Source organism: Phyllobates terribilis, unplaced genomic scaffold, assembly GCF_046119375.1.
Source record: "Phyllobates terribilis strain yellow unplaced genomic scaffold, ASM4611937v1 Scaffold_25__1_contigs__length_18738178, whole genome shotgun sequence".
Lineage (NCBI taxonomy): Eukaryota > Metazoa > Chordata > Amphibia > Anura > Dendrobatidae > Phyllobates > Phyllobates terribilis.
In genome coordinates, this window is record NW_027362785.1 from 17,622,352 (window position 1) to 17,736,856 (window position 114,505).

The window sequence follows — 114,505 nt, forward strand, 5'->3', positions numbered from 1 at the left end:
CAATTCAACACCGCAAAGGCAGCGAGCATGGCAATGCTGATGGGTTGTCCTGGCGAGGGGAGCCTCCAGAGATACGCCTGGAGGAGTACCAGAAGGTCCTACCTCCATAGCGCAGTCTAAAAAGGAGGAGGTGTCAGACAAAATGTATTTTTGCCCTAGTTTTAAAAATGTTGAAAAGGCAGCCAGAGATGTCTAAAATCTCCGCCCCCTGTTCGTTTGGAAGAGACCTCCATAGAAACTACTCTTGCTTCCCCTCAAACAAGGAATTCTTATAACCGCCATAAAATGTCAGCAAGCATACTGGTCTACCCTGGATTTTCCCTCCAAAGCCCTATTGTGTAACTGAACAAACTTTTAATGTCAAGTTTAATAATGCCCAAGACTGTCACAAACACGTGGACCACATTTTTGGGATGCTCACCTTTTTCCAGTTATGATGGTGTATCTTTCATAACTGGGAAACCACCAGAAACCTAGGAAATGGGTTCTGAGCTTCTGAACGTTATAGAAATATCATATTTGATATCAATCTTCGTGAATATTGGTGACGGCAAACATGATGCATCCATCTTGGATGTGGGCCCCCCCCCATACCAAGATATGGAAGATGAAGGATTTTTATGTCTTGTGCAGCTGGGTGGGTTCACAAAACCGAGCCCCCGTGTGAGGTAAACAACATGGGTGTGTCCTAGTGTTTTGCCTCCTTACTAAAAACCAAAACGGCCATCTTGGCTCATTCCAACCCAGGGACGTCAGACGCATGCACTCCTTGCTGCGTGGAGGAATCACACCTAATTTGCGGGGAGCCGTCTGCCCCACAGAATCTGAGACCATCACCTCGTGGCGCAGGTTTTGCTATTACTCATCCCTTTTATTTTAATAACTGTTTTATGCATATATGTAAATTGTCTCTTTTATAATATCTTGTATATCTTTTGTAAACACTGCCAACTTTCGGGAGTAAATTATTATTATTTACCAGCTTCGTTCTTCTTGTCCTATGTCGAGCAAACACGTTCCTCACCCGCTAATTTCACGTTACCTAACGGGTACCCGATCCACCTGTTAAGAGATCGGTGGTGGCAGCATACGGTGTATTTATGTGATATTGTGGTTTGAGGGTGGCTGGATTGAGGTATATATACGTTCCTGGACGGAACTGGTGGTATATATACGTCCTGTCACATCACGTGCCACAATAGTCGACATAAATGAGAGCAGCTGCGCCCTGTTGCTTATCCTCGGTCAATACCGTGTTTGACCAGCAGGATAAGGGGGCGCGAGAGGGCTGCAAGGTCTGACTAAGTGTTTCCTGACAGTACCAAACTATGGATGGAAACCGTGTGCACCAAAGAGCGGCGACATGCCGGTAGATTCTTGCCGATGATTATTAATAGCAAACTCGGCCAACGGTAAGCAAGATGCCCAATCCTCCTGGTTCTCAGAGACAAAACACCTGAGATAAGTCTCCAAATTCTGATAAATGCGCTAGATCTGTCCATTCGACTGAGGGTGGAAGCCAGAGGAAAAGGACAGCTGCAACTCCAGTCGAGTACAGAAAGCTTTCCAGAATTTAGAAACAAACTGTTTCCCCTGATCTGACACCATATCGGAGGGAACCCCATAAAGCTTCATGATCTCATTTATAAATAGCTGAACAAGTGTCTTGGCATTCGGAAGTGCAGGCAATGCGACGAAGTGAACCGTTTTAATGAACCTATCTACTACCACCAGAACCACAGTCTTGCCTGCAGTTACCAGTAGATCAGTAATAACATCCATGGACAAGTGTGTCCATGGCCTGCTAGGAAGTTAGTGGAAGAAGAGGATCATAGAACTATCACCAGCGACTCTCTGGAGACACAGAGTTTTTAAGTACCAAGCAAGGGTGTGTCAATTAGCAGCAGAAGGTGGATGTCGCTGCTGGGTCCTACAGGAAGAAGGATATCACTACGCTACAGAGAGATGAGAGGATCAAGAAGGTGTCTGCAATGCCAAGTGCAATGACCTTCTATAGCTGGATCCAGAGCGACTGTCTGTCACACTTGATACACTCGTACACCCACCCACAAAAAAAGCTGCAGTAGGCCACTGGGCCTTGGGTGTGGGGTTCATCTTCTGCCTCTCTGGGCAGATGAGGCTGAATTGACCAGTTTGGTCACAGGTAAAGCCCTAGCGGGAGTCAGATGCAGGCTGGGTGCATGGGCGAGACCCCCAAGAACCAGCTGGCGACGATTGACTTTTATATCTCAGGTGTACAGTTGGCCTCATAGGTTATCGGCAATCTGTGTGGCCTTGGCGGCCTCCGTTGAAGAAACTGGTCCTTCATTTCCGTGAAGGTTGTGACTAATAGCCCCTGGACCCACTGCTCGAAGTTAGTTCCAAGCCCATCCATCATATCACTGTATCTGTTGTGAGGTCCACGTTGGAGGGTCAGGAACTTTTTTCGGTACACCTCCGGAATCAGCCAATATTTCCTTAACGGGGCATGTTTGATGGCCTCAGTTTCCATCCGGATCCCTGGGTACAGAAGCGAACACCTCCAGAGCTTTGCCTCGCAGCCCTGGGGTTAAATATCGGGCCCACTGGTCATCATGCAGCTGGTACTGTCTGCAGGCTTTTTCAACCCCCCCCCCCTCAAAAATGTTTCCAGATCCGCATCCTAGCTCAGGATAGGAAAATGCTTGGGACGGGTTCACGAACCCCTTCACGAACTTGTGATTTCCGTTTTCAGCTCCCCTTCTTCCCAGAGCCATAACTTTTGTATTTTTCTGTCAATATGGCCGTGTGATGGCTTTTTTTTTGCGGGACAAGTTGTACTTTTGTACGACACCATTGATTTTACCATATCGTGTACTGGAAAATTGGGGTAGATACGATGTTCTGATCGCCTGTTATTGCAATGTTGCAGAGACCAAAAAACCTTAATTCTGGCGTTTTGATGTTTTTTTCGTCACACCGTTTACCGATACGATTCAATTACTTTAGATTTTGATAGATCGGGCGTTTCTGAATGCGGCGATACCAAATGTGTATTGTTTTTAATTGTTTTATTGTGAATCAAAAGACGGGCGATTGGAACTTTTAAGATTTTTTTTTAAACTTTATACTGACTTCAATAATCTCCAGAGGAGACGTGAAGCTGCGATCTTCCCATTGTGCTACACATAACAATGCTTCAGCCCTGCTATGAATGCTGAGCACGGGCCGGCGGTCACAGATCTGCAATGACCAACATGGGGGTCTTCTGCAGACCCCAGGCTGTCATCCCAACCCATTGGCGCCACGCAATCATGTGACAGGGACGCTGATGGGAGGGTCTTATAACGCACTTCTAGCACTCCCGGTGGGGTCCGGCCCCTCGCTCCGACGCTCCCGGTGGGGTCCGGCCCCTCGCTCCGCCGCGCCCGGTGGGGTCCGGCCCCTCGCTCCGCCGCGCCCGGTGGGGTCCGGCCCCTCGCTCCGCCGCGCCCGGTGGGGTCCGGCCCCTCGCTCCGCTGTTCCCGGTGGGGTCCGGCCCCTCCCTCCGCCGCTCCCGGTGGGGTCCGGCCCCTCGCTCCGCCGTTCCCGGTGGGGTCCGGCCCCTCGCTCCGCCGTTCCCGGTGGGGTCCGGCCCCTCGCTCCGCCGTTCCCGGTGGGGTCCGGCCCCTCGCTCCGCCGCGCCCGGTGGGGTCCGGCCCCTCGCTCCGCCGCGCCCGGTGGGGTCCGGCCCCTCGCTCCGCCGTTCCCGGTGATGTCTCCGCTCTGTAGATTCTCACTGATGGCAATGTAACAGAACGCCTCGCGGTTTCCACTCTGAGGTTTGGGCACCGATTCAGGAGACCTGTTGCCATAACAACGCACCCGCGCCCCGAGCAGATCGCTGAGACCGGGCAGGGCGCAGTGCCGCCCCCCGGAGGCCGATGGCGGCCATACCTCGGCGTGTCACAGCAGTCTGCGCCGCCATCACTTTCTGACTAAAATGACTTTTGGCGCCTGTTCCTCTCAGCTCGTATCGCAGTTACTGCTGCAGCTGCAGCCGGTGACGTCAGGGCGCCAATATTATTCTGACCAATGGAATCAACAGAGTCCCCAAACTCAGCCAATGGGGAGCGAATAGCATTGGCCCTCAGCCAATGGGATGGTGAGGCTGCAGAGTGGGAGGAGCTTGAGCTGCGAGTAGCCTGGTCACGTGATCTAGGCCTTCGCGCGGGAAATTTGTTACCGGAGCCGAGCGCCCTCCCTCTGACCCCGCGAGCTATGGCCGGTGCCGGTGTGCTCGCGGTGTCCTCCGCGCTGGAGGACTACACGGTGCAGGTGAGCGGCGGCAGCAGCCGGATATGCCCGTGTACTCTGCGCTCCTCTCCCCGGTGTTGTTGTTGTCCCCCCCCCGCTCCTCTCCCCGGTGTTGTTGTCCCCCCCCCCCGCTCCTCTCCCCGGTGGTGTTGTTGTTGTGGCCCCCCCGCTCCTCTCCCCGGTGTTGTTGTTGTGGCCCCCCGCTCCTCTCCCCGGTGTTGTTGTTGTGGCCCCCCCCGGTGTTGTTGTTGTGGCCCCCCGCTCCTCTCCCCGGTGTTGTTGTCCCCCCCCCCGCTCCTCTCCCCGGTGTTGTTGTTGTGGCCCCCCGCTCCTCTCCCCGGTGTTGTTGTTGTGGCCCCCCCCGGTGTTGTTGTTGTGGCCCCCCGCTCCTCTCCCCGGTGTTTTTGTTGCCCCCCCCGCTCCTCTCCCCGGTGTTGTTGTTGTCCCCCCCCCCCGCTCCTCTCCCCGGTGTTGTTGTTGTCCCCCCCCCCCGCTCCTCTCCCCGGTGTTGTTGTTGTGGCCCCCCCGCTCCTCTCCCCGGTGTTGTTGTTGTGGCCCCCCCGCTCCTCTCCCCGGTGTTGTTGTTGTGGCCCCCCCGCTCCTCTCCCCGGTGTTGTTGTTGTGGCCCCCCGCTCCTCTCCCCCGGTGTTGTTGTTGTGGCCCCCCCGCTCCTCTCCCCGGTGTTGTTGTTGTGGCCCCCCGCTCCTCTCCCCCGGTGTTGTTGTTGTGGCCCCCCGCTCCTCTCCCCTGTGGTGTTGTTGTCCCCCCCCCGCTCCTCTCCCCTGCGGTGTTGTCCCGTCCCCCCCACCCCGCTCCTCTCCCCTGTGGTGGTGTTGTCCCCCCCCCGCTCCTCTTCCCGGTGTTGTTGTTGTGGCCCCCCCGCTCCTCTCCCCGGTGTTGTGGCCCCCCGCTCCTCTCCCCGGTGTTGTTGTTGTGGCCCCCCGCTCCTCTCCCCGGTGTTGTTGTTGTGGCCCCCCGCTCCTCTCCCCGGTGTTGTTGTTGTCGTCCCCCCCCCCCGCTCCTCTCCCCGGTGTTGTTGTCCCCCCCCCCGCTCCTCTCCCCGGTGTTGTTGTTGTCCCCCCCCCCCCCGCTCCTCTCCCCGGTGTTGTTGTTGGCCCCCCCGCTCCTCTCCCCGGTGTTGTTGTTGTCCCCTCCCCGCTCCTCTCCCCTGCGTTGTTGTCCTGTCCCCCCCACCCCGCTCCTCTCCCCTGTGTTGTTGTTGTCCCCCCCCATCCCGCTCCCCGGTGGTGTGGCCCCCCCGCTCCTCTCCCCGGTGTTGTTGTCCCTCCCCGCTCCTCTCCGCGGTGTTGTTGTGGCCCCCCCGCTCCTCTCCCCGCTGTTGTTGTGGCCCCCCGCTCCCCTACCTGGTGGTGGTGTGATTCCCCCCTCCGTAGAGGTGTTGGTGTGCGGTCCCCTGTCCCCGGTGTTGTTGTTGTGCCCTCCCCGGTGTTGTTGTGGCCCCCCCCCCCCGCTCCCCTACCTGGTGGTGGTGTGATTCCCCCCTCCCTAGAGGTGTTGGTGTGCGGTCCCCCCTCCCCAGTGTTGTTGTGGTTCCCCCCTCCGTAGAGGTGTTGGTGTGCGGTCCCCTCTGCCCGGTGTCGTTGTGGCCCCCCTCGCTCCTGTCCCCGGTGTTGGTGTGCCCTCCCCAGAGGTGTTGGTGTGCCCTCCCCAGAGGTGTTGGTGTGCCCTCCCCAGAGGTGTTGGTGTGCCCTCCCCAGAGGTGTTGGTGTGCCCTCCCCAGAGGTGTTGGTGTGCCCTCCCCAGAGGTGTTGGTGTGCCCTCCCCAGAGGTGTTGGTGTGCCCTCCCCAGAGGTGTTGGTGTGCCCTCCCCAGAGGTGTTGGTGTGCCCTCCCCGGGGCTGTCGTGTCGTGGCACCCCCCCCCCCCCCGCCCCTCTCACCACTGTTGTTGTTGTCCCCGTCCCCCCCCCCGCTCCTCTCACCACTGTTGTTGTGTGGGGGTCGTGATGACATTCCACTCGTCCTCCAGTTACTCCAAATTAAGGCTATGAGCATGGGTCAACCATTCAAAGAATGAGTCAGACAACAAGCTAGTTCAAACTCAGAGCAGCTCAGAAGACTACTACAGACAACGTTCTCAGCAATGTTCTGTGTTTATTCCTACATACACAAACCTAAATACACTACATAATGGGGAGGGGAAAGGGGTTGTCCGGGGCGGGGTAAGCCATGAAAGTCCAGTGTCTGGCCACTCCTGATTGGTCCACATCTCCTTATCTCAGTCTCTGGGCAGATATTGCAGCCGTCAGCTTATAATCTTGTTTCGTTTCTCTGAAATAAGTCTTGGCAACACTGGAACTGTCTTAGTTTAAGTTTCGATTTAAGTAATACGTAGCAAGGAAAGCTTATTGTTATAAGACACAAAATGGTGGTTAGTACATTAGCAAAAAAACGTATAAAAGTTACAAAAGTATAAAGGTTACAAAATATATATATTCTCTTTTACCCCGACAGTTGTTGTCCCCGTTCCCCCCCCCCGCTCCTCTCACCACTGTTGTTGTCCCTCTCCCCGGTGGTGTTGTTGTTGTGGCCACCCTGCTCCTCTCCCCGGTGGTGTTGTGGCCCTCCCCCCCCCCCCCCCCCCGCTCCTCTCCCCGGTGTTGACGTGGTATCCCCCCCCGCTCCTCTCACCGGTGTTGTCGTGGTATTCCCCCCCCCCGCTCCTCTCACCACTGTTGTTGTCCCCCCCCCCCCGCCTCCTCTCACCACTGTTGTTGTTGCTGTCCCCCCCCCCCCGCTCCTCTCACCACTGTTGTTGTTGTCCCCCCCCGCTCCTCTCCCCGGTGGTGTTCTTGTTGTGGCCCCCCCGCTCCTCTCCCCGGTGGTGTTGTGGCCTCCCCGCTCCTCTCCCCGCTGTTGTTGTGGCCCCCCGCTCCCCTACCTGGTGGTGGTGTGATTCCCCCCTCCCTAGAGGTGTTGGTGTGCGGTCCCCCCTCCCCGGTGTTGTTGTGGTTCCCGCCTCCGTAGAGCTGTTGGTGTGCGGTCCCCCCTCCCCGGTGTTGTTGTAGTTCCCGCCTCCGTAGAGGTGTTGGTGTGCGGTCCCCTCTCCCCGGTGTCGTTGTGGCCCCCCCCCCCTGCTCCCCTACCTGGTGGTGTGATTCCCCCCTCCCTAGAGGTGTTGGTGTGCGGCCCCCCCTCCCCGGTGTTGGTGTGCGGTCCCCTCTCCCCGGTATCGTTGTGGCCCCCCCCGATCTTGTCCCCGGTGTTGTTGTTCCCCCCTCCCTAGAGGTGTTGGTGTGCGGTCCCCCCTCCCCGGTGTTGTGGCCCCCCTGCTCCTCTCCCCGGTGTTGTTGATGTTGTTGTGGCCCCCCCCCCGCTCCTCTCCCCGGTGTTGTTGATGCTGTTGTGGCCCCCCCGCTCCTCTCCCCGGTGGTGGTGGTGTTGTGGCCCCCCTGCTCCTCTCCCCGATGTTGTTGTGGCCCCCCCGCTCCTCTCCCCGATGTTGTTGTGGCCCCCCTGCTCCTCTCCACGGTGTTGTTGTTGTCGCCCGACCCCCCCGCTCCTCTCCCCGGTGTTGTTGTCCGCCCCGCTCCTCTCCCTGGTGTTGTTGTGTCCGTCCGTCCCCCCCCGCTCCTCTCCCCGGTGTTGTTGATGTTGTTGTGGCCCCCCCCCTCCCTGCTCCTCTCCCCGGTGTTGTTGTGGGCCCTCCCCCGCTCTTGTCCTTGTGCCCCTCCGCTCCTCTCCCCGGTGTTGTCGTTGTGGCCCCTCCGCTCCTGTCCCCGGTGTTGTTGTTGTGCCCTCTCCTCCCTGTTGTGGCCCCCCTGTCTCCTCCCTGTTGTTGTGGCCCCCCTGTCTCCTCCCTGCTGTAGTGGCCCCCCTGTCTCCTCCCTGCTGTAGTGGCCCCCCTGTCTCCTCCCTGCTGTAGTGGCCCCCCTGTCTCCTCCCTGCTGTAGTGGCCCCCCTGTCTCCTCCCTGCTGTAGTGGCCCCCCTGTCTCCTCCCTGCTGTAGTGGCCCCCCTGTCTCCTCCCTGCTGTAGTGGCCCCCCTGTCTCCTCCCTGCTGTAGTGGCCCCCCTGTCTCCTCCCTGCTGTAGTGGCCCCCCTGTCTCCTCCCTGCTGTAGTGGCCCCCCTGTCTCCTCCCTGCTGTAGTGGCCCCCCTGTCTCCTCCCTGCTGTAGTGGCCCCCCTGTCTCCTCCCTGCTGTAGTGGCCCCCCTGTCTCCTCCCTGCTGTAGTGGCCCCCTGTCTCCTCCCTGCTGTAGTGGCCCCCCTGTCTCCTCCCTGCTGTAGTGGCCCCCCTGTCTCCTCCCTGCTGTAGTGGCCCCCCTGTCTCCTCCCTGCTGTAGTGGCCCCCCTGTCTCCTCCCTGCTGTAGTGACCCCCCTGTCTCCTCCCTGCTGTAGTGGCCCCCCTGTCTCCTCCCTGCTGTAGTGGCCCCCCTGTCTCCTCCCTGCTGTAGTGGCCCCCCTGTCTCCTCCCTGCTGTAGTGGCCCCCCTGTCTCCTCCCTGCTGTTGTGGCCCCCCCTGTCTCCTCCCTGCTGTTGTGGCCCCCCCTGTCTCCTCCCTGCTGTTGTGGCCCCCCCTGTCTCCTCCCTGCTGTTGTGGCCCCCCCTGTCTCCTCCCTGCTGTTGTGGCCCCCCCTGTCTCCTCCCTGCTGTTGTGGCCCCCCCTGTCTCCTCCCTGCTGTTGGTGTTGTGCCCCCCCCCCTGTCTCCTCCCTGCTGTTGGTGTTGTGCCCCCCCCCCTGTCTCCTCCCTGCTGTTGGTGTTGTGGCCCCCCCCTGTCTCCTCCCTGCTGTTGGTGTTGTGGCCCCCCCCTGTCTCCTCCCTGCTGTTGGTGTTGTGGCCCCCCCCTGTCTCCTCCCTGCTGTTGGTGTTGTGGCCCCCCCCTGTCTCCTCCCTGCTGTTGGTGTTGTGGCCCCCCCCTGTCTCCTCCCTGCTGTTGGTGTTGTGGCCCCCCCTGTCTCCTCCCTGCTGTTGGTGTTGTGGCCCCCCCTGTCTCCTCCCTGCTGTTGGTGTTGTGGCCCCCCCTGTCTCCTCCCTGCTGTTGGTGTTGTGGCCCCCCCTGTCTCCTCCCTGCTTTGGTGTTGTGGCTCCCTAATGAAGTTTTCCCTTATTTTTCAGCCCAGTAAGAAGCAGCGGAGAGATGAAGACCCCCCGGGCAAGTCCATCACTAATTACTTCTCTCCGGTATCCAAGTCTGGTGACCGGGGGCTGCCGTCCCCCAAACACAGCAACATCGCCAACTACTTCATCAGATGCTCCCCAGCCGCCAGCAAGGAGCGCACCCCGAATAACCAGACCCCCAGAAGCAGAAGCAGGGGGTCTCCATCTAGCCCGCTCACCGGCTCCCCCAGACCTGGCGGCAGGATGGCGAAGCCAGGAAAGCGCAGATTAGTCAGGAGACTCGGGGACCTGGCGCCGGCCTGTGATGACAGCGGCGGGAGGAAGCCGGCAAACAGCGGGATTATGGGCAGCGACACGGCGGTCTTACTAGCGGAGATCTGTAGTCAGACTGGGGACCTGGGCAATGATGGCGACGATGTTGTGTTTCAATCCGAAACTTTCACTGCTGGGGGCACCACGAGGAGCCCGAGAAGGCGAGTCGTGAGGAGACCCAGGGTGGAGGCCGAGCAGAATAACAGGGAGCCTCCGACTACTGACCCCAAAGATCAGCCGTCCTCAGGAACATCCACTATCTCATCAGGAGGCCAGCCCTCCGCGTACTCCAGCCTGGAGGTTCTGGGGGACAATTCCTCCCACCACACCCCAACTATATCGTTTGAAGATTTCATGAAAATTCAAGACCAGTCCTTATCTGCGCCCAGTCCGGTCGACCCCTCTGGTCTGACTGAGCAACTGCCCTCTCCAAAGACAGTGACCGTCCAGGCCCAGGTTCACCTCTCGCCTCCTCAAGATTCACAAAACGCTGCAAAAATTGCCTCCATCTTCAAAAAGAACAGAGCAGATAAAAAAAAAGTGGACACCCCTCCCTCAGAGGCTGACCAGATCAGCCCGGTGGTCCCTAAGAGGAAGTCCAACGTGGTCATCCTGGAAGACGACCTGGAGCTGGCTGTCATTGACGTGGAGGCGGGAGAGCCCACCAGGCAGAGGTCCACACAGGCCGAAAGGCAGCAATTCATGAAAGCCTTCCGACAAGCGGGTGACGCTGCAAAAGCCAACACCAAGAAGACCCCCTCAAGGAAAAAAGAGCCCAGCGAAGGGATGGAGGACCCCCCTAAACTGGAAGCTGAGGAGCAACCGCCGTACAAAGCTGTGAATGAGGACAGCAAGGCTGAGGAGCCGGCCAAGGTGCAGAAGCTCAAGAGAAGGAGGAAGAATCTGCCGTCTGCATCAAGTGCAGAGACCCCCAAATCAAACGAGCGGCCCCAAGACAAAGCCGAGGAGCCGGAGAAGGTGCAGAGATTACAAAGGAAGAAGGTAGGGACCCCCAGATCATCAAAAGTGCGGCCCCCAGACACAGCCGAGGAGCCGGAGAAGGTGCAGAGATTACAAAGGAAGGAGGTAGGGACCCCCAGATCATCAAAAGTGCGGCCCCCAGACACAGCCGAGGAGCCGGAGAAGGTGCAGAGATTACAAAGGAAGGAGGTAGGGACCCCCAGATCATCAAAAGTGCGGACCCCAGACAAAGCCGAGGAGCCGGAGAAGGTGCAGAGATTACAAAGGAAGGAGGTAGGGACCCCCAGATCATCAAAAGTGCGGCCCCCAGACAAAGCCGAGGAGCCGGAGAATGTTCAGAGATTGCAGAGGAAGAAGCAACCGTCCACACAGAGCTTAGGGACCCCCGAATCATCAAATACAGCTGCTGCTGAGGGGCAACCAACCGACAAAGCCGAGGAGCCGGTTAAGGCGCAAAAAATAAAGAAGCGGGCCTCTACCCCGAGATCAGAGACCCCCAAATCCCCTCCAGAAGAGGAGGAGCCGATGTCACCGGTGCTCCCCAGCCCTGTGTTACGGAGAAGTCTGAGGAGACAGATGTCCACTCCCTCCAGCAAATCCCCGGAGAGGACAGGAAGTCCAGTGCTGATGTCCACCCCAAAAGTGCCGACCCCCTGCCAAAACGCTGACATTTATAAAGCCGAAGTCATCACTGTGCCATCTGACACAGAGTCGCCAATCAGGTAGCCACCGTCCGCCATAGCCTTCAAGTGATGTCAGTGTCCTACTCTCACAGCACCCTGCCGGTACCGTCATATGTCACCGAGTACGCGCGGGCCTCTCCCGAGAAGGGGGTGGCGCTCGCCGGGCCTCGTCGGTGGGGGCGCTCGCTGGGGACACGCGGGCCTTGTCCGGGGAGGGGGGGCGCTCGCAGGGCACATATAAGGACGCCTTCTGCCGCTTGTCGGCCCCTCTCCGGCTGCTGCACGGCTTGGCTCATTGTTTGCCTCCAATAAAGGGGATGAGACCACCAATGAGATGTCGCGACCGTCAGGGAGCAGCCGCGTTGTCCTGTCTGCTGTAACCTTTCCCCTGTGGTCGTCGGCATTCGTCCCCCTATGATTAGTAAGTTGTGCGCCAGTGTATAATACCGCAGGTGGTGCCATCATACGTCACACGCTGGTTTTGCTTTTCAGAATGAGATTCACGCGAGTAAGGAGGAATCACTGCCGCAGGGGCGACTCGGACGGTGACTGCACCACGCCGGGATGTAGAAAGGTGAGCCGAGGGTTTATAGATGTGGTGATGGGGCCTATCCCTCACCGACTGGTCTGATCTGCTCATGTCTCCTCTATAGGTTCCCCAAAGCGCCAAGAAAATCAGTAAAGTGAAGCAGATTCTGGAGAAGGCAAAGGCCATCCAGCAAGGCCTGGTGAAAGCAGAGACCCCACAGAGGAGGTCCACACGTCAGAAGAGCCGCGTCCTGCAGGTACCTTCATTCTGCCGCCTTTGTGACCACATCATAGACCCAGGCACATAGTGCCTGGCATCCGAGAACCACAGCCCCCTCATATAGGACCCCCTTCCCCTGCACAGACCGTCAAAGACACCACAGACCCCTCACCTTTACAGTATATATAGGTGTTAGGAACTCACCTGGGTTGAAGTAGTGGTACTGCAACCACTAGGGGCAGCATCGGCAGGTAGCGCAGTCAGGAAAAGCCAGAAGTCGGTACACAGGAACAGCGGTATATATACTAGTGCTTCTCACAAAATTAGAATATCATCAAAAAGTTAATTTATTTCATTTTTTCAATATAAAAAGTGAAACTCCTATATTATATAGAGTCATTGCACGCAGAGTCAGCTATTTCATGTGTTTATTTCTGTTAATGTTGATGATTATGGATTACAGCCAATGAAAACACAAAAGTCATTATCTCAGTAAATTAAAATAATTAACAAAAAACACCTGTAAAGGCTTTCTAAGCTTTTAAAAAAGGTCCCTTAGTAGTCTGTTTCAGTAGGCTCCACAATCATGGGGAAGACTGCTGACTTGACAAATGTCCAGAAGGCAGTCACTCCACAAGGTCTCAGAGTCTGGAGGAAGAGTGGAGAGGCCACAATCCAAGCTGCTGGAGGTCTAGTGTGAAGTCTCCACAATCAGTGATGGTTTGGGGAGCCATGTCATCTGCTGGTGGAGGTGAGTGAACTTCTGTGTTTTCATTGGCTGTAAGGCACACTCAGGAATAACACAGGTACTAGAATCTAGGGTGGCAGTAACTGTCCAGCGAGCTGAATAGCTCAGCGGGAAGAGCTGCCGCCTGGTGCACAAGAGCTGCTGGGTTTGAGTCTTGACGGTAGTCCCTTCCTTCAAGGATAGCCTCTGGACGTCTCAGGTGCTGGCCTCTCTGGATGTCTCTGATGAATGTCTCTCGTAAGTTTGGGTGCATGGACATTGCACTCCGGCTCCCAAGAATTATCTTCCGGCCCGTAACCCTTCCATCCACCAAACATTGCAATCTTCCTCTAAATCTTCTGGAGTCCAGAATTTTACCCACCATGGACTATTTCTGGTGGAGGAGGTGGCCGAGTTCTTCCTGGAAACAGGTTCTCACTGAAAGCTTTCAGCCAGGATACATGGAGCACAGGGTGAGTTTTCAGGCTGTTAGGAAGTTTTAAGAGGAAAGCAACTTGGTTAATTTGAAACGTTCCTATGAATTTCTGTACAGAAGCTTTTCCAAAATTGTGATGTAAACTGCACACGTCTATCAGAAATGACCTTGTCAGGAATTCCACGCAGCCTGACTATCTCTCCGACCATTAATTCAACGGTAGGAATCCCTTTAGGTGGAATAAAATGGGCCATCGCTGTGAGCCCATCCACCACAACAAGGAGAACAGTTAGATGGAGGTAGGTCCATGATAAAATCCATTGAGATTGATCCCCAAGGCTTGGATGGAACTGGAAGAGGCTGAAGAAGTCCTAATGGAGAAGATCGTGGTGCCTTGTACCGTGCACATGTTTCACAGGAGGAAACCTATTTTCTCACATCCCTCCTACAATTAGGCCACCAAAAAAATGGAGCAGTGTTTCTTCAGTTTTCATGACTCCAGGGTGTCCTACCAAGTCTGAGGACTTCACGTCGAGCAGATTCAGGAACTTATATCTGGTGCTTCTGCATCCAAAACTCCTCCTTAAAAGAAAAATCAATGACTTTAGAAGGATGGTTAAGAAAAAAGTCCATCTTTAATCTTTGTAAAAAATTCTTTAGTGTCCAGTATTCCCCCAAAATTTTTGTATGAAGAATGGTATAGTCAGTGTTAGACCTCTCCTGGGGTGTCCTGGACAGAGCGTCAGCCTTGCCGTTTCTTGAAATTACAAAATTAAACCTTGGAGTAAAATAAGGCCCAGCGTTCTTGTCTTGGTCTTGCAGACAACCTCTTTAGCTGTACGGATGAATTCTATATTTTTGTGGTCAGTAAGGACAGTCACCGGATGATCAGCCCCTTCCAAAAGATGTCTCCATTCGGGGAAGACGACTTTAATAGCTAAACAGTACTTTATTTCCAATGTTATAGTTCTTTCCTGCAGATGACATGGTATGAGAAAGGAATGCACATGGATGAAGATGTATATTGTCTCCAACACGCTGTGACAAAACGGCTCCCACCGCAGAGTCCGAGGCGTCTACTTCAATAACAAACAGAAGTTCAGGATTTGGGTGGACTAGCAATGGTGCCGAAGTAAAATTAGTCTTTAGTTTTTCAAAAGCTTCTTGTGCCTCTGGAGACCAGAAATACACTTTAGTTTTCTTTGTGAGTGAAGTAATTGGCAAAATGACTTTTAAAAAGTTTCTAATGAATCTTCAATAGAAATTTGCAAATCCTATAAAGCGCTGGATGTCTTTTCAATTTCTTGGGGTAGGCCGGTCATCTACCGCTCTGATATTACTGGGATCCATGCTCAGACCTTCTGGAGAGATGATATATCCCAGAAACTGAGTCCTGGTTTGTTTGATATAGAGATGATTCTCCTGTAGACGTTCCAGGACTAACTGGACATGTCTGCGATGGTCCTCCGAGGTGTCTGAAAATATAAGAATGTCATCGAGAGAAACACCAACAAAGCGATCCAAGAAATCTCGAAAAACGTCATTAGTGAAGTGCTGACCGGTGGCAGGGGCGTTGCTGAGGTCAAAAGCCATAATCAGGTATTCACAATGTCCATATCTAGTTCTAAAGGCGGTTTTCCACTCATCTCCCCAGTTAATTCATGTGAGATTATAAGCCCCTCTTGGATCGAGTTTGGTGAAAATCTTGCAGAGAGGTATATTCAGCTCCAGAGCGCCGCCCTTGAGGTAGATTATGCAACTTGATTTCAGTGGTAGCACAACGATTCGGGTCATCGGACCCTTGATCCATAGCTGTGATGAAGGAAACAAGGTCATTGAGGAGGTGACAATTCTTTTCCACATAAGGTGAGGCCCAGGCGAGAGCCTCAACGGTCAGGAGATTAATGATGAACCTTCTTCCTGTCGCTGGTAAACGGAGAAGGTTGCATCTGGAGGTAGATATGACGTTGGTTGAGGAATCCTCGGTAATGATGGCGATCCCCACTGAGCTTTGCGGGCAGCGGCATGCATGCGTTGGATTCTGGGCCTGAGTTGTGCAAATCCAGAAGTTGCTTCTGCAACTCAATCATTTCTTTTTATTGACCCAACACCTGAGTTTGCAACTTAGAAAATTTTTCTTGGTATGTGGCACCAAAATCCTGAAGATCAGCAACTTGTCTCCGGGTGGCTGCAACAGACTCCATATTGTGCAGGAGATTATTCTGTTAGGAACTGACCTGGGTGGGAGTAGTGATATTGCAACCACTAGGGGCAGCATCAGCAGGTAGCGTAGTCAGGAAAAGCCAGGAATCGGTACTCAGGAACAGCGGTATAGTCTTGTATGAGGCAGCTGGCGAAGGGAGACTAGACTAGACTGGAGGCTGGGAGCTCAATAATCTTGCAAGGAAAGAGGTGCCCAGCCAGGTTTATATAGGGTGTTCAATCAGGAAATCACAGGGTGGAGCCGCTCAGGAACAACACAGGTACTAGAATCTGGGTTAGCCAGGAACTGTCCAGCGAGCTGAATAGCTCAGAGGGAAGAGCTGCTGCCTGGTGCACGAGAGCTGGCGGATTCGAGTCCTGAGAATAGATCCCCGCACAGAGCTTGTGCTGGATCTTGGCCGCTTTTTTATTCTCTGGATCTTATTTCTGTCTTTCTTCCTGCAGGATTTCTCCGTCTCTGTCGTCACCAAAAGCCGAGAAAAAGAGGAAAAGACGGGGAATCTCCGAAGTCTAAATGATGTTTTGGGGAAGAAAGTGAAGACCAAGATTATCACTGCCGGTAACGTGCCACGTATCGAGCGGTCACTGTCGGCGACGTATGATGTAGCGAGCGGTCACTACCGGGGACTTATGATGTAGCGAGCGGTCACTACCGGGGACTTATGATGTAGCGAGCGGTCACTGTCGGGGACGTATGATGTAGCGAGCGGTCACTGTCGGGGACGTATGATGTAGCGAGCGGTCACTGTCGGGGACGTATGATGTAGCGAGCGGTCACTGTCGGGGACGTATGATGTAGCGAGCGGTCACTGTCGGGGACGTATGATGTAGCGAGCGGTCACTGTCGGGGACGTATGATGTAGCGAGCGGTCACTGTCGGGGACGTATGATGTAGCGAGCGGTCACTGTCGGGGACTTATGATGTAGCGAGCGGTGACTGCCGGGGACGCGTGACGTAGCGAGCGGTCACTGTCGGGGACGTATGACGTAGCGAGCGGTGACTGCCGGGGACGCGTGACGTAGCGAGCGGTGACTGCCGGGGGGGGGGCGTGCCACGTATTAATGCCGCACTCTTGGCAGTGAGGTTCTGCAGCAGCTTTGGTGTGAGGAAGCTCGTTGATGGACCCTGCGATATCTGTAGATATAAGGCGGTCCTCTGGGGCGAGCGATCGGCCGCAGCTTTTGTACAGATCACTTTCATGGAAAGTAATGTCCTTGTGTTTTATGGAAGGTCCAAAGAGAGAAGCCAAGAAGAAAGTGGAGAGAGGAGCCGCCGGCACTGAGGACGGGTAGGTGGGCACCGACATGGGGCTGCATCCTGTCCTACCCATCTGGGGGAGACCCCCCGACGCTCCTGTCCTTCCTCTCATTTGGGGGGGATTCCTGCCTCTTCCTTCCCGTCTGGGGGGGGATTTCTGCTTCTTCCCTCCCGTCTGGGGGGGGGATCCCTGCCTCTTCCTTCCCGTCTGTGGGGGATCCCTGCCTCTTCCTTCCCGTCTGTGGGGGATTCCTGCCCTCTTCCCTCCCGCCTGGGGGGGATTCCTGCCTCTTCCTTCCCGCCTGGGGGGGATTCCTGCCTCTTCCTTCCCGGCTGCTGGGGGATTCCTGCCTCTTCCTTCCCGGCTGCTGGGGGATTCCTGCCTCTTCCTTCCCGCCTGGGGGGGATTCCTGCCTCTTCCTTCCCGTCTGTGGGGGATTCCTGCCCTCTTCCTTCCCGTCTGTGGGGGATTCCTGCCCTCTTCCTTCCCGTCTGGGGGGGATTCCTGCCCTCTTCCTTCCCGTCTGGGGGGGATTCCTGCCCTCTTCCTTCCCGTCTGGGGGGGATTCCTGCCCTCTTCCTTCCCGTCTGGGGGGGATTCCTGCCCTCTTCCTTCCCGTCTGGGGGGGATTCCTGCCCTCTTCCTTCCCGTCTGGGGGGGATTCCTGCCCTCTTCCTTCCCGTCTGGGGGGGATTCCTGCCCTCTTCCTTCCCGTCTGGGGGGGATTCCTGCCCTCTTCCTTCCCGTCTGGGGGGGATTCCTGCCCTCTTCCCTCCCGTCTGGGGGGGATTCCTGCCTCTTCCCTCCCGTCTGGGGGGGATTCCTGCCTCTTCCTTCCCGCCTGGGGGGGATTCCTGCCTCTTCCTTCCCGTCTGGGGGGGGATTCCTGCCCTCTTCCTTCCCGTCTGGGGGGGGATTCCTGCCCTCTTCCTTCCCGTCTGGGGGGGATTCCTGCCCTCTTCCCTCCCGTCTGGGGGGGATTCCTGCCTCTTCCCTCCCGTCTGGGGGGGATTCCTGCCTCTTCCTTCCCGCCTGGGGGGGATTCCTGCCTCTTCCTTCCCGCCTTGGGGGGGATTCCTGCCTCTTCCTTCCCGTCTGGGGGGGGATTCCTGCCCTCTTCCTTCCCGTCTGGGGGGGGATTCCTGCCCTCTTCCTTCCCGTCTGGGGGGGGATTCCTGCCCTCTTCCTTCCCGTCTGGGGGCGGATCCCTGCCCTCTTCCCTCCCGTCTGGGGGCGGATCCCTGCCCTCTTCCCTCCCGTCTGGGGGCGGATCCCTGCCCTCTTCCCTCCCGTCTGGGGGCGGATCCCTGCCCTCTTCCCTCCCGTCTGGGGGCGGATCCCTGCCCTCTTCCCTCCCGTCTGGGGGCGGATCCCTGCCCTCTTCCCTCCCGTCTGGGGGCGGATCCCTGCCCTCTTACCTCCCGTCTGGGGGCGGATCCCTGCCCTCTTCCCTCCCGTCTGGGGGCGGATCCCTGCCCTCTTCCCTCCCGTCTGGGGGCGCATCGGCCCCTCTCCAGACTGTAGTTATAATCCATCTGTCCTTTTGGTAATGTACGCTGTAGGCGGAGTGGATGAGCAGAGCTGCAGTGTAAAGCATGTGTGGGCTGCATATTGCCGTGGTCATGGCTGCGGTGCTGGATCCTGTGCTGTCGTCATACACAGTACGCCGCCGCCCTGTCTGTGCTGCCGCCTGGGGTGGGGCGATTGTCGGCTGCTTCCCCCCACACATGGACCCTCCGTGGCTGTGCCTGCTCCAGGCCTCCTGCAGATCATCACATTGCCGTTCTCCTATGGTCTGTGCTTTGCAGCGTGGATGGTGGTCTTGCCAGTGATTCCCCCGTAACCCCCCGCCTTGTTTCAGCTCTGAGTCGTCTGACAAGTCTCAGGATGGGGAACAGTTCAGAGCCCGGAGAGCGTTCCTGATGAGCGGATTACCGGAGTCGCTGAGGAGGCAGATGGCCCGGACCTCCGCCGCCATGGAGGCGTACGCAGCCTCCGGCGCCTCCTTCCAGACCATCGCCCACGTGCAGCAGAGGGACGGTGAGTCGCCAGAGGCACGGCCGGGGTAGTCAGCGACCGCCGTGTACACAGCGTCTAGAACTGAACATACAGTGACTTGCGAAAGTATTCACCCCCTTGGCTTTTTACCTATTGTTACATTATAACCTGTGTTTTATCAGCACTAAATAGTCTGAAGTTCATGAAGTGAGAAAATATAGACTTACATTTATGGGATCAAATAACTAAAAATTGGCATGTGCAAATGTATTCACCCCTTTTGTGATGAAGCCCCTAACATGTCTGCAAGCAATTCCCTTCATGTCTGGTGACAGGACGTCCACCTGTGTGCAATTGTCACTCCAGGTGTGGGAAAGGGAGCCCAGACTCGAGGGGAAAGGGAGCCCAGACTCGAGGGGAAAGGGAGCCCAGACTCGAGGGGAAAGGGAGCCCAGACTCGAGGGGAAAGGGAGCCCAGACTCGAGGGGAAAGGGAGCCCAGACTCGAGGGGAAAGGGAGCGTGAAGACCTAGTCTGGTCTAGCGTCACCCTGTCTCAACTAACGTCTCTGTATTGCCTCTTCAGCAATCGCCGCACACGTTCCTCGCCCTGCTCTCCTTGACGTAAAGCTACGGCCTGGGATGGGAGAAGATGAGCACTAGTCAACCTCCACTAAACTCTATAGACAAAACGGGGGGAAATGGCTTAGCTTTATATGAACTCCAAAAAAAAGCACACGACCTCAAGCTCCAGAGAGGACGAACTACTGCTCCTTCTAAGCTTCACAAGTAGGAATGGATATAGCTGGCGACTCCCTCTCAGACACACTAGGTATATATATACCCAGGCCAGGGAGCTAATTAGCAAGAGAGAGGTGGTCGCTCGGTCCTAAAGACAGCCTCTTATCTAAGAAACTGTCTGCAATGCCAAACGTAGAGATCTCCTGCAACCCACTGCAGGGCGACTGTCACCTCTGACACACCCGTGACAGCAATCTAATGTCACATGTCTGTCAGTATATACACTTTACCTTTTCTGAAAGGTCACAGAGGTGGCAACACTAACCAAACACCACCACCACGAAGGCCAATGAGATTTCCAAACACCACCACCACCACCACCACGCAGGCCAAGGAGATCTCCAAACACCACCACCACCACACAGGCCAAGGAGATCTCCAAACACCACCACCACCACACAGGCCAAGGAGATCTCCAAACACCACCACCACGCAGGCCAAGGAGAGCTCCAAACACCATCACCACCACCACGCAGGCCAAGGAGAGCTCCAAACACCACCAACACCACCATGCAGGCCAAGGAGAGCTCCAAACACCACCACCACGCAGGCCAAGGAGAGCTCCAAACACCACCACCACCACACAGGCCAAGAAGATCTCCAAACACCACCACCACCACGCAGGCCAAGGAGAGCTCCAAACACCATCACCACCACCACGCAGGCCAAGGAGATCTCCAAACACCACCACCACCACACAGGCCAAGGAGAGCTCCAAACACCACCACCACCACCACGCAGGCCAAGGAGAGCTCCAAACACCACCACCACCACCACGCAGGCCAAGGAGAGCTCCAAACACCACCACCACCACCACGCAGGCCAAGGAGAGCTCCAAACACCACCACCACCACCACGCAGGCCAAGGAGAGCTCCAAACACCACCACCACGCAGGCCAAGGAGAGCTCCAAACACCACCACCACGCAGGCCAAGGAGAGCTCCAAACACCACCACCACGCAGGCCAAGGAGAGCTCCAAACACCACCACCACGCAGGCCAAGGAGAGCTCCAAACACCACCACCACGCAGGCCAAGGAGAGCTCCAAACACCACCACCACGCAGGCCAAGGAGAGCTCCAAACACCACCACCACGCAGGCCAAGGAGAGCTCCAAACACCACCACCACGCAGGCCAAGGAGAGCTCCAAACACCACCACCACGCAGGCCAAGGAGAGCTCCAAACACCACCACCACGCAGGCCAAGGAGAGCTCCAAACACCACCACCACGCAGGCCAAGGAGAGCTCCAAACACCACCACCACGCAGGCCAAGGAGAGCTCCAAACACCACCACCACGCAGGCCAAGGAGAGCTCCAAACACCACCACCACGCAGGCCAAGGAGAGCTCCAAACACCACCACCACGCAGGCCAAGGAGAGCTCCAAACACCACCACCACGCAGGCCAAGGAGAGCTCCAAACACCACCACCACGCAGGCCAAGGAGAGCTCCAAACACCACCACCACGCAGGCCAAGGAGAGCTCCAAACACCACCACCACGCAGGCCAAGGAGAGCTCCAAACACCACCACCACGCAGGCCAAGGAGAGCTCCAAACACCACCACCACGCAGGCCAAGGAGAGCTCCAAACACCACCACCACGCAGGCCAAGGAGAGCTCCAAACACCACCACCACGCAGGCCAAGGAGAGCTCCAAACACCACCACCACGCAGGCCAAGGAGAGCGCCAAACACCACCACCACGCAGGCCAAGGAGAGCTCCAAACACCACCACCACGCAGGCCAAGGAGAGCTCCAAACACCACCACCACGCAGGCCAAGGAGAGCTCCAAACACCACCACCACGCAGGCCAAGGAGAGCGCCAAACACCACCACCACGCAGGCCAAGGAGAGCGCCAAACACCACCACCACGCAGGCCAAGGAGAGCGCCAAACACCACCACCACGCAGGCCAAGGAGAGCGCCAAACACCACCACCACGCAGGCCAAGGAGAGCGCCAAACACCACCACCACGCAGGCCAAGGAGAGCGCCAAACACCACCACCACGCAGGCCAAGGAGAGCGCCAAACACCACCACCACGCAGGCCAAGGAGAGCGCCAAACACCACCACCACGCAGGCCAAGGAGAGCGCCAAACACCACCACCACGCAGGCCAAGGAGAGCGCCAAACACCACCACCACGCAGGCCAAGGAGAGCGCCAAACACCACCACCACGCAGGCCAAGGAGAGCGCCAAACACCACCACCACGCAGGCCAAGGAGAGCTCCAAACACCACCACCACGCAGGCCAAGGAGAGCTCCAAACACCACCACCACGCAGGCCAAGGAGAGCTCCAAACACCACCACCACGCAGGCCAAGGAGAGCTCCAAACACCACCACCACGCAGGCCAAGGAGAGCTCCAAACACCACCACCACGCAGGCCAAGGAAAGCTCCAAACACCACCACCACGCAGGCCAAGGAGAGCTCCAAACACCACCACCACGCAGGCCAAGGAGAGCTCCAAACACCACCACCACGCAGGCCAAGGAGAGCTCCAAACACCACCACCACCACGAAGGCCAAGGAGAGCTCCAAACACCTCCACCACCACGAAGGCCAAGGAGAGCTCCAAACACCTCCACCACCACGGCCAGGGAGATCTCCAAACACCGCCACGCAGGCCAAGGAGATCTCCAAACACCGCCACGCAGGCCAAGGAGATCTCCAAACACCGCCACGCAGGCCAAGGAGATCTCCAAACACCGCCACGCAGGCCAAGGAGATCTCCAAACACCGCCACGCAGGCCAAGGAGATCTCCAAACACCGCCACGCAGGCCAAGGAGATCTCCAAACACCGCCACGCAGGCCAAGGAGATCTCCAAACACCGCCACGCAGGCCAAGGAGATCTCCAAACACCGCCACGCAGGCCAAGGAGATCTCCAAACACCGCCACGCAGGCCAAGGAGATCTCCAAACACCGCCACGCAGGCCAAGGAGATCTCCAAACACCGCCACGCAGGCCAAGGAGATCTCCAAACACCGCCACGCAGGCCAAGGAGATCTCCAAACACCGCCACGCAGGCCAAGGAGATCTCCAAACACCGCCACGCAGGCCAAGGAGATCTCCAAACACCGCCACGCAGGCCTCCAAACACCGCCACGCAGGCCTCCAAACACCGCCACGCAGGCCTCCAAACAAGTCAGGGACAAAGTTGTTGAGAAGTACAAGTCAGGGTTGGGTTTAAAAAAAAAAAAAGAAAATTATCCCAAACTCTGATGATCCACCAGGGCACAGTCAAATGGAAAAAACATGGTACTACTTCAAACCTGCCATGAGAGGGCGCCCACCAAACCTCTCAGCTCGGGCAACGAGGGCATTAATCAGAGGCAGCACAGAGACCAAAAGTGACCCTGAAGGAAGCAGCAGAGTTCCCAGGGTGAGACTGGATGATCTGTCCATACGACCACAATAAGCTTTACACTCCATAGAGGTGGCCTTTATGGAAAAGTGGGCAGAAAAAAGCCTTTACTTAAATTGTAAGGCTCATTTTGAGTTTGCGAAAAGACATGTGGAAGACTCCCCAAATGTGTGGAAAAAGGTGCTGTCGTCAGATGAGACCAAAATTGAACTTTTTGGTCACCAAGGTAAACGCTATGTCTGGTGCCAAACCAACACAGCTCATCACCCCAAGAACACCATCCCCACAGTGAGACATGGTGGTGACAGCATCATGCTGTGGGGATGTTTTTCAGCAGCATAGACAGGGAAAATGGTCTGAGTCTAGGGGAAGATGGATGGTGGGAAATACAGGGATATTCTTGACCTGTTTCAGTCTGTCAGTGATTGGAGACTGGACGGAGGTTCACCTTCCAAGAAGACAATGACCCAAAGCAAACTGCTAAAGCAACACTCGGGTGGTGTAAGGGGAAACGTGTAGATATTCTGACGTGGCCGAGACCTTAATCCAATGGAGAATCTGTGGTCAGACGTGAAGATCGCTGTTCACCAGAGGAAACATCTGACCTGAAGGAGCCGGAGCAGTTTTACATTGAGCAACGGGCAAGATGTGGAAAGCTCATAGAGACTTCTCCAAAGCGACTGCAGCTGTAATTGCTGCAAAAGGAGGATCCACAAAGTACTGACTTTAGGGGGTGAATAGTTAGGACAAAGTAACTGAAAACTTCAAGAAAACCTAATCTTCTCCGTTATCGGCAGGTTCTTTACATGACCTGATGCAAACCCTGAAAAAAAGTGAAATTCTAGGTTGTGAGGCAGCAAAACGTGAAAAATGCCAAGAGGGTGAATACTTTCGCAAGCCACTGTAGGTCAGCTGAGGAGCTGCATACCAGCGGGGGCGGTTTGGGGTCTCACCATCTCCTCCTCTGCAGGTGACACCATGTGGAGTCTGTCCTCGCCGAGCTGCCACCTTCTGGCCAACCTCCCGCCGCCGAGCGGCCGGACCCCCGACATTTCACGCCTCGCACTTTCTCTGGGTGATTTCACTTCTGTGAACTCTGAATCTGCCATCGAGACGCGCGCTGCAGCGGTGAGTGGCGGAAGGAGAGGCCCGTCCTGAACGCGGGGGTCACAGAGACACTGGCGCGCATGTGGGGGATACAGTGGCACTGCTGCCGGGGGACACGCGGTGTACAGTGGCACTGCTGCCGGGGGGGGGGGGGGACACGCGGTGTACAGTGGCACTGCTGCCGGGGGGGGGGGGGGACACGCGGTGTACAGTGGCACTGCTGCCGGGGGGGGGGGGACACGCGGTGTACAGTGGCACTGCTGCCGGGGGGGGGGGGGACACGCGGTGTACAGTGGCACTGCTGCCGGGGGGGGGGGGGGACACGCGGTGTACAGTGGCACTGCTGCCGGGGGGGGGGACACGCTGTGTACAGTGGCACTGCTGCCGGGGGGGGGGGGGACACGCTGTGTACAGTGGCACTGCTGCCGGGGGGGGGGGGGGACACGCGGTGTACAGTGGCACTGCTGCCGGGGGGGGGGGGGGGACACGCGGTGTACAGTGGCACTGCTGCCGGGGGGGGGGGGGGGGCACGCGGTGTACAGTGGCACTGCTGTCGGGGGGGGAGGGGGGGACACGCGGTCTACAGTGGCACTGCTGCCGGGGGGGGGGGGACACGCGGTGTACAGTGGCACTGCTGCCGGGGGGGGGGACACGCTGTGTACAGTGGCACTGCTGCCGGGGGGGGGGGACACGCGGTGTACAGTGGCACTGCTGCCGGGGGGGGGGACACGCGGTGTACAGTGGCACTGCTGCCGGGGGGGGGGACACGCGGTGTACAGTGGCACTGCTGCCGGGGGGGAGGGGGGGGGACACGCGGTGTACAGTGGCACTGCTGCCGGGGGGGAGGGGGGGGACACGCGGTGTACAGTGGCACTGCTGCCGGGGGGGGACGACACGCGGTGTACAGTGGCACTGCTGCCGGGGGGGAGGGGGGGGGACACGCGGTGTACAGTGGCACTGCTGCCGGGGGGGGACACGCGGTGTACAGTGGCACTGCTGCCGGGGGGACGACACGCGGTGTACAGTGGCACTGCTGCCGGGGGGGGACGACACGCGGTGTACAGTGGCACTGCTGCCGGGGGGGGACGACACGCGGTGTACAGTGGCACTGCTGCCGGGGGGGGGGGGGGGACACGCGGTGTACAGTGGCACTGCTGCCGGGGGGGGGGGGGGGGGACACGCGGTGTACAGTGGCACTGCTGCCGGGGGGGGGGGGGGACACGCGGTGTACAGTGGCACTGCTGCCGGGGGGGGGGGGGACGGACACGCGGTGTACAGTGGCACTGCTGCCGGGGGGGACACGTGGTGTACAGGGGCACTGCTGCCGGGGAGGGGGGACGACACGCAATATACAGTGGCACTGCTGCCGGGGGGGGGGGACGACACGTGGTGTACAGGGGCACTGCTGCTGGGGAGGGGGGGGGGGACGACGACACGCAATATACAGTGGCACTGCTGCCGGGGGGGGGGGGTGGGACACGCGGTGTACAGTGGCACTGCTGCCGGGGGGACGACGACACGTGGTGTACAGTGGCACTGCTGCCGGGGGGGGGACGACACGTGGTGTACAGTGGCACTGCTGTCGGGGACGACACGTGGTGTACAGGGGCACTGCTGCTGGGGAGGGGGGGGGGGACGACACGCAATATACAGTGGCACTGCTGCCGGGGGGGGGGGGGACACGCGGTGTACAGTGGCACTGCTGCCGGGGGGGGGGGACGACACGTGGTGTACAGTGGCACTGCTGCCGGGGGGGGGGCGACACGTGGTGTACAGTGGCACTGCTGCCGGGGGGGGGGACGACACGTGGTGTACAGTGGCACTGCTGCCGGGGGGGACACGTGGTGTACAGGGGCACTGCTGCCGGGGAGGGGGGGGGGGACGACGACACGCAATATACAGTGGCACTGCTGCCGGGGGGGGACACGCGGTGTACAGTGGCACTGCTGCCGGGGGGGGGGGGGGACACGCGGTGTACAGTGGCACTGCTGCCGGGGGGGGGGGGGACACGCGGTGTACAGTGGCACTGCTGCCGGGGGGGGGGGGGGACACGCGGTGTACAGTGGCACTGCTGCCGGGGGGGGGAGGGGGGACACGCGGTGTACAGTGGCACTGCTGCCGGGGGGGGGGGGACACGCGGTGTACAGTGGCACTGCTGCCGGGGGGGGGGGACACGCGGTGTACAGTGGCACTGCTGCCGGGGGGGGGGGGGGACACGCGGTGTACAGTGGCACTGCTGCCGGGGGGGGGGGGGGGGACACGCGGTGTACAGTGGCACTGCTGCCGGGGGGGGGGGGGGGACACGCGGTGTACAGTGGCACTGCTGCTGGGGAGGGGGGGGGGGGACACGCGGTGTACAGTGGCACTGCTGCTGGGGAGGGGGGGGGGGGACACGCGGTGTACAGTGGCACTGCTGCCGGGGGGGGGGGGGGACACGCGGTGTACAGTGGCACTGCTGCCGGGGGGGGGGGGGGGACACGCGGTGTACAGTGGCACTGCTGCCGGGGGGGGGGGGGACACGCGGTGTACAGTGGCACTGCTGCCGGGGGGGGACACGCGGTGTACAGTGGCACTGCTGCCGGGGGGGGGGGGACACGCGGTGTACAGTGGCACTGCTGCCGGGGGGGGGGGACACGCGGTGTACAGTGGCACTGCTGCCGGGGGGGGAGGGGGGACACGCGGTGTACAGTGGCACTGCTGCCGGGGGGGGGAGGGGGGACACGCGGTGTACAGTGGCACTGCTGCCGGGGGGGGGGGGACACGCGGTGTACAGTGGCACTGCTGCCGGGGGGGGGGGGGGGACACGCGGTGTACAGTGGCACTGCTGCCGGGGGGGGGGGGGGACACGCGGTGTACAGTGGCACTGCTGCCGGGGGGGGGAGGGGGGACACGCGGTGTACAGTGGCACTGCTGCCGGGGGGGGGGGGACACGCGGTGTACAGTGGCACTGCTGCCGGGGGGGGGGGGGGGACACGCGGTGTACAGTGGCACTGCTGCCGGGGGGGGGGGGGGACACGCGGTGTACAGTGGCACTGCTGCCGGGGGGGGGGGGGGGGACACGCGGTGTACAGTGGCACTGCTGCTGGGGAGGGGGGGGGGACGACGACACGCAATATACAGTGGCACTGCTGCCGGGGGACACGTGGTATACAGTGGCACTGCTGCCGGGGGGGACACGTGCTGCCCTCATACCTGACTGTCTGTCTCCAGGTCCACAGGCAGCCTCTGCTCTCTGATGTCAGCCGCTGCCGTCTCCTCGCTGAGATCCGATCCCACAACCCCCAGTTCCCGGTCAGAAGATTCTTCAAGCAATTCCTCAAAAAACAGACCGATTCCCAGTCAGGTGAGAACCCGCTTCTGTGCACAGTGTCCGCTGATTGTACTGATTATTGGGGAGTCCAGTCCCTGTGCTCCGCAGTGTCCGATGATTGTACTGATTATTTGGGAGTGTTGTCCCCGTGCTCCGCAGTGTCCGCTGATTGTACTGATTACACAGGTCTGCGACTAAGAAGCTGTTTGATGATTTTCATATCATTTCCATGTATTTTAGTATTTTGATAACAAAAAAAATATTGAAAAAAATAACCCTACCCCTCAGGACTTGCCACAATCCTATCGGTTCTTCTGCAAACTCTGGTGTGAATTATGGTCAGGCAGCTTATATCCTTTCCCCATTAACATCAGTAGGAGCTGCGTGATTGGCTGGTGGCAGTCAGGTGGTTAGTGACATAATTAAAGGTCCTTGTGCTTTCAAGAAACTTACATTGGAATTTCATTCATCACCCGCGTTTCCCCATATTAGCGTTATGACCTTGCGGAAGTGTATTAATTCTCTATCATTTGTGGTGAATATACAGCTGACTATTACAGACTTTGTGAAAAAAAGTTTACTCCGGACTACAACTTGGAGATCACGATAAAGTTTGGGCGCCTCATAAAGCGTGCAAACGGTGTGTTGAGGACCTCCGAAATTGGGTCAAGGGTAAGAAAAAAATCTTTCCGTTATGGGATTCTTATGGTATGGCGAGAGCACCAGAACCATAGTCATGATCCTTACTTTGCCCAGAATCAGAAGGTGGTTTATTGCATCGATGTCGAAGGTTTGATGGGTCAATTCAAAATCCAATATGATTTGGCGCGATGGCGTCTTTTTATAGATTCTTCAAAAAGAAGTCTCAAAGCAGTTTTACTCCACAATGGCGGTCTTTACACTTCCATCCCTGTAGGTCATTCCGTACACTTGAAGGAAACCTACGAGAACTTGGAATTGGTTCTTCATAAACTTAAATATGAAGACCACGGTTGGAAAGTGTGTGGGTCATTTGAAGGCCTTGTGTGGGTCATTTGAAGGCCTTGTGTGGGTCATTTGAAGGCCTTGTGTGGGTCATTTGAAGGCCTTGTGTGGGTCATTTGAAGGCCTTGTGTGGGTCATTTGAAGGCCTTGTGTGGGTCATTTGAAGGCCTTGTGTGGGTCATTTGAAGGCCTTGTGTGGGTCATTTGAAGGCCTTGTGTGGGTCATTTGAAGGCCTTGTGTGGGTCATGTGAAGGCCTTGTGTGGGTCATGTGAAGGCCTTGTGTGGGTCATGTGAAGGCCTTGTGTGGGTCATGTGAAGGCCTTGTGTGGGTCATGTGAAGGCCTTGTGTGGGTCATGTGAAGGCCTTGTGTGGGTCATTTGAAGGCCTTGTGCCTGGATGTGAAGGCCTTGTGCATGCTGCTCGGGCAACAAGCTGGGTATACTAAATACCCTTGTTTTCTGTATCTGTGGGACAGTCGAGACCGACAAAATGACTGGACCAAGAAGAGATGGCAGCCAAGGGTGCCCACAGTAGGTGAAAAAAATGTCCTCCGGGAAACTTAGGTAGCCTACAAAGTTCTTCTACCACCTCTTCACATAAAACTGGGCTTGATGAAGCAATTCGTAAAATCACTTCCAAGAGATGGGGAATGCTTCAAATACTTGGTCACCAAGTTTCCAAGCCTCTCGGTGGCAAAATTGAAGGAAGGCGTGTTAGTCGGACCAGACATTAGAAGGCTTTTAGCTGAGAGTTTGTCAATACCATGATGGATCCTCAAAAAGAAGTTACACGCACGTCGCTAGGGTCAGATAGGGGCGAGACGGGTTTCCTGAATTCTTTGGAATCCTGGGGGAACCGTTACTCAGGGCGACCATAGACCATGTGCTGTAGCTTCTCTCAGGCACACGATAGATTCAATTGCCGAACAGACACATCTGACAAGAGTTTTTCAACAGTTTAACAGTGGAATTTAATCTGAAGCTCGGCCCAAGCAATTCAGGGTTATTACAGCAACTATCTTCATTACAGTACCGTCTCATAAAGCAGGCACAGTAACAGCAGTCTCTTCAGTAGCAGTACAGTCTCATAAAGCAGGCACAGTAACAGCAGTCTCTTCAGTAGCATAATTCAGCACAGTTTAGATCTTAGCTGCACACTTCTATGCATACACAACCACAGGCCTTTACTTCACGAGGACACAATAGTACACAGCATTATTAAACCTGCATGGAGGTGGGGAGGGTTTGATGAGGGAAATGAATGCTGTGACAATTCCTTCCAGTCCTTATCTTCCTGCTCGATAATACTGTGCACTGTTAGTTCAGGGAGTTTACTTGACCTGTGTTTAGTTTATCTCTTGATGCGAATCTTGTTCAGTTGCCTTCTGTCAGATACAGATAACACACCACCTTTCTCTTCGGCTTCAGTCAGACTACAATAACTAGTTCCCCACAATCCCCCTGGGGCTCTGCTAAAACACTCCCTGTCTGCTGTGACTGTGTTAACCCCTCTAGTTGCTGGATGCTTCTGAAGCACAACACTTCCTGTCTCCTGTACTTGTGTTAGTTATAACAGTTGCCTGATGCTTTGGAAGCAACAGCACTACTTCTGCATATCACACTCTGCAACAGCACTACTTCTGCATATCACACTCTGCAACAGCACTACTTCTGCATATCACACTCTGCAACAGCACTACTTCTGCATATCACACTCTGCAACAGCACTACTTCTGCATATCACACTCTGCAACAGCGCTACTTCTGCATGTCGCACTCTGCAACAGCACTACTTCTGCATGTCACACTCTGCAGCAGCGCTACTTCTGCCTGTCACTCTGCAGCAGCACTACTTCTGCATGTCACACTCTGCAACAGCGCTACTTCTGCATGTCGCACTCTGCAACAGCACTACTTCTGCATGTCGCACTCTGCAACAGCACTACTTCTGCATGTCACACTCTGCAGCAGCGCTACTTCTGCATGTCACACTCTGCAACAGCACTACTTCTGCATGTCACACTCTGCAACAGCACTACTTCTGCATGTCACACTCTGCAACAGCGCTACTTCTGCATATCACACTCTGCAACAGCACTACTTCTGCATGTCACACTCTGCAACAGCGCTACTTCTGCATGTCACACTCTGCAACAGCGCTACTTCTGCATATCACACTCTGCAACAGCACTACTTCTGCATGTCACACTCTGCAACAGCACTACTTCTGCATGTCACACTCTGCAACAGCACTACTTCTGCATGTCACACTCTGCAGCAGCACTACTTCTGCATGTCACACTCTGCAACAGCACTACTTCTGCCTGTCACACTCTGCAACAGCACTACTTCTGCCTGTCACACTCTGCAACAGCACTACTTCTGCCTGTCACTCTGCAGCAGCACTACTTCTGCATATCACACTCTGCAACAGCGCTACTTCTGCATGTCACACTCTGCAACAGCGCTACTTCTGCATGTCACACTCTGCAGCAGCGCTACTTCTGCATGTCACACTCTGCAACAGCGCTACTTCTGCCTGTCACACTCTGCAACAGCACTACTTCTGCATGTCACACTCTGCAACAGCGCTACTTCTGCATGTCACACTCTGCAGCAGCACTACTTCTGCATGTCACACTCTGCAGCAGCACTACTTCTGCATGTCACACTCTGCAACAGCGCTACTTCTGCCTGTCACACTCTACAGCAGCACTACTTCTGCATGTCACACTCTGCAACAGCACTACTTCTGCATGTCACACTCTGCAACAGCGCTACTTCTGCATGTCACACTCTGCAGCAGCACTACTTCTGCATGTCACACTCTGCAACAGCGCTACTTCTGCCTGTCACACTCTGCAACAGCACTACTTCTGCATGTCACACTCTGCAGCAGCACTACTTCTGCATGTCACACTCTGCAACAGCACTACTTCTGCTTGTCACACTCTGCAACAGCACTACTTCTGCATGTCACAGTCTGCAACAGCACTACTTCTGCATGTCACAGTCTGCAACAGCACTACTTCTGCATGTCACACTCTGCAGCAGCACTACTTCTGCATGTCACACTCTGCAACAGCACTACTTCTGCATGTCACACTCTGCAGCAGCACTACTTCTGCATGTCACACTCTGCAACAGCGCTACTTCTGCATGTCACACTCTGCAACAGCACTACTTCTGCATGTCACACTCTGCAACAGCACTACTTCTGCATGTCACACTCTGCAACAGCACTACTTCTGCATGTCACACTCTGCAGCAGCACTACTTCTGCATGTCACACTCTGCAACAGCGCTACTTCTGCATGTCACACTCTGCAACAGCACTACTTCTGCATGTCACACTCTGCAGCAGCACTACTTCTGCATGTCACACTCTGCAACAGCGCTACTTCTGCATGTCACACTCTGCAACAGCGCTACTTCTGCATGTCACACTCTGCAACAGCACTACTTCTGCATGTCACACTCTGCAACAGCACTACTTCTGCATGTCACACTCTGCAACAGCACTACTTCTGCCTGTCACACTCTGCAACAGCACTACTTCTGCCTGTCACACTCTGCAACAGCACTACTTCTGCCTGTCACACTCTGCAACAGCACTACTTCTGCCTGTCACTCTGCAGCAGCACTACTTCTGCATATCACACTCTGCAACAGCGCTACTTCTGCCTGTCACACTCTGCAACAGCGCTACTTCTGCATGTCACACTCTGCAACAGCGCTACTTCTGCCTGTCACACTCTGCAACAGCACTACTTCTGCATGTCACACTCTGCAGCAGCACTACTTCTGCATGTCACACTCTGCAGCAGCACTACTTCTGCATGTCACACTCTGCAACAGCACTACTTCTGCTTGTCACACTCTGCAACAGCACTACTTCTGCATGTCACAGTCTGCAACAGCACTACTTCTGCATGTCACAGTCTGCAACAGCACTACTTCTGCAACAGCACTACTTCTGCATGTCACAGTCTGCAACAGCACTACTTCTGCATGTCACACTCTGCAGCAGCACTACTTCTGCATGTCACACTCTGCAACAGCGCTACTTCTGCATGTCACACTCTGCAACAGCACTACTGCATGTCACACTCTGCAGCAGCACTACTTCTGCATGTCACACTCTGCAACAGCGCTACTTCTGCATGTCACACTCTGCAACAGCGCTACTTCTGCATGTCACACTCTGCAACAGCACTACTTCTGCATGTCACACTCTGCAACAGCACTACTTCTGCATGTCACACTCTGCAGCAGCACTACTTCTGCATGTCACACTCTGCAACAGCACTACTTCTGCCTGTCACTCTGCAGCAGCACTACTTCTGCATATCACACTCTGCAACAGCACTACTTCTGCATGTCACACTCTGCAACAGCACTACTTCTGCCTGTCACACTCTGCAACAGCACTACTTCTGCATATCACACTCTGCAACAGCACTACTTCTGCATGTCACACTCTGCAACAGCACTACTTCTGCATATCACACTCTGCAACAGCACTACTTCTGCATGTCACACTCTGCAACAGCGCTACTTCTGCATGTCACACTCTGCAGCAGCACTACTTCTGCATGTCACACTCTGCAGCAGCACTACTTCTGCATGTCACACTCTGCAGCAGCACTACTTCTGCCTGTCACACTCTGCAACAGCACTACTTCTGCCTGTCACACTTTGCAACAGCACTACTTCTGCCTGTCACTCTGCAGCAGCACTACTTCTGCATGTCACACTCTGCAACAGCGCTACTTCTGCATGTCACACTCTGCAACAGCGCTACTTCTGCATGTCACACTCTGCAACAGCGCTACTTCTGCATGTCACACTCTGCAACAGCGCTACTTCTGCATGTCACACTCTGCAACAGCGCTACTTCTGCATGTCACACTCTGCAACAGCGCTACTTCTGCATGTCACACTCTGCAACAGCACTACTTCTGCAACAGCACTACTTCTGCATGTCACACTCTGCAACAGCACTACTTCTGCATGTCACACTCTGCAACAGCACTACTTCTGCATGTCACACTCTGCAACAGCACTACTTCTGCATGTCACACTCTGCAACAGCGCTACTTCTGCATGTCACACTCTGCAACAGCACTACTTCTGCATGTCACACTCTGCAACAGCACTACTTCTGCCTGTCACACTCTGCAGCAGCACTACTTCTGCATGTCACACTCTGCAACAGCGCTACTTCTGCATGTCACACTCTGCAACAGCGCTACTTCTGCATGTCACACTCTGCAACAGCGCTACTTCTGCATGTCACACTCTGCAACAGCACTACTTCTGCATGTCACACTCTGCAACAGCGCTACTTCTGCATGTCACACTCTGCAACAGCACTACTTCTGCATGTCACACTCTGCAACAGCGCTACTTCTGCATGTCACACTCTGCAACAGCGCTACTTCTGCATGTCACACTCTGCAACAGCACTACTTCTGCAATAGCACTACTTCTGCATGTCACACTCTGCAACAGCACTACTTCTGCATGTCACACTCTGCAACAGCACTACTTCTGCATGTCACACTCTGCAACAGCGCTACTTCTGCATGTCACACTCTGCAACAGCGCTACTTCTGCATGTCACACTCTGCAACAGCACTACTTCTGCATGTCACACTCTGCAACAGCACTACTTCTGCATGTCACACTCTGCAACAGCACTACTTCTGCATGTCACACTCTGCAACAGCGCTACTTCTGCATGTCACACTCTGCAACAGCGCTACTTCTGCATGTCACACTCTGCAACAGCGCTACTTCTGCATGTCACACTCTGCAACAGCACTACTTCTGCAACAGCACTACTTCTGCATGTCACACTCTGCAACAGCACTACTTCTGCATGTCACACTCTGCAACAGCACTACTTCTGCATGTCACACTCTGCAACAGCGCTACTTCTGCATGTCACACTCTGCAACAGCACTACTTCTGCATGTCACACTCTGCAACAGCACTACTTCTGCCTGTCACACTCTGCAACAGCACTACTTCTGCCTGTCACTCTGCAACAGCACTACTTCTGCCTGTCACTCTGCAACAGCACTACTTCTGCCTGTCACTCTGCAGCAGCACTACTTCTGCATGTCACACTCTGCAACAGCGCTACTTCTGCATGTCACACTCTGCAACAGCGCTACTTCTGCATGTCACACTCTGCAACAGCACTACTTCTGCATGTCACACTCTGCAACAGCACTACTTCTGCATGTCACACTCTGCAACAGCGCTACTTCTGCATGTCACACTCTGCAACAGCACTACTTCTGCATGTCACACTCTGCAACAGCGCTACTTCTGCATGTCACACTCTGCAACAGCACTACTTCTGCAACAGCACTACTTCTGCATGTCACACTCTGCAACAGCACTACTTCTGCATGTCACACTCTGCAACAGCACTACTTCTGCATGTCACACTCTGCAACAGCGCTACTTCTGCATGTCACACTCTGCAACAGCACTACTTCTGCTTGTCACACTCTGCAACAGCATTACTTCTGCCTGTCACACTCTGCAGCAGCACTACTTCTGCATGTCACACTCTGCAACAGCACTACTTCTGCCTGTCACACTCTGCAACAGCACTACTTCTGCCTGTCACACTCTGCAACAGCACTACTTCTGCCTGTCACACTCTGCAACAGCGCTACTTCTGCCTGTCACACTCTGCAACAGCGCTACTTCTGCCTGTCACACTCTGCAACAGCACTACTTCTGCATGTCACACTCTGCAACAGCACTACTTCTGCTTGTCACACTCTGCAACAGCATTACTTCTGCCTGTCACACTCTGCATCAGCACTACTTCTGCCTGTCACACTCTGCAACAGCACTACTTCTGCCTGTCACACTCTGCAACAGCACTACTTCTGCCTGTCACACTCTGCAACAGCACTACTTCTGCCTGTCACACTCTGCAACAGCGCTACTTCTGCCTGTCACACTCTGCAACAGCGCTACTTCTGCCTGTCACTCTCTGCAACAGCGCTACTTCTGCCTGTCACTCTCTGCAACAGCGCTACTTCTGCCTGTCACACTCTGCAACAGCACTACTTCTGCCTGTCACACTCTGCAGCAGCACTCCGCTGTGTGTGGTGATTGTACTGATTATTGGGGAGTGTCGTCCCTGCGCTCCGCAGTCTCTGGTGATTGTACTGATCACACAGGTCTGCTAGGGTAGAATAATGTGCCTAGTAAGAGGTGATTATTTTTATACTTTTGACCTCTGAGCTCAGTAAATATCGATAACATTTCCCCCCGTGCATTATCAGACACTGACCTCATGGGCTTTTTCCTGCACTTTGACCCCTTTGCGTGATCCTTACTGGATGATTTTGGTGTCATTAGTTTGGTTAGAAATTGTTTTCCATTGTACGGAAGAGATAAGGATTTCCTTCCATAGTTTTGTGCAGACTGTGTCCTAGTGTATTTCAGTGATGTTCCTGGGCTGATGGAAAAATGTAACATTGAGTACAATGTGAGCGAGTGGAGACTATTGATTCATCCAAAGAAAGCATGAAAGATGTGCTACTGCACAATGGCAGCGCATATGCTTCAGCGCCTGTGGGTATTCTGTGCACGCAAAGGAAAGCTGTGAGAATTTAGACTTTATTCTGAAGAAACTTAACAAGGATGGTCAATATGTGGTGATCTGAAAGTTGTCTTTGATCCTTGGGCAGCAAGGAGAATACTCGAAGTACCCATGCTTTTTCTGTAAGTGGGACAGCCGGGATAGGACTCATCACTGGAGCCAACGAGAACATCTTTGCAACCTGAACTCAAGAACATGGTTGCGGAAAGTTTAGTTGATCCCACTAAAGTTCTCCTGCCACCAGTCCACATTAAGCTTAGACTACTGAAGCAGTTTGTGAAAGCTCTACCGAAAGACGGAGAGACTTTTAAAGAGTGCGTGTGCCAAGTTTCAGGGTCTGTCCGGAGCAAAACTGAAGGAAGGCAATTTTGTGGGTCCATATATTTGGAAACTCACGAAGGGCGACGTGTTCGAGGGGGGGAAAAAAAGAAAGCTGTTGAGTAATATTCTCACTCCACAGCACAGACAGCACCACTGCTTTCTACAATGCCACTTTCACATCAGCTATTGACTCACTCGCCCCACTTATGCATGGTAGAGCGTGACGAGTCAACAGGCAACCCTGGCACAACAACCTCACTAAACAGCTTCATCAAGCGTCCAGGGTTGCGGAGCGGCATTGGAAGAAAACACATTTGCAAGATTTCACTGCATTCAGACAAGCAACACTCGCATTCAAATCAGCACTCACCTCTGCTAAACAGGCCTACTTCACAACCCTCATATCTTCCCTATCCTACAACCCCAAACAGCTATTCAACACATTTAACAACCCCTTTGTTTTCCAGACCATTGCCCTTCCCCCATAACCTCCCTTTCCAACATCACGGAAGAAGACCTCACTCATCTCCTCTCCAAATCACACCTCACCACTTGTGCACTTGACCCCATCCCATCCCACCTTCTCCCCAAACTCATCCCATCTCTAACCGATATCTTCAACCTATCACGAACTTCTGGTACCTTCCCCGCTGCCTTCAAACATGCCAGTCACAGCCATCCTCAAAAAGCCATCCCTTGACCCAACCGCCTTGTCCAGCTACCACCCCATATCGCTGCTCCCATTTGCCTCCAAAGATAACAGGGATGACGAGAAGATCCGCAGGCCTTCTATAAGAGAAAAGGGATGACGAGAAGATCTGCAGGCCTTCTATAAGGGAAAAGTGATGAAGAGAAGATCCGCAGGCCTTATATAAGGGAAAAGGGATGACTAGAAGATCCGCAGGCCTTCTATAAGAGAAAAGGGATGAAGAGAAGATCCTCGGGCCTTCTATAAGAGAAAAGGGATGACGAGAAGATCCGCAGGCCTTCTATAAGGGAAAAGTGATGAAGAGAAGATCCGCAGGCCTTATATAAGGGAAAAGGGATGACTAGAAGATCCGCAGGCCTTCTATAAGAGAAAAGGGATGAAGAGAAGATCCTCGGGCCTTCTATAAGAGAAAAGGGATGAAGAGACGATCCGCAGGCCTTCTATACGAGAAAAGGGATCAGGAGACGATCCCCAGGCCTTCTATAAGAGAATAGGGATGAATAGAAGATCCTCAGGCCTTCTATAAGAGAAAAGGGATCAGGAGAAAACCCGCAGGCCTTCTATAAGAGAAAAGGGATGAAGAGAAGATCCGCAGGCCTTCTATAAGAGAAAAGGGATGACTAGAAGATCCGCAGTACTTCTATAAGAGAAAAGGGATGACTAGAAGATCCGAAGTCCTTCTGTAAGAGAAAAGGGATGAAGAGAAGATCCGCAGGCCTTCTATAAGAGAAAAGGGATGACGAGAAGATCCGCAGGCCTTCTATAAGAGAAAAGGGATGAAGAGAAGATCCGCAGGCCTTCTATACGAGAAAAGCGATGACGAGAAGATCCTCAGGCCTTCTATAAGAGAAAAGGGATGAAGAGAAGATCCGCAGGCCTTCTATAAGAGAAAAGGGATGAAGAGAAGATCCGCAGGCCTTCTATAAGAGAAAAGGGATGAAGAGACGATCCGCAGGCCTTCTATACGAGAAAAGGGATGAAGAGAAGATCCTCAGGCCTTCTATAAGAGAAAAGGGATGAAGAGACTATCCGCAGGCCTTCTATACGAGAAAAGGGATGACGAGAAGATCCTCAGGCCTTCTATAAGAGAAAAGGGATGACTAGAAGATCTGCAGTCCTTCTATAAGAGAAAAGGGATGAAGAGAAGATCCTCAGGCCTTCTATAAGAGAAAAGGGATGACTAGAAGATCCGCAGTCCTTCTATAAGAGAAAAGGGGTGACTAGAAGATCCGCAGTCCTTCTATAAGAGAAAAGGGGTGACTAGAAGATCCGCAGTCCTTCTATAAGAGAAAAGGGATGAAGAGAAGATCCGCAGGCCTTCTATAAGAGAAAAGGGATGAAGAGAAGATCCGCAGGCCTTCTATAAGAGAAAAGGGATGAAGAGAAGATCCTCAGGCCTTCTATAAGAGAAAAGGGATGAAGAGAAGATCCGCAGGCCTTCTATACGAGAAAAGGGATGAAGAGAAGATCCTCAGGCCTTCTATACGAGAAAAGGGATGACGAGAAGATCCACAGACCTTCTATACGAGAAAAGGGATGACGAGAAGATCCTCAGGCCTTCTATACGAGAAAAGGGATGACGAGAAGATCCGCAGTCCTTCTATAAGAGAAAAGGGATGACTAGAAGATCCGCAGGCCTTCTATAAGAGAAAAGGGATGACTAAAAGATCCTCAGGCCTTCTATAAGAGAAAAGGGATGAAGAGAAGATCCTCAGGCCTTCTATAAAAGAAAAGGGATGAAGAGAAGATCCTCAGGCCTTCTATAAGAGAGAAGGGATCAGGAGAAGATCCTCAGGCCTTCTATAAGAGAGAAGGGATCAGGAGAAGATCCTCAGGCCTTCTATAAGAGAAAAGGGATCAGGAGAAGATCCTCAGGCCTTCTATAAGAGAGAAGGGATGAAGAGAAGATCCGCAGGCCTTCTATAAGAGAAAAGGGATGACGAGAAGATCCGCAGGCCTTCTATAAGAGAAAAGGGATGACGAGAAGATCCGCAGGCCTTCTATAAGAGAAAAGGGATGAAGAGAAGATCCTCAGGCCTTCTATACGAGAAAAGGGATGAAGAGAAGATCCTCAGGCCTTCTATACGAGAAAAGGGATGAAGAGAAGATCCGCAGGCCTTCTATACGAGAAAAGGGATGAAGAGAAGATCCTCAGGCCTTCTATAAGAGAAAAGGGATGACGAGAAGATCCGCAGGCCTTCTATAAGAGAAAAGGGATGACGAGAAGATCCTCAGGCCTTCTATAAGAGAAAAGGGATGACGAGAAGATCCTCAGGCCTTCTATAAGAGAAAAGGGATGACGAGAAGATCCGCAGGCCTTCTATAAGAGAAAAGGGATGACGAGAAGATCCGCAGGCCTTCTATAAGAGAAAAGGGATGACGAGAAGATCCTCAGGCCTTCTATAAGAGAAAAGGGATGAAGAGAAGATCCTCAGGCCTTCTATACGAGAAAAGGGATCAGGAGAAGATCCTCAGGCCTTCTATACGAGAAAAGGGATGAAGAGAAGATCCGCAGGCCTTCTATTAGAGAAAAGGGATGAAGAGAAGATCCGCAGTCCTTCTATAAGAGAAGGGATCAGGAGAAGATCCTCAGGCCTTCTATAAGAGAGAAGGGATGAAGAGAAGATCCTCAGGCCTTCTATAAGAGAAAAGGGATGAAGAGAAGATCCTCAGGCCTTCTGTAAGAGAGAAGGAAAAGGCCCAAGCGTTTCCACTAAAGCTGCAGAATGTTCATTACGTTTTTATATGTAACATTTTTGGCTACAATAAAGATATTTCTTGTTCATTCACTTGTATGTAATTTCATGAACGTTTTATGCAAAATCCACAGTGATGGTTAAAAGTAGAAGAAAACATAAGAATCGGTTATTGGATGTGAAACAATTTTCATAGCCACATAATTTGCATACCTGTGTTATTGGGGGTGTCCCCGCACTTCAGTCTCTGATTATTGTACTGATTATTGGGGCTGATTGTACAATTTATTGATGTTTTGTTTTGCCCAGAATCATCACTGCTGACAGAAAAGTGTCTAAAAGCTGCCGATGAGACCACCCAACAGGAGGCTGGCGACGAGACCACCCAACAGGAGGCCGGCAATGGGGCAAAACGGAAACGGAAAGATTCTCCCTGCACAAAGTCTAAGAGAAGGAAACCTGCAGCGAGCGCAGGAGAGGATTCGTCCCAGTGTGACAGCACAGCCCGCTCTCGCCCGTCGCCTGCCTGTCGCAAGAGGGTCAGCGAGGAGCCCGATGTGATCGTCATAGAGGAGCGGAGCCAGCCGTGCCCGGCGGAGGAGGGTAGGAGCGTCTCTCCGGGGGGTCTACAGCAGCTGTGGGCGGCTGATCCCTACATTGCTCCTGTTCTCCACAGATCTCAGCTCCGAGGACGTATTGTGGACCGAGAAATATCAGCCGCACAGCTCCACCGAAATCATAGGAAACTCTGCTGCCGTCCAGCGCTTACACAGGTGGACGTCATCCCCGGGCCTGCTCTGTGCTCTGTGCTCCGTGCTCTGCTCTGTGCTCCGTGCTCTGCTCTGTGCCCCGCGCTCTCCGCTGCCCCGCGCTCTCCGCAGCCTCACACTTTTTTTTTTTTTCTCCAGCTGGTTGAGAGAGTGGAAGGTCCGAGCAGAGAAAGAGGAGAAGAGGAGCCGGGTGCAGAAGATGGGAAAGGAGAAGGATGGTGAGGACAAGTGCAAGACCCTCCTCTGGCCGCCCCCCTGCCCGTCCACAGACAGTAATCTCTTCTCTCTGCTGTACAGATTCCTGGAGCACCGGTGACTTCCATGACAGCGAGGACAGTGACGAGGATTCCCTGTGTAACACTCTGCTCATCACCGGGCCCCCGGGGGTGGGGAAAACGGCCGCTGTGTACGCCTGTGCCCAGGAGCTGGGATTTAAGGTGCGTGTGTTCTGCTCCGCACGGCTCCGGGGCTCTGCTGCGCGCTCCGCACGGCTCCGGGGCTCTGCTGCGCGCTCCGCACGGCTCCGGGGCTCTGCTTCCGGCTGGCGGGGGCGTTGCTGCGCGCTCCGCACGGCTCCAGGGCTCTGCTGCGTGCTCCGCACGGCTCCGGGGCTCTGCTTCCGGCTGGCGGGGCTCTGCTGCACGGCTCCGGGGCTCTGCTGCGCGCTCCGCACGGCTCCGGGGCTCTGCTTCCGGCTGGCGGGGGCGTTGCTGCGCGCTCCGCATGGCTCCGGGGCTCTGCTGCGTGCTCCGCACGGCTCCGGGGCTCTGCTGCGCGCTCCGCACGGCTCCGGGGCTCTGCTGCGCGCTCCGCACGGCTCTGGGGCTCTGCTTCCGGCTGGCGGGGACGTTGCTGCGCGCTCCGCACGGCTCCGGGGCTCTGCTGCGTGCTCCGCACGGCTCCGGGGCTGATCCGTGCCTCTTCTTTCAGGTGTTTGAAGTGAACGCTTCCTGTCAGCGCAGCGGACGCCAGATACTGGCTCAGTTGAAAGAAGCCACGCAGTCCCACCAGGTGGACCAGCAGGGCGTCCACGCACACAAGCCCTGCTTCTTCAGCAGCCCCAGCACCAGCAGGTCTCCCCGTAAGTCTGGCTGACAACTGCGAGTTGTGCTGCGCTGTCACACGTCTTCTTCTGTATCAGATTTCTTTTCTCATCTTCACTCGTGTTGTCCTAGGAAAACTAAACTCCCCAAAGACAGTGGTGTCCTCTCCCAGGAAATCTCCCCGAGGACCCGGCCACAAGAGCGGACCGGGCCACAGGAGCGGACTGGCCCCCAAGTCCTTAAACTTCTTCTTCAAAGCGGCCCCCAAGCAAAAAGCCGAAGTCAAGAAAACCATCACCGAGCTCGTCAAAGGTGAGACCCTCCCTACCCCTGGGGCTAACCAGTGGTGAGACCCCCAGACATCCGCCAAACCCCCCCCCACCACCACCACCGGGGCCATACCCCCCATAGGACATGCAGCCAAAGTCTCTTGTATTGGGTGGTGGGGCGTGGACGGGGGCTCCCGGGTGGTGGGGCTTTTGCAGATATAACCTCGGGGCTAGGTCACCTCGCTCGGCAGCTGTCGGCCGTCCATTGCTGTATCCTTCCTTCTGTACCTGAGGCAGTAGGGGACTGTCACCTGTGCACATTGTGGGGGTCTCCTCACTAATAGGAGGGTGGTAACGAGGTCTCGTTCTCAGCTCCACCGAGCAGCGATGATGGGAAAGCTTCCAGGGCAGAGAGAGGGTCCGGGGTGGAGGAGTCACAGCGTAGAACGGCCACGTCCCTGATCTTGTTTGAGGAGGTGAGTGTGGTGGGAGAGCTCCTCTGATACGAGCTGAGCACCCAGTGAACCCTTCGTGTGACCCTCTCTGTGTGTGCCCCTCCGTGTGTCCTCAGGTCGACGTCATCTTTGATGATGATACTGGATTTTTAAGTGCCATCAAGACGTTCATGAGCACGACCAAGAGGCCGGTGATCCTCACTACCAGCGGTGAGTACCCCGGGCGGTGGTCCTATGATCGGCCCTTCCACTGTGAGCAGCCACACCAGGCCCCAATCATAGTCTATTGTTCCCTGCTATCAGTCATATTGGGAAGCCTGTGGTTAGTGAAAGCTTTTTTCTGTTGCCTCAGATCCGATGTTCAGGATGATGTTTGACGGAGCGTTTGAAGACCTTTCCTTTCATGCGCCCTCTGTGGTGAGTGGTCGCACCCTCTGCGGCGAGTGGTCGCAGTCTCTGGCGAGTGGTCGCACCCTCTGCGGCGATGATGGGGGCTAATGTGTCCTGTTTTTCAGGTGAATGTCGCCAGCTTCCTTCAGGTGTTGTGTTTGGCAGAAAACCTTCGGACGGAAAGCAAAGATGTGCTCACGTTTCTGACTGCGAATGGCTGTGATGTGAGAGCTAGCGTCCTGCACCTGCAGTTCTGGGCCCGCAGCGGAGGTGCGAGGGAGAGGCTACCTGCAGGTGAGGCTCAGCGCTACAGGCTACGATATACAGACATGCTCATCCTGAGCCTCCTGATGCACTCAGAGCTAGGATGAAGACTGGCACAAGAGCACTAACGGGTGACAGCTGGCGGAGATGGTGAGAGCTGGACCAGCTGACGGCTCCATATTGTCGGCTCATGTGGTCTGTATTACAGGTAGTCAGATGATTGAGACGAGTGACGCCTTCTGCACCCGCACAGCCGAGAGCAGCGCCACAGACGAGCCCACGTGCCACGCTGGTTGTGCCGAGAATCTGCTGGGCGTAGACAACATCATCACCCCGAATGATGGCCTCATCTCCTTTGTGAAGGTGAGCACATCCTGAGGATTCATGCACTGTGGGGAGCCGCCCGGATGATGGTCATCCTGCTCATGACTTGCCCCCCTCGAGGGTGGTGGTGGTGGTCATCCTGCTCATGACTTGCCCCCCTCGAGGGTGGTGGTGGCGGCCATCCTGCTCATGACTTGCCCCCATCGAGGGTGGTGGTGGCCATCCTGCTCATGACTTGCCCCCCTCAAGGGTGGTAGTGGTGGTCATCCTGCTCATGACTTGCCCCCCTCAAGGGTGGTGGTGGTGGTCATCCTGCTCATGACTTGCCCCCCTCGAGGGTGGTGGTGGTGGTCATACTGCTCATGACTTGCCCCCCTCGAGGGGGTGGTGGTGGCCATCCTGCTCATGACTTTCCCCCCTGGGGGTGGTGGTGGTCATCCTGCTCATGACTTGCCACCCCCCTGGAGGGTGGTGGTCATCCTGCTCATGACTCTCCCCCCGGATGGTGGTGGTGGTGGTGGTGGTGGTGGTGGTCATCCTGCTCATCGCTCACCCCCCAGAGGAGGGTGGTGGTCATCCTGCTCCCCGCGAGATCAGTCAAGGATCCGGCAGTAATCTCTGATCTCCTCTTTCAGGAGCGGATCCTGGATCCGGCACATTGGGACAGGATCCTGCGGCTGCTGGCGGAGTTTCACTCCAGGAACGTTTACTTCACGCCCAGTAACCTGGAGTTCCTTCTGCCGTTACCTGTGCTCGTGGAAGAACCGATCGCCCCCTCTGAAATCCCGGAGCCGTGCCCGCGGCCCGCCGCCGACCACCTCACTGAGGAGGCAGACATCCAGCTGTCTGCAGCCATGAGACGCCGGAGGAAGCTGACGCTGCTCAATGACAGCGACCTGTTCGAGAGCGACTCCAACTCCCTGGACGAGGCTCTCGCAGTGAGGCCGGCGGAGCCCTGCGCCCACAGTGAGGTCAGGGGTGAGACCGCCTTGGCGAGGCCTGTGAGGAGAGCGCTCTCCTCCGCTGAGCGGCCCGCTGCCCTCCTGGTCTGTCAGTGTCTGGACTCCATGGCAGAATTTGCCGACCACATGTCTTTCCTGGACTGCTCCACCTACGGCACGGAAGACCCCGCTCACACCTGCCGTCCTACCTGGACAGAGAGCAGAGTAAAGCATGGTCTGTGTGACGGGCTGCGGAGCGACAGCAGACACTGGTGGAGCGCCCAGAGCGGTGGGGACATCCGCGCCCTGGTGGAGGCGCTCTCCTTCCAGAAGTGTTCCTCCAAGCTCCAGAAATCCCTGGCTTCTTCCCTGGAACTGTGCAAGCGATCGGGTAAAGACCCATCGGAGGATCTGACCCTGCGTGTGACCGAGGCCCGCCATCAGGTGTACTTCGGCCAGCCGGCTGCCAGCACAGGGTAAGTAGTGCGTGCGGGGGTCCGCTGGGCCGGGTAACCTGTGCGCGGCCCCTCCTGAGGTTTCTGCTTCTTACAGCGTGGTGGAGAGCCGCTTATCCGTGGTGAGGGAAGTGTTGTCCCATCGAGCCTTCATTGGCCTGGGGAACAGAGCCGTGAATGTGACGGAGTATCTGCCGGCCCTGCGACACATCTGCCGACTGCAGAAGGCCAAGGAGGACGGCAAGAGCAAGCGGAGGTGAGGAGCGTGGCGGGGTGCGGCTATACCAGATAGAAAGGTAGCAAGTCATACTGATAACAAGCGACGGGGCGAGCTGGGTCCTCACCCTGGGCGGCGGTGTGCAGTTATACTAGATAGAAAGGTAGCAAGTCATACTGATAACCAGCAGTGGGGCGAGCTGTGTCCTCACCCGGGGCGGCGGTGTGCGTTTATACTAGATAGAAAGGTAACAAGTCATACTGATAACCAGCGACGGGGCGAGCTGTGTCCTCACCCGGGGCGGCGGTGTGCGGCTATACTAGATAGAAAGGTAACAAGTCATACTGATAACCAGCGACGGGGCGAGCTGTGCCCTCACCCAGGGCGGCGGTGTGCGGTTATACTAGATAGAAAGGTAACAAGTCATACTGATAACCAGCGACGGGGCGAGCTGTGCCCTCACCCAGGGCGGCGGTGTGCGGTTATACTAGATAGAAAGGTAACAAGTCATACTGATAACCAGCGACAGGGCGAGCTGTGTCCTCACCCGGGGCGGCGGTGTGCTGCTATACTAGATAGAAAGGTAACAAGTCATACTGATAACAGGCGACGGGGCGAGCTGTGTCCTCACCCGCGGCGGCGGGGTGATGTTATAGTAGATAGAAAGGTAGCAAGTCATACTGATAACCAGCGACGGGGCGAGCTGTGCCCTCACCCGGGGCGGCGGTGTGCGGTTATACTAGATAGAAAGGTAACAAGTCATACTGATAACCGGCGACGGGGCGAGCTGTGCCCTCACACGGGGCGGCGGTGTGCGGTTATACTAGATAGAAAGAAAGGTAACAAGTCATACTGATAACCAGCAGCGGGGCAAGCTGTGTCCTCACCCGGGGCGGCGGTGTGCAGTTATACTAGATAGAAAGGTAACAAGTCATACTGATAACCAGCGGCGGGGCGAGCTGTGTCCTCACCCAGGGCGGCGGTGTGCGGTTATACTAGATAGAAAGGTAACAAGTCATACTGATAACCAGCGGCGGGGCGAGCTGGGTCCTCACCCTGGGCGGCGGTGTGCAGTTATACTAGATAGAAAGGTAGCAAGTCATACTGATAACCAGCAGCGGGGCGAGCTGTGTCCTCACCCGGGACGGCGGTGTGCGTTTATACTAGATAGAAAGGTAACAAGTCATACTGATAACCAGCGGCGGGGCGAGCTGTGCCCTCACCCGGGGCGGCGGTGGTGTGCGGTTATGCTAGATAGAAAGGTATCAAGTCATACTGATAACAAGCGACGGGGCGAGCTGGGTCCTCACCCGGGGCGGCAGTGTGTGGTTATACTAGATAGAAAGGTATCAAGTCATACTGATAACAAGCGACGGGGCGAGCTGGGTCCTCACCCGGGGCGGCAGTGTGTGGTTATACTAGATAGGTAACAAGTCATACTGATAACCAGCAGCGGGGCGAGCTGTGTCCTCACCTGGGGCGGTGGTGTGCGGTTATACTAGATAGAAAGGTAACAAGTCATACTGATAACCAGCGACGGGGTGAGCTGTGTCCTCACCCAGGGCGGCGGTGTGCGGTTATACCAGATAGAAAGGTAACAAGTCATTCTGATAGCCGGCGACGGGGCGAGCTGTGCCCTCACACGGGGCGGCGGTGTGCAGTTATACTAGATAGAAAGGTAACAAGTCATACTGATAATCAGCGGCGGGGCGAGCTGTGCCCTCACCCGGGGCGGCGGTGTGCGGTTATACTAGATAGAAAGGTAGCAAGTCATACTCATAACCAGCAGCGGGGCGAGCTGTGTCCTCACCCGGGGCGGCGGTGTGCGTTTATACTAGATAGAAAGGTAACAAGTCATACTGATAACCAGCGACGGGGCGAGCTGTGTCCTCACCCGGGGCGGCGGTGTGCGGCTATACTAGATAGAAAGGTAACAAGTCATACTGATAACTAGCGACGGGGCGAGCTGTGTCCTCACCCGGGGCGGCGGGGTGCGGTTATACTAGATAGAAAGGTAACAAGTCATACTGATAACCGGCGACAGGGCGAGCTGTGTCCTCACCTGCGGCGGCGGGGTGATGTTATAGTAGATAGAAAGGTAGCAAGTCATACTGATAACCAGCGGCGGTGTGCGGTTATACTAGATAGACAGGTAACAAGTCATACTGATAACCAGCGACGGGGCGAGCGGTGTCCTCACCCGGGGCGGTGGTGTGCGGCTATACTAGATAGAAAGGTAACAAGTCATACTGATAACCAGCGACGGGGTGAGCTGTGTCCTCACCCAGGGCGGCGGTGTGCGGTTATACCAGATAGAAAGGTAACAAGTCATACTGATAGCCGGCGACGGGGCGAGCTGTGCCCTCACACGGGGCGGCGGTGTGCAGTTATACTAGATAGAAAGGTAACAAGTCATACTGATAATCAGCGGCGGGGCGAGCTGTGCCCTCACCCGGGGCGGCGGTGTGCGGTTATACTAGATAGAAAGGTAGCAAGTCATACTCATAACCAGCAGCGGGGCGAGCTGTGTCCTCACCCGGGGCGGCGGTGTGCGTTTATACTAGATAGAAAGGTAACAAGTCATACTGATAACCAGCGACGGGGCGAGCTGTGTCCTCACCCGGGGCGGCGGTGTGCGGCTATACTAGATAGAAAGGTAACAAGTCATACTGATAACTAGCGATGGGGCGAGCTGTGTCCTCACCCGGGGCGCGGGGTGCGGTTATACTAGATAGAAAGGTAACAAGTCATACTGATAACCAGCGACGGGGCGAGCTGTGCTCTCACCCGGGGCGAGCTCCTTGAAGATAACGGGTCTTGTCTGTAGGTGGCTCTCATTAGTGTCCAGTGCTCATTGATGGATGTAACCCCGGATACAGTATGGCGGCCGTGCGCCCACTGGGCGAGTGGGTTACGCTGTGGAGTGGTGGTTGGGTCCCCGACACCTAGTGATACTGAACCTGCGATCAGAGATGTGACGGAGAATGAGCTGAGGAGAACGTAGACCCGAATACTCTGACCGTGTGCCATCTCCACTGGAGACCTGTGATGTCGGGGGAAGATGATATGGAGAGAGCAGAGATCATGGGGGGAGGAGGACGCCGCTGTACGGCCACGACGCAAGCTGGCGGTGAGGAGCGTACGGACACGGGCTGGCGGTGAGGAGCGTACGGCTACGACATGGGCTGCCATGACATAGGCTGCCGGTGAGGAGCGCACGGCTACGGCGCGGGCTGCCGGTGAGGAGCGTACGGCCACGGCACGGGCTGATATACTGCCATGACTGTTCTGAGGACATTGCCCGATGAGCCGACTCTTTGCACCTCCTCCATTAGCCCTTCTCCACATAAAGAGAGTAGCCGAGGAGGCGTCCGTGGATCAGGTCAGTGATGCCTCGTGTTGTCTCACCGCCTCCTGATGATTACTGACGAACGTTGGGATGGAGTCGGGGTCTTTTTGGCAGAAGATGGCAGTAACCCTCCTGTCAGGGCTAAGTATGAGACTGCTTTAAGGTCGCTGGACTCTCCACGGATTTCCCAGTTTCTGTTATTAATTCTTATAGCCCCATTTATTCCGTGACGCGTTACATGTGATCGGGGTATACATACAAAACCAATTACAATAATCTAGACAAAAATGTGACGGCAACTGGTACAGGAGGAGCGAGGACCCGGCCCGCGAGGGCTCACAGTCTACAAGGGATGGGTGAGGATACAGTAGGTGAGGGTAGAGCTGGTCGTACAGCGGTATGGTGGAGCGAGCACCTGGCCCGCGAGGGCTCACAGTCTACAAGGGATGGGTGAGGATACAGTAGGTGAGGGTAGAGCTGGTCGTACAGCGGTATGGTGGAGCGAGGACCCTGCCCGCGAGGGCTCACAGTCTACAAGGGATGGGTGAGGATACAGTAGGTGAGGGTAGAGCTGGTCGTGCAGCGGTATGGTGGAGCGAGGACCCGGCCCGCGAGGGCTCACAGCCTACAAGGGATGGGTGAGGATACAGTAGGTGAGGGTAGAGCTGATCGTGCAGCGGTATGGTGGAGTGATGGTTACTGCAGATTGTAGGCTTGTCGGAAGAGGTGGGTCTTCAGGTTCCTTTTGAAGGTTTCCACGGTAGGCGGGAGTCTGATATGTTGGGGTAGGGGGGAAGCACGGGAAAAATGCGATTGTGGGAGGAGGAGATAAGAGAGGAGTAGAGAAGGAGATCTTGTGAGGATCGGAGGCTGCGTGCAGGTATGTTCCGGGAGACTAGGTCAGAGATATATGGAGGAGACAGGTTGTGGATGACTTTGTATGTCATGGTAAGGGTTAAACTGGAGTCTCTGGGCAATGGGGAGCCAGTGAAGGGATTGACAGAGGGGAGAGGCCGGGGAATAGTGGGGGGACAGGTGGATTAGTTGAGCAGCAGAGTTTAGGATAGATTGGAGGGGTGCGAGAGTGTTAGAGGGGAGGCCACAGAGCAGGAGGTTGCAGTAATCGAGGTGGGAGATGATGAGGGCGTGCACTAGTGTTTTTGCAGAGTCTTTGCTGAGGAATGCACGGATCCGGGAGATGTTTTTGAGTTTGAGTCAGCAGGAGGTGGAAAGGGCTTAGATATGTGGTGTGAAGGAGAGATCAGCGTCCAGGGTTACCCCGAGGCAGCGAGCTTGTGGGACTGGGGAGAGTGGGCAGCCATTGACGTTGATAGATAGGTCAGATGGGGGGGTTGAATGAGAGGGTGGAAAGATGATGAATTCTGTTTTATCCTGGTAAGTTTTAGGAATCTAGCAGAGAAGGATGAGATAGCGGACAGACATTGTGGGATTCTGGTTAGTAAGGAGGTGATATCGGGTCCAGGGAGGTAGATCTGTGTGTCATCAGCATAGAGATGATACTGTAAGCCGTGAGACTCTAGGAGCTGTCCCAGGCCGAAAGTGTAGATGGAGAAGAGCAGGGGTCCTAGAACTGAACCTTGGGGGACACCGACAGATAGGGGGCGAGATGAGTAGGTGGTGTGTGAGTGGGAGACGCTGAATGTCCGGTCTGTTAGGTATGAGGAGATCCAGGATAGGGCCAAGTCTGTGATGCCGAGAGATGAGAGTCTGGAGTAAGAGGGAATGGTCCACTGTGTCAAAGGCAGATGACAGGTCCAGAAGGAGGAGGAGGAGGACAGGTCCAGGAGGAGGAGGACAGAGTAGTGTCGCCTAGATTTGGCGGTTAGTAGGTTGTTGGTGACTTTAGTCAGTTCAGTTTCATTGGAGTGGTGCGGTTAGAAGCCAGATTGTAGGCGGTCAAAGAGAGGGAGCAGGAGGAGAGGTGGGAGGACAGTTCAGAATGGACGTGTTGTTCCAGTAGTATTGAGGCATAGGGGAGAAGTGATCTGGGGCGATAGCTACACACAGAGGATGGGTCAAGGGAGGGCTTTTTGAGGTTGGGTGTGATTGAGGCATGTTTGAAGCATGTGGGGAAGACGCCAGTTAGTGACAGGATGAAGAGGTGGGCTAGGGCTGGGATGAAGACACTGGTAAGGTTAAGAATGCCGTGGGACGGGATTGGTCAAATTAACAGGTGGTGAGGTGTAATTTGGAGAGTAAAAAGGAAACTTGATCTTCTGTAATGGTGGAGAAGCTGGTTTTGGAGGAGGTGGGTTGAGTAGGTGTGGGGAGGGGCTGTGGGCACTTTAGGCAAAAGCTTTGTCTGATGGTGTCAGTCTTCAGCTTGAAGAATAAGGTAAAGTCTTCAGCTGAGTGGAGAGGGAGGAGGTGCTGGGGGGTGGTAAATAACACACTGCACCTCAAAAGAGGAGGGCAGCAGTGGAATTAGGGTGAAGGAGCAAGTATCTGACAGGAGAAAACCAACACCTCCGCCATGCTTGCTGCCGAGGTGGGGGGTTTGGGAAAGGTGGAATCCACCGTATGAATGTGCAACTCGAGAGGCCGTGTCAGAGGGGGTGAGCCAGGTTTCGGTTGATGCTGAGGAAGGAAAGTTTGTTAGTAATGAAATGATCATGGATGTAGGAAAGTTTGTTGCAGATGGAGTGAGAATTCCAGAGTCCTGCTAGAGGGACTGGGGAAGTGGGGGCTGGGCGGATGGGTAGAAGGATAGAAAGGTTGTGATAGATCATGGATAGGAGGTGGAAGTGACTGTGGGGATGTGGTGAGGAGGGCTAGGATTTGGAGAGATGTCGCCAGCAGTCAGAAGGAGCAGGGAAAGTGGGAGCAGGAGAGAGCATGAGGTGGCTGTCTGTGTATGGAGACACAGGAGTAAATGTTGAAGAACAATACTGAGGAGGAGGTGAGATGGATGGGGAGGATAGAGGGAGAGATGACTAGTTCATTACTTGGTGTAGGGATTATGGGGGTTAGAAAGTAGAGGACTATAGGGGAGAGAAAACAAACAGGAACATTGTTTACTTTGCTTGGGTATCCAGTTTCTTTCTAGTTCAATTCCGGTCTAATTCATGCCACACACTTGCCTGACGTTACTATTGACTCTTGTAGATTTTCCTTTATAGATGTCTGTGATACCTGGGACTGGTGAGGGGACAACATGGCTTTCTGTCTTGTCTATTAACCCTTGAGCTGTGATGTATGATGTTCTCTAGTGTTGGATGTTTCCTCTTCCTTGTCGCTCGTTTTCCACCATTGTTGCTCTGTAGTTTGAGGTTCAGGAGGCAGCGATGGGTCCTGGGATCTGATCTTCTGCAGAGGCGCCTGATGGTTGTGGCTGCAGCTTCGTGTTTGTTATACATTTCATTTTTTGGCTTTTATCCCTCTCTAGAATGTTTCCAGCTCTGTAGTTGGTAGTATAGGAGGTGTAAGTGGCAGAGTGAGGTGGTGATGAAGCAGTGTAACTAGCGGGTGGTGGTGTCCTCCACGTCTGGATTGAGGCTCCTGGTCTCTTCGGTAGGGGAGGGGATCTGGTGTCCTCCACATCTGGATTGAGACTCCTGTGGATTCTGGTCTCTTCTGTACGGGGATCTGGTGTCCTTCACATCTGGATTGAGACTCCTGAGGTTTCTGGTCTCTTCTGTACGGGGATCTGGTGTCCTTCACATCTGGATTGAGACTCCTGAGGATTCTGGTCTCTTCTGTACAGGGATCTGGTGTCCTCCACATCTGGATTGAGACTCCTGAGGTTTCTGGTCTCTTCTGTATGGGGATCTGGTATCTTTCACGTCTGGATTGAGGCTCCTTGTCTCTTCGGTAGGGGAGGGGATTTGGTGTCCTCCACATCTGGATTGATACTCCTGAGGTTTCTGGTCTCTTCTGTACAGGGATCTGGTGTCCTCCACATCTGCATTGAGACTCCTGAGGTTTCTGGTCTCTTCTGTACAGGGATCTGGTGTCCTCCACATCTGGATTGAGACTCCTGAGGTTTCTGGTCTCTTCTGTATGGGGATCTGGTATCTTCCATGTCTGAATTGGGACCCTTGAGGTTTTTAGTCTCTTCTGTATGGGGATCTGGTGTCCTCCACAACTGGATTGAGACTCCGGAGGTTTCTGGTCTCTTCTGTATGGGGATCTGGTATCTTCCACGTCTGAATTGGGACCCTTGAGGTTTTTAGTCTCTTCTGTATGGGGATCTGGTGTCCTCGACATCTGGATTGAGACTCCCGAGGATTCTGGTCTCTTCTGTACGGGGATCTGGTGTCCTCCACATCTGGATTGAGACTCCTGAGGTTTCTGGTCTCTTCTCTACAGGGATCTGGTGTCCTCCACATCTGGATTGAGACTCCTGAGGATTCTGGTCTCTTCTGTATGGGGATCTGGTATCTTCCATGTCTGAATTGGGACCCTTGAGGTTTTTAGTCTCTTCTGTATGGGGATCTGGTGTCCTCCACAACTGGATTGAGACTCCGGAGGTTTCTGGTCTCTTCTGTATGGGGATCTGGTATCTTCCACGTCTGAATTGGGACCCTTGAGGTTTTTAGTCTCTTCTGTATGGGGATCTGGTGTCCTCGACATCTGGATTGAGACTCCCGAGGATTCTGGTCTCTTCTGTACGGGGATCTGGTGTCCTCCACATCTGGATTGAGACTCCTGAGGTTTCTGGTCTCTTCTCTACAGGGATCTGGTGTCCTCCACATCTGGATTGAGACTCCTGAGGATTCTGGTCTCTTCTGTATGGGGATCCGGTGTCCTCCACATCTGGATTGAGACTCCTGAGGTTTCTGGTTTCTTCTGTACGGGGGATCTGGTGTCCTCCACATCTGGATTGAGACTCCTGAGGTTTCTGGTCTCTTCTCTACGGGGATCTGGTGTCCTCCACATCTGGATTGAGACTTCTGGTCTCTTCTCTATGGGGATCTGGTGTCCTCCACATCTGGATTGAGACTTCTGGACTCTTCTGCAGGGGAATCTGGTATCTTCCACGTCTGGATTGGGACCCTTGAGGTTTCTAGTCTCTTCTGTATGGGGATCTGCTGTCCTCCACATTTGGATTGAGGCTACAGAGGTTTCTGAACTCTTCTGTAGGGGGATCTAGTGTTTCTGGTCTCCTTAGCTGTGGTGGGTACCTGTGTCCTGACGCTTTCAGCTCCTTTAAAGTGGTAGAAATATAATAGAGAATAAAGATAAGAGCCATGACATCAGGCATTGTCCTTCGCTCGTGAATGATGCCACAATAGCCGTGCTCCAGCGAGACCTGATGAGAGAAGGAAGGTGAAACGAGGGCGGGTGGGTAATAACGTGGCGGCATCCTGAGACTGTAGTGTTGTCAGTGAAGGTGCGCTGACGCGTTTCACTGTACAATTCCTAATTTGTATAAAATATAAACCCGCGGCTGTGAAATCATCTCCATCCCAGGCAAATACAAGACACGGTGGTCTGTGCAGAGGGACACAAATGGGGGAAAGCATTAGTGATTACACATAGTCCTTGCCGCAGTTTACACCTTCCGGACCTCGCATGCACCTTCACCCGCATTGCTCGTAACCAGTCTCCTCCCATTGTCACCCCATTTGGGATTGTTAACCTTTCAAATCCCACAAACCAGGAGCCTGTGCTGCCATGGTTATAGGGGTTGCTCATCCGGATTTAGTCTTGATTGGGTGAAGATCTTGTGTTTTCAGCAATGCTCGTCCTAACCTTCCCTTCACATAGAAGTGTGACCTCCAGGTCTCAGGGTGCAGAAGCTGGGAAACTTCTAGTTTTGGGGATACGATGGTACTATCCATGGGCGACTTCCACTGCAAACTCTGCTTGCTGTTCCTGCGGAGCGATCCCTAGTGTTCAGCGTTGGCGCACTGATCGCATTGGCCTCGCTGTGCGCGTCCTCTACATTCTTCTGCCCCCGTCCTCCAGCTGTTTGGTCTCCTTCCTCAGATCTCTCATTATGTCCTTGGGGACAGGAGAAGTGCTGATAATGTGTCCTTAGTTCCCTCTCCAGCCCTTACCTGGTCGTTTTGTCTCCTCAGGTTTCTTCACTACTTGGAGGGCATCCACCTCGAGTTACCGAAGACAACACTCAGCATCTTAGCAGAGGACTTTCCCTAGGCTTCCAGAACTACATGTGGTGGAGGACACCCCTGAGCTCCACGTGACGGATGGCGGAGGACTCACCCTGAGCTCCACGTTACAGATGGTGGAGGACTCGCCCTGAGCTCCACGTGACGGATGGTGGAGGACACCCCTGAGGTCCACGTGATGGATGGTGGAGGACTCCTCCTGACCCTAATACACGTGATGGTGGCAGAGCACTTTCAGACCTCGATGTAAAGTTCATGTGGTGGCGGAGGACCTCTCTGGAGCTGCTCGTGCTGGCGGAGGAATCATGCACTTCCTGTGTTTTGTACAAAGACTCCATCTTTTTTTTTTATTTATCTCCACATTTATCTATTTATGACAATGTTGTCCCTGCAATGCTCGGGGGTCCTGGTGATTATGATGGGGGTCCCAGGTGACCTGGGTGAAGCTCTGTGATTTTTACAGTTACCCGAATCTTGTGATACATTTTTTTTTATTCCCAGAATTTTATATTACGTAAACTTTTGTTTTTATATTCTGGAAATTAAAAGGCGACTATGAGTGAAGTGTGATGTGCTCCGTGCCCCCCGGGGTCCGCTGGCCCCCTGGCCTGGCTGCATGACATCTCTGTGGTACTGGGGAGTGGCTGCTGCTGGACAAGAAGCTCTGTACAGGTGTCCTCCCATTGCCCACCCTCATGTAACCGCTGCAGCCCATCACAAATCAGCCACAGCGGTCACTACAGCGTTGTAGTTGTGAGGGGTTATAGGGGGAGACAGTTTCTGCACCTTCTCTTACACTCGACCAATAACCTGCGCGGTGTGACCGCTGCACCGAGGTCAGGAATCACTCTATTATTTCCACGTTGTGCTGAGTATTAGAGGACGCTGTACGAGGGGCTTGTGTGAGGGGCCCCCTGCGCTGTACGAGGGGCTTGTGTGAGAGCTCCCCCCGCGCTGTACGAGGGGCTTGTGTGAGAGCTCCCCCCGCGCTGTACGAGGGGCTTGTGTGAGAGCTCCCCCCGCGCTGTACGAGGGGCTTGTGTGAGAGCTCCCCCCGCGCTGTACGAGGGGCTTGTGTGAGAGCTCCCCCCGCGCTGTATGAGGGGCTTGTGTGAGAGCTCCCCCCGCGCTGTACTACCGGCTTGTGTGAGAGCTCCCCCCGCGCTGTACTACCGGGCTTGTGTGAGAGCTTCCCCCTCGCTGGACGAGAGGGCTTGTGTGAGAGCTCCCCCCGCGCTGTACGAGGGGCTTGTGTGAGAGCTCCCCCCGCGCTGTACGAGGGGCTTGTGTGAGAGCTCCCCCCGCGCTGTACTACCGGGCTTGTGTGAGAGCTTCCCCCTCGCTGGACGAGAGGGCTTGTGTGAGAGCTCCCCCCGCGCTGTACGAGAGGGCTTGTGTGAGAGCTCCCCCCGCGCTGTACGAGGGGCTTGTGTGAGGGCCCACCCCCCTCCCCTTGCTGTGTGAGGGGTGCCCCCACGTTGTGCCAGCTCTAATCACCACAGCCGGCCACGTAACCAGCATCCTGGGCGCCAAGGCTGGGTCACACTGCACAGCAGTCGCTCAGGAGCCGTTCTGCCCCCTACTCTACAGGCTCACAGTGGGGCAAATGCTGCTCCCTATCAGCCCGCAGCCCCCGATACTGGCCAGCGCTGTCAACCCCCATCATCCTGCAGCCCCCGATACCGACCCATGCCGCCAACCCCCATTATCCCGCAGACCCCGCTACCGACCCATGCCGCCAACCCCCGTCATCCCACAGCGTCTGTAACCCACTGACTGGAGGAGACGGGCCGCTATAAGCTGTCGCTGGGGACCACCTCACTACAGAAACAGGGCAGCTGTATCACCAGCCATACTGACTGTCTCCCCCACACCGACAAGCAGGATGCCGCAATATAGAGGAAGTGGTCACCATAGCACCCGCAGCAGCACAGAGGATGGCAGGAAACAGGACTGGGGAGGGGTACACCACTACTCATCCAACCCCACCTCCCATCCCATTTTACCACTGCCTGGTGGGGGGGCCTGCAGCAGCACAGAGGATGTCAGGTTATGGGGGGCAGGAACCCCAGCTCGTCCCATCCCCCACAGCATAGACCCCCTCAGGGAGGATCACCGCTGCCTGGGGATGGCCTGCAGCAGCACAGAGGATGTCAGGTTATGGGGGCAGGAACCCCAGCTCGTCCCATCCCCCACACTATAGACCCCCTCGGGGAGGATCACCGCTGCCCAGCGCGCTCCAGCACGGCGATGGCCTGCAGCAGCACAGAGGATGTCAGGATATGGGGGCAGGAACCCCAGCTCGTCCCATCCCCCACAGTATAGACCCCTCAGGGAGGATCACCGCTGCCCGGGGATGGCCTGCAGCAGCACAGAGGATGTCAGGTTATGGGGGCAGGAACCCCAGCTCGTCCCATCCCCCACAGTATAGACCCCTCAGGGAGGATCACCGCTGCACGGGGATGGCCTGCAGCAGCACAGAGGATGTCAGGTTATGGGGGCAGGAACCCCAGCTCGTCCCATCCCCCACAGCATAGACCCCCTCAGGGAGGATCACCGCTGCCCGGGGATGGCCTGCAGCAGCACAGAGGATGTCAGGTTATGGGGGCAGGAACCCCAGCTCGTCCCATCCCCCACACTATAGCCCCCCTCAGGGAGGATCACCGCTGCACGGGGATGGCCTGCAGCAGCACAGAGGATGTCAGGTTATGGGGGCAGGAACCCCAGCTCGTCCCATCCCCCACACTATAGACCCCCTCCGGGAGGATCACCGCTGCACGGGGATGGCCTGCAGCAGCACAGAGGATGTCAGGTTATGGGGGCAGGAACCCCAGCTCATCCCATACCGCACACTATAGACCCCCTCCGGGAGGATCACCGCTGCACGGCGATGGCCTGCAGCAGCACAGAGGATGTCCGGTTATGGGGGCAGGAACCCCAGCTCGTCCCATCCCCCACACTATAGACCCCCTCCGGGAGGATCACCGCTGCACGGGGATGGCCTGCAGCAGCACAGAGGATGTCAGGTTATGGGGGCAGGAACCCCAGCTCATCCCATACCGCACACTATAGACCCCCTCCGGGAGGATCACCGCTGCACGGGGATGGCCTGCAGCAGCACAGAGGATGTCCGGTTATGGGGGCAGGAACCCCAGCTCGTCCCATCCCCCACACTATAGCCCCCCTCGGGGAGGATCACCGCTGCCCGGCGAGCTCCAGCACGGCGATGGCCTGCAGCAGAGCGTCGCACATCTCCTCGTGGCGGTACTGGCCGCAGGGGTGCAGTCTGTGCTTGTACTGGCAGATCAGCTCCGGGGTGAAGCGGACCCGCGGCTGCTCCTGTGTGCTCGCCGCCTCCTCCACCAGCCGCTGCACCAAGTCCACGCCGCTCGTCTTCGTGCCGCCCACCATGATGTCAAAGTGCTTCCCCACGGTGGTCCGGGCCACGCTGAACACCCTGTGCTCCTGCTCCGCAGCGTAACCCGGGTTCAGCAGCGCGTACAGCATGGCCTCCACTATCCGCAGGTGCAAGGTGACCGGAAACATGGCGGCGTTCTGGGCGGACACCGAGCTTTTCTCCAAGATGTAGATGTCGGCTGCAGGAAGCCTGGAGACGGCGGAGGACACCTGCAGAGAGGAAACAAGCTCAAACGCCAGCAGCCCCATGCAAATGCCACTTACATCTGCCAGGTAGAGGTTGGGGTGCTGACCAGCAGCCCCATGCAAATGCCACTTACATCTGCCAGGTAGAGGTCGGGGTGCTGACCAGCAGCCCCATGCAAATGCCACTTACATCTGCCAGGTAGAGGTCGGGGTGCTGACCAGCAGCCCCATGTAAATGCCACTTACATCTGCCAGGTAGAGGTCGGGGTGCTGACCAGCAGCCCCATGTAAATGCCACTTACATCTGCCAGGTAGAGGTCGGGGTGCTGACCAGCAGCCCCATGTAAATGCCACTTACATCTGCCAGGTAGAGGTCGGGGTGCTGACCAGCAGCCCCATGTAAATGCCACTTACATCTGCCAGGTAGAGGTCGGGGTGCTGACCAGCAGCCCCATGTAAATGCCACTTACATCTGCCAGGTAGAGGTCGGGGTGCTGACCAGCAGCCCCATGTAAATGCCACTTACATCTGCCAGGTAGAGGTCGGGGTGCTGCTTCCCCCTTGTCAGCTGGGACCACTCATGTTGCTGCCAGGCTCTCACCGTCCTGGTCCGGTCCACATGGGCCCACGCCAGTCTCTTCAGCCCAAACACAATGGATATGATACTGCCAGTGGCCTGAGGAGATAAGAGGAGCGAGTCAGCGGCGGGGTGGGCAGCAGGACCCTGGGGAGGAGCCGCCCCTCACCCGCAGCCACCCCCTCACCCGCAGCCGCTGTAAGGAGACCTCCGGCTTTATGAAGTTTGCCCTTGTGCTCTCTCGTCGGCTCGGCTTCATGGCGTCGCCCGCAGTCTCTGGGTACCGGTCTGTAACAGGAGGCGGCGACTCATCCTCCCAGTATGGGACCGCTGGGGGCTCGGAGGGCGCCCCACCACCATCCGTCTGCCCCAGAGACCCCTCCTGCGCTGCATCCCAACGACTCACACACCTGGTGCAGTGCAGGGTCCGCAAAAGGCCCCTCAACCCTGGAAAAGCAAAGTCACAATACACCAGACAGGAGGGGAGGGGCAAGCGAGTGAGTAGGGGATGACACCAGGCGAGCAAGGATGAGGAGGGGGGAGTGAAGCACGCGAGCGAGGAGGAGAGGTGCAAGCGAGTAGGGGGGTGACACCAGGTGCGCGAGGACGAGGGGGGGGGGCGAAGGCCGCAAGCGAGGATGAGGAGCAGAGGGGCAAGAGAGTGAGTAGGGGATGACACCAGGCGCGAGAGGACGAGGAGGGGGCGCGAAGTCCGCGAGCGAGGATGAGGAGCAGAGGGGCAAGCGAGTAGGGGGGTGACACCAGGCACGCGAGGACGAGGGGGGGGGGGGGGCGCGAAGCCCGCGAGCGAGGATGAGGAGCAGAGGGGCAAGCGAGTAGGGGGGGTGACACCAGGCGCGCGAGGACGAGGGGGGGGGGGGGGCGCGAAGCCCGCGAGCGAGGATGAGGAGCAGAGGGGCAAGCGAGTAGGGGGGGGGGGGGGTGACACCAGGCGCGCGATGACAAGGGGGCGCGAAGGCCGCGAGCGAGGATGAGGAGGAGAGGGGCAAGCGAGTGAGTAGGGGGGGTGACACAGGCGAGCAAGGATGAGGAGGGGGGAGCGAAGGCCGCGAGCGAGGATGAGGAGAGGGGCAAGCGAGTGAGTAGGGGGGTGACACCATGCGCGCGAGGATAAGGACGGGGGAGCGAAGCCCACGAGCGAGGAGGAGAGGGGCAAGCGAGTGAGTAGAGGGGGTGCAGGTGTACAAAGGGCACAAGACAAATGTACAAAAAGATGAAGAAAATGGGGCAGCCATACAGAAAGCTCTATAGCATGAAGAGGTGCATGGGGGCGGTACGTGAGTGGGGCCGTGTGCGGAGGTGCATGGGGGCGGTACGCGAGGGCGTCGTGTGCGGAGGTGCATGGGGGCGGTACGCGAGGGGGGCCGTGTGCGGAGGTGCATGGGGGCGGTACGCGAGGGGGGCCGTGTGCGGAGGTGCATGGGGGCGGTACGCGAGGGGGGCCGTGTGCGGAGGTGCATGGGGGCGGTACGCGAGGGCGTCGTGTGCGGAGGTGCATGGGGGCGGTACGCGAGGGCGTCGTGTGCGGAGGTGCATGGGGGCGGTACGCGAGGGCGTCGTGTGCGGAGGTGCATGGGGGCGGTACGCGAGGGGGGCCGTGTGCGGAGGTGCATGGGGGCGGTACGCGAGTGGCGTCGTGTGCGGAGGTGCATGGGGGCGGTACGCGAGGGCGTCGTGTGCGGAGGTGCATGGGGGCGGTACGCGAGGGCGTCGTGTGCGGAGGTGCATGGGGGCGGTACGCGAGGGGGGCCGTGTGCGGAGGTGCATGGGGGCGGTACGCGAGGGCGTCGTGTGTGGAGGTGTATGGGGGCGGTACGTGAGGGGGCCGTGTGCGGAGGTGTATGGGGGCGGTACGTGAGGGGGCCGTGTGCAGAGGTGTATGAGGGCAGTACGTGAGGGGGCAGTGTATGGGGGTAGGTATATGAGGGGGCCGTGTGCGGAGGTGTATGGGAGCAGTACGTGAGGGGGCCGTGTGCGGAGGTTTATGTGGGCGGTTATATGAGGGGGCCATGTGCAGAGGTGTATGGGGGCGGTACGTGAGGGGGCCGTGTATGGGGGCAGTATATGAGGGGGCCGTGTATGGGGGCGGTACGTGAGGGGGCCGTGTGCGGAGGTGTATGGGGGCCGTGTATGAGGGTGTATGGGGGCCAGTATATGAGGGGGCCGTGTGCGGAGGTGTATGGGGGCGGTACATGAGGGGGCCGTGTGAGGAGGTGTATGGGGGCGGTACGTGAGGGGGCCGTGTGCGGAGGTGTATGGGAGCGGTACGTGAGGGGGCCGTGTGCGGAGGTGTATGGGAGCGGTACGTGAGGGGGCCGTGTGCGGAGGTGTATGGGAGCGGTACGTGAGGGGGCCGTGTGCGGAGGTGTATGGGAGCGGTACGTGAGGGGGCCGTGTGCGGAGGTGTATGGGAGCGGTACGTGAGGGGGCCGTGTGCGGAGGTGTATGGGAGCGGTACATGAGGGGGCCGTGTGCGGAGGTGTATGGGAGCGTTACGTGAGGGGGCCGTGTGCGGAGGTGTATGGGAGCGTTACGTGAGGGGGCCGTGTGCGGAGGTGTATGGCAGCGGTACGTGAGGGGGCCGTGTGCGGAGGTGTATGGCAGCGGTACGTGAGGGGGCCGTGTGCGGAGGTGTATGGCAGCGGTACGTGAGGGGGCCGTGTGCGGAGGTGTATGGGGGCGGTGTATGAGGGTGTCGTGTGCGGAGGTGTATGTGGGCGGTATATGAGGGGGCCGTGTATGGGGGAGGTACGTGAGGGGGCCGTGCGCGGAGGTGTATGGGGGCGGTACGTGAGGGGGCCGTGCGCGGAGGTGTATGGGGGCGGTACGTGAGGGGGCCGTGTGCGGAGGTGTATGGGGGCGGTGTATGAGGGGGCCGTGTGCAGAGGTGTATGGGGGCGGTATATGAGGAGGCCGTGTGCGAGGTGTATGGGGGCGGTATATGAGGGTGTCGTGCGGAGGTGTATGGGGGCGGTATATGAGGGGGCCGTGTGCGGAGGTGTATGGGGGCAGTATATGAGGGGGCCGTGTATGGGGGCGGTACGTGAGGGGGCCGTGTGCGGAGGTGTATGGGGGCGGTACGTGAGGGGGCCGTGTGCGGAGGTGTATGGGGGCGGTGTAGGAGGGGGTCGTGTAAGGAAATGGGGGCAGTATATGAGGAGGCCGTGTGCAGATGTGTATGGGGGCCGGTATATGAGGGGGCCGTGGGCGGAGGTGTATGGGGGCGGTATATGAGGGGGCCGTGTATGGGGGCCAGTATATGAGGGGGCCATGTGCTGAGGTGTATGGGGGCGGTGTATGAGGGGGCCGTGTGCGGAGGTGTATGGGGGCGGTATATGAGGGGGCCGTGTGCGGAGGTGTATGGGGGCGGTATATGAGGGGGCCGTGTATGGGGGCGGTACGTGAGGGGGCCGTGTGCGGAGGTGTATGGGGGCGGTACGTGAGGGGGCCGTGTGCGGAGGTGTATGGGGGCGGTACGTGAGGGGGCCGTGTGCGGAGGTGTATGGGGGCGGTACGTGAGGGGGCCGTGCGCGGAGGTGTATGGGGGCGGTACATGAGGGGGCCGTGTATGGGGGCGGTACGTGAGGGGGCCGTGCGCGGAGGTGTATGGGGGCGGTACGTGAGGGGGCCGTGCGCGGAGGTGTATGGGGGCGGTACGTGAGGGGGCCGTGCGCGGAGGTGTATGGGGGCGGTACGTGAGGGGGCCGTGCGCGGAGGTGTATGGGGGCGGTACGTGAGGGGGCCGTGCGCGGAGGTGTATGGGGGCGGTACGTGAGGGGGCCGTGCGCGGAGGTGTATGGGGGCGGTACGTGAGGGGGCCGTGCGCGGAGGTGTATGGGGGCGGTACGTGAGGGGGCCGTGCGCGGAGGTGTATGGGGGCGGTACGTGAGGGGGCCGTGCGCGGAGGTGTATGGGGGCGGTACGTGAGGGGGCCGTGCGCGGAGGTGCATGGGGGCGGTATATGAGGGGGCCGTGCACGGAGGTGCATGGGGGCGGTGTATGAGGGGGCCGTGCGCGGAGGTGCATGGGGGCGGTGTATGAGGGGGCCGTGCGCGGAGGTGCATGGGGGCGGTGTATGAGGGGGCCGTGCGCGGAGGTGTATGGGGGCGGTATATGAGGGGGCCGTGTATGGGGGCCAGTATATGAGGGGGCCGTGTGCGGAGGTGTATGGGGGCGGTGTATGAGGGGGCCGTGTGCGGAGGTGTATGGGGGGGCCATGTGCGGAGGTGTATGGGGGCGGTGTATGAGGGGGCAGTGTGCGGAGGTGTATGGGGGCGGAGTATGAGGGGGCCGTGTGCGGAGGTGTATGGGGGCGGTGTATGAGGGGGCCGTGTGCGGAGGTGTATGGGGGCGGTGTATGAGGGTGTCGTGTGCGGAGGTGTATGGGGGCGGTATATGAGGGGGCCGTGTGCGGAGGTGTATGGGGGCGGTGTATGAGGGGACCGGTATATGAGGGGGCTGTGTGCGGAGGTGTATGGGGGCGGTATATGAGGGGGCCGTGTGCGGAGGTGTATGGGGGCGGTGTATGAGGGGGCCGGTATATGAGAGGGCTGTGTGCGGAGGTGTATGGGGGCGGTATATGAGGGGGCCGTGTGCGGAGGTGTATGGGGGCGGTATATGAGGGTGTTGTGTGCGGAGGTGTATGGGGGCGGTATATGAGGGGGCCGTGTGCGGAGGTGGTGTATAAGGGGGCCGGTATATGAGGGGGCCGTGTGAGGAGGTGTATGGGGGCGGTATATGAGGAGGTGTATGGGGGCGGTACATGAGGGGGCCGTGAGCGGAGGTGTATGGGGGCGGTACGTGAGGGGGCCGTGTGCGGAGGTGTATGGGGGCGGCGTATGAGGGGGCCGTGTGCGGAGGTGTATGGGGGCGGTGTATGAGGGTGCCGTGTGCGGAGGTGCATGGGGGCGGTGTATGAGGGGGCCGTGTGCGGAGGTGCATGGGGGCGGTGTATGAGAGGCCCGTGTGCGGAGGTGTATGGGGGCGGTGTATGAGGGGGCCGTGTGCGGAGGTGCATGGGGGCGGTATATGAGGGGGCCGTGTGCGGAGGTGTATGGGGGCGGTATATAAGGGTGTCGTGTGCGGAGGTGTATGGGGGCGGTATATGAGGGGGCCGTGTATGGGGGCCAGTATATGAGGGGGCCGTGTGCGGAGGTGTATGGGGGCGGTATATGAGGGTGTCGTGTGCGGAGGTGTATGGGGGCGGTATATGAGGGGGCCGTGTGAGGAGGTGTATGGGGGAGGTACATGAGGGGGCCGTGTGCGGAGGTGTATGGGAGCGGTACGTGAGGGGGCCGTGTGCGGAGGTGTATGGGGGCGGTGTATGAGGGGGCCGTGTGCGGAGGTGTATGGGGGCGGTGTATGAGGGGGCCGTGTGCGGAGGTGTATGGGGGCGGTGTATGAGGGGGCCGTGTGCAGAGGTGTATGGGGGCGGTGTATGAGGGGGCCCTGTGCGGAGGTGTATGGGGGCGGTGTATGAGGGGGTCGTGTGCGGAGGTGTATGGGGGCGGTGTATGAGGGGGCCGTGTGCGGAGGTGTATGGTGGCGGTGTATGAGGGGGCCGTGTGCGGAGGTGTATGGGGGCGGTATATGAGGGGGCCGTGTGCGGAGGTGTATGGGGGCGGTGTATGAGGGGGCCGTGTGCGGAGGTGTATGGGGGCGGTGTATGAGGGGGCCGTGTGCAGAGGTGTATGGGGGCGGTATATGAGGGGGCCGTGTATGGGGGCGGTATTTGAGGGGGCCGTGTGCGGAGGTGCATGGGGGCGGTGTATGAGGGGGTCGTGTGAGGAGGTGTATGGGGGCGGTGTATGAGGGGGCCGTGTGCGGAGGTGCATGGGGGCGATATATGAGGGGGCCGTGTGCGGAGGTGTATGGGGGCGGTATACGAGGGGGCCGGTATACGAGGGGGCCGTGTGCGGAGGTGTATGGGGGCGGTATATGAGGGGGCCGTGTGCGGAGGTGCATGGGGGCGGTATATGAGGGGGTCGTGTGCGGAGGTGTATGGGGGCGGTGTATGAGGGGGTCGTGTGCGGAGGTGTATGGGGGCGGTGTATGAGGGGGTCGTGTGCGGAGGTGTATGGGGGCGGTGTATGAGGGGGTCGTGTGCGGAGGTGTATGGGGGCGGTGTATGAGGGGGCCGTGTGCGGAGGTGTATGGGGGCGGTGTATGAGGGGGCCGTGTGCGGAGGTGTATGGGGGCGGTGTATGAGGGGGCCGTGTGCAGAGGTGTATGGGGGCGGTGTATGAGGGGGCCCTGTGCGGAGGTGTATGGGGGCGGTGTATGAGGGGGCCGTGTGCGGAGGTGTATGGGGGCGGTGTATGAGGGGGCCGTGTGAGGAGGTGTATGGGGGAGGTACATGAGGGGGCCGTGTGCGGAGGTGTATGGGGGCGGTGTATGAGGGGGCCGTGTGCGGAGGTGTATGGGGGCGGTGTATGAGGGGGCCGTGTGCGGAGGTGTATGGGGGCGGTGTATGAGGGGGCCGTGTGCGGAGGTGTATGGGGGCGGTGTATGAGGGGGCCGTGTGCAGAGGTGTATGGGGGCGGTGTATGAGGGGGCCCTGTGCGGAGGTGTATGGGGGCGGTGTATGAGGGGGTCGTGTGCGGAGGTGTATGGGGGCGGTGTATGAGGGGGCCGTGTGCGGAGGTGTATGGTGGCGGTGTATGAGGGGGCCGTGTGCGGAGGTGTATGGGGGCGGTATATGAGGGGGCCGTGTGCGGAGGTGTATGGGGGCGGTGTATGAGGGGGCCGTGTGCGGAGGTGTATGGGGGCGGTGTATGAGGGGGCCGTGTGCAGAGGTGTATGGGGGCGGTATATGAGGGGGCCGTGTATGGGGGCGGTATATGAGGGGGCCGTGTGCGGAGGTGCATGGGGGCGGTGTATGAGGGGGTCGTGTGAGGAGGTGTATGGGGGCGGTGTATGAGGGGGCCGTGTGCGGAGGTGCATGGGGGCGATATATGAGGGGGCCGTGTGCGGAGGTGTATGGGGGCGGTATACGAGGGGGCCGGTATACGAGGGGGCCGTGTGCGGAGGTGTATGGGGGCGGTATATGAGGGGGCCGTGTGCGGAGGTGCATGGGGGCGGTATATGAGGGGGTCGTGTGCGGAGGTGTATGGGGGCGGTGTATGAGGGGGTCGTGTGCGGAGGTGTAGGGGCGGTGTATGAGGGGGTCGTGTGCGGAGGTGTATGGGGGCGGTGTATGAGGGGGTCGTGTGCGGAGGTGTATGGGGGCGGTGTATGAGGGGGCCGTGTGCGGAGGTGTATGGGGGCGGTGTATGAGGTGGCCGTGTGCGGAGGTGTATGGGGGCGGTGTATGAGGGGGCCGTGTGCGGAGGTGTATGGGGGCGGTACGTGAGGGGGCCGTGCGCGGAGGTGTATGGGGGCGGTACGTGAGGGGGCCGTGTGCGGAGGTGTATGGGGGCGGTGTATGAGGGGGTCGTGTGCAGAGGTGTATGGGGGCGGTATATGAGGGGGCCGTGTATGGGGGCGGTATATGAGGGGGCCGTGTGCGGAGGTCGTGTGAGGAGGTGTATGGGGGCGGTGTATGAGGGGGCCGTGTGCGGAGGTGTATGGGGGCGGTATATGAGGGGGCCGTGTGCGGAGGTGCATGGGGGCGGTATATGAGGGGGTCGTGTGCGGAGGTGTATGGGGGCGGTGTATGAGGGGGTCGTGTGCGGAGGTGTATGGGGGCGGTGTATGAGGGGGTCGTGTGCGGAGGTGTATGGGGGCGGTGTATGAGGGGGCCGTGTGCGGAGGTGTATGGGGGCGGTATATGAGGGGGCCGTGTATGGGGGCGGTATATGAGGGGGCCGTATGCGGAGCTGTATGGGGGCGATATATGAGGGGGCCGTATGCGGAGGTGTATGGGGGGCGGTGTATGAGGGGGCCGTATGCGGAGGTGTATGGGGGGCGGTGTATGAGGGGGCCGTGTGCGGAGGTGTATGGGGGCGGTGTATGAGGGGGTCGTGTGAGGAGGTGTATGGGGGCGATATATGAGGGGGCCGTATGCGGAGGTGTATGGGGGCGGTGTATGAGGGGGGCCGTATGCGGAGCTGTATGGGGGCGATATATGAGGGGGCCGTATGCGGAGGTGTATGGGGGCGGTGTATGAGGGGGCCGTGTGCGGAGGTGTATGGGGGCGGTGTATGAGGAGGTGTATGGGGGCGGTGTATGAGGGGGCCGTGTGCGGAGGTGCATGGGGGCGGTATATGAGGGGGCCGTGTGCGGAGGTGTATGGGGGCGGTATATGAGGGGGCCGTGTATGGGGGCGGTATATGACGGTGTCGTGTGCGGAGGTGTATGGGGGCGGTATATGAGGGGGCCGTGTATGGGGGCGGTATATGAGGGGGCCGTGTATGAGTGGGTCGTGTGCGGATGTGCATGGGGGCGGTATATGAGGGGGCCGTGTGCGGAGGTGCATGGGGGCGGTATATGAGGGGGCCATGTGCGGAGGTGCATGGGGGCGGTATATGAGGGGGCCGTGTGCGGAGGTGTATGGGGGCGGTGTATGAGGGGGCCGTGTGAGGAGGTGTATGGGGGCGGTGTATGAGGGGGCCGTGTGCGGAGGTGTATGGGGGCGGTATATGAGGGGGCCGTGTGCGGAGGTGTATGGGGGCGGTGTATGAGGGGGCCGTGTGCGGAGGTGTATGGGGGCGGTATATGAGGGGGCCGTGTATGGGGGCGGTATATGAGGGGGCCGTGTGCGGAGGTGTATGGGGGCGGTGTATGAGGGGGTCGTGTGCGGAAGTGTATGGGGGCGGCATATGAGGGGGTCGTGTGCGGAGGTGTATGGGGGCGGTATATGAGGGGGCCGTGTGTGGGGGCGGTATATGAGGGGGCCGTGTGCGGAGGTGTATGGGGGCGGTGTATGAGGGGGTCGTGCGCGGAGGTGCATGGGGGCGGTGTATGAGGGGGCCGTGCGCGGAGGTGTATGGGGGCGGTATATGAGGGGGCCGTGTATGGGGGCCAGTATATGAGGGGGCCGTGTGCGGAGGTGTATGGGGGCGGTGTATGAGGGGGCCGTGTGCGGAGGTGTATGGGGGGGCCATGTGCGGAGGTGTATGGGGGCGGTGTATGAGGGGGCAGTGTGCGGAGGTGTATGGGGGCGGAGTATGAGGGGGCCGTGTGCGGAGGTGTATGGGGGCGGTGTATGAGGGGGCCGTGTGCGGAGGTGTATGGGGGCGGTGTATGAGGGTGTCGTGTGCGGAGGTGTATGGGGGCGGTATATGAGGGGGCCGTGTGCGGAGGTGTATGGGGGCGGTGTATGAGGGGACCGGTATATGAGGGGGCTGTGTGCGGAGGTGTATGGGGGCGGTATATGAGGGGGCCGTGTGCGGAGGTGTATGGGGGCGGTGTATGAGGGGGCCGGTATATGAGAGGGCTGTGTGCGGAGGTGTATGGGGGCGGTATATGAGGGGGCCGTGTGCGGAGGTGTATGGGGGCGGTATATGAGGGTGTTGTGTGCGGAGGTGTATGGGGGCGGTATATGAGGGGGCCGTGTGCGGAGGTGGTGTATAAGGGGGCCGGTATATGAGGGGGCCGTGTGAGGAGGTGTATGGGGGCGGTATATGAGGAGGTGTATGGGGGCGGTACATGAGGGGGCCGTGAGCGGAGGTGTATGGGGGCGGTACGTGAGGGGGCCGTGTGCGGAGGTGTATGGGGGCGGCGTATGAGGGGGCCGTGTGCGGAGGTGTATGGGGGCGGTGTATGAGGGTGCCGTGTGCGGAGGTGCATGGGGGCGGTGTATGAGGGGGCCGTGTGCGGAGGTGCATGGGGGCGGTGTATGAGAGGCCCGTGTGCGGAGGTGTATGGGGGCGGTGTATGAGGGGGCCGTGTGCGGAGGTGCATGGGGGCGGTATATGAGGGGGCCGTGTGCGGAGGTGTATGGGGGCGGTATATAAGGGTGTCGTGTGCGGAGGTGTATGGGGGCGGTATATGAGGGGGCCGTGTATGGGGGCCAGTATATGAGGGGGCCGTGTGCGGAGGTGTATGGGGGCGGTATATGAGGGTGTCGTGTGCGGAGGTGTATGGGGGCGGTATATGAGGGGGCCGTGTGAGGAGGTGTATGGGGGAGGTACATGAGGGGGCCGTGTGCGGAGGTGTATGGGAGCGGTACGTGAGGGGGCCGTGTGCGGAGGTGTATGGGGGCGGTGTATGAGGGGGCCGTGTGCGGAGGTGTATGGGGGCGGTGTATGAGGGGGCCGTGTGCGGAGGTGTATGGGGGCGGTGTATGAGGGGGCCGTGTGCAGAGGTGTATGGGGGCGGTGTATGAGGGGGCCCTGTGCGGAGGTGTATGGGGGCGGTGTATGAGGGGGTCGTGTGCGGAGGTGTATGGGGGCGGTGTATGAGGGGGCCGTGTGCGGAGGTGTATGGTGGCGGTGTATGAGGGGGCCGTGTGCGGAGGTGTATGGGGGCGGTATATGAGGGGGCCGTGTGCGGAGGTGTATGGGGGCGGTGTATGAGGGGGCCGTGTGCGGAGGTGTATGGGGGCGGTGTATGAGGGGGCCGTGTGCAGAGGTGTATGGGGGCGGTATATGAGGGGGCCGTGTATGGGGGCGGTATATGAGGGGGCCGTGTGCGGAGGTGCATGGGGGCGGTGTATGAGGGGGTCGTGTGAGGAGGTGTATGGGGGCGGTGTATGAGGGGGCCGTGTGCGGAGGTGCATGGGGGCGATATATGAGGGGGCCGTGTGCGGAGGTGTATGGGGGCGGTATACGAGGGGGCCGGTATACGAGGGGGCCGTGTGCGGAGGTGTATGGGGGCGGTATATGAGGGGGCCGTGTGCGGAGGTGCATGGGGGCGGTATATGAGGGGGTCGTGTGCGGAGGTGTATGGGGGCGGTGTATGAGGGGGTCGTGTGCGGAGGTGTATGGGGGCGGTGTATGAGGGGGTCGTGTGCGGAGGTGTATGGGGGCGGTGTATGAGGGGGTCGTGTGCGGAGGTGTATGGGGGCGGTGTATGAGGGGGCCGTGTGCGGAGGTGTATGGGGGCGGTGTATGAGGGGGCCGTGTGCGGAGGTGTATGGGGGCGGTGTATGAGGGGGCCGTGTGCAGAGGTGTATGGGGGCGGTGTATGAGGGGGCCCTGTGCGGAGGTGTATGGGGGCGGTGTATGAGGGGGCCGTGTGCGGAGGTGTATGGGGGCGGTGTATGAGGGGGCCGTGTGAGGAGGTGTATGGGGGAGGTACATGAGGGGGCCGTGTGCGGAGGTGTATGGGAGCGGTACGTGAGGGGGCCGTGTGCGGAGGTGTATGGGGGCGGTGTATGAGGGGGCCGTGTGCGGAGGTGTATGGGGGCGGTGTATGAGGGGGCCGTGTGCGGAGGTGTATGGGGGCGGTGTATGAGGGGGCCGTGTGCAGAGGTGTATGGGGGCGGTGTATGAGGGGGCCCTGTGCGGAGGTGTATGGGGGCGGTGTATGAGGGGGTCGTGTGCGGAGGTGTATGGGGGCGGTGTATGAGGGGGCCGTGTGCGGAGGTGTATGGTGGCGGTGTATGAGGGGGCCGTGTGCGGAGGTGTATGGGGGCGGTATATGAGGGGGCCGTGTGCGGAGGTGTATGGGGGCGGTGTATGAGGGGGCCGTGTGCGGAGGTGTATGGGGGCGGTGTATGAGGGGGCCGTGTGCAGAGGTGTATGGGGGCGGTATATGAGGGGGCCGTGTATGGGGGCGGTATATGAGGGGGCCGTGTGCGGAGGTGCATGGGGGCGGTGTATGAGGGGGTCGTGTGAGGAGGTGTATGGGGGCGGTGTATGAGGGGGCCGTGTGCGGAGGTGCATGGGGGCGATATACGAGGGGGCCGTGTGCGGAGGTGTATGGGGGCGGTATACGAGGGGGCCGGTATACGAGGGGGCCGTGTGCGGAGGTGTATGGGGGCGGTATATGAGGGGGCCGTGTGCGGAGGTGCATGGGGGCGGTATATGAGGGGGTCGTGTGCGGAGGTGTATGGGGGCGGTGTATGAGGGGGTCGTGTGCGGAGGTGTAGGGGCGGTGTATGAGGGGGTCGTGTGCGGAGGTGTATGGGGGCGGTGTATGAGGGGGTCGTGTGCGGAGGTGTATGGGGGCGGTGTATGAGGGGGCCGTGTGCGGAGGTGTATGGGGGCGGTGTATGAGGGGGCCGTGTGCGGAGGTGTATGGGGGCGGTGTATGAGGGGGCCGTGTGCGGAGGTGTATGGGGGCGGTACGTGAGGGGGCCGTGCGCGGAGGTGTATGGGGGCGGTACGTGAGGGGGCCGTGTGCGGAGGTGTATGGGGGCGGTGTATGAGGGGGCCGTGTGCGGAGGTGTATGGGGGCGGTGTATGAGGGGGTCGTGTGCAGAGGTGTATGGGGGCGGTATATGAGGGGGCCGTGTATGGGGGCGGTATATGAGGGGGCCGTGTGCGGAGGTCGTGTGAGGAGGTGTATGGGGGCGGTGTATGAGGGGGCCGTGTGCGGAGGTGTATGGGGGCGGTATATGAGGGGGCCGTGTGCGGAGGTGCATGGGGGCGGTATATGAGGGGGTCGTGTGCGGAGGTGTATGGGGGCGGTGTATGAGGGGGTCGTGTGCGGAGGTGTATGGGGGCGGTGTATGAGGGGGTCGTGTGCGGAGGTGTATGGGGGCGGTGTATGAGGGGGCCGTGTGCGGAGGTGTATGGGGGCGGTATATGAGGGGGCCGTGTATGGGGGCGGTATATGAGGGGGCCGTATGCGGAGCTGTATGGGGGCGATATATGAGGGGGCCGTATGCGGAGGTGTATGGGGGGCGGTGTATGAGGGGGCCGTATGCGGAGGTGTATGGGGGCGGTGTATGAGGGGGTCGTGTGAGGAGGTGTATGGGGGCGATATATGAGGGGGCCGTATGCGGAGGTGTATGGGGGCGGTGTATGAGGGGGGCCGTATGCGGAGGTGTATGGGGGCGGTGTATGAGGGGGGCCGTATGCGGAGCTGTATGGGGGCGATATATGAGGGGGCCGTATGCGGAGGTGTATGGGGGCGGTGTATGAGGGGGCCGTGTGCGGAGGTGCATGGGGGCGGTGTATGAGGAGGTGTATGGGGGCGGTGTATGAGGGGGCCGTGTGCGGAGGTGCATGGGGGCGGTATATGAGGGGGCCGTGTGCGGAGGTGTATGGGGGCGGTATATGAGGGGGCCGTGTATGGGGGCGGTATATGACGGTGTCGTGTGCGGAGGTGTATGGGGGCGGTATATGAGGGGGCCGTGTATGGGGGCGGTATATGAGGGGGCCGTGTATGAGTGGGTCGTGTGCGGATGTGCATGGGGGCGGTATATGAGGGGGCCGTGTGCGGAGGTGCATGGGGGCGGTATATGAGGGGGCCATGTGCGGAGGTGCATGGGGGCGGTATATGAGGGGGCCGTGTGCGGAGGTGTATGGGGGCGGTGTATGAGGGGGCCGTGTGAGGAGGTGTATGGGGGCGGTATATGAGGGGGCCGTGTGCGGAGGTGTATGGGGGCGGTGTATGAGGGGGCCGTGTGCGGAGGTGTATGGGGGCGGTATATGAGGGGGCCGTGTATGGGGGCGGTATATGAGGGGGCCGTGTGCGGAGGTGTATGGGGGCGGTGTATGAGGGGGTCGTGTGCGGAAGTGTATGGGGGCGGCATATGAGGGGGTCGTGTGCGGAGGTGTATGGGGGCGGTATATGAGGGGGCCGTGTATGGGGGCGGTATATGAGGGGGCCGTGTGCGGAGGTGTATGGGGGCGGTGTATGAGGGGGTCGTGTGAGGAGGTGTATGGGGGCGGTATATGAGGGGGCCGTGTGCGGAGGTGTATGGGGGCGGTATATGAGGGGGCCGTGTGCGGAGGTGTATGGGGGCGGTATATGAGGGGGCCGTGTGCGGAGGTGTATGGGGGCGGTATATGAGGGGGCCGTGTGAGGAGGTGTATGGGGGCCGTATATGAGGGGGTCGTGTGCGGAGGTGTATGGGGGCGGTATATGAGGGGGCCGTGTGCGGAGGTGTATGGGGGCGGTATATGAGGGGGCAGTGTGCGGAGGTGTATGGGGGCGGTATATGAGGGGGCCGTATGCGGAGGTGTATGGGGGCGGTGTATGAGGGGGCCGTGTGCGGAGGTGTATCGGGGCGGTGTATGAGGGGGCCGTGTGCGGAGGTGTATGGGGGCGATATATGAGGGGGCCGTGTGAGGAGGTGTATGGGGGCAGTATATGAGGGGGCCGTGTGCGGAGGTGTATGGGGCCGGTATATGAGGGGGCCGTGTGCGGAGGTGTATGGGGGCGGTGTATGAGGGGGCCGTGTGCGGAGGTGTATGGGGGCGGTGTATGAGGGGGCCGTGTGAGGAGGTGTATGGGGGCGGTGTATGAGGGGGCCGGTATATGAGGGGGCCGTGTGCGGAGGTGTATGGGGGCGGTGTATGAGGGGGGCGTGTGCAGAGGTGTATGGGGGCGGTATATGAGGGGGCCGTGTGCGGAGGTGTATGGGGGCGGTATATGAGGGGGCCGTGTGCGGAGGTGTATGGGGGCGGTGTATGGGGGCGGTATATGAGGGGGCCGTGTATGGGGGCGGTATATGACGGTGTCGTGTGCGGAGGTGTATGGGGGCGGTATATGAGGGGGCCGTGTGCGGAGGTGCATGGGGGCGGTATATGAGGGGGTCGTGTGCGGAGGTGTATGGGGGCGGTGTATGAGGGGGTCGTGTGCGGAGGTGTATGGGGGCGGTGTATGAGGGGGTCGTGTGCGGAGGTGTATGGGGGCGGTGTATGAGGGGGTCGTGTGCGGAGGTGTATGGGGGCGGTGTATGAGGGGGCCGTGTGCGGAGGTGTATGGGGGCGGTGTATGAGGGGGCCGTGTGCGGAGGTGTATGGGGGCGGTGTATGAGGGGGCCGTGTGCGGAGGTGTATGGGGGCGGTACGTGAGGGGGCCGTGCGCGGAGGTGTATGGGGGCGGTACGTGAGGGGGCCGTGTGCGGAGGTGTATGGGGGCGGTATATGAGGGGGCCGTATGCGGAGGTGTATGGGGGCGGTGTATGAGGGGGCCGTGTGCGGAGGTGTATGGGGGCGGTGTATGAGGGGGCCGTGTGCGGAGGTGTATGGGGGCGGTGTATGAGGGGGTCGTGTGCAGAGGTGTATGGGGGCGGTATATGAGGGGGCAGTGTATGGGGGCGGTATATGAGGGGGCCGTGTGCGGAGGTCGTGTGAGGTGTATGGGGGCGGTGTATGAGGGGGCCGTGTGCGGAGGTGCATGGGGGCGGTATATGAGGGGGCCGTGTGCGGAGGTGCATGGGGACGGTATATGAGGGGGTCGTGTGCGGAGGTGTATGGGGGCGGTGTATGAGGGGGTCGTGTGCGGAGGTGTATGGGGGCGGTGTATGAGGGGGTCGTGTGCGGAGGTGTATGGGGGCGGTGTATGAGGGGGCCGTGTGCGGAGGTGTATGGGGGCGGTGTATGAGGGGGCCGTGTGCGGAGGTGTATGGGGGCGGTGTATGAGGGGGCCGTGTGCGGAGGTGTATGGGGGCGGTGTATGAGGGGGCCGTGTGCGGAGGTGTATGGGGGCGGTGTATGAGGGGGCCGTGTGCGGAGGTGTATGGGGGCGGTGTATGAGGGGGCCGTGTGCGGAGGTGCATGGGGGCGGTATATGAGGGGGCCGTGTGCGGAGTTGTATGGGGGCGGTATATGAGGGGGCCGTGTGCGGAGGTGTATGGGGGCGGTATATGAGGGGGCCGGTATATGAGGGGGCCGTGTGCGGAGGTGTATGGGGGCGGTGTATGAGGGGGCCGTGTGAGGAGGTGTATGGGGGCGGTGTATGAGGGGGGCCGTGTGCGGAGGTGTATGGGGGCGGTATATGAGGGGGCCGTGTATGGGGGCGGTATATGAGGGGGCCGTATGCGGAGCTGTATGGGGGCGATATATGAGGGGGCCGTATGCGGAGGTGTATGGGGGCGGTGTATGAGGGGGCCGTATGCGGAGGTGTATGGGGGGCGGTGTATGAGGGGGCCGTGTGCGGAGGTGTATGGGGGCGGTGTATGAGGGGGTCGTGTGAGGAGGTGTATGGGGGCGATATATGAGGGGGCCGTATGCGGAGGTGTATGGGGGCGGTGTATGAGGGGGCCGTGTGCGGAGGTGTATGGGGGCGGTGTATGAGGAGGTGTATGGGGGCGGTGTATGAGGGGGCCGTGTGCGAAGGTGCATGGGGGCGGTATATGAGGGGGCCGTGTGCGGAGGTGTATGGGGGCGGTATATGAGGGGGCCGTGTATGGGGGCGGTATATGACGGTGTCGTGTGCGGAGGTGTATGGGGGCGGTATATGAGGGGGCCGTGTATGGGGGCGGTATATGAGGGGGCCGTGTATGAGTGGGTCGTGTGCGGATGTGCATGGGGGCGGTATATGAGGGGGCCGTGTGCGGAGGTGCATGGGGGCGGTATATGAGGGGGCCATGTGCGGAGGTGCATGGGGGCGGTATATGAGGGGGCCGTGTGCGGAGGTGTATGGGGGCGGTGTATGAGGGGGCCGTGTGAGGAGGTGTATGGGGGCGGTGTATGAGGGGGCCGTGTGCGGAGGTGTATGGGGGCGGTGTATGAGGGGGCCGTGTGCGGAGGTGTATGGGGGCGGTATATGAGGGGGCCGTGTATGGGGGCGGTATATGAGGGTGTCGTGTGCGGAGGTGTATGGGGGCGGTATATGAGGGGGCCGTGTGCGGAGGTGTATGGGGGCGGTGTATGAGGGGGTCGTGTGCGGAAGTGTATGGGGGCGGCGTATGAGGGGGTCGTGTGCGGAGGTGTATGGGGGCGGTATATGAGGGGGCCGTGTATGGGGGCGGTATATGAGGGGGCCGTGTGCGGAGGTGTATGGGGGCGGTGTATGAGGGGGTCGTGTGAGGAGGTGTATGGGGGCGGTATATGAGGGGGCCGTGTGCGGAGGTGTATGGGGGCGGTATATGAGGGGGCCGTGTGCGGAGGTGTATGGGGGCGGTATATGAGGGGGCCGTGTGCGGAGGTGTATGGGGGCGGTATATGAGGGGGCCGTGTGCGGAGGTGTATGGGGGCGGTATATGAGGGGGCCGTGTGAGGAGGTGTATGGGGGCCGTATATGAGGGGGTCGTGTGCGGAGGTGTATGGGGGCGGTATATGAGGGGGCCGTGTGCGGAGGTGTATGGGGGCGGTATATGAGGGGGCCGTATGCGGAGGTGTATGGGGGCGGTGTATGAGGGGGCCGTGTGCGGAGGTGTATCGGGGCGGTGTATGAGGGGGCCGTGTGCGGAGGTGTATGGGGGCGATATATGAGGGGGCCGTGTGAGGAGGTGTATGGGGGCAGTATATGAGGGGGCCGTGTGCGGAGGTGTATGGGGCCGGTATATGAGGGGGCCGTGTGCGGAGGTGTATGGGGGCGGTGTATGAGGGGGCCGTGTGCGGAGGTGTATGGGGGCGGTGTATGAGGGGGCCGTGTGAGGAGGTGTATGGGGGCGGTGTATGAGGGGGCCGGTATATGAGGGGGCCGTGTGCGGAGGTGTATGGGGGCGGTGTATGAGGGGGGCGTGTGCAGAGGTGTATGGGGGCGGTATATGAGGGGGCCGTGTGCGGAGGTGTATGGGGGCGGTATATGAGGGGGCCGTGTGCGGAGGTGTATGGGGGCGGTGTATGGGGGCGGTATATGAGGGGGCCGTGTATGGGGGCGGTATATGACGGTGTCGTGTGCGGAGGTGTATGGGGGCGGTATATGAGGGGGCCGTGTGCGGAGGTGCATGGGGGCGGTATATGAGGGGGTCGTGTGCGGAGGTGTATGGGGGCGGTGTATGAGGGGGTCGTGTGCGGAGGTGTATGGGGGCGGTGCATGAGGGGGTCGTGTGCGGAGGTGTATGGGGGCGGTGTATGAGGGGGTCGTGTGCGGAGGTGTATGGGGGCGGTGTATGAGGGGGCCGTGTGCGGAGGTGTATGGGGGCGGTGTGAGGGGGCCGTGTGCGGAGGTGTATGGGGGCGGTACGTGAGGGGGCCGTGCGCGGAGGTGTATGGGGGCGGTACGTGAGGGGGCCGTGTGCGGAGGTGTATGGGGGCGGTGTATGAGGGGGCCGTATGCGGAGGTGTATGGGGGCGGTGTATGAGGGGGCCGTGTGCGGAGGTGTATGGGGGCGGTGTATGAGGGGGCCGTGTGCGGAGGTGTATGGGGGCGGTGTATGAGGGGGTCGTGTGCAGAGGTGTATGGGGGCGGTATATGAGGGGGCCGTGTATGGGGGCGGTATATGAGGGGGCCGTGTGCGGAGGTCGTGTGAGGAGGTGTATGGGGGCGGTGTATGAGGGGGCCGTGTGCGGAGGTGTATGGGGGCGGTATATGAGGGGGCCGTGTGCGGAGGTGCATGGGGGCGGTATATGAGGGGGTCGTGTGCGGAGGTGTATGGGGGCGGTGTATGAGGGGGTCGTGTGCGGAGGTGTATGGGGGCGGTGTATGAGGGGGTCGTGTGCGGAGGTGTATGGGGGCGGTGTATGAGGGGGCCGTGTGCGGAGGTGTATGGGGGCGGTGTATGAGGGGGCCGTGTGCGGAGGTGTATGGGGGCGGTGTATGAGGGGGCCGTGTGCGGAGGTGTATGGGGGCGGTGTATGAGGGGGCCGTGTGCGGAGGTGTATGGGGGCGGTGTATGAGGGGGCCGTGTGCGGAGGTGTATGGGGGCGGTGTATGAGGGGGCCGTGTGCGGAGGTGCATGGGGGCGGTATATGAGGGGGCCGTGTGCGGAGTTGTATGGGGGCGGTATATGAGGGGGCCGTGTGCGGAGGTGTATGGGGGCGGTATATGAGGGGGCCGGTATATGAGGGGGCCGTGTGCGGAGGTGTATGGGGGCGGTGTATGAGGGGGCCGTGTGAGGAGGTGTATGGGGGCGGTGTATGAGGGGGGCCGTGTGCGGAGGTGTATGGGGGCGGTATATGAGGGGGCCGTGTATGGGGGCGGTATATGAGGGGGCCGTATGCGGAGCTGTATGGGGGCGATATATGAGGGGGCCGTATGCGGAGGTGTATGGGGGCGGTGTATGAGGGGGCCGTATGCGGAGGTGTATGGGGGGCGGTGTATGAGGGGGCCGTGTGCGGAGGTGTATGGGGGCGGTGTATGAGGGGGTCGTGTGAGGAGGTGTATGGGGGCGATATATGAGGGGGCCGTATGCGGAGGTGTATGGGGGCGGTGTATGAGGGGGGCCGTATGCGGAGCTGTATGGGGGCGATATATGAGGGGGCCGTATGCGGAGGTGTATGGGGGCGGTGTATGAGGGGGCCGTGTGCGGAGGTGTATGGGGGCGGTGTATGAGGAGGTGTATGGGGGCGGTGTATGAGGGGGCCGTGTGCGGAGGTGCATGGGGGCGGTATATGAGGGGGCCGTGTGCGGAGGTGTATGGGGGCGGTATATGAGGGGGCCGTGTATGGGGGCGGTATATGACGGTGTCGTGTGCGGAGGTGTATGGGGGCGGTATATGAGGGGGCCGTGTATGGGGGCGGTATATGAGGGGGCCGTGTATGAGTGGGTCGTGTGCGGATGTGCATGGGGGCGGTATATGAGGGGGCCGTGTGCGGAGGTGCATGGGGGCGGTATATGAGGGGGCCATGTGCGGAGGTGCATGGGGGCGGTATATGAGGGGGCCGTGTGCGGAGGTGTATGGGGGCGGTGTATGAGGGGGCCGTGTGAGGAGGTGTATGGGGGCGGTGTATGAGGGGGCCGTGTGCGGAGGTGTATGGGGGCGGTATATGAGGGGGCCGTGTGCGGAGGTGTATGGGGGCGGTGTATGAGGGGGCCGTGTGCGGAGGTGTATGGGGGCGGTATATGAGGGGGCCGTGTATGGGGGCGGTATATGAGGGTGTCGTGTGCGGAGGTGTATGGGGGCGGTATATGAGGGGGCCGTGTGCGGAGGTGTATGGGGGCGGTGTATGAGGGGGTCGTGTGCGGAAGTGTATGGGGGCGGCATATGAGGGGGTCGTGTGCGGAGGTGTATGGGGGCGGTATATGAGGGGGCCGTGCATGGGGGCGGTATATGAGGGGGCCGTGTGCGGAGGTGTATGGGGGCGGTGTATGAGGGGGTCGTGTGAGGAGGTGTATGGGGGCGGTATATGAGGGGGCCGTGTGCGGAGGTGTATGGGGGCGGTATATGAGGGGGCCGTGTGCGGAGGTGTATGGGGGCGGTATATGAGGGGGCCGTGTGCGGAGGTGTATGGGGGCGGTATATGAGGGGGCCGTGTGAGGAGGTGTATGGGGGCCGTATATGAGGGGGTCGTGTGCGGAGGTGTATGGGGGCGGTATATGAGGGGGCCGTGTGCGGAGGTGTATGGGGGCGGTATATGAGGGGGCAGTGTGCGGAGATGTATGGGGGCGGTATATGAGGGGGCCGTGTGCGGAGGTGCATGGGGACGGTATATGAGGGGGTCGTGTGCGGAGGTGTATGGGGGCGGTGTATGAGGGGGTCGTGTGCGGAGGTGTATGGGGGCGGTGTATGAGGGGGTCGTGTGCGGAGGTGTATGGGGGCGGTGTATGAGGGGGCCGTGTGCGGAGGTGTATGGGGGCGGTGTATGAGGGGGCCGTGTGCGGAGGTGTATGGGGGCGGTGTATGAGGGGGCCGTGTGCGGAGGTGTATGGGGGCGGTGTATGAGGGGGCCGTGTGCGGAGGTGTATGGGGGCGGTGTATGAGGGGGCCGTGTGCGGAGGTGTATGGGGGCGGTGTATGAGGGGGCCGTGTGCGGAGGTGCATGGGGGCGGTATATGAGGGGGCCGTGTGCGGAGTTGTATGGGGGCGGTATATGAGGGGGCCGTGTGCGGAGGTGTATGGGGGCGGTATATGAGGGGGCCGGTATATGAGGGGGCCGTGTGCGGAGGTGTATGGGGGCGGTGTATGAGGGGGCCGTGTGAGGAGGTGTATGGGGGCGGTGTATGAGGGGGGCCGTGTGCGGAGGTGTATGGGGGCGGTATATGAGGGGGCCGTGTATGGGGGCGGTATATGAGGGGGCCGTATGCGGAGCTGTATGGGGGCGATATATGAGGGGGCCGTATGCGGAGGTGTATGGGGGCGGTGTATGAGGGGGCCGTATGCGGAGGTGTATGGGGGGCGGTGTATGAGGGGGCCGTGTGCGGAGGTGTATGGGGGCGGTGTATGAGGGGGTCGTGTGAGGAGGTGTATGGGGGCGATATATGAGGGGGCCGTATGCGGAGGTGTATGGGGGCGGTGTATGAGGGGGCCGTGTGCGGAGGTGTATGGGGGCGGTGTATGAGGAGGTGTATGGGGGCGGTGTATGAGGGGGCCGTGTGCGAAGGTGCATGGGGGCGGTATATGAGGGGGCCGTGTGCGGAGGTGTATGGGGGCGGTATATGAGGGGGCCGTGTATGGGGGCGGTATATGACGGTGTCGTGTGCGGAGGTGTATGGGGGCGGTATATGAGGGGGCCGTGTATGGGGGCGGTATATGAGGGGGCCGTGTATGAGTGGGTCGTGTGCGGATGTGCATGGGGGCGGTATATGAGGGGGCCGTGTGCGGAGGTGCATGGGGGCGGTATATGAGGGGGCCATGTGCGGAGGTGCATGGGGGCGGTATATGAGGGGGCCGTGTGCGGAGGTGTATGGGGGCGGTGTATGAGGGGGCCGTGTGAGGAGGTGTATGGGGGCGGTGTATGAGGGGGCCGTGTGCGGAGGTGTATGGGGGCGGTGTATGAGGGGGCCGTGTGCGGAGGTGTATGGGGGCGGTATATGAGGGGGCCGTGTATGGGGGCGGTATATGAGGGTGTCGTGTGCGGAGGTGTATGGGGGCGGTATATGAGGGGGCCGTGTGCGGAGGTGTATGGGGGCGGTGTATGAGGGGGTCGTGTGCGGAAGTGTATGGGGGCGGCGTATGAGGGGGTCGTGTGCGGAGGTGTATGGGGGCGGTATATGAGGGGGCCGTGTATGGGGGCGGTATATGAGGGGGCCGTGTGCGGAGGTGTATGGGGGCGGTGTATGAGGGGGTCGTGTGAGGAGGTGTATGGGGGCGGTATATGAGGGGGCCGTGTGCGGAGGTGTATGGGGGCGGTATATGAGGGGGCCGTGTGCGGAGGTGTATGGGGGCGGTATATGAGGGGGCCGTGTGCGGAGGTGTATGGGGGCGGTATATGAGGGGGCCGTGTGCGGAGGTGTATGGGGGCGGTATATGAGGGGGCCGTGTGAGGAGGTGTATGGGGGCCGTATATGAGGGGGTCGTGTGCGGAGGTGTATGGGGGCGGTATATGAGGGGGCCGTGTGCGGAGGTGTATGGGGGCGGTATATGAGGGGGCCGTATGCGGAGGTGTATGGGGGCGGTGTATGAGGGGGCCGTGTGCGGAGGTGTATCGGGGCGGTGTATGAGGGGGCCGTGTGCGGAGGTGTATGGGGGCGATATATGAGGGGGCCGTGTGAGGAGGTGTATGGGGGCAGTATATGAGGGGGCCGTGTGCGGAGGTGTATGGGGCCGGTATATGAGGGGGCCGTGTGCGGAGGTGTATGGGGGCGGTGTATGAGGGGGCCGTGTGCGGAGGTGTATGGGGGCGGTGTATGAGGGGGCCGTGTGAGGAGGTGTATGGGGGCGGTGTATGAGGGGGCCGGTATATGAGGGGGCCGTGTGCGGAGGTGTATGGGGGCGGTGTATGAGGGGGGCGTGTGCAGAGGTGTATGGGGGCGGTATATGAGGGGGCCGTGTGCGGAGGTGTATGGGGGCGGTATATGAGGGGGCCGTGTGCGGAGGTGTATGGGGGCGGTGTATGGGGGCGGTATATGAGGGGGCCGTGTATGGGGGCGGTATATGACGGTGTCGTGTGCGGAGGTGTATGGGGGCGGTATATGAGGGGGCCGTGTGCGGAGGTGCATGGGGGCGGTATATGAGGGGGTCGTGTGCGGAGGTGTATGGGGGCGGTGTATGAGGGGGTCGTGTGCGGAGGTGTATGGGGGCGGTGTATGAGGGGGTCGTGTGCGGAGGTGTATGGGGGCGGTGTATGAGGGGGTCGTGTGCGGAGGTGTATGGGGGCGGTGTATGAGGGGGCCGTGTGCGGAGGTGTATGGGGGCGGTGTGAGGGGGCCGTGTGCGGAGGTGTATGGGGGCGGTACGTGAGGGGGCCGTGCGCGGAGGTGTATGGGGGCGGTACGTGAGGGGGCCGTGTGCGGAGGTGTATGGGGGCGGTGTATGAGGGGGCCGTATGCGGAGGTGTATGGGGGCGGTGTATGAGGGGGCCGTGTGCGGAGGTGTATGGGGGCGGTGTATGAGGGGGCCGTGTGCGGAGGTGTATGGGGGCGGTGTATGAGGGGGTCGTGTGCAGAGGTGTATGGGGGCGGTATATGAGGGGGCCGTGTATGGGGGCGGTATATGAGGGGGCCGTGTGCGGAGGTCGTGTGAGGAGGTGTATGGGGGCGGTGTATGAGGGGGCCGTGTGCGGAGGTGTATGGGGGCGGTATATGAGGGGGCCGTGTGCGGAGGTGCATGGGGGCGGTATATGAGGGGGTCGTGTGCGGAGGTGTATGGGGGCGGTGTATGAGGGGGTCGTGTGCGGAGGTGTATGGGGGCGGTGTATGAGGGGGTCGTGTGCGGAGGTGTATGGGGGCGGTGTATGAGGGGGCCGTGTGCGGAGGTGTATGGGGGCGGTGTATGAGGGGGCCGTGTGCGGAGGTGTATGGGGGCGGTGTATGAGGGGGCCGTGTGCGGAGGTGTATGGGGGCGGTGTATGAGGGGGCCGTGTGCGGAGGTGTATGGGGGCGGTGTATGAGGGGGCCGTGTGCGGAGGTGTATGGGGGCGGTGTATGAGGGGGCCGTGTGCGGAGGTGCATGGGGGCGGTATATGAGGGGGCCGTGTGCGGAGTTGTATGGGGGCGGTATATGAGGGGGCCGTGTGCGGAGGTGTATGGGGGCGGTATATGAGGGGGCCGGTATATGAGGGGGCCGTGTGCGGAGGTGTATGGGGGCGGTGTATGAGGGGGCCGTGTGAGGAGGTGTATGGGGGCGGTGTATGAGGGGGGCCGTGTGCGGAGGTGTATGGGGGCGGTATATGAGGGGGCCGTGTATGGGGGCGGTATATGAGGGGGCCGTATGCGGAGCTGTATGGGGGCGATATATGAGGGGGCCGTATGCGGAGGTGTATGGGGGCGGTGTATGAGGGGGCCGTATGCGGAGGTGTATGGGGGCGGTGTATGAGGGGGCCGTATGCGGAGGTGTATGGGGGGCGGTGTATGAGGGGGCCGTGTGCGGAGGTGTATGGGGGCGGTGTATGAGGGGGTCGTGTGAGGAGGTGTATGGGGGCGATATATGAGGGGGCCGTATGCGGAGGTGTATGGGGGCGGTGTATGAGGGGGGCCGTATGCGGAGCTGTATGGGGGCGATATATGAGGGGGCCGTATGCGGAGGTGTATGGGGGCGGTGTATGAGGGGGCCGTGTGCGGAGGTGTATGGGGGCGGTGTATGAGGAGGTGTATGGGGGCGGTGTATGAGGGGGCCGTGTGCGGAGGTGCATGGGGGCGGTATATGAGGGGGCCGTGTGCGGAGGTGTATGGGGGCGGTATATGAGGGGGCCGTGTATGGGGGCGGTATATGACGGTGTCGTGTGCGGAGGTGTATGGGGGCGGTATATGAGGGGGCCGTGTATGGGGGCGGTATATGAGGGGGCCGTGTATGAGTGGGTCGTGTGCGGATGTGCATGGGGGCGGTATATGAGGGGGCCGTGTGCGGAGGTGCATGGGGGCGGTATATGAGGGGGCCATGTGCGGAGGTGCATGGGGGCGGTATATGAGGGGGCCGTGTGCGGAGGTGTATGGGGGCGGTGTATGAGGGGGCCGTGTGAGGAGGTGTATGGGGGCGGTGTATGAGGGGGCCGTGTGCGGAGGTGTATGGGGGCGGTATATGAGGGGGCCGTGTGCGGAGGTGTATGGGGGCGGTGTATGAGGGGGCCGTGTGCGGAGGTGTATGGGGGCGGTATATGAGGGGGCCGTGTATGGGGGCGGTATATGAGGGTGTCGTGTGCGGAGGTGTATGGGGGCGGTATATGAGGGGGCCGTGTGCGGAGGTGTATGGGGGCGGTGTATGAGGGGGTCGTGTGCGGAAGTGTATGGGGGCGGCATATGAGGGGGTCGTGTGCGGAGGTGTATGGGGGCGGTATATGAGGGGGCCGTGCATGGGGGCGGTATATGAGGGGGCCGTGTGCGGAGGTGTATGGGGGCGGTGTATGAGGGGGTCGTGTGAGGAGGTGTATGGGGGCGGTATATGAGGGGGCCGTGTGCGGAGGTGTATGGGGGCGGTATATGAGGGGGCCGTGTGCGGAGGTGTATGGGGGCGGTATATGAGGGGGCCGTGTGCGGAGGTGTATGGGGGCGGTATATGAGGGGGCCGTGTGAGGAGGTGTATGGGGGCCGTATATGAGGGGGTCGTGTGCGGAGGTGTATGGGGGCGGTATATGAGGGGGCCGTGTGCGGAGGTGTATGGGGGCGGTATATGAGGGGGCAGTGTGCGGAGATGTATGGGGGCGGTATATGAGGGGGCCGTATGCGGAGGTGTATGGGGGCGGTGTATGAGGGGGCCGTGTGCGGAGGTGTATCGGGGCGGTGTATGAGGGGGCCGTGTGCGGAGGTGTATGGGGGCGATATATGAGGGGGCCGTGTGAGGAGGTGTATGGGGGCAGTATATGAGGGGGCCGTGTGCGGAGGTGTATGGGGCCGGTATATGAGGGGGCCGTGTGCGGAGGTGTATGGGGGCGGTGTATGAGGGGGCCGTGTGCGGAGGTGTATGGGGGCGGTGTATGAGGGGGCCGTGTGAGGAGGTGTATGGGGGCGGTGTATGAGGGGGCCGGTATATGAGGGGGCCGTGTGCGGAGGTGTATGGGGGCGGTGTATGAGGGGGGCGTGTGCAGAGGTGTATGGGGGCGGTATATGAGGGGGCCGTGTGCGGAGGTGTATGGGGGCGGTATATGAGGGGGCCGTGTGCGGAGGTGTATGGGGGCGGTGTATGGGGGCGGTATATGAGGGGGCCGTGTATGGGGGCGGTATATGACGGTGTCGTGTGCGGAGGTGTATGGGGGCGGTATATGAGGGGGCCGTGTGCGGAGGTGTATGGGGGCGGTGTATGAGGGGGCCGTGTGCGGAGGTGTATGGGGGCGGTATATGAGGGGGCCGTGTATGGGGGCGGTATATGACGGTGTCGTGTGCGGAGGTGTATGGGGGCGGTATATGAGGGGGCCGTGTATGGGGGCGGTATATGACGGTGTCGTGTGCGGAGGTGTATGGGGGCGGTATATGAGGGGGCCGTGTATGGGGGCGGTATATGAGGGGGCCGTGTGCGGAGGTGTATGGGGGCGGTGTATGAGGGGGTCTTGTGCGGAGGTGCATGGGGGCGGTATATGAGGGGGCTGTGTGCGGAGGTGCATGGGGGCGGTATATGAGGGGGCCATGTGCGGAGGTGCATGGGGGCAGTATATGAGGGGGCCGTGTGCGGAGGTGTATGGGGGCGGTGTATGAGGGGGCCGTGTGAGGAGGTGTATGGGGGCGGTGTATGAGGGGGCCGGTATATGAGGGGGCCGTGTGCGGAGGTGTATGGGGGCGGTATATGAGGGGGCCGTGTGCGGAGGTGTATGGGGGCGGTGTATGAGGGGGCCGTGTGCGGAGGTGCATGGGGGCGGTGTATGAGGGGGCCGGTGTATGAGGGGGCCGTGTGCGGAGGTGTATGGGGGCGGTATATGAGGGGGCCGTGTGCGGAGGTGTATGGGGGCGGTGTATGAGGGGGCCGTGTGCGGAGGTGTATGGGGGCGGTATATGAGGGGGCCGTGTATGGGGGCGGTATATGAGGGTGTCGTGTGCGGAGGTGTATGGGGGCGGTATATGAGGGTGTCGTGTGCGGAGGTGTATGGGGGCGGTATATGAGGGGGCCGTGTATGGGGGCGGTATATGAGGGGGCCGTGTGCGGAGGTGTATGGGGGCGGTGTATGAGGGGGTCGTGTGAGGAGGTGTATGGGGGCGGCATATGAGGGTGTCGTGTGCGGAGGTGTATGGGGGCGGTATATGAGGGGGCCGTGTATGGGGGCGGTATATGAGGGGGCCGTGTGCGGAGGTGTATGGGGGCGGTGTATGGCTATGTGCCCACGTTGCGGACCTGAAGCATATTTTTTACGCTTCTCCCTGGCGGGAAAATCGCATGCGGATATTACATGCGGTTTTCCCGCCAGGTAGAAGCGTTTGTGAGGCGTCTTTGCATGCATTTCCGCATGCGGGTTATCAAGCACTTCTCCAAGCATCACTTGGAAAAGTGCTTGACAACTTGTTCAGAATGGTAAAAAATAAACTTTATACTCACCTTCTGATGCATTCTCTGCCCCGTCCGGAGGCTTGAGCGGCTCACGCTGTTGTGTGCAGGACCTGCGGTGACGTCATTGAGTCATGTGGTGGGTCACATGACTCAATGACGTGGCAGGTCCTTCAGACAACAGCGCGACGGAGGGAAAACATCAGAAGATAAGTATAAACTTTATTTTATTCTTTTTTTTACAGGTTCTTTGGTACCCAGGTCTGGATGAGAGTCTCCTCTCCTCCAGACTTGGGTACCATCCGCACATTGATTCCGCAGCGCTTCCGCAAAATTAATGAACATGCTGCGGATTTTTGACTGCAGCATATACGCTGCGGAAAAATCCGCAGCATGGGCATTGACATTGCGGAATGCCATTGGGGACCATGGGGTGCGGATCTACATGCGTTTTTCAAGCGTTTACGCTGCGGAAATTCCGCAGCATATACGCTTGAAAAACGCTACGTGGGCACACAGCCTATGAGGGGGTCGTGTGAGGAGGTGTATGGGGGCGGTATATGAGGGGGCCGTGTGCGGAGGTGTATGGGGGCGGTATATGAGGGGGCCGTGTGCGGAGGTGTATGGGGGCGGTATATGAGGGGGCCGTGTGCGGAGGTGTATGGGGGCGGTATATGAGGGGGCCGTGTGCGGAGGTGTATGGGGGCGGTGTATGAGGGGGCCGTGTGCGGAGGTGTATGGGGGCGGTGTATGAGGGGGCCGTGTGCGGAGGTGTATGGGGGCGATATATGAGGGGGCCGTGTGAGGAGGTGTATGGGGGCAGTATATGAGGGGGCCGTGTGCGGTGGTGTATGGGGGCGGTATATGAGGGGGCCGTGTGCGGAGGTGTATGGGGCGGTATATGAGGGGGCCGTGTGCGGAGGTGTATGGGGGCGGTGTATTAGGGTGTCGTGTGCGGAGGTGTATGGGGGCGGTATATGAGGGGGCCGTGTGCGGAGGTGTATGGGGGCGGTATATGAGGGGGCCGTGTGCGGAGGTGTATGGGGGCGGTATATGAGGGGGCCGGTATATGAGGGGGCCGTGTGCGGAGGTGTATGGGGGCGGTATATGAGGGGGCCGTGTGCGGAGGTGTATGGGGGCGGTATATGAGGGGGCCGTGTGCGGAGGTGTATGGGGGCGGTATATGAGGGGGCCGTGTGCGGAGGTGTATGGGGGCGGTGTATGAGGGGGCCGTGTGCGGAGGTGTATGGGGGCGGTATATGAGGGGGCCGTATGCGGAGGTGTATGGGGGCGGTGTATGAGGGGGCCGTGTGCGGAGGTGTATGGGGGCGGTGTATGAGGGGGCCGTGTGCGGAGGTGTATGGGGGCGATATATGAGGGGGCCGTGTGAGGAGGTGTATGGGGGCAGTATATGAGGGGGCCGTGTGCGGTGGTGTATGGGGGCGGTATATGAGGGGGCCGTGTGCGGAGGTGTATGGGGGCGGTATATGAGGGGGCCGTGTGCGGAGGTGTATGGGGGCGGTATATGAGGGGGCCGTGTGCGGAGGTGTATGGGGGCGGTATATGAGGGGGCCGTGTGCGGAGGTGTATGGGGGCGGTATATGAGGGGGCCGTGTGCGGAGGTGTATGGGGGCGGTGTATGAGGGGGTCGTGTGCGGAGGTGTATGGGGGCGGTATATGAGGGGGCCGTGTGCGGAGGTGTATGGGGGCGGTGTATGAGGGGGCCGTGTGCGGAGGTGTATGGGGGCGGTGTATGAGGGGGCCGTGTGCGGAGGTGTATGGGGGCGGTGTATGAGGGTGTCGTGTGCGGAGGTGTATGGGGGCGGTATATGAGAGGGTCGTGTGCGGAGGTGTATGGGGGCGGTATATGAGGGGGCCGTGTGCGGAGGTGTATGGGGGCGGTGTATGAGGGTGTCGTGTGCGGAGGTGTATGGGGGCGGTATATGAGGGGGTCGTGTGCGGAGGTGTATGGGGGCGGTATATGAGGGGGCCGTGTGCGGAGGTGTATGGAGGCGGTATATGAGGGGGCCGTGTGCGGAGGTGTATGGGGGCGGTATATGAGGGGGCCGTGTGCGGAGGCGGTATATGAGGGGGCCGTGTGCGGAGGTGTGTAGGGGGCGGTATATGAGGGGGCCGTGTGCGGAGGTGTATGGGGGCGGTATATGAGGGGGCCGTGTGCGGAGGTGTATGGGGGCGGTATATGAGGGGGCCGTGTGCGGAGGTGTATGGGGGCGGTATATGAGGGGGCCGTGTGCGGAGGTGTGTGGGGGCGGTATATGAGGGGGCCATGTGCGGAGGTGTATGGGGGCGGTGTATGAGGGGGCCGTGTGCGGAGGTGTATGGGGGCGGTATATGAGGGGGCCGTGTGCGGAGGTGTATGGAGGCGGTATATGAGGGGGCCGTGTGCGGAGGTGTATGGGGGCGGTATATGAGGGTGTCGTGTGCGGAGGTGTATGGGGGCGGTATATGAGGGGGCCGTGTGCGGAGGTGTGTGGGGGCGGTATATGAGGGGGCCGTGTATGGGGGCGGTATATGAGGGGGCCGTGTGCGGAGGTGTGTGGGGGCGGTATATGAGGGGGCCGTGTATGGGGGCGGTATATGAGGGGGCTGTGTATGGGGGCGGTATATGAGGGGGCCGTGTGCGGAGGTGTGTGGGGGCGGTATATGAGGGGGCCGTGTATGGGGGCGGTATATGAGGGGGCCGTGTGCGGAGGTGTGTGGGGGCGGTATATGAGGGGGCCGTATGCGGAGGTGTGTGGGGGCGGTATATGAGGGGGCCGTGTATGGGGGCGGTATATGAGGGGGCCGTGTGCGGAGGTGTGTGGGGGCGGTATATGAGGGGGCCGTGTATGGGGGCGGTATATGAGGGGGCCGTGTGCGGAGGTGTATGGGGGCGGTAGGTGAGGAGCGGTATATGCGGGTGTTGTGTGCGGACAGTTCTCACCTCCGCTGATCATGACTCCTGACATTGGTGTCACGTGCTTTTCAGCCGCCTCTTAATGACATCATTGTCACGTGACTTCAAGCGGCGGGAAAATGCGGCGTTGTCAAATGGACACTTGAAATCTGCGCATGCGTATTCGGTCGTTTCTCGCCACTGTGGATGTAGCGGCGCCACCTGGTGGTGAAAGTAACTACAGCGAGGTCTCTGGTTTATTAGGACACTTTATTTGGAGGGCACGCGGTGTTATACGGAGGGCACGCGACTTTATACTGAGGGCACGCGACTTTATACTGAGGGCACGCGGCGTTATACGGAGGGCACGCGGTGTTATACGGAGGGCACGCGGTGTTATACGGAGGGCACGCGGCGTTATAGGGAGGGCACGCGGTGTTATACGGAGGGCACGCGGCGTTATGCGGAGGGCACGCGGTGTTATACGGAGGGCACGCGGTGTTATTCGGAGGGCACGCGGTGTTATACGGAGTGCACGCGGTGTTATTCGGAGGGCACGCGGTGTGATACGGAGGGCACGCGGCGTTATTCGGAGGGCACGGGGCGTTATACGGAGGGCACGCGGCGTTATACGGAGGGCACGCGGCGTTATACGGAGGGCACGCGGCGTTATAGGGAGGGCACGCGGCGTTATACTGAGGGCACGCGGCGTTATACTGAGGGCACGCGGCGTTATACTGAGGGCACGCGGCGTTATTCGGAGGGCACGCGGCGTTATACTGAGGGCACGCGGCGTTATTCGGAGGGCACGCGGCGTTATACGGAGGGCACGCGGCGTTATTCTGAGGGCACGCGGCGTTATTCTGAGGGCACGCGGCGTTATACTGAGGGCACGCGGCGCTATGCTGAGGGCACGCGGCGTTATTCGAAGGGCACGCGGTTTTATACTGAGGGCACGCGGCGTTATTCGGAGGGCACGCGGCGTTATACGGAGGGCACGTGGCGTTATGCGGAGGGCACGCGGTGTTATGCGGAGGGCACGCGGTGTTATACGGAGGGCACGCGGCATTATACGGAGGGCACGCGGCGTTATACGGAGAGCACGCTGCGTTATACGGAGGGCACGCGGTGTTATACGGAGGGCACGCGGTGTTATACGGAGGGCACGCGGTGTTATACGGAGGGCACGTGGTGTTATACGGAGGGCACGCTGCGTTATACTGAGGGCACGCGGCGTTATACGGAGGGCACGCGGTGTTATAGGGAGGGCACGCTGCGTTATACGGAGGGCACGCTGCGTTATACGGAGGGCACGCGGCGTTATTCGGAGGGCACGCGGCGTTATACGGAGGGCACGCGGCGTTATACGGAGGGCACGCGGCGTTATACGGAGGGCACGGGGCGTTATACGGAGGGCACGCGGCGTTATAGGGAGGGCACGCGGCGTTATACTGAGGGCACGCGGCGTTATACTGAGGGCACACGGCGTTATTCGGAGGGCACGCGGCGTTATACTGAGGGCACGCGGCGTTATACTGAGGGCACGCGGCGTTATTCGGAGGGCACGCGGCGTTATTCGGAGGGCACGCGGCGTTATTCGGAGGGCACGCGGCGTTATACGGAGGGCACGCGGTGTTATTCGGAGGGCACGCGGCGTTATACGGAGGGCACGCGGCGTTATACGGAGGGCACGGGGCGTTATACGGAGGGCACGGGGCGTTATACGGAGGGCACGCGGCGTTATACGGAGGGCACGCGGCGTTATAGGGAGGGCACGCGGCGTTATACTGAGGGCACGCGGCGTTATACTGAGGGCACACGGCGTTATTCGGAGGGCACGCGGCGTTATTCGGAGGGCACGCGGCGTTATTCGGAGAGCACGCGGCGTTATTCGGAGGGCACGCGGCGTTATTCGGAGGGCACGCGGCGTTATACGGAGGGCACGCGGCGTTATACGGAGGGCACGCGGCGTTATTCTGAGGGCACGCGGCGTTATTCTGAGGGCACGCGGCGTTATACTGAGGGCACGCGGCGCTATGCTGAGGGCACGCGGCGTTATTCGAAGGGCACGCGGTTTTATACTGAGGGCACGCGGCGTTATTCGGAGGGCACGCGGCGTTATGCGGAGGGCACGCGGTGTTATACGGAGGGCACGCGGCATTATACGGAGGGCACGCGGCGTTATACGGAGGGCACGCTGCGTTATACGGAGAGCACGCGGTGTTATACGGAGGGCACGCGGTGTTATACGGAGGGCACGCGGTGTTATACGGAGGGCACGCGGCGTTATACTGAGGGCACGCGGCGTTATACTGAGGGCACGCGGCGTTATACGGAGGGCAAGCGGTGTTATACGGAGGGCACGCTGCGTTATACGGAGGGCACGCGGTGTTATACGGAGGGCACGCCGTGTTATACGGAGGGCACGTGGTGTTATACGGAGTGCACGCTGCGTTATACTGAGGGCACGCGGCGTTATACCGGAGGCACGCGGCGTTATTCGGAGGGCACGCGGCGTTATTCGGAGGGCACGCGGCGTTATTCGGAGGGCACGCGGCGTTATACGGGAGGGCACGCGGCGTTATAAGGAGGGCACGCGGTGTTATACGGAGGGCACGCGTTATAAGGAGGGCACGCGGTGTTATACAGGAGACGCGGTGTTATACGGAGGGCATGCGGTGTTATACGGAGGGCACGCGGCGTTATACGGAGGACACGCTGCGTTATACGGAGGGCACGCGGCGTTATACGGAGGGCACGTGGTGTTATACGGAGGGCACGTGGTGTTATACGGAGGGTACGCTGCGTTATACGGAGGGCACGTGGTGTTTTACGGAGGGCACGCTGCGTTATACTGAGGGCACGCTGCGTTATACGGAGGGCACGTGGTGTTATACAAGAGACCCGGTGTTATACGGAGGGCACGTGGTGTTATACGGAGGGCACGTGGCGTTATACGGAGGGCACGCTGCGTTATACGGACAGCACGTGGTGTTTTACGGAGGGCACGCTGCGTTATACTGAGGGCACGTGGTGTTATACAGGAGACGCGGTGTTATACGGAGGGCACGCGGCGTTATACGGAGGGCACGCTGCGTTATACTGAGGGCACGCTGCGTTATACTGAGGGCACGCTGCGTTATACCGAGGGCACGCGGCGTTATACCGAGGGCACGCGGCGTTATACGGAGGGAACGTGGTGTTATACGGAGGGCACGCTGCGTTATACGGAGGGCACGTGGTGTTATACGGAGGGCACGTGGTGTTATACAGGAGACGCGGTGTTATACGGAGGGCATGCGGTGTTATACGGAGGGCACGCTGCGTTATACGGAAGGCACGCGGTGTTATACGGAGGGCACGTGGTGTTATACTGAGGGCACGCGGCGTTATACGGAGGGCACGCGGCGTTATACGGAGGGCACGTGGTGTTATACGGAGGGCACGCTGCGTTATACGGAGGGCACGTGGTGTTTTACGGAGGGCGCGCTGCGTTATACTGAGGGCACGCTGCGTTATACGGAGGGCACGTGGTGTTATACAGGAGACGCGGTGTTATACGGAGGGCACGCTGCGTTATACCGGAGGCACGTGGTGTTATACGGAGGGCACGCTGCGTTATACGGAGGGCACGTGGTGTTATACAGGAGACGCGGTGTTATACGGAGGGCATGCGGTGTTATACGGAGGGCACGCTGCGTTATACGGAGGGCAACCGGTGTTATACGGAGGGCACGTGGTGTTATACGGAGGGCACGCTGCGTTATACTGAGGGCACGCTGCGTTATACGGAGGGCACCTGGTGTTATACAGGAGACGCGGTGTTATAGGGAGGGCACGCTGCGTTATACGGAGGGCACGCGGCGTTATTCGGAGGGCACGCGGCGTTATACGGGAGGGCACGCGGCGTTATACGGGAGGGCACGTGGCGTTATACGGAGGGCACGCGGTGTTATACGGAGGGCACGCGTTATAAGGAGGGCACGTGGTGTTATACAGGAGACGCGGTGTTATACGGAGGGCATGCGGTGTTATACGGAGGGCACGCGGCGTTATACGGAGGGCACGCTGCGTTATACTGAGGGCACGTGGTGTTATACGGAGGGCACGCTGCGTTATACGGAGGGCACGTGGTGTTTTACGGAGGGCACGCTGCGTTATACTGAGGGCACGCTGCGTTATACGGAGGGCACGTGGTGTTATACAGGAGACGCGGTGTTATACGGAGGGCATGCGGTGTTATACGGAGGGCACGCGGTGTTATACAGGAGACGCGGTGTTATACGGAGGGCATGCGGTGTTATACGGAGGGCACGCTGCGTTATACTGAGGGCACGCGGCGTTATACTGAGGGCACGCTGCGTTATAAGGAGGGCACACGTTGTTATAAGGAGGGCACGCGGTGTTATACAGGAGACGCGGTGTTATAGGGAGGGAACGCGGCGTTATACGGAGGGCACGCGGCGTTATTCGGAGGGCACGCGGCGTTATACGGAGGGCACGCGGCGTTATTCAGAGGGCACGCGGCGTTATACGGAGGGCACACGTTATAAGGAGGGCACGCGGTGTTATACGGAGGGCACGCGGTGTTATACAGGAGACGTGGTTTTATTCGGAGGGCACGCGGTGTTATACGGAGGGCATGCGGTGTTATACGGAGGGAACGCGGCGTTATAGGGAGGGCACGCGGCGTTATACGGGAGGCACGCAGTGTTATAGGGTGGGCACTCGGCGTTATACGGAGGGCACGCGGTGTTATATGGGAGACACACGGTGTTATAGGGAGGGCATGCAGTGTTATACGGGAGACACGCCGTGTTATAGGGAGGGCACTCGGCGTTACACAGGAGACACGCAGTGTTATACGGAGGGCACGCGGCTTTATACGGAAGGCACGCGGTGTTATATAGGAGACGCGGCATTTTATGGAGGGCACGCGGCATTTTATGGAGGACACGCAGCGTTATACGGAGGACACGCGGCGTTATACGGAGGGCACGCGGCGTTATACGAAGGGCAAGCGGCGTTATAGGGAGGACACGCGGCGTTATAGGGAGGGCACGCGGCGTTATAGGGAGGGCACGCGGCATTATAGGGATGGCACGCGGTTTTATATGGAGGGCACGCGGCGTTATACGGAGGGCACGCGGTGTTATACTGAGGGCACGCGGCGTTATTCGGAGGGCACGCGGCGTTATGCGGAGGGCACGCGGTGTTATACGGAGGGCACGCGGCATTATACGGAGGGCACGCGGCGTTATACGGAGGGCACGCTGCGTTATACGGAGAGCACGCTGCGTTATACGGAGGGCACGCTGCGTTATACTGAGGGCACGCTGCGTTATACTGAGGGCACGCGGCGTTATACTGAGGGCACGCGGCGTTATACTGAGGGCACGCGGCGTTATACGGAGGGCAAGCGGTGTTATACGGAGGGCACGCTGCGTTATACGGAGGGCACGCGGTGTTATACGGAGGGCACGCCGTGTTATACGGAGGGCACGTGGTGTTATACGGAGTGCACGCTGCGTTATACTGAGGGCACGCGGCGTTATACCGGAGGCACGCGGCGTTATTCGGAGGGCACGCGGCGTTATTCGGAGGGCACGCGGCGTTATTCGGAGGGCACGCGGCGTTATACGGGAGGGCACGCGGCGTTATAAGGAGGGCACGCGGTGTTATACGGAGGGCACGCGTTATAAGGAGGGCACGCGGTGTTATACAGGAGACGCGGTGTTATACGGAGGGCATGCGGTGTTATACGGAGGGCACGCGGCGTTATACGGAGGACACGCTGCGTTATACGGAGGGCACGTGGTGTTATACGGAGGGCACGTGGTGTTATACGGAGGGTACGCTGCGTTATACGGAGGGCACGTGGTGTTTTACGGAGGGCACGCTGCGTTATACTGAGGGCACGCTGCGTTATACGGAGGGCACGTGGTGTTATACAAGAGACCCGGTGTTATACGGAGGGCACGTGGCGTTATACGGAGGGCACGTGGCGTTATACGGAGGGCACGCTGCGTTATACGGACAGCACGTGGTGTTTTACGGAGGGCACGCTGCGTTATACTGAGGGCACGCTGCTTTATACGGAGGGCACGTGGTGTTATACAGGAGACGCGGTGTTATACGGAGGGCACGCGGTGTTATACGGAGGGCACGTGGTGTTATACAGGAGACGCGGTGTTATACGGAGGGCACGCGGCGTTATACGGAGGGCACGCTGCGTTATACCGAGGGCACGCTGCGTTATACCGAGGGCACGCGGCGTTATACCGAGGGCACGCGGCGTTATACGGAGGGAACGTGGTGTTATACGGAGGGCACGCTGCGTTATACGGAGGGCACGTGGTGTTATACGGAGGGCACGTGGTGTTATACGGAGGGCACGTGGTGTTATACAGGAGACGCGGTGTTATACGGAGGGCATGCGGTGTTATACGGAGGGCACGCTGCGTTATACGGAAGGCACGCGGTGTTATACGGAGGGCACGTGGTGTTATACTGAGGGCACGCGGCGTTATACGGAGGGCACGCGGCGTTATACGGAGGGCACGTGGTGTTATACGGAGGGCACGCTGCGTTATACGGAGGGCACGTGGTGTTTTACGGAGGGCGCGCTGCGTTATACTGAGGGCACGCTGCGTTATACGGAGGGCACGTGGTGTTATACAGGAGACGCGGTGTTATACGGAGGGCATGTGGTGTTATACGGAGGGCACGCTGCGTTATACCGGAGGCACGTGGTGTTATACGGAGGGCACGCTGCGTTATACGGAGGGCACGTGGTGTTATACAGGAGACGCGGTGTTATACGGAGGGCATGCGGTGTTATACGGAGGGCACGCTGCGTTATACGGAGGGCAACCGGTGTTATACGGAGGGCACGTGGTGTTATACGGAGGGCACGCTGCGTTATACTGAGGGCACGCTGCGTTATACGGAGGGCACCTGGTGTTATACAGGAGACGCGGTGTTATAGGGAGGGCACGCTGCGTTATACGGAGGGCACGCGGCGTTATTCGGAGGGCACGCGGCGTTATACGGGAGGGCACGCGGCGTTATACGGGAGGGCACGCGGCGTTATACGGAGGGCACGCGGTGTTATACAGGAGACGCAGTGTTATAGGGAGGGCACGCGGCGTTATTCGGAGGGCACGCGGCGTTATTCGGAGGGCACGCGGCGTTATACGGAGGGCACGCGGCGTTATTCAGAGGGCACGCGGCGTTATACGGAGGGCACACGTTATAAGGAGGGCACGCGGTGTTATACGGAGGGCACGCGGTGTTATACAGGAGACGTGGTTTTATTCGGAGGGCACGCGGTGTTATACGGAGGGCATGCGGTGTTATACAGGAGGCACACGGTGTTATACGGAGGGAACGCGGCGTTATAGGGAGGGCACGCGGCGTTATACGGGAGGCACGCAGTGTTATAGGGTGGGCACTCGGCGTTATACGGAGGGCACGCGGCGTTATTCGGAGGGCACGCGGCGTTATACGGGAGGGCACGCGGCGTTATACGGGAGGGCACACGTTGTTATAAGGAGGGCACGCGGTGTTATACAGGAGACGCGGTGTTATAGGGAGGGCACGCGGCGTTATACGGAGGGCACGCGGCGTTATTCGGAGGGCACGCGGCGTTATACGGAGGGCACGCGGCGTTATTCAGAGGGCACGCGGCGTTATACGGAGGGCACACGTTATAAGGAGGGCACGCGGTGTTATACGGAGGGCACGCGGTGTTATACAGGAGACGTGGTTTTATTCGGAGGGCACGCGGTGTTATACGGAGGGCATGCGGTGTTATACAGGAGGCACACGGTGTTATACGGAGGGAACGCGGCGTTATAGGGAGGGCACGCGGCGTTATACGGGAGGCACGCAGTGTTATAGGGTGGGCACTCGGCGTTATTCGGAGGGCACGCGGCGTTATTCGGAGGGCACGCGGCGTTATACGGGAGGGCACGCGGCGTTATACGGGAGGGCACACGTTGTTATAAGGAGGGCACGCGGTGTTATACAGGAGACGCGGTGTTATAGGGAGGGCACGCGGCGTTATTCGGAGGGCACGCGGCGTTATTCGGAGGGCACGCGGCGTTATACGGAGGGCACGCGGCGTTATTCAGAGGGCACGCGGCGTTATACGGAGGGCACACGTTATAAGGAGGGCACGCGGTGTTATACGGAGGGCACGCGGTGTTATACAGGAGACGTGGTTTTATTCGGAGGGCACGCGGTGTTATACGGAGGGCATGCGGTGTTATACAGGAGGCACACGGTGTTATACGGAGGGAACGCGGCGTTATAGGGAGGGCACGCGGCGTTATACGGGAGGCACGCAGTGTTATAGGGTGGGCACTCGGCGTTATACGGAGGGCACGCGGTGTTATATGGGAGACACACGGTGTTATAGGGAGGGCATGCAGTGTTATACGGGAGACACGCCGTGTTATAGGGAGGGCACGCGGCGTTACACAGGAGACACGCAGTGTTATACGGAGGGCACGCGGCTTTATACGGAAGGCACGCGGTGTTATATAGGAGACGCGGCATTTTATGGAGGGCACGCGGCATTTTATGGAGGACACGCAGCGTTATACGGAGGACACGCGGCGTTATACGGAGGGCACGCGGCGTTATACGAAGGGCAAGCGGCGTTATAGGGAGGGCAAGCGGCGTTATAGGGAGGGCACGCGGCGTTATAGGGAGGGCACGCGGCGTTATAGGGAGGGCACGCGGCATTATAGGGATGGCACGCGGTTTTATATGGAGGGCACGCGGCGTTATACGGAGGGCACGCGGTTTTATACGGAGGGCACGCGGCGTTATAGGGAGGACACGCGGCGTTATACGGAGGGCACGCGGTGTTATACTGAGGGCACGCGGCATTATAGGGATGGCACGCGGTTTTATACGGAGGGCACGCGGCGTTATACGGAGGGCACGCGGTGTTATACTGAGGGCACGCAGTGGGACCGGGGTCATGTATTTGGGCCTGTGAGCAAAAAAAATGGACGACCCTATGTGCCTGCCAGCTTGAAGTGGAAAGGACTGTGCCCAGGGACTGTTGGGCACCTGTTTGTGTGGGCCTAAGGGCCAGTGTTTTAAAAGGAACATGAACTCTATGTTCCAGGGTCCCAACAAACAGACAATAACATATACTACCACACAAATTTTTTTTACCAGGATATATTATGATTACCCAGTAAAACATGAAGTACCAAAAATAATTTAAAAATAAATATTTTATTTAGACATGTTAAAATCCAAAATAGAACCATAAAAGAGAAAGGTACCAAACATGAGGAGGCAGGAGAAACAACACTGAAATCTTTGGGAAAACTTGAGTAGTCTTATGATAATTAGATTATGCTGTGGATGAAGCACTCATCACAAATAAAAGGAATATAGAGGTGTTATATATAGCAGCGTGGAGTGTCAAAAAGAGTTAATTCATAATGCCACACATTGGGTCGAATCCACAGGGCAGCAGCGCTGTAGCATACTAGTGCTCTCGTGCACATAAGTGCATAGACCAGCACTATTCATTCATAGCATGACCAGCACCTGCGGCCGAAGTGATCGAACTTGATTGATTGTTCGGAAGTACTATTAGCTTAATTTGGACACTTTTTGTGAAAAATAACATATACTGTAGTATAGCAAATACCCAAGATGGTGCAAAATTACAGAGTCTCACCCTTCCGCTGATTTACCGGGATTAGAGCAGCTGCAACTCTGGGGCTTCCAGCGCTGACTACCCCCACCAGTTGCCCCCCGCCTTTTGCGGGCACCCACAGAGCATATTTAACGACAAGCTTAGGAAGCTGACAGTCCATTGAGGCACATGTCCAAGTGACTGGATAGTCCCAACCTGGCTTCTCCAAACTTCTCCATGGGGTTAGGTGACCGGAGAGTCATAACCCTGGCTTCCCCAAACATCTCCATGGAACCAGGCGACCGGATGGTCCTAACCTGGCTTCTACGAACATAACCATGGATTCCAGGTGACTGGGGGGGTCCCAACCTAGCTACCCCCAAACATATCCATGGGTTCCAGGTGACTGGAGGGTCCCAACCTGGCTACCCCAATCATCTCCATAGGACCAGGAGACTGGATGGTCCCAACCTAGCTACTCCCAAACATATCCTTGGGTTCCAGGTGGCTAGAGGGTTCCAACCTGGCTACCCAAAACATCTACATGGGACCAGGTGACCGGATAGTCCCAACCTGGCTTCTCCAAATGTACCCAGGGGACCAGGTGACTGGAGGGTCATAATACTGGCTTCCCCAGATGTCTCCATGGGGCCAGGCGACCAGATGGTCCCAACCTAGAGTCTCTGAACATAATCATGGGTTCCAGGTGACCGGAGGGTCCCAACCTGGCTTCTCCAAACATATCCATGGGTTCCAGGTGACCGAAGGGTCCAAACTTTGTTTCTCCAAACGTATCTCTGGAGTCAGGTGACCGGAGGGTCACAATCCTAGCTTCCCCAAATGTATCCATAGGTTCAGTGATATTCAATGGAACAGACTGTGTTCTTCCAGCTGGGGCCATGGTCCCCTAAGCTGAAATCCTGTAGAGTCAAATCTGTGTCCCTCTTGATGAAGCCATGTGTCCTGGTTGCTGTTCTGAAGAGTCTCTCTTGGCTGTGATTTTGTAAAGTTCCTCTCAGAAGGATAGGGGTCCTTTTTATATCCACATCTGTGCTTCATGTCATCATCCACAGGTCGGGGGGGAGGTGGTAGGGGCTAATTTCTCATTGTTTGAGCATTTAATTAATTTGCATAGTTTGTTCTCCTCTGCTCCTGCAGGTCAACGAGCCACAAGGACTTATTCAATGATTCAATCAACATATTAAGAAACATAATTTGTTCAATGACCCTGCGTCCCTGTCTTGCAAAGTTAGCATACAATAAGTTGCAGTAAATATCAACTCAAGTGTCAACATCCAGACTTATACAAACTAAATAAAAACACACAAATTCAAAAGTCAACATAAAGATAAGAGTGTATGTATCCCGGGTGTATCAGGTTTGACAAACAGTCGTTCTGGATCCGGCTGTAGAAGGTCTCTGCGCTTGGATTTGTAGACACCTTCTTGATCCTTTCATCTCTGGAGTGTAGTGGTATCCTTCTTTCGCTAGGACCCAGCAAGTATCTCCACCTTCTGCTGTTAATTTACACACCCTTGCTTGATATATAAAAACTCTGTGTCTCCAGAGAGTTGGCAGTGATGGGACTATTTTCCCCTGCTCAGGCCTGGAGTATTAGCAGTCGGCTAGTTTCTTCTTGAAGTTTCTTGGTGGATTATTGTCGTCTTCTCGTTCGTGTCTTCTCAAGCTAAGTGTATCCGCTTGTCTGTTTTCTTTGTTTGTCTTTAGTTGCAGTGGGGGCTGACTAGTGCTCACCCCTTCCCCTCCCTACCTAGGGCCTAGCTGTAGGGACAGTTAGGGATTAGGTATCCTGCTCGGCGATAGGTGTGGAACCTCTTTAGGGACGGTAGGGGAGTCAGGGTGTTGTAAGATCTGTCTAGGGGTTTCCACTCTCCCAAGTTGTTGGGCTTCCCCCCTTTTCCCATCGTCATACACTTGGTCCTTCCCTCACCTAGGGCCTAGCTGTAGGGACAGTTAGGGATTAGGTATCCTGCTCGGCGATAGGTGTGGAACCTCTTTAGAGACGGTAGGGGAGTCAGGGTGTTGTAGGATCTGTCTAGGGGTCTCCACTCTCCCTAGTTGTTGGGCTTCCCCCCTTTTCCCATCGTCATACACTTGGTCCTTCCCTCACCTAGGGCCTAGCTGTAGGGACAGTTAGGGATTAGGTATCCTGCTCGGCGATAGGTGTAGAACCTCTTTAGGGACGGTAGGGGAGTCAGGGTGTTGTAAGATCTGTCTAGGGGTCTCCACTCTCCCTAGTTGTTGGGCTTCCCCCCTTTTCCCATCGTCACACACTTGGTCCTTCCCTCACCTAGGGCCTAGCTGTAGGGACAGTTAGGGATTAGGTATCCTGCTCGGCGATAGGTGTGGAACCTCTTTATTGACGGTAGGGGAGTCAGGGTGTTGTAAGATCTGTCTAGGGGTCTCCACTCTCCCTAGTTGTTGGGCTTCTCCCCTTTTCCCATCGTCATACACTTGGTCCTTCCCTCACCTAGGGCCTAGCTGTAGGGACAGTTAGGGATTAGGTATCCTGCTCGGAGATAGGTGTGGAACCTCTTTAGGGACGGTAAGGGAGTCAGGGTGTTGTAAGATCTGTCTAGGGGTCTCCACTCTCCCTAGTTGTTGGGCTTCCCCCCTTTTCCCATCGTCACACACTTGGTCCTTCCCTCACCTAGGGCCTAGCTGTAGGGACAGTTAGGGATTAGGTATCCTGCTCGGCGATAGGTGTGGAACCTCTTTATTGACGGTAGGGGAGTCAGGGTGTTGTAAGATCTGTCTAGGGGTCTCCACTCTCCCTAGTTGTTGGGCTTCTCCCCTTTTCCCATCGTCATACACTTGGTCCTTCCCTCACCTAGGGCCTAGCTGTAGGGACAGTTAGGGATTAGGTATCCTGCTCGGCGATAGGTGTGGAACCTCTTTATTGACGGTAGGGGAGTCAGGGTGTTGTAAGATCTGTCTAGGGGTCTCCACTCTCCCTAGTTGTTGGGCTTCCCCCCTTGGTCCTTCCCTCACCTAGGGCCTAGCTCTAGGGACAGTTAGGGATTAAGTATCCTGCTCGGCGATAGGTGTGGAACCTCTTTAGGGACGGTAGGGGAGTCAGGGTGTTGTAAGATCTGTCTAGGGATCTCCACTCTCCCTAGTTGTTGGGCTTCCCCCCTTTTCCCATCGTCATACACTTGGTCCTTCCCTCACCTAGGGCCTAGCTGTAGGGACAGTTAGGGATTAGGTATCCTGCTCGGCGATAGGTGTGGAACCTCTTTAGGGACGGTAGGGGAGTCAGGGTGTTGTAAGATCTGTCTAGGGGTCTCCACTCTCCCTAGTTGTTGGGCTTCCCCCCTTTTCCCATCATCATACACTTGGTCCTTCCCTCACCTAGCGTGGTGGTATGTCTCCTCCACTACTGAATTTATGTCTAGATAATTAAGATTAAATGCTGTGTCATCACAATGACCATGTCTAAAGAGGGGAAGGGTGCAATAGCCTGTCGTGCAACTGCCCCTGAAGGCAACAAATTGCAGTGTGTGAATATTGACACGCGGTTTCATTGTGCTTTACGATGACATGCAAAATGTATAGTGTGCTGTAACTAATGCAAAGTGTGGATACTGCAAGGTAATACCTCACGTAACTTAGGGATAGGGAAAGCATAGGACATAGTTTAGTGACTTTAGATATAGATTTGAGTAAGATGGGTAATGGTGGGCCTTATTACTGTACAGTAATAGGAATAGAACAGGATACAGTTAAAAGTTTGGGACCAGCCCAGGATGGGCGGCAAAAGGTCAAGCAAAAAGGGCAACTACTTACTGGTTTAGTTAGTGAGATGTAGTGTGAGGTTTGTTCAATGGACAGTGGGCTGGAGGCACTTGGAGTAAGTACAGTATCATTTTTATGCCTTTTTTCCTTTATTTGATGCGTTTTTTATATACAGAAAAGCTTTGATGAAAGTATCTGCTCCACATAGAAGACGAGAAAAAAAAAAAGCACCAAAACTGCAGAGTTCGGCAGCGTTTTCTGACCACAGGGGGCGCAGTTCTCATGAAATCACATCCACTTTGCTTGGACAGTTAAACACTGCAGAATTTTTCAACAGAAAAAAAGCAGCATTTACGCTACGTGTGAACACGGCCTCAGCGTTTTTAATCCGTTTGTTTAACAATATCAATTACGCCATTATTTTTACGCCATTTACCGATCCCTGTAAATAATCTGATCGCTGTGTTCTGCGGGTCGTTATGATTTGAGAGACACAAATCTGTTCTTGTTATTTGCTGATTTGTGATATTTAATATATATTTGTTTTTGTTTTTTTATAATTTTATAAGAAGAAAAAAAATCTTTTATCCTCAAACTAGAATACAATACATAGAGATCCGTTGTACATAGCAGTGTATTTCTATGTGCCTGTGCAGGTGAAGTATAGAAACCTCAGCTGATGGCTTCACCGGAGCTTGTGGCTCACGACGTTCAGCTCCGGCCTGGGACGTTCAGCTCCTGCCCGGGACGTTCAGCTCCTGCCCGGGACGTTCAGCTCCGGACTGGGACGTTCAGCTCCTGCCTGGGACGTTCAGCTCCTGCCTGGGACGTTCAGCCCCTGCCCGGGACGTTCAGCTCCAGCCTGGGACGTTCAGCTCCTGCCTGGGACGTTCAGCTCCGGCCTGGGACGTTCAGCTCCTGCCTGGGACGTTCAGCTCCTGCCTGGGACGTTCAGCTCCGGCCTGGGACGTTCAGCTCCTGCCTGGGACGTTCAGCTCCGGCCTGGGACGTTCAGCTCCTGCCTGGGACGTTCAGCTCCTGCCTGGGACGTTCAGCCCCTGCCTGGGACGTTCAGCTCCGGCCTGGGACGTTCAGCTCCTGCCTGGGACGTTCAGCTCCGGCCTGGGACGTTCAGCTCCTGCCCGGGACGTTCAGCCCCGGCCCGGGACGTTCAGCCCCGGCCCGGGACGTTCAGCTCCGGCCTGGGACGTTCAGCTCCTGCCCGGGACGTTCAACTCCGGCCTGGGACGTTCAGCTCCGGCCTGGGACGTTCAGCTCCTGCCCGGGACGTTCAGCCCCGGCCCGGGACGTTCAGCTCCGGCCCGGGACGTTCAGCTCCTGCCTGGGACGTTCAGCTCCTGCCTGGGACGTTCAGCTTTTGCCCGGGACGTTCAGCTCCTGCCCGGGACGTTCAGCTCCGGCCTGGGACGTTCAGCTCCGGCCTGGGACGTTCAGCTCCTGCCCGGGACGTTCAACTCCGGCCTGGGACGTTCAGCTCCGGCCTGGGACGTTCAGCTCCTGCCTGGGACGTTCAGCCCCGGCCCGGGACGTTCAGCCCCGGCCCGGGACGTTCAGCCCCGGCCCGGGACGTTCAGCTCCTGCCCGGGACGTTCAGCTCCTGCCCGGGACGTTCAGCTCCTGCCCGGGACGTTCAGCTCCTGCCCGGGACGTTCAGCTCCGGCCCGGGACGTTCAGCTCCTGCCCGGGACGTTCACCTCCGGCCCGGGACGTTCAGCTCCGGCCTGGGACGTTCAGCTCCTGCCCGGGACGTTCAGCTCCGGCCTGGGACGTTCAGCTCCTGCCTGGAACGTTCAGTTCCGGCCTGGGACGTTCAGCTCCGGCCCGGGACTTTCAGCTCCTGCCCGGGACGTTCACCTCCGGCCCGGGACGTTCACCTCCGGCCCGGGACGTTCAGCTCCGGCCCGGGACTTTCAGCTCCGGCCCGGGACGTTCAGCTCCTGCCCGGGACGTTCAGCTCCGGCCCGGGACGTTCAGCTCCTGCCCGGGACGTTCAGCTCCGGCCCGGGACGTTCAGCTCCTGCCTGGGACGTTCAGCTCCTGCCCGGGACGTTCAGCTCCGGCCCGGGACGTTCAGCTCCGGCCTGGGACGTTCAGCTCCTGCCCGGGACGTTCAGCTCCGGCCCGGGACGTTCAGCCCCTGCCCGGGACGTTCAGGTCCTGCCCGGGACGTTCAGCTCCTGCCCGGGACGTTCAGCTCCTGCCTGGGACGTTCAGCTCCTGCCTGGGACGTTCAGGGTTGTGGGGTGGAGACTTCAGGGAGGTTCTCACAAAAAAAAAAGAAAAAATTGCACTTTTGTAATTGTTTATAATGCTACAGAGGTCAAGGTTACCAAAACCTGTAACACTGCGACCTGTAGCTCAGCGGTAGAGCGGCCGGCTGTGAGCGAAGGAAAGCGAGTTGGAGACCCGATAGCAAGTGAATAAATTAACTTTAATTTATGCACTTTGCAGGGAGAAGCGGCCACGCCCCCTGAGGAGGAGGAGGAGCTACAGGGGAGATGACGAGGTCGGGATGGGACGGTTGGGAGCTATGGGAGAGTGCCTTAACTGCTTCCATACAGAGGGAGCCGTGTGAGGGAAACCTAGCGGAGCTCGGGAGTCCGGTGCTGCCGAATGACCCTAGGGCCGACAGGAGGATCAAGCTTAGGGACAGTCCGAGCTGAACGTGAGCGGGCGCATGAAATGTGCTGTAACCAGAGGGAGCTGTGCCCGATACTGCGTGGTAAAGACTGATGTGTCTGAACTGTCCAGTAAAGTTGAACTTGTTATAATGAACTGGGTGTCCCCTGATGTGTGCGGCTGATCCTGGACCTGAGGATGGTGAGAGTGCGGAGGCCTCCAGCCTACAAGTGAGTGCAATGCAATGGACACTGCTTATAAAGTGCAGGGCATGGAGGAGCAGCAGCTCGCCCAACTACTGTCCTGGACACCCCTTACAACTATAGGGGTTGCTCACGGGACCTCCCTACTGAGGAGGATGCCTTTTATACAAGATGCCTCCCAACTATTGGCTGGAGGCATTTTCCAGGTGTGCACGCTGCCCCTTTAAGAACAGGGGAGCATGCGTGCACTAGGTGCGCCGCAGGAAGCTTGTGCAACATGCAGGGACCTGGAAGCAGGAGATGAGGAGCCCGGGGTGGTGAGTATGACAGCATCGCTGCATGGAGGGAGACGGGGAACCATGCAGGGCACTGGCATTGATGCTACTATTATTTTCTATGAGGACAGTATCCCTGCTCAGATCTACTGTTATTGTTCACTTCTCATCTCCTCCTCTGGGGGGCGACATCACTCTGATCTGTATATTATCCATGTATCTGCTGCTCTTCTGTAATTACCCCACTGGGGGGCGACATCACTCTGATCTTGGCAGCATGGTGGCTCAGTGTCTTCCTGGGTTCAAATCCCACCAAGGACGACATCTGCAAGGAGTTTCTATGTTCTCCCCATGTTTGTGTGGGCTTCCTCCAGGTTCTCTGGTTTCCTTCCACACTCCAAAGACATCCTGATAGCCAGGGGCGTACATAGAAATCATGGGGCCCCATAGCAGAAGCTCTAATTGGGCCCCCCCCAACCCACGAAAAATAGTTAAATATTTGTCTGTGTCACAGAAGAGCAGATCTCACAACTCTCCAGCCTTTACATAGTAATCTTCCTCCTGCTGAAGTCCTAGATCCCTCTTTCATTGCCCCATAAAGTATGATGCCAACAAAAGTGCCCCCCAAACACAGTATGATACCCCAACTCTGACTCCTACCCAGTCCTCCAAACAGTATGGTGACCCTCACACAAACCTTCACACCGTATAATTGCTTTCATATAGTATAATGTGCCCCCCATAATTCTCCATATTGTATAATGCACCCCCAATAATCCTCCATATAGTATAATGTGCCCCCCATAATCCTCCATATAGTATATTGCGCCCCCATAATCGCGCCCCCCATAATCCTCCATATAGTGTAATGAACTTCCCATGGTCCTCCATAGAATATAATGCACTCCCCATAGTCCTCCATACAGTATATTACACACCCCATAGGGTAAAATGCAGCCCCCATATAGTATAATGCACCCCACAGTCCTGCAGCATTATGGGCACCACGTACTCACTGATTTTTAAAATACCGTATATTTAAAATAAGCCAACCCGAGTATAAGCCGAGGCCCCTAATTTTACCACAAAAAAACTGGGAAAACGTATTGACTGGAGTATAAGCCTAGGGTAGGAAATGCAGCAGCTACTGGTAAATTTCCTCATCCTGGTATGTATGGCCTCCTCATCACCAATCCTGGTACTTATGACACCCCTCATCCCCCAATCATGGTACGCATGGCACCCCTCATCCCCCAATCCTGGTATGCATGGCCCCCCTCATCCCCCAATCCTGGTATGCATGGCCCCACTCATCCCCCAATCCTGGTATGCAATGCCCCCCTCATCCCCCAATCCTGGTATGCATGGCTCCCCTCATCCCCCAATCCTGGTATGCATGGCACCCCTCACCCCCAATCCTGGTATGCATGGCACCCCTCATCCCCCAATCCTGGTATGCATGGCACCCCTCATCCCCCAATCCTGGTATGTATGGCACCCCTCATCCCCCAATCCTGGTATGCATGGCCCCCCTCATCCCCCAATCCTGGTATGCATGGCCCCCCTCATCCCCCAATCCTGGTATGCATGGCCCCCCTCATCCCCCAATCCTGGTATGCATGGCCCTCCTCATCTCCCAATCCTGGTATGCATGGCACCCCTCACCCCCAATCCTGGTATGTATGGCACCCCTCACCCCCAATCCTGATACGTATGGCACCCCTCATCCCCCAATCCTGGTATTTATGGCCTCCTCATCCCTCAATCCTGGTATGCATGGCCCCCTCATCCCCCAATCCTGGTATGCATGGCCCCCTCATCCCCCAATCCTGGTTTGTATGGGACCCCTCATCCCCCAATCCTGGTATGTATGTGACGCGCCCCCTGGGCCGTGGGGGATACCCAGAGCCGGGCCTTGTAGATGCTGGGGGTTGTAGTCACCGTGGCGGCAACGAGGTCCGTGCCCAGGGTGGTCAAATGTCCGACTACGCCACCTGTGGATTGCAGTTATGAGGAATCACCGCTGCGGAGCAGACCGCTGATGGTGTGTGCAGCTAGATGATGTGACTCCCCACAGGAGAAGTGTAGCTTTAGGGCAGTGGGAGTGGATGGTGATGGTTGTGGTGTAGGCCGCGGAAGGAACAACTCAGAGTCTTGGCAGTGCAGTTCAGGGTCTTTACTGATGGCAACTACTAGACCCCGCCGGGAGTACTGGTTGGCAATGAAGGCCTGGCCGGTCTGAGAGCAAACTAAGAGTCCCCCTGGCCAGGTGGAGGTGTAGGCCTTCCCGTCTGACTGAACTCTTTCTGGCTACCCTGCTGTAGTCGTGTGGTAGCCCACGTCCCTGAGTGTACCGTGTGGTGCTCACCCGTATGGCTGGTGACTCGGGCCCTTGGTATTCCTCGCTCCTCTGTGGCGGTACCGGTCCCTCTCGTGTGACTGAGCCTCCGGGCTTCCTGGGGCCAGAGGACCTGAAATCCCCTGCCGTGTGGTTTCTGCTGCTGGATGTATAATCCCCACAGCCTCGGACTCCGTTGTCCGGTTCTTGGTGTCTTCTGCCAGGATGAGCTCTATCAGCTCCAATCCCTGGCTCTCTGCTCCTGTGTTGCCTACAGGGCTCCTTGCTTGCTGCTCTGTCCCTTCCTCTGGACTCACTAACCCCGCCCCAGATCCAGTTTATAAAGGGCAGGTTCCTCCCCTCCCTGGACTGGGGCAGGAGGTGTTGCGTGCTAAAGTGCTCCTAACCAGGAAACTCCTGCTTGCTCTCAGACATGGTATTTCTACCACTGTGGCAACCAGACCCCTGGGGTGCCACATTCCCCCCTAGTAAATTTTAGTACTTCGGGACTAAACGCATTTTATGAAAACATACATAACAGGGTATAAGTAATAACACATCAACATATATACAGGCAATTTAGTCTTTATAGGTCACGGCGCTTCCGTAACCAGGTGTCTATGTCACCCAAGATGTACTTTGAGGGACCCGTCCCAAACCCTCCACGTAGGCCCTGGGGTGGCTACAGGGCATCGATGATCCGGAGTTGGACCACGTCTTCAGCCACCTCCACGGGTTTTTGTTCTGTGGTCCGGACAAAAAGGGGCACTTTACAGGTGCAACTATTTACAAGGTACAGTTCCGGTTATTCATTGTCCATAACCTGTCAGTTCATGAACCCTGTCGGGTAACCAGAAAACACAATTAGTATGCAGGCAACAAACATTAAACATTTCAAAAGTTGCAATATACAGGTATATATACATTAGATTTAGATTTTCCAGCAGGCGGGTATTTGACCCCTGGTGCTCCTGGTGGACCTACACAACACACTGTCTGCTTGTGTCCTTTCTGGGTCCCCCTTTTCTACCCTTTGTGTAGTGGGCCCACTAGTGTCTGCACTACAGGTATTCTGAGGTGTTACTGGCAGGTTGGGCAGATTTCTACGTGGCCTTTGGCTTACCAGGGGTACGGCTGGCTCGCTACTAGCAGAGGGTTGATTCTCCTGTTCTGCCGTCGAGGAATCTTCTGCCTCTGGGGCCAATTGCTCTTCCAACTCTACTGGATCCTCTGTAGGCTCTTGAGGGGCTCGCTGGAGAAATGTAAGGATGGGTACAACTATGGCGTTATTGATTTGTGTCCAGGACCGGGGAAATTCTCCGAGTACCGTGCTGACCATTTCTTCCTTTTCCTCTGCGGGTTGAAGGATATCCTGGTCTTCTTCAGCATGCTGCAGCTGCTCGGGACACTTCTTCAGGTGGTCTCTGGAAACCGTGGCTGTGGTTTCCCCTCCGTCCTTACTTATAAGGTACACCTTAGGGTTTTCAAGACTTGATGGTAGTACGGTGTACGGTTCTTTCTCCCACTGGTCGTCCAACTTATGGAGCCGCCTTTTTCTCTTTAGGACTTGCTCTCCAGGTGCCAGGGGAACAGCAGGTGCATGTTGATTGTAGGCTCTCTCTTGCCTTTGTCTTGCTTGAGACAGACTCCTCTCAACACTTTCCTGTACCTTGCGGTACTGCTGTTGTCGTTCAGTATCCCAGTCCACATCTGGTGAGGCGTCCTCTGGTGTCAGGACTCCCATATCCAGGTCAATGGGCAGCTTACCAGGTCTTGCTCTCGTCAGGTAAGCGGGTGTGCAATTGGTGGAATTGACTGGGATGTGATTGTACAGGTCCACTAGGTCCAGTAATTTTTCAGGCCACTGACTGCGTTCTTCTAGCGGCAACGTCTTCAGCAGGTCTATCACTACCTGATTCATCTTTTCACACATCCCGTTGGTCTGGGGGTGATAAGGCGTTGTCCTGATCTTCTTGCAGCCGTACAGGTTGCTGAACTCCTGGAAGACCTCCGCTTCCAAAGCCGGACCTTGATCAGTGAGCACACGTTCTGGGTAACCATGCGGGCGACAGAAATGCTGCTAGAAAGCTCTAGCCGCTGTCTGAGCCGTTTGGTCCTTGATGGGCACTACTACCAGGAACCGGGAGTAGTGGTCTACGATGGTGAGAGCGTAGACATAGCCTGACCTGCACGGGGACAGATTCACATGGTCGAGGGCCACCAGTTCGAGTGGCTGCTTGGTGACGATGGGCTGCAAGGGAGCCCTTTGGCTGGCACGGTCCTTCCTCCTCAGGTTGCACGGGCCGCAGTCTCGGCACCACCTCTCGATGGCTCTTCTCATGCCAACCCAATAGAACCGTTCCCGCAGCAGGACTTCCAGCTTTTTCCATCCAAAGTGTCCCGCGCCATTGTGGTATGCTTCCAGGACCATAGCTGTGTCTCGTCTTGGGACCACCACCTGCCAGGCCAGCTTGTGTGTCCGGGAGTTGACAGTCCTTCGGCACAGCTTTCCTTCATAGGTGAACAGCTTACTTTTCTCCTTCCATAGCTGTTTGGCCTCCTCCGGAGCATCTGGATCAAGGCGGGCATCAGCAAGCGTCAGTAACTCCTTCACCAGGCGGATGGCCGGGTCACTGTCCTGTGTCTCTGCCCAGCTGTGGTGGGACAAGGGATTGAACGTGGCTTCTTTGGTGGCAGAGTACCTGTCCTTCATGCAGTGGGAGCACTGAGTTATCCCATGACGGTGGAAGGCGGGGATCTCGATCTCTTCCAGTGTTTCTGGATCTTCGTCCCTGTCCGGCAAATGAGGCATTCTGGACAGGGCATCCGCATTGGCATTCTTGCGCCCAGCCCGGTACTTGATGGTGAATTCATAGTTGAACAGGCGGGCCATCCATCTCTGCTCCAGGGCACCAAGTTTTGCAGTGTCCAGGTGTGTCAACGGGTTGTTGTCCGTGTACACGGTGAACTTGGAAGAGGCAAGGTAATGTTTAAAGCGCTCCGTCACTGACCACACCACTGGCAGGGACTCTAGCTTGAAGGAGCTATAATTCTCAGGGTTTCTCTCGGTGGGTCGTAGTTTCCGGCTGGCATATGCGATTACCCGTTCTCTGCCCTGCTGGATCTGGGACAGCACCGCTCCTAGTCCGATGTTGCTCGCGTCCATGTGGAGAATAAAGGGGTGGCCCTAATCAGGGTACGCCAGGATTTCATCCCCCGTGAGGCCCATCTTCAACTGGTGGAAGGACTCATCCTCCAGCTTGTCCCACTTGAAGGGTGGCTTCTGGTTTTTGGCCTTCCTGGACTGGCCTATCAGGAGGTCCTGCATAGGGGCTGCCATTTTGGTGAAACCAGGAATGAACCTTCGGTAGTAGCCTACCAACCCGAGGAACTGCCGTACTTCCTTTATGCTGGAGGGTCTTGGCCAGTCCTTAATCACTGTAATTTTATCGGGGTCAGGAGCCACTCCGTCGGCACTCACCACGTGTCCCAGGTATTGCACCTTTGGTTTCAGTAGATGGCATTTTGAGGGCTTCACTTTTAGACCAAAGCCTGCCAGGGCGTCAAACACTTCTGCCAGGTGTTTCAGATGGTCCTCGTACGTTTTGGAATACACTATGACATCATCCAGGTATAGCAGGAGCGTCTCGAAATTCCTGTGTCCCAGACAGCACTCCATCAACCGCTGGAAGGTTCCTGGGGTGTTGCAGAGCTAGAACGGCATACAGTTGAATTCACTGAGACCCATCGGGGTGGTGAACGCGGTCTTCTCCTTGTTCGCCTCTGCTACAGGAACCTGCCAGTACCCGCTAGTAAGATCCAAAGTGGAGAAGAAGTTAGCAGATTTTAATGCAGTTAAGGACTCTTCTATTCTAGGTAACGGGTACGCATCTTTGCGTGTTATGCGGTTGACCTTTCTGTAGTCTATACACATTCTCATGGTGCCATCCTTTTTCACTAGAACTAGTGGAGCTGCCCAGGGACTACAGCTGTCCCTGTTTACCCCAGCCTCCTTCATTTCTCGTAACATCCCCTTGGCATTCTGATAGTGTGCAGGGGGTACAGGTCAGTATCATTCCTTTATGGGTGGATGGTCTCCTGTGGGGATATGGTGTTCTACCCCCTTTACTTGCCCAAAGTCAAGCGGGTGTTTACTAAAGACCCTTTCGTATTCCTGAACCACCCGGTATACTCCATGTTTTTGGTGTTGAGGGAGTGGAGTCAGTACCCAAATGCAGCTTCTGGCACCAGTCCTCCATCTGTCCCTTGGAGCCATTATCCTCCGCCTGTTTGGATGGAGGTAAGGGGTCCACTGTCTTTATAGAATTTTGATTGACGGTGAATAGCTTGGCTAGGGTGGGGTACTGGGGCAAATGGACTTCTCTCTCCCCAAATGGTTAGGATCCGGACGGGTACCCTCCCATGGCGTACATCAACCACCCCCCTGGCTGTCAAAATGGTGGGCCTACTGTCAGAGTAGACGGGCTCTACCAGGGCCTGGTAATCTCTACCCCAGAGACCGATTGCTGCCCGGCACCATATCAGCATTTCACTTCTTGGGGTCATGGCAATAGGGAACGGGTCACTGCCAATCTCACCACCAGACAGTTCTTCCTGTTGTGTTCTCATCAGGGCTTTGATCTTTCTTTGTAGACCCCGCTGCTGACTGGAACTGGCAGTCTCCGCAACCTGCTGCAATAAGATAATTATTTCTGCAAGACAATTTTCAATGACATTAGTGACTAAGGTTATCATGGGATGACTTTCTCGGCGATCAATGTCGACAATAATCAGTCCTTGTGCTGGCAGTTCAACCTTGCCAACCTTTATGGTCACTTCTTTGAACCCCACCTGAGGCACGGGTTGACCATTGCTGGCATAAATGCTCAAATGTTCATCTGGACGGCGGATGATGTCAGAGTCAGTCCAGTATCGTTTGTAAAGAATGTAGGGGATGGTGGTCATCTGGGATCCAGTGTCCAGCAACGTGCTCATTGGAAAGCCGTCCACCACGACAGGTAGGACCGGTCGTCCTCCCACATATTTGTCTCGCCAGCTTGATGGGCCTGGTGGTCTTATGCCTGGGGGTTGGCCCTCTGCCCCAGGGGTTGCTCGTTTAAATGACAGTACCTTGCATAATGTCCTGGCAGGTTGCAGCGGCGGCAGATGGGTTGTCCGTCCTGGTCGTAGCGGTCGCTGTTCCTCCCCCTGGATGGTGGAATCCTCCGCTGTCGTAGCCACGGGACGTCCTCCGGACTGGAAGCCAGTTGGATCTTTCCTCTGGGAGACTCCTGCAAGGACTGTACAGTTTTGGTTAGCGCTGCCACACTTTTAGTTAATTCCTGGACCTGATGGTGCAGGTCTGTAGACGGGGCGTTGTCCAGAGTCTGTGCATCAGCTCCTACAGGCTCTGGGGAAACGGGTGCCACCTCCTGGTGATACCTCCTGGTGATAGGTGATAGCTGGGCACCGGTGAGCTGTGGCGCCACCTGGTGCTGGTTCTCGGAGCACCCGAGTGGCTCTGTCCTTAAATTGGGCAAAGTCTAAGTCAGGGTTCTGCAGAGCCATTATGCGCAGCTGTGTCCGGTGGGCGCTGGACAGGAGCCCCTCAATAAACTGCTCTGTTAACAGTCTATTTTCGTCACGTACACTGTTTGGGTCCACCTGCTTAATGGCTCTTAGCGCCTCCTGTAGGTTCAAAGCATCGTCCCGTACACTGTCCTGCGCCTGTTGTTCGCACCCAGAAAATTTCATTTTGATCTCAGCTGTAGTGCAGGTGTCAGAGGTGTCCTTTAGACGAGCCAGTATCTCCTTTACAGTCCCTTTTTCTCGGGCTGACCAGGACTTTACTTCTCTTTGGGCCGCACCGGTTAGCTGGCCTACCAATATGCTCACTTTCTGCTCCTCCGTCAGGGGGTACACTTTGAACAGGCTGCTTAGTCTCTCTTTGAAATCGCTCAGGGTATGCGACTCCCCTGAGTACTGGGGCAGCCACGCCGCTCCCGGTATATAGGGCATGGTGAACGGCATCACTGCGGCAGCGGCCGCGCTGGCGGTGGAAGTTCCCTCCATTCCCGGTGTCTCCTTCCTCCCTAGTGAACCGTGGCCTACCTTCTTTCAGTTTTCTTCCGTAGGCCGCAGCTCCGCAGGCGGTGGTCTGCGATGAGGACCTGGCTTCGCGCGCTGCTGACGTCAGCGTTTGCTGGGCTCCTTCCAGGACCTGGCGTTGCGTCAGCGCGTGGGGGGGGGCTTCGGACTTCGCGCGTTTTCAACGTCTACGCCTCTCTTCTTCCTGCGCGGCGTCCCAAAGATGGCGTCCAATGGCGGGAAAATGGCTGCGGATGGCGGGAAAACGGCTGCGGGTGGCGGGAAATCTTCCCCACGGTAAGTAACTCAGTCTGTAAAGGCACGCAGTACCCGGTGGTAGCGGGCACGAGATCCTGCCGACTACGCCAAAGTTGACGTGCCCCCTGGACCGTGGGGGATACCCGGAGCCGGGCCTTGTAGATGCTGGGGGTTGTAGTCACCTTGGCGGCGACTCGGTCCATGCCCAGGGTGGTCAAACCAGTGGCAGTCTATTTGTGTGATGTTGTTTGTAAGGTTAATGACAGACTATGCCACCTGTGGATTGCGGTTATGAGGAACCGCCGCTGCGGAGCAGACCGCTGAAGCTGATGGTGTGTGCAGCAAGATGATGTGACTCCCCACAGGAGAAGTGTAGCTTCAGGGCAGTGGGAGTGGATGGTGATGGTTGTGGTGTAGGCCGCGGAAGGAACAACTCAGAGTCTTGGCAGTGCAGTTCAGGGTCTTTACTGATGGCAACTACTAGACCTCGCCGGGAGTACTGGTTGGCAATGAAGGCCTGCTCCTGTGTTGCCTACAGGGCTCCTTGCTTGCTGCTCTGTCTCTGTCTCTGGAACTCACTAACTCCGCCCCAGATCCAGTTTATATAGGGCAGGTTCCTCCCCTCCCTGGACTGGGGCAGGAGGTGTTGCAAGCTAAAGTGCTCCTAACCAGGAAACTCCTGCCTGCTCTCAGACATGGTATTTCTACCACTGTGGCAACCAGACCCCCTGGGGTGTCACATATGGCCTCCTCATCCTCCAATCCTGATATACATGGCCC

The 114,505-nt window shown here is 58.2% G+C and overlaps 2 protein-coding genes across 2 annotated transcripts; one reads left to right on the plus strand and one right to left on the minus strand.

The window, feature by feature from the left end:
* The first annotated feature begins 4,139 nt into the window (after positions 1 to 4,139).
* On the plus strand, positions 4,140 to 54,796 carry ATAD5 (ATPase family AAA domain containing 5). The gene is made up of 23 exons (XM_073660387.1): positions 4,140 to 4,296; positions 9,354 to 11,371; positions 11,825 to 11,906; positions 11,986 to 12,117; positions 15,911 to 16,025; positions 16,698 to 16,755; positions 18,587 to 18,765; positions 23,866 to 24,023; positions 27,213 to 27,345; positions 39,970 to 40,263; positions 40,337 to 40,433; positions 40,569 to 40,648; positions 40,728 to 40,867; positions 41,361 to 41,511; positions 41,606 to 41,785; positions 42,115 to 42,218; positions 42,314 to 42,407; positions 42,550 to 42,614; positions 42,713 to 42,881; positions 43,060 to 43,214; positions 43,811 to 44,592; positions 44,669 to 44,827; positions 54,182 to 54,796. The coding sequence occupies exons 1-23, from the start codon at positions 4,240 to 4,242 to the stop codon at positions 54,258 to 54,260; spliced, it is 5,481 nt and encodes a 1,826-aa protein (XP_073516488.1). The 5' UTR covers positions 4,140 to 4,239; the 3' UTR covers positions 54,261 to 54,796.
* Positions 48,647 to 88,677, minus strand: TEFM (transcription elongation factor, mitochondrial). The gene is made up of 4 exons (XM_073660388.1): positions 88,550 to 88,677; positions 58,600 to 58,859; positions 58,362 to 58,511; positions 48,647 to 57,859 (listed from the first exon to the last, which is right to left on the minus strand). The coding sequence occupies exons 1-4, from the start codon at positions 88,572 to 88,574 to the stop codon at positions 57,428 to 57,430; spliced, it is 867 nt and encodes a 288-aa protein (XP_073516489.1). The 5' UTR covers positions 88,575 to 88,677; the 3' UTR covers positions 48,647 to 57,427.
* Positions 88,678 to 114,505: the final 25,828 nt, after the last annotated feature.

Excerpts from the sequence above, each read along its gene's own strand:
- ATAD5 (XM_073660387.1), top strand. The coding sequence starts at position 4,240 with ATGGCCGGTGCCGGTGTGCTCGCGGTGTCCTCCGCGCTGGAGGACTAC. Across the intron at positions 12,118-15,910 it reads AGAAGAGCCGCGTCCTGCAG|GATTTCTCCGTCTCTGTCGT; the intron begins GTACCTTCATTC and ends TTCTTCCTGCAG. Across the intron at positions 24,024-27,212 it reads TCGAGACGCGCGCTGCAGCG|GTCCACAGGCAGCCTCTGCT; the intron begins GTGAGTGGCGGA and ends GTCTGTCTCCAG.
- TEFM (XM_073660388.1), bottom strand. The coding sequence starts at position 88,574 with ATGTCAGGAGTCATGATCAGCGGAG. Across the intron at positions 58,860-88,549 it reads AGGAGTCATGATCAGCGGAG|GGTTGAGGGGCCTTTTGCGG; the intron begins GTGAGAACTGTC and ends TTGCTTTTCCAG. Across the intron at positions 58,512-58,599 it reads TCTCCTTACAGCGGCTGCGG|GCCACTGGCAGTATCATATC; the intron begins GTGAGGGGGTGG and ends TTATCTCCTCAG.